The following is a 120,000-nucleotide window of genomic DNA, read 5'->3' as shown; positions in this document are numbered from 1 at the left end:
ACAGACAGAAAGACAGAAAGAGAGAAAGAAAGAGCGAGAAAGAAAGAGGGGGGAGAGAGCGAGTGAGAGAGAGAGAGAGAGAGAGGGGGAGAGAGATCTGTGATCCCTGATTCATATCATCTCCTATCATGTGAGATACATTTGCATAACTGCAACGGCAAGCTCTGACTGACTCCTGGCCAACGTCCCTCACAGCTAAACCTGACTCCTGGCCATCCACCTTCACAGGCAAACCTGACTCCTGGCCATCCTCCTTCACAGGCAAACCTGACTCCTGGCCATCCTCCTTCACAGGCAAACCTGACTCCTGGCCATCCTCCTTCACAGGCAAACCTGACTCCTGGCCATCCTCCTTCACAGGCAAACCTGACTCCTGGCCATCCTCCTTCACTGGCCATCCTCCCTCACATTAAATTAACTGACCAGTGTTTCCAGATTTCTAAGAGATATGACCAATATTTAATTACAATAAGAGTGAAATAGTTTTCCTTCCAAATAATTATAATTAAATATGTTAAAAATCCACTTTTCTGTTTTGGAATGGTGTGGGTGGACACCGTCCATTAGACCACTGATTGACCAGCTCATCCTCTCTTTAGAGGTTAGTTGGAGGTTGGCTTTTTTTAAAGGCTTTTTTTTTTCCAATAAATATTGCTTTGGCCACAAATACAATTATAGGATGAATCAACAACATTATTTAGGTATGAGTTACATGAGGGATACAGACAGGTGTGGTTCCTGAGTTAATTACCAAATTAAAATGTCCCGTCGTGCTTAGGGTCACGTATAGAAATGCAGAGTTTCCAATTACTTTGGCTACCATGGCTAGAAGAACGGTACTCAGAGACTTTGAAAACGGGGTCTCAAATGAGCATAGGGGGTGTAAAGTGTGTGTGTGTGTGTGTGTGTGTCAGTCACAACCCAATTGAACACTAATTAGAGATTCTGGACCGGTGCCTGAGAGCGTTTTCCACCACCATCAACAAAACACCAAATGATGGAATGGTGTCGCATCCCTGGATAGAGTTCCAGACACCTGTAGAATCTACTGTGCCAGTCAAAAGTATGGACACTCCTACTCATTCCAGGGTTTTTCTTTATTTGTACTATTTTCTCCATTGTAGAATAATAGTGAAGACATCAAAACTATAAAATAACACATATGGACTCATGTAGTAAACAAAAAAGTGTTAATCAAATCAAAATATATTTTATATGTGCAATTCTTCAAAGTAGCCACCTTGATGACAGTAGCCTTTGCCTTGATGACAGTTTTTCACACTCTTGGCATTCTCTCAACCAGCTTCACCTGGAATGCTTTTCCAACAGTCTTTAAGGAGTTCACACATATGCCGAGCACTTGTTGGCTGCTTTTCCATCACTCTGCTGTCCAACTCATCCCAAACCATCTCAATTGGGTTGAGGTCAGGTGATTGTGGAGGCCAGGTCATCTGATGCAGCACTCCATCACTCTCCTTCTTGGTCAATTTGCCCTTACACAGCCTGGAGGTTGTTGGGTCATTATTCTGTTGAAAAACAAATGCTAGTCCCACTAAGTGCTAAACAGATGTGATGGCGTATCGCTGCAGAATGCTGTGGTAGCCATGCTGGTTAAGTGTGCCTTGAATTCTAAATAAATCACTGACAGTGTCACCAGCAAAGCACCCCCACACCTCCTCCTCCATGCTTCATGGTGGGAGCCACGATGCGGAGATCATCCGTTCACCTACTCAGCGTCTCACAAAGACACGGCGGTTGGAACCAAACATCTCAAATGTGGACTCATCAGACCAAAGGACAGATTCCCACCAGTCTAATGTTCATTGCTTGTGTTTCTTAGATCAAGCAAGTCTCTTCTTCTGGTGTCCTTTAGTAGTGGTTTCTTTGCAGCAATTTGACCGTGAAGGCCTGATTCACACAGTCTCCTCTGAACAGTTAATGTTGTGATGTGTCTGTTACTTGAACTCTGTGAAGCATTTATTTGGGCTGCAATATCTGAGGCTGGTAACTCTAATGAACTTATCCTTTGCAGCAGAGGTAACTCTGGGTCTTCCTATCCTGTGGTGGTCCTCATGAGAGCCAGTTTCATCATAGCACTTTTTGCGACTGCACTTGAAGAAACTTTCAAAGTTCTTGAAATTGTCTGAATTGACTGACCTTCATGTAATGATGGACTGTCATTTCTCTTAGCTTATTTGAGCTTTTCTTGTAATAATATGGTCTTGGTCTTTTACCAAATAGGGTTATCTTCTGACCCCTACCGTGTCACAACACAACTGATTGGCTCAAACCCATTAAGAAGGAAATAAATTACACAAATTAACTTTAAACAAGGCACACCTGTTAATTGAAATGCATCCCTGCTGACCACCTCAAGCTGTTATCAAGGCAAATAATGTCCACCAGTACTTATCTCACATATCAAATACATTGTGATTTGTTTAACACTTTTTTGGTTACTAAATTATTCAATATGTGTTATTTGATGTCTTTATTATTATTCTACAATGTATAAAATAGTATAAAATAAAGAAAAACCCTGGAATGAGTAGGTGTGTCCAAACTGTTGACTGGTACTGTGTGGCAAGGCGCACTGTTTCTGGCGGCTCGTGGTGACCCAACACCAAACACCCAATCAAAACAGTTTTTGTTGCTGCTTCCTCTATGTTGGCAGTTACCTCTAAGGTACTCGGCCAAGTTACTGCATGATAATCTCATGTTTTTTCATGTCTTTTCAATTATGACTTTCAAACATTTTACTAAACCACGGAACAGCTATTTAGAACAACTATCTCTGTCTAAATAACTGTCTGTTAATCTCTTGATGTGGACAGTAAACAGAACATTCTGCTGCTTCATTGCAAAGTACAAGGCTGCCAATATATTTGACCGCAATTGTAGTTCCTGTATTTCGCAATGCTACATCTGACATGCAGCCTCCTGCTCAGAAAGTTGCAACATCAACCTGCAGGAGGGGGGGAAAACAAAGAAGAGAAAACCTCCTTAATCCCCCAGGCAAACCCACATGCTTCTGACTTACAGTTACAAGACAGCAGCCAAACACACACACACACACACACACACACACACACACACACACACACACACACACACACACACACACACACACACACACACACACACACACACACACACACACACACACACACACACACACACACACACAGTGACTAAGGGGCTGTGTGAGGGGCCTCTGGCCAAGCCAAACCTGCAGTCACATCTCTGGTGCCAACCAAATAGACCTCAACCACATTCATACTTCCACCAGGACACAGTGGACCTAAAGAACTAAACACTAACATACCAAGAAAAGACATAAAATATTAATCTTCTGATCAAAATACTGCCTATTTCCCAAATTTGACGCAGTTTTCTGTATGCAAAATAAGATTTTCATTTTCATCTGAACAGTGCCAAAACTGAGCATGTCTTTATAAGGAACGTCAGACCCTCATCATAATTTATCCCACATTTTCACCCAAATAACCACACCAGTAAGAGGTTATAACCTAATGTAAACCAAAATAACCACATCAGTAAGAGGCTATAACCTAATGTAAACCAAAATAACCACACCAGTAAGAGGCTATAACCTAATGTAAACCAAAATAACCACACCAATAACAGGCTATAACCTAGCGTACACCCAAATAACCACACCAGTAAGAGGTTATAACCTAATGTAAACCAAAATAACCACATCAGTAAGAGGCTATAACCTAATGTAAACAAAAATAACCACACCAGTAAGAGGCTATAACCTAATGTAAACCAAAATAACCACACCAATAACAGGCTATAACCTAGCGTACACCCAAATAACCACACCAGTAAGAGGTTATAACCTAGTGTACACCCATATAAACACACCAATAACATGCTATAACCTAGTGTACACCCATATAACCACACCAATAACATGCTATAACCTAGCGTACACCCAAATAACCACACCAGTAAGAGGTTATAACCTACTGTACACCCAAATAACCACACCAATAACAGGCTATAACCTAGCGTACACCCAAATAACCACACCAGTAAGAGGTTATAACCTAATGTAAACCAAAATAACCACACCAATAACAGGCTATAACCTAGCGTACACCCAAATAACCACACCAGTAAGAGGTTATAACCTAATGTACACCAAAATAAACACACCAATAACAGGCTATAACCTAGTGTACACCCATATAACCACACCAATAACAGGCTATAACCTAGTGTACACCCATATAACCACACCAATAACATGCTATAACCTAGTGTACACCCATATAACCACACCAATAACATGCTATAACCTAGTGTACACCCAAATAACCACACCAATCACAGGTTATAACCTAATGTACACCCATATAACCACACCAATAACAGGCTATAACCTAGTGTACACCCATATAACCACACCAGTAAGAGGTTATAACCTAATGTAAACCAAAATAACCACACCAATAACAGGCTATAACCTAGCGTACACCCAAATAACCACACCAGTAATAGGCTATAACCTACTGTACACCCATATAACCACACCAATAACAGGCTATAACCTAGTGTACACCCATATAACCACACCAATAACAGGCTATAACCTAGTGTACACCCATATAACCACACCAATAACAGGCTATAACCTAGTGTACACCCATATAACCACACCAATAACAGGCTATAACCTAGTGTACACCCATATAACCACACCAATAACCTAGTGTACACCCATATAACCACACCAATAACAGGCTATAACCTAGTGTACACCCATATAACCACACCAATAACAGGCTATAACCTAGTGTACACCCATATAACCACACCAATAACCTAGTGTACACCCATATAACCACACCAATAACCTAGTGTACACCCATATAACCACACCAATAACAGGCTATAACCTAGTGTACACCCATATAACCACACCAATAACAGGCTATAACCTAGTGTACACCCATATAACCACACCAATAACAGGCTATAACCTAGTGTACACCCATATAACCACACCAATAACAGGCTATAACCTAGTGTACACCCATATAACCACACCAGTAACATGCTATAACCTAGTGTACACACATATAACCACACCAGTAACATGCTATAACCTTATCTTTGTCATTCCCACAACCATAACCCATCACGATGCATCGGAATGGAAACGGGAAAGTCTGGTGAAAACAAGGTCAGCAAGGATGCATCCAGTTTTATGCGGCTTCTGGGTTTTACCGGGACCGGGAGAGGGGCAGGAGCATGTGGACGCGACCCAAACATAACTGTTTCCAGTCATTGCTGGAACATAAACATATCTGTCAATGTATATGTATCTCTCAACTCCACCAGAGCAGTAACAATGGTTAGATGGAAACAACAACGAAAACACCCACAAATGTAGTTGTTTCAACTAATTATTAACAAGTAACTGGTTCTACAGTCTTTTTATTTGTTTACTAAACTTTTCGGTCCAAGTATTACCTGAACCCCCCAAACATTGTTGTCCAAAATTAGATCCAATTTGAGAATACTTTGGCAAAAAAATTCAGTCAATTTAAAATTATGCTCTTGCTCAAGTTGTCTCACATGTTCGTTCAACTGTGAATTATTGTTTAGGCATTTGAACTAACGAAGGCTGTGAAAGTAGTTACACACGCAGTGCTTTTAACATACAATGTTTTACATTTACAGATGTGACACACCTTGACATACTGTACATGATCATTTATACAGTAATTATTATTCAAACATGTCCTCATCTGTGATTTGAACTCACAACCTTGATTCAACGCAATCTGAGCTTCCTGCTACGCCACCATGTCTGTGTCAATTATCAGTTCATCTGACTATTCGCTCATCATTGATTTGATTGACTTATTTCAACAATTTTAGGTTGTTCTGTATGGTTGTCTAATGTTTTTCTGTATGGTTGTCTAATGTTTTTCTGTATGGTTGTCTAATGTTTTTCTGTATGGTTGTCTAATGTTTTTCTGTATGGTTGTCTAATGTTTTTCTGTATGGTTGTCTAATGTTTTTCTGTATGGTTGTCTAATGTTGCTGGGGCATATTATTCTGTTTTAATGTTGCCCCTGAGTCACTATGGTAAATATAGTCGTTTTTCTTCAGTGTGTTTTTAACAGAGCTAAGATTTACTTTGAAGTGTAATTTGTAGCAATGCAGGTTCAATCAGTTATTGACACAGACATGGCTGTAATGCGGGAAGATTGGAATGCTGTGAAGCAAGAGGTTGTGAGTTCAAATCCCAGACGAGGACATGTTGAATAATAATTGTATAAATGAACATGCACAATGTAATCATGTAAGTCAACTGTGTAAAATGAAAACATTATGTTAAAGGACTGCGTGTAACTTCTATTTTAGTTAAGATGCCGAAATAATAATTTCTAGTTGAATTAACATATGAGTCAATTTAAGCAAAGATACATCATTTTAAATTGACTGAATTTTTGCTAAGAGCTAAGATTGGGCCAACTAAAAATGTGAAGTTCAGGCAACACTTTGACCAGAGAGTTGAGTAAACAAAAAAAAGCATGTGGAACCCGTTACTTAATTAATAATATTTAGTTAAAATAACTCAACAACAACAAAAAAATCACAGTGTAGGCAAGATCTAGAAGACAGAAAACGTTTGATACATACACTAAAACAGTTGTCTTGCAATGGCTAGTGTCAATATCCAGAATACACAATCAAACTATTCTAATCTACATGCAGTACTTATTTGATGTATGCATGTTTGACTTACCTGTGCACACAGAGTGAGAACCAGATGGATGATCCAGCCTTGAAATATCCAACTGGTGGAGAAGTGAACTCTCATCTCTCCCGATTATTCACACACCAGAAAATAGAAGAAATCCAGTTGTCGTGTACAGATTTAGGATGATGGATATTGTCGACATTCAAAGGAATCAGTGTGGTTTGTCTGTAAGGCTGGGGATCTTTGGGGGTACAGCAAGGAGCCTCCAGACCCATATGTCATTCTCGCTCAGCATTCCCGGTAAAGCACGCTCTGCTCTCCTCTCTCCTCACCAACGCACTCTGGAGTGAGCAGCCTCTTGTCTGAGCAAGCTTGTGAAAACAGAGTAAGCTTACTAGGGGAGAGAGATAGTCTAAACTCCTCCTATGCCCTTGTAACCCCCCCCCCTCCATGTGGGTGTTTTGATTGCCTCAGACGTGTCTGAGTTGTTTTGCATCTCACAGTTAAAGTAATGTTCTTTCACATTTAAATGAACCCATATAAACCATCTAAATCCACATAACTTCATACATCTAGACAGTCTCTTCCTCTCCACTGTCTTAAACTAACATGACATTCTATGGTGAGTGTTATAATGCATTCATTGCTATGAAAACAATGCACAAACCTAGTAATATAGAGATTTAGGGGCGATATTCTGAACCACTGACAGTGGTTTGAACCACTGACCCTACATTCATAGGGTAAACACAAAACCTATTGTGCCATAAAGGTTCAGACCCCTTGGCTGGTGGGTATGTGACATGTGTAACAAAATGAGTGAGTGGTATTTGGGGATCCTTTGTACCAGCCTCATTTATCCTCTCTCTCCCTCCCACCTCACCTCCCTCTGCTCTCCTGTCTGTACTCCACTCTCAGCCCTACCCCTCCTGCATCCATTCTAAGCCTCCAGCTACAATTTAATATTTGCATAACCGTCACTTTAGATTAGAAGAATGGCTTTCTTCACATTTACTCACCCCTCCTACCTCTCTCTCTCTCTCTCTCTCTCTCTCTCTCTCTCTCTCTCTCTCTCTCATACCAGGGACCAGCATAATCTCAAATGCAAATTCTTATATATATATTTTTTTATAGGTGTTTGAGGGGGGGATATTTCATGGAAGAATTCTCTGGAACTTGAGAAAAGGAAATCTTCTAATTCCATGTTCCAGGAACACCGAGCAGACTGAGACGGAGTTGGACTTCTAATTCCATGTTCCAGGAACACCGAGCAGACTGAGACGGAGTTGGACTTCTAATTCCATGTTCCAGGAACACCGAGCAGACTGAGACGGAGTTCTAATTCCATGTTCCAGGAACACCGAGCAGACTGAGACGGAGTTGGACTTCTAATTCCATGTTCCAGGAACACCGAGCAGACTGAGACGGAGTTGGACTTCTAATTCCATGTTCCAGGAACACCGAGCAGACTGAGACGGAGTTGGACTTCTAATTCCATGTTCCAGGAACACCAAGCAGATTGAGACGGAGTTGGACTTCTAATTCCATGCTCCTGGAACACCGAGCAGACTGAGATGGAGTTGGACTTCTAATTCCATGTTCCAGGAACACCGAGCAGACTGAGACGGAGTTGGACTTCTAATTCCATGTTCCAGGAACACCGAGCAGACTGAGACGGAGTTGGACTTCTAATTCCATGCTCCTGGAACACCGAGCAGACTGAGACGGAGTTGGACTTCTAATTCCATGTTCCAGGAACACCGAGCAGACTGAGACGGACTTCTAATTCCATGTTCCAGGAACACCGAGCAGACTGAGACGGACTTCTAATTCCATGTTCCAGGAACACCGAGCAGATTGAGACGGAGTTGGACTTCTAATTCCATGTTCCAGGAACACCGAGCAGACTGAGACGGAGTTGGACTTCTAATTCCATGTTCCAGGAACACCAAGCAGACTGAGACGGAGTTGGACTTCTAATTCCATGTTCCAGGAACACCGAGCAGACTGAGAAGGAGTTGGACTTCTAATTCCATGTTCCAGGAACACCGAGCAGACTGAGACGGACTTCTAATTCCATGTTCCAGGAACACCGAGCAGACTGAGACGGAGTTGGACTTCTAATTCCATGTTCCAGGAACACCGAGCAGAATGAGACGGAGTTGGACTTCTAATTCCATGTTCCAGGAACACCGAGCAGACTGAGACGGAGTTCTAATTCCATGTTCCAGGAACACCAAGCAGACTGAGACGGAGTTGGACTTCTAATTCCATGTTCCAGGAACACCGAGCAGACTGAGACGGAGTTGGACTTCTAATTCCATGTTCCAGGAACACCGAGCAGACTGAGACGGAGTTGGACTTCTAATTCCATGCTCCAGGAACACCGAGCAGACTGAGACGGAGTTGGACTTCTAATTCCATGTTCCAGGAACACCGAGCAGACTGAGACGGAGTTGGACTTCTAATTCCATGTTCCAGGAACACCGAGCAGACTGAGACGGAGTTGGAATTCTAATTCCATGTTCCTGGAACACCGAGCAGACTGAGACGGAGTTGGACTTCTAATTCCATGTTCCAGGAACACCGAGCAGACTGAGACGGAGTTGGACTTCTAATTCCATGTTCCAGGAACACCGAGCAGACTGAGACGGAGGTCATTCCAGGATTCCGTGACACTTTGCTTCGGACAATGATGATCCAAAGAAGCAGGGATGTGTTGTATGAGTGAAGTCATATCTGATATATAGAAAGATACACTCTCTGTTTGTATACACTGTATATGATTTGCTGCTATACAGTTATAAGCCTACACTTCAATGTAAGTTATTTTCTATGTCAATACAAATTACTATTGTAATTTATTTTTTCACCTTTATTTAACCAGGTAGGCTAGTTGAGAACAAGTTCTCATTTACTTACAACTGATACCTGGCCAAGATAAAGCAAAGCAGTGCGAGAAAAACAACAACACAGAGTTACACTTGGAATAAACAAACGTACAGTTAATAACACAACAGAAAAGTCTATGTACAGTGTTTGCAAATGTAGTAAGATTAGGGAGGTAAGACAATAAATAGGCCATAGTGGCGAAATAGTTCGAATTTAGCAATTAAACACTGGAGTGATAGATGTGCAAGCAGAGATACTGGGTTGCAAAGGAGCAAACAAATAAATAACAATATGGGGATGTGGTAGTTGGGTGGGCTATTTACAGATGGGCTATGTACAGGTGCAATGATCAGTAAGCTGCTCTGGCAGCTGGTGCTTAAAGTTAGTGAGGGAGATATGAGTCTCCAGCTTTAGTGATTTTTGCAATTGGCTTTGGGGATGATCAGTGAAATATACCTGCTGGAGCACGTGCTACGGGTGGGTGCTGCTGTGGTGACCAGTGAGCTGAGATACGGCAGAGCTTTACCTAGCCAAGACGTAAGGATGGCCTGGAGCCAGTGGGTTTGGCGATGATGGCACTGTGATAGACTGCATCCAATTTGCTGAGTAGTGTTGGAGGCTATTTTGTAAATGACATGGCCGAAGTCAAGCATCGGTAGGACAGTCAGTTTTTCGAGGGTGTTTGGCAGCAATTCGTTCCAGTCATTGGCAGCAGAGAACTGGAAGGAAACGCGGCAAAGGAGGAGTTGGCTTTGGAGCTGGTGTCTTTCATTGATGAGACCTTTACAACGACACAGTCACTGGAAGGGCTTCACTCTGTTCTGTCTTTTACCCCCCCTCTCTCTGGCCCTTCCCGTAAGCCTTCGCTTTGTAGGCGGGGCCTATCTACAGTTAGCAGAGTGGCAATTAGGAGCTCGAACTGACGAATGTAGAAATGAAATGTTTTAACTTAAACTCTGAACATATCGCTAACACACAACATGCACAGTTCAAGGCTTCAGTTTAGCCTCTAATACCAAACACAGCTAATGCCACAGAGCCATCTGCCTGTGTCTGTCTGCCTGTGTTTATGTCTTTCTGGCTAAACATTGCCCAAGAGGCCAAAGCAAAGTGATTTATTGGGCATGTTCGGCAAATCAGCCTCCACCCACCCTCATTTCTGCTACAGGCAACCCACTCATAAAGGGTGAGTAAAACCTGGACAACCAGGAAAGGGCAAGGAAGGTTTCCATTAATACATGCTCGTGGTCTGCCACACTCGGGATGTGACTGTGTGTTTTCGGCCATAGAAGTGACCACAGTGCTGGACTCTGCTCAAAGGGTTCCTTATCCTGTTTGCAGGTGTCACTGGCAAACACGTGCTCACGCGCACACACCCCCTGCCCCCCACCCGCGAAATGCTGAATACAACAGGTGTAGTAGACCTTACAGTGAAATGCTGAATACAACAGGTGTAGATCTCACAGTGAAATGCTGAATACAACATGTGTAGACCTTACAGTGAAATGCTGAATACAACAGGTGTAATAGACCTTACAGTGAAATGCTGAATACAACAGGTGTAATAGACCTTACAGTGAAATGCTGAATACAACAGGTGTAATAGACCTTACAGTGAAATGCTGAATACAACAGGTGTAGTAGACCTTACAGTGAAATGCTGAATACAACAGGTGTAATAGACCTTACAGTGAAATGCTGAATACAACAGGTGTAGTAGACCTTACAGTGAAATGCTGAATACAACAGGTGTAATAGACCTTACAGTGAAATGCTGAATACAACAGGTGTAATAGACCTTACAGTGAAATGCTGAATACAACAGGTGTAGTAGACCTCAGTGAAATGCTGAATACAACAGGTGTAGACCTCAGTGAAATGCTGAATACAACAGGTGTAGACCTTAGTGAAATGCTGAATATAACAGTTGCAGTAGACCTTAGTGAAATGCTGAATACAACAGGTGTAGACCTCAGTGAAATGCTGAATACAACAGGTGTAGACCTTAGTGAAATGCTGAATACAACAGTTGCAGTAGACCTTAGTGAAATGCTGAATACAACAGGTGTAGACCTCAGTGAAATGCTGAATACAACAGGTGTAGACCTCAGTGAAATGCTGAATACAACAGGTGTAGACCTTAGTGAAATGCTGAATACAACAGGTGTAGACCTCAGTGAAATGCTGAATACAACAGGTGTAGACCTCAGTGAAATGCTGAATACAACAGGTGCAGTAGACCTTAGTGAAATGCTGAATACAACAGGTGTAGATCTCAGTGAAATGCTGAATACAACAGGTGCAGTAGACCTTACAGTGAAATGCTGAATACAACAGGTGCAGTAGACCTTACAGTGAAATGCTGAATACAACAGGTGCAGTAGACCTTACAGTGAAATGCTGAATACAACAGGTGCAGTAGACCTTACAGTGAAATGCTGAATACAACAGGTGTAGTAGATCTTACAGTGAGGTGCTGAATACAACAGGTGTAGACCTCAGTGAAATGCTGAATACAACAGGTGTAGACCTCAGTGAAATGCTGAATACAACAGGTGTAGACCTTAGTGAAATGCTGAATACAACAGGTGTAGACCTCAGTGAAATGCTGAATACAACAGGTGTAGACCTCAGTGAAATGCTGAATACAACAGGTGTAGACCTTAGTGAAATGCTGAATACAACAGGTGTAGACCTCAGTGAAATGCTGAATACAACAGGTGTAGACCTTAGTGAAATGCTGAATACAACAGGTGCAGTAGACCTTAGTGAAATGCTGAATACAACAGGTGTAGATCTCAGTGAAATGCTGAATACAACAGGTGCAGTAGACCTTACAGTGAAATGCTGAATACAACAGGTGCAGTAGACCTTACAGTGAAATGCTGAATACAACAGGTGCAGTAGACCTTACAGTGAAATGCTGAATACAACAGGTGCAGTAGACCTTACAGTGAAATGCTGAATACAACAGGTGCAGTAGACCTTACAGTGAAATGCTGAATACAACAGGTGTAGTAGACCTTACAGTGAAATGTTTACTTACGAGCCCCTAACCAAAAATACAGATAAGAAATAAAAGTAAAAAATTGAAGCGCAGCAGTACAATAACAATAGCGAGACTATATACAGGGGGGCACCGTTTAGTTGAAGTAATATGTGCATTATTTATTAATTAGGTATTAAAGTGACTATGCATAGATAGTATCAGCGCTGTAAAAGGAAGGGGGGGGGGCAATGTAAATAGTCAGGGTAGCCATTTGATTAGCTGTTCAGGAGTCTTCTGGCTTGGACCCACTGCGTGCTTTGGAAACAGACAATCTTCTGACTCGCCACACAAACACACAAACACACTGTAGTAAGTTTAATAAAAACACAGGACCCTAAGCCATCATTCACCAAAGTTATGCTTAACGCCTCCTCTGACAGACTGCAAACACAGCTAAGCTCTCATGCAAATCAGCCACATTTTCTCTCGCGCTCACACACACACACACACACACATATATACAGTGCCTTGCGAAAGTATTCGGCCCCCTTGAACCCTGCGACCTTTTGCCACATTTCAGGCTTCAAACATAAAGATATAAAACTGTATTTTTTTGTGAAGAATCAACAACAAGTGGGACACAATCATGAAGTGGAACGACAGTTATTGGATATTTCAAAGTTTTTTAACAAATCAAAAACTGAAAAATTGGGCGTGCAAAATTATTCAGCCCCTTTACTTTCAGTGCAGCAAACTCTCTCCAGAAGTTCAGTGAGGATCTCTGAATGATCCAATGTTGACCTAAATGACTAATGATGATAAATACAATCCACCTGTGTGTAATCAAGTCTCCGTATAAATGCACCTGCACTGTGATAGTCTCAGAGGTCCGTTAAAAGCGCAGACAGCATCATGAAGAACAAGGAACACACCAGGCAGGTCCGAGATACTGTTGTGAAGAAGTTTAAAGCCGGATTTGGATACAAAAAGATTTCCCAAGCTTTAAACATCCCAAGGAGCACTGTGCAAGCGATAATATTGAAATGGAAGGAGTATCAGACCACTGCAAATCTACCAAGACCTGGCCATCCCTCTAAACTTTCAGCTCATACAAGAAGACTGATCAGAGATGCAGCCAAGAGGCCCATGATCACTCTGGATGAACTGCAGAGATCTACAGCTGAGGTGGGAGACTCTGTCCATAGGACAACAATCAGTCGTATATTGCACAAATCTGGCCTTTATGGAAGTGGCAAGAAGAAAGCCATTTCTTAAAGATATCCATAAAAAGTGTTGTTTAAAGTTTGCCACAAGCCACCTGGGAGACACCAAACATGTGGAAGAAGGTGCTCGAAACCAAAATTGAACTTTTTGGCAACAATGCAAAACGTTATGTTTGGCGTAAAAGCAACACAGCTCATCACCCTGAACACACAATACCCACTGTCAAACATGGTGGTGGCAGCATCATGGTTTGGGCCTGCTTTTCTTCAGCAGGGACAGGGAAGATGGTTAAAATTGATGGGAAGATGGATGGAGCCAAATACAGGACCATTCTGGAAGAAAATCTGATGGGAGTCTGCAAAAGACCTGAGACTGGGACGGAGATTTGTCTTCCAACAAGACAATGATCCAAAACATAAAGCAAAATCTACAATGGAATGGTTCAAAAATAAACATATCCAGGTGTTAGAATGGCCAAGTCAAAGTCCAGACCTGAATCCAATCGAGAATCTGTGGAAAGAACTGAAAACTGCTGTTCACAAATGCTCTCCATCCAACCTCACTGAGCTCGAGCTGTTTTGCAAGTAGGAATGGGAAAAAATTTCAGTCTCTCGATGTGCAAAACTGATAGAGACATACCCCAAGCGATTTACAGCTGTAATCTCAGCAAAAGGTGGCGCTACAAAGTATTAACTTAAGGGGGCTGAATAATTTTGCACGTCCAATTTTTCAGTTTTTGATTTGTTAAAAAAGTTTGAAATATCCAATAAATGTCGTTCCACTTCATTATTGTGTCCCACTTGTTGTTGATTCTTCACAAAATAATACAGTTTCATATCTTTATGTTTGAAGCCTGAAATGTGGCAAAAGGTTGCAAAGTTCAAGGGGGCCGAATACTTTCGCAAGGCACTGTATATACAAATACCAGCATGCTCCCACTATGTTCCATTCCTACCCAGATGGTACACTGTTCTCAACTACATCAATTATTTGTCCACCTGGTGAGTTATCAGCAACAAGTTAGATATTAAAGGAAATATGCTAATACTGTTCTGTATGAGGGGTGGGGACAGGGTGATACATTGATAGGAGAGCACAAAGCTTTACACATCACTCCCTACTGTATACTGTTGCAAGGACTCTGTAAATGGTTTCAGAGTCTGTCCCAGCTAGTGAACTTTGGAATCCTGGACAGACAAAGGGACATAAAAGCTCTTTGAAGTTTCTAGAAGTTGCGGCTGTGTGTGAAAGATGAGGGGGGATTTTGTGTATTTACCAAGGTTTATTACTCTGAACACCTGCTGAAACCTTGAGTTCTGTATTGAAAAGGATGTTTTTACATGCATACATATACGCACACAATAATCACCATAAGCAGGTGTTTTTAATTTTTTACCTTTATTTTACTAGGCCAGTCAGTTAAGAACAAATTCTTATTTTCAATGACGGCCTAGGAACAATGGGTTAACTGCCTGTTCAGGGACAGAACGACAGATTTGTACCTTGTCAGCTCGGGGATTTGAACTTGCAACCTTTCGGTTACTAGTCCAACGCTCTAACCACTAGGCTACCCTGCCGCCCCACATGAGTACACAATTGTTTATTTTGTATTTTATTATTTCATGACATCAAATTCAAATGCACATAACAATATGGGTCCCGCCTTCATTTCAGTGTATCATACAGTTTACTTGTAGAGCATAACATGTAATTAAAATGATCCAAAAGAGAAAATAACTCAACCCAAATCAAACAGCCACATTAGAAAATAGCCACCAGAGACACTGAAACAAGCAGAGGCAGAATGAGAGAGAGAGAGAGAGAGAGAGAGAGAGAGAGAGAGAGAGAGAGAGAGAGAGAGAGAGAGAGAGAGAGAGAGAGAGAGAGAGAAAGAGAGAGAGAACGAGAGAGAAAGCAAGAGAAAGAGAAAGAGAGCAGAGAGAGAGAACGAGAACGAGAGAACGAGAGAGAGAACGAGAGAGAGAACGAGAGAGAGAGAATGAGAGAGAGAGAACAAATGTAAATGAGAGAGAACGAGAGAGAGAGAACGAGAGAGAGAGAACGAGAGAGACAGAACGAGAGAGACAGAACGAGAGAGACAGAACGAGAGAACGAGAGAGAGAGAACGAGAGAGAGATGGATAGATTATGGAAGACAATAAGCGTTCTCTTTTCCAACAGAAATACAACAAATCCAATGAAAGGTAGTGATGTGGATGTACATCCTCTATAATAAGACTCTGAAATCAAAACAGAATAAAGAGAAAGTAATAAAGTGAAGGGCAGATTTCTTTGGAGGAATTAAGTCTTAAATTATTCATTAAAAATCAAAACAACGAGAGACGTGATGAAATAAAAGGCAGACGATTTTGACTTCAAGTAGGCAATTCGCCAGAGCCATGAACATACAGATGTCAGTCAGTTAGCTACTCCTCTCCATGTTGACACAAAGGTTCCGGAACAATCACATTCTGACAAAGAACGCCACTAAAATTCTAACTGGACTGGAACGTTCAGAAAGCTTTTGGTGCCAACATTGCATCTGTAAAAATTCTAAAACAAACCCAGTTGGCCAAATCTTAAAGGCTGCATCTCAATAGTATAATAATTAATTTCTTTCCTTGAGACGAGGAGAGTAAACCACTTCAGACTATTGACATACACCCTGGACCTGATCAAATATGTAAAAAAGGGCACCCTTCCTTCCTAGGGCTCAGTGCTGTCCCCTGTCCAGTCAGGGAGGAGTGAAGGATGCATTCAGAAGGCGTTCGAGCAGAGACCCTGACCTGGCCCATCGTTGGAGCCTGGGCTCGCGCTCCCAGACAATGGAGGCTCATGGGATATGTAGTGTGCTTGCTGCTAGGAGGTTGGGCGGTGGAAGAAGGATCACTTCTTCCTCTGGAAAACGTTGGCCAGCATGGCGCCGGACGTGGTCAGCTGACCCATCTTACTCAGGAACTTGGTCTTGGCATCTTCCCCAACCAGACTGGCAGCGATGGACACAGATCTACAGCAACACACAGTTTGAACACATGTAAATGTGTATTAGCGGTTAAACATGGCATCATCATTGGTCCACAGATACACAATATGGTTATATTGATGATAGCCTGTACAATGGGATATATAATATAGTGTACACGTGGATATAGATTATATTATATTGTGTACACGTGGATATAGATTATATTATATAGTGTACACGTGGATATAGATTATATTATATAGTGTACACGTGGATATAGATTATATTATATAGTGTACACGTGGATATAGATTATATTATATTGTGTACACGTGGATATAGATTATATTATATAGTGTACACGTGGATATAGATTATATTATATAGTGTACACGTGGATATAGATTATATTATATAGTGTACACGTGGATATAGATTATATTATATTGTGTACACGTGGATATAGATTATATTATATAGTGTACACGTGGATATAGATTATATTATATAGTGTACACGTGGATATAGATTATATTATATAGTGTACACGTGGATATAGATTATATTATATAGTGTACACGTGGATATAGATTATATTATATAGTGTACACGTGGATATAGATTATATTATATAGTGTACACGTGGATAAAGATTATATTATATAGTCTACACGTGGATATAGATTATATTATATAGTGTACACGTGGATATAGATTATATTATATAGTGTACACGTGGATATAGATTATATTATATAGTGTACACGTGGATATAGATTATATTATATAGTGTACACGTGGATATAGATTATATTATATAGTCTACACGTGGATATAGATTATATTATATAGTGTACACGTGGATATAGATTATATTATATAGTGTACACGTGGATATATATTATATTATATAATGTACACATGGATATAGATTATATACAGCTTCTATCTCAAGGCCATCAGACTGTTAAACAGCCACCACTAACATTGAGTGGCTGCTGCCAACACACTGACTCAACTCCAGCCACTTTAATAATGGGAATTGATGGGAAATGTAAAATATATCACTAGCCACTTTAAACAATGCTACCTAATATAATGTTTACATACCCTAAATTATTCATCTCATATGTATACATATATACTGTACTCTATATCATCTACTGCATCTTTATGTAATACATGTATCACTAGCCACTTTAACTATGCCACTTTGTTTACACACTCATCTCATATGTATATACTGTACTCAATACCATCTACTGTATCTTGCCTATGCCACTCTGTACCATCACTCATTCATATATCTTTATGTACATATTCTTTATCCCCTTACACTTGTGTGTATAAGGTAGTAGTTTTGGAATTGTTAGCTAGATTACTTGTTGGTTATTACTGCATTGTCGGAACTAGAAGCACAAGCATTTCGCTACACTCGCATTAACATCTGCTAACCATGTGTATGTGACAAATAAAATTGGATTTGATATTAATATAGTATATAGATTATATTATATACTGCACACTGGTATATACTCTAGATTACAAACTAAATAAAAAATAAACATCAATTTTTCAGGACCCTGTCTTTCAAAGATAATTTGTAAAAATTCGTAAAAATCCAAATAACGTCATAGATCTTCATTGTAAAGGGTTTAAACACTGTTTCCCATGTTCAATGAATCATAAACAATGAATGAACATGCACCTGTGGAACGGTCATTAAGACACTAACAGCTTACAGAGGGTAGGCAATTAAAGTCACAGTCATGAACACTAAAGAGGCCTTTCTACTGACTCTGAAAAACACCAAAAGAAAGATGCCCGGGGTCCCTGCTCATCTGTGTGAATGTGCCTTAGGCATAAGGCAAGGAGGCATGATGACTGCAGATGTGGCCAGGGCAATAAATTGCAATGTCCGTACTGTGAGACGCCTAAGACAGAGCTACAGGGAGACAGAACGGACAGCTGATCGTCCTCGCAGCGCCAAACCACGTGTAACAACACCTGCACAGGATCGGTACATCCGAACATCACACCTGCGGGACAGGTACAGGATGGCAACAACTGCCCGAGTTACCCCCCTGAACGCACAATCCCTCCATCAGCGCTCAGACTGTCCGCAATAGGCTGAGAGAGGCTGGACTGAGGGCTTGTAGGCCTGTTGTAAGGCAGGTCCTCACCAGACATCACCGGCAACAACGTTGCTTACGGGCACAAACCCACCATCGCTGGACCAGACAGGACTGTCAAAAAGTGCTCTTCACTGAAGAGTCAAGGTTTTCTCTCATCAGGGGAGATGGTCGGATTCGCATTTATCGTCAAAAGGAATGAGCGTTACACCAAGGTCTGTACTCTGGAGCAGGATCGAATTGGAGGTGGAGGTTCCATCATGGAACCTAATGTTTTGTATGAGAAAGTTAGACGCACAAATATCCTACCCCAAATACATGCTAACCTTTCACCATTACAATAACAGGGGAGGTTAGCATTTTATAATCACACTCCAAATACATGCTAACCTCTCACCACTACAATAACAGGGGAGGTTAGCATTTTATAATCACACCCCAAATACATGCTAACCTCTCACCACTACAATAACAGGGGAGGTTAGCATTTTGTAATCACACCCCAAATACATGCTAACCTCTCACCACTACAATAACAGGGGAGGTTAGCATTTTATAATCACACCCCAAATACATGCTAACCTCTCACCACTACAATAACAGGGGAGGTTAGCATTTTATAATCACACCCCAAATACATGCTAACCTCTCACCACTACAATAACAGGGGAGGTTAGCATTTTGTAATCACACCCCAAATACATGCTAACCTCTCACCACTACAATAACAGGGGAGGTCAGCATTTTATAATCACACCCCAAATACATGCTAACCTCTCACCACTACAATAACAGGGGAGGTTAGCATTTTATAGTCACACCCCAAATACATGCTAACCTCTCACCACTACAATAAAGGGGAGGTCAGCATGCCTTGGGGGGTATGATATTTGTGGGTCTAATTTTCTCACTTATTATTCACAATTCATTCAGGACTATCTGTAATCATGGTAGCATCCACATTAATGTAGAAGTGTTAAGAAATATATTTAATTCTTATTTACAATAAAAGTGACTCCAAAATAATGTAATCATTGCACTCTAGGAGGAATATGGGAACAAATTCTTAACCTTTGACTACTTTCATACACAAGTGAATTTGTCCCAATACTTTTGGACCCCTGAAATGGGGGGCCCATGTACAAAAAGTTCTGTAATTTCTAAATTAATCACCCGATATAGATGAAAATACCCTCGAATTAAAGCTGCTAGTCCGCACTTCTACCTCATAGTCAATGTATCACTTCAGAGTACAGAGCCAAAACAATATATTTGGAGCGGACTGTAGATAGCCTGTAAAAACCATTCAGTGTACATATCATTCATCTAGAATGTTTTGTATATAATCTCAATATTCTTGTTCTCCCTAAACATCCAATTCAGAGAGGTGTTGCTGTTAACGGTCCGATTATAAAATTCTAATTTCTTTGCCGTGACCGTGACCATGTGTCCATATAACTAGACTGGTAAAAGCAGTTGCTTAAGTGTTAATAATAAATAAATAAAAGTAAAAGTTCCTTCTGTTCTCTACTGACTGACAGTTAAGAGAGTTCCTCTTTTCCCCCCTCTCTGCCTTACTGGGGTTGAACAACAGCAGAGAGACGCAGTAACAACATCACAACGACAGATGGTCAATACTGGAATGAAGGTTATGAGCCACAGTAAAATGCTGGAGTTGAGCTGGTTAGTCGTAACATGCTTGTTGAGAGACGTGATAAAACAAGCCCATATCGGGGATTGATCCTGTCATTAGACATCACTGTTGTCTCTGACACTGTGAATGATGACAGAGATTCTAGTTATAACTGTTGTCTCTGACACTGTGAATGATGACAGAGATTCTAGTTATAACTGTTGTCTCTGACACTGTGAATGATGTCTAGTTATAACTGACACATTGTGAATGATGACAGAGATTCTAGTTATAACTGTTGTCTCTGACACTGTGAATGATGACAGAGATTCTAGTTATAACTGTTGTCTCTGACACTGTGAATGATGACAGAGATTCTAGTTATAACTGTTGTCTCTGACACTGTGAATGATGACAGAGATTCTAGTTATGACTGTGAATGATGACAGAGATTCTAGTTATACCTGTTGTCTCTGACACTGTGAATGATGATGACAGAGATTCTAGTTATAACTGTTGTCTCTGACACTGTGAATGATGATGACAGAGATTCTAGTTATAACTGTTGTCTCTGACACTGTGAATGATGACAGAGATTCTAGTTATACCTGTTGTCTCTGACACTGTGAATGATGATGACAGAGATTCTAGTTATACCTGTTGTCTCTGACACTGTGAATGATGATGACAGAGATTCTAGTTATAACTGTTGTCTCCGACACTGTGAATGATGATGACAGAGATTCTAGTTATAACTGTTGTCTCTGACACTGTGCATGATGATGACATTCTATGAAGAGAAAAACAGCCTAAAAACAATTAAGGCAGAAAACTATTGTGTGTGTGTTGCTAGGCTACAGCCTCAGAGTTCAAATGTAGAAATGTTGATGCACACACATCCCTCCTCCTATCACCCACACTACAGCTGTACACCTCCCTAAACTCCCCTCCTCCCCTCACCCACACTACAGCTGTACTCTTCCTTAAACTCCCCTCCTCCTATCACCCACACTACAGCTGTACTCTTCCTTAAACTCCCCTCCTCCTATCACCCACACTACAGCTGTACTCTTCCTTAAACTCCCCTCCTCCTATCACCCACACTACGGCTGTACACCTCCCTAAACTCCCCTCCTCCTCTCACCCACACTACAGCTGTACTCTTCCTTAAACTCCCCTCCTCCTATCACCCACACTATAGCTGTACTCTTCCTTAAACTCCCCTCCTCCTATCACCCACACTACAGCTGTACTCTTCCTTAAACTCCCCTCCTCCTATCACCCACACTACAGCTGTACTCTTCCTTAAACTCCCCTCCTCCTCTCACCCACACTACAGCTGTACTCTTCCTTAAACTCCCCTCCTCCTATCACCCACACTACGGCTGTACACCTCCCTAAACTCCCCTCCTCCTCTCACCCACACTACGGCTGTACACCTCCTTAAACTCCCCTCCTCCTATCACCCACACTACAGCTGTATTCTTCCTTAAACTCCCCTCCTCCTATCACCCACACTACGGCTGTACACCTCCCTAAACTCCCCTCCTCTCACCCACACTACAGCTGTACACCTCCTTAAACTCCCCTCCTCCTATCACCCACACTACAGCTGTACTCTTCCTTAAACTCCCCTCCTCCTATCACCCACACTACAGCTGTACTCTTCCTTAAACTCCCCTCCTCCTATCACCCACACTACGGCTGTACACCTCCCTAAACTCCCCTCCTCTCACCCACACTACAGCTGTACACCTCCTTAAACTCCCCTCCTCCTATCACCCACACTACGGCTGTACACCTCCCTAAACTCCCCTCCTCCTCTCACCCACACTACAGCTGTACTCTTCCTTAAACTCCCCTCCTCCTATCACCCACACTACAGCTGTACTCTTCCTTAAACTCCCCTCCTCCTCTCACCCACACTACAGCTGTACTCTTCCTTAAACTCCCCTCCTCCTCTCACCCACACTACAGCTGTACTCTTCCTTAAACTCCCCTCCTCCTATCACCCACACTACGGCTGTACACCTCCCTAAACTCCCCTCCTCCTCTCACCCACACTACGGCTGTACACCTCCCTAAACTCCCTCCTATCACCCACACTACAGCTGTACACCTCCCTAAACTCCCCTCCTATCACCCACACTACGGCTGGGTCCCAATGCTCTTTGAAAGCTTTCTGCCCTCCTCCCTCACCACGGTTTCTCTACCTGTTTTCTGAAGCCAGGAAACCAGAGGGTCATGTGACTGTGACCCGGCAAGTCCCGCGTAGCTCAGTTGGTAGAGCAAGGCGCTTGCAGCGCCAGGGTGGTGGGTTTGAGTCGCCAGGGGGCGACCAGTACGGAAAACAAACAAATGTATGCAGTCACTACAGTAAGTCGCTTTGGATAAGAGCCTCTGCTAAATGACAAAATAAATCAAATAAAAAGACTCATGTTTGGGATCAAAACCAGCAGGCTAGGAAAGTGTGTGTGTGTGTGTGTTTTGAATGCTCTGACATAGACACATGGGCGCTGCTTTAATGGTGTGTTAGTACTCACCCCTCAGCCTGTCCGATCCCTCTGTTCTCTACCTTGGTTTCCCCCTCCTTGATCATGGAGCTCAGGATCACCTGCAACAAGACACACAGCGGAAAATATGCCAGATTGCTGTGCTGTGGAAATTATGCCTGGTGAGTCTCCCTTCTGGAGACAACATCACGCTATGTGGTGAGTGGTCTGGGAATCAGCTGGTCTTTAGCTGGCATGGGAAACAGGTCAGTTGATGGAGTTTGGAAGAGCTACTGTATGGTCAATGTGAGAGTGCGTGTGTACCTCGTGTTCAGGAGATAGCTGTTCCATGTCCTCCCTCAGACACCTCAGTCCAGGCAGGAAGTGATTCACCATAAGCTCCTCTGAGATGACTGGAACAGGAAGTCAAGGAGAGGACAACCAAACACTAACAGAGTTTAAATAAATGTTTTACGAGACAACTGAAGACTAACACAGAGTTTAACTGCACTAATATTGGACAACCAGACACCAACACAGTTTTACAAAACCTACTGAGCAACTGAACACTTACAGCACAGAGTTTAACAACAGTGAACACTTGACAACCAAACACTAACACAAGTAGGTAAGATTCGTGAGGATGGTACATGACTACATTACCCAGAGGGCCACAGTACTTCCACTGGCTCGTCGCACACTGATGACGTCACAGCTTCAGACTCAGACCTCAGATAGTAAGCGATCTGTCAGGGGTTTAGCCACTGTGACCAAAGCTACATGAGACCCCCAGTATAACCTGCTATAATCACACAGTACCAAGCCTCAGCCAGCTGGGTGGGTAGTGGGTGGGTGGGAGTGGGTGTATGAAAGTCACCAGGTGGTGGGTATGTGATGGGTGGGTGGTAGGTAAGAGTGTATGAAAGTCACCAAAGAGGAGGTTAGGGAGGTCTCTGAGCTGTGAAATATGCCCTTGTGGAACCACACCATTTGGGGAACACATTCAGGGAAGGACGTGCATGCCCACGCACTGAGTCCTATGCTGGGAACTCTGACCAGAGGCTTGGAGCCAGCTCTCCCCCTCTCATTTCTCTCCTGGCTTCTCCCTCTCTAAGGCGGGCTGTGGTCTCTTTCTCTCTCTCTCGCGCTCCTTCTCTCTGTGGGCTGTGGTCTGTCTCTAACTCCCTCCCTCTCTCTCAGTCAACCCTGTAATCAGCCTACAGTGCCAAAACAGAGAGAGTTTATTTTCCTTTTCCCACTCACCAACGGGATAGGCAACCACCACACACACACACACACCTCTGTCACACATATACAAAGATCAAAGCTGATGCAAAAATGCAAAAGACCAAAGACCTTTAGCATAGATAACATGATTGACTTCAGCTAAAAAAGTTTGAAGGCACACAAACATACAAACATAGAAATAATGTTCTATTATAGCTGTATGTTTGTGTGCCTTCAAACTTTTTTAGCTGATGTCAACCATATATATATATATATAACAAAACAGGGCAGGGCAAGTTAAGCCCAGAACCACAAATAGTGAACTTTTAACCCCCTGTCGCATAGGACCCACTGACTACAGTAACCTAGTCAGACTACAGTAACCTAGTCTGACTACAGTAATCTAGTCAGACTACAGTAACCTAGTCTGACTACAGTAACCTAGTCTGACTACAGTAACCTAGTCTGACTACAGTAACCTAGTCAGACTACAGTAACCTCGTCAGACTACAGTAACCTCGTCAGACTACAGTAACCTCGTCAGACTACAGTAACCTAGTCTGACTACAGTAATCTAGTCAGACTACAGTAACCTAGTCAGACTACAGTAACCTAGTCTGACTACAGTAACCTAGTCAGACTACAGTAACCTAGTCAGACTACAGTAACCTAGTCAGACTACAGTAACCTAGTCTGACTACAGTAACCTAGTCAGACTACAGTAACCTAGTCAGACTACAGTAACCTAGTCAGACTACAGTAACCTAGTCTTGACCGAGGTCGTGTTATTCCAAAGACAGAATCTGAGAAACGGCTCTAAAAAGTTACATTAAAAAAGTTACTCAACTTGGTACATGTGAGGCAAACAGCTAATGAATTTTTATTTTATTTTACCTTTATTTAACCAGGCAAGTCAGTTAAGAACAAATTCTTATTTTCAATGACGGCCTAGGAACAGTGGGTTAACTGCCTGTTCAGGGGCAGAACGACAGATTTTGTACCTTGTCAGCTCGGGGATTTGAACTTGCAACCTTTTGGTTACTAGTCCAATGCTCTAACCACTAGGCTACACTGCCGCCCCACTAATAAAGGGTGAGCTAAGTTTTGAACACACCGTAGCAGGACACTCACACACGTTGGTGGTACAGAAGGTGAAGGACACAGCAGCATGAGAGAGCGCTGTAGGCCTCAAACAGCTGAGTAGCGATGTCCATCCTCTTCCTCTCTGTATTCTGGGCGTTGTTATCCAACGCCAGCTTGTGGAGGTGGGGGAGCACAACTGAAAGATGAAAAACACACTATTCCTCTCTCTCTGTGTGTGTGTGTGTGTGTGAGCCACTTTTTTGTGTGTGCCTTTGCATTAGTGTGTGACTGTACTGACACTCGTCTCTGAAGCGTGGCTCAGCGTTGGGTCCGACCCGGCCAAAGGTCCCGATGATCTCCATGTGTAGAGAGTGTTGGTCCTGGTACTGTGGGTCCTCCAGGAACGACGCCAGCTGCATCTTCACACGCTCCAACAGCTGGTACATACAAACACATTAATATACACACAGTGCACATAACAAAATAGATTGCATCATGAGGCAGGAAAATTATGTGTATACATTGAAGCAACATCTCAAGACATAAGTCAGGAATTTAAAGCTTGGTCCCAAATTGGGTCTTCCAAATGGACAATGACCCCAAGCATACTTCCAAAGTTGTGGCAAAAAGGCTTAAAGAAAAACAAAGTCAAGGTATTGGAGTGGCCATCTCAAAGCCCTAACCTCAATCATATTGAATATTTGTGGGCAGAACTGAAAAAGTGTGTACGAGCAAGGAGGCCTACAAAACTGACTCGCTCTGTCAGAAGGAATGTGCCAAAATCCACCCAACTTCTTGTTGGAAGCTTGTGGAAGGCTACCCGAAACACTTGACCCAAGTGAAACAATTTATAGGCAATGCTACCAAATACTAATTGCGTGTACAGTCGTGGCCAAACATTTTGAGAATGACACAAACATTAATTTCCACAAAGTTTGCTGCTTCAGTGTCTTGAGATATTTTTGTCAGATGTTACTATGGAATACTGAAGTATAATTACAAGCATTTCATAAGTGTCAATGGCCATTTTTGACAATTACATGAAGTTGATGCAAAGAGCCAATATTTGCAGTGTTGACCCTTCCTTTTCAAGACCTCTGCAATCCGCCCTGGCATGCTGTCAATTAACTTCTGGGCCACATCCTGACTGATGGCAGCCCATTCTTGCATAATCAATGCTTGGAGTTTGTCAGAATTTGTGGGTTTTTGTTTGTCCACCAGCCTCTTGAGGATTGACCACAAATTCTCAATGGGATTAAGGTCTGGGGAGTTTCCTCACCATGGACCCAAAATATCAATGTTTTGTTCCCCAAGTCACTTAGTTATCACTTTTGCCTTATGGCAAGGTTCTCCATCATGCTGGAAAAGGCATTGTTCATCACCAAACTGTTCCTGGATAGTTGGGAGAAGTTGCTCTTGGAGGATATGTTGGTACCATTCTTTAATTATGGCTGTGTTCCTAGGCAAAATTGTGAGTGAGCCCACTCCCTTGGCTGAGAAGCAACCCCACAAATGAATGGCCTCAGGATGCTTTATTGTCGGCATGACCCAAGACTGACTGACAAGCTTTTTCCGGATGCCCCAAACAATCGGAAAGGAGAAAATGACGACTTTACCCCAGTCCTCAGCAGTCCAATCACTGTACCTTTTCCAGAATATCAGTCTTTCCCTGATGATTTTCCTGGAGAGAAGTGGAGTCTTTGCAGCCATTCTTGACACCAGGCCATCCTCCAAAAGTCTTCGCCTCACTGTGCTTGCAGATGTACTCACACCTGTCTGCTGTCATTCCTGAGCAAGCTCTGTACTGGTGGTGCCCAGATTCCACAGCTGAATCAACTTTAGGAGACGGTCCTGGCTCATGCTGGACTTTCTTGGGTGCCCTGAAGCCTTCTTCACAACATTTGAACCACTCTCCTTGAAGTTCTTGATGATCCGATAAATGGTTGATTTAGGTGCAATTTTACTGACAGCAATATCCTTGCCTGTGAAGCCCTTTTGTGCAAAGCAATGATGACGGCACGTGTTTCCTTGCAGGTAACCATGGTTGACAGAGGAAGAACAATGATTCCAAGCACCACCCTCCTTTTGAAGCTTCCAGCCTGGGGCAGCAGGGTAGCCTAGAGCGTTGGGCTAGTAACCGAAAGGTTGCAAGTTCCAATCCCCGAGCTGAGAAGGTACAAATCCGTCGTTCTTCCCCTGAACAAGGCAGTTAACTCACTGTTCCTAGGCTGTCATTGAAAATAAGAATTTATTCTTAACCGACTTGCCTAGTTAAATTAAAAAAATTCAAACTCAATCAGCATGACAGAGTGATCTCCAGCCTTGTCCTCATCAACACTCACACCATTGTTAACAAGAGAATCACTGACATGTCAGCTGGTCCTTTTGTGGCAGGGCTGAAATGCAGGGGGATTCAATTAATTTGCAGGGCAAAGAGGGACTTTGCAATTAATTGCAATTCATCTGATCACTCTTCATAACATTCTGGAGTGTATGCAAATTGCCATCATACAAACTGAGGTAGCAGACTTTGTGAAAATTAATATTTGTGTCTTTCTAAAAACTTCTGGCCACGACTGTATATAACCTTGTGACCCACTGGGAATGTGATGAAAGAAATAAAAGCTGAAATAAATAATTCTCTCTACTATTATTCTGACATTTCACATCCTTAAAATAATTTGGCTAAGGTGTATGTAAACTTCCGACTTCAACTGTACACACACGTTCATGCGTGTGTAGTATGTACATGTACATCCGTTTGTAAATATTGACGTTGGTACCTCTTTGTGAGTGACCATCTCCATGATGGTACCAAAGGCAGGGATAGTAGAGATCCTAACTGACCTGTAAACCAGACAGGAGTTACAATAGAGACAGCTCTCAGCTTTATAAACACTACAAGGTGCAGCTCTGACAATAACGATATAAAACTGACCAACACCAGGAAGAGGTTACGAGAGAGAGAGATGAAGAGGTTACGAGAGAGAGAGAGAGAGAGAGAGAGAGAGAGGGAGGAAGAGGTTACGAGAGAGAGAGATGGAGGAAGAGGTTACGAGAGAGAGAGATGGAGGAAGAGGTTACGAGAGAGAGAGATGGAGGAAGAGGTTACGAGAGAGAGAGAGAGGAAGAGGTTACGAGAGAGAGAGAGAGAGAGAGAGAGAAAGAGGTTACGAGAGAGCGAGAGAGAGAGAGAGAGAGAGAGAGGGAGGCAGAGGTTACGAGAGAGAGAGAGAGAGAGAGGGAGGAAGAGGTTACGAGAGAGAGAGAAAGAGGAAGAGGTTACGAGAGAGAGAGAGAGAGAGAGGAAGAGGTTATGAGAGAGAGAGAGGAAGAGGTTACGAGAGAGAGAGAGAGAGAGAGAGAGAGGGAGGAAGAGGTTACGAGAGAGAGAGCGAGAGAGAGAGGGAGGAAGAGGTTACGAGAGAGAGAGAGGGCGAGAGGGAGGAAGAGGTTACGAGAGAGAGAGGGAGAGGGAGGAAGAGGTTACGAGAGAGAGAGAGAGAGAGAGAGAGAGAGAGAGAGAGCGAGATGAAGAGGTTACGAGAGAGAGAGAGAGAGAGAGAGAGGGAGGAGGAGGTTACGAGAGAGGGAGGAAGAGGTTACGAGAGAGAGAGAGAGAGAGAGAGAGAGAGAGAGAGAGAGGAAGAGGTTACAGAGAGAGAGAGAGAGATGGAGGAAGAGGTTACGAGAGAGAGAGAGAGAGGAAGAGGTTACGAGAGAGAGAGAGAGAGAGGGAGGAAGAGGTTACGAGAGAGAGAGAGGGAGGAAGAGGTTACGAGAGAGAGAGAGAGAGAGAGGGAGGAAGAGGTTACGAGAGAGAGAGAGAGAGAGGAAGAGGTTACGAGAGAGAGAGAGAGATAGAGAGAGAGGGAGGAAGAGGTTATGAGAGAGAGAGAGAGGGAGGAAGAGGTTACGAGAGAGAGAGAGAGAGAGAGAGGGAGGAAGAGGTTACGAGAGAGAGAGAAGGAGGAAGAGGTTACGAGAGAGAGAGAGAGGGAGAGAGAGGTTACGAGAGAGAGAGAGAGGTAGGAAGAGGTTACGAGAGAGAGAGAGAGAGAGAGAGGGAGGAAGAGGTTACGAGAGAGAGAGAGAGAGAGGGGGAAGAGGTTACGAGAGAGAGAGAGAGAGAGAGACGGAGGAAGAGGTTACGAGAGAGAGAGAGGAAGAGGTTGAGAGAGAGGAAGAGGTTGAGAGAGAGAGAGAGAGAGAGAGAGAAAGAGAGAGGAAGAGGTTACGAGAGAGAGAGAGGGAGGCAGAGGTTACAAGAGAGAGGGAAAGAGAGAGAGAGAGAGAGAGGGAGGAAGAGGTTACGAGAGAGAGAGAGGGAGGAAGAGATTACGAGAGAGAGAGTGAGGAAGAGGTTACGAGAGAGAGAGAGAGGAAGAGGTTACGAGAGAGAGAGAGAGAGGAAGAGGTTACGAGAGAGAGAGAGGGAGGAAGAGGTTACGAGAGAGAGAGAGAGAGAGAGCGAGATGAAGAGGTTACGAGAGAGAGAGAGAGGGAGGAGGAGGTTACGAGAGAGGAAGGAAAAGGTTACGAGAGAGAGAGGAAGAGGTTACGAGAGAGAGAGAGGGAGGAAGAGGTTACGAGAGAGAGAGAGAGGGAGGAAGAGGTTACGAGAGAGAGAGAAGGAGGAAGAGGTTACGAGAGAGAGAGAGAGAGAGAGAGAGAGAGAGAGAGAGAGGAAGAGGTTACGAGAGAGAGAGAGAGAGGGAGGAAGAGGTTACGAGAGAGAGAGAGAGAGAGAGGGAGGAAGAGGTTACGAGAGAGAGAGGAAGAGGTTGAGAGAGAGGAAGAGGTTGAGAGAGAGAGAGAGAGAGAGAGAGAGAAAGAGAGAGGAAGAGGTTACGCGAGAGAGAGAGGGAGGCAGAGGTTACAAGAGAGAGGGAAAGAGAGAGAGAGAGAGGGAGAGAGAGAGGGAGGAAGAGGTTACGAGAGAGAGAGAGAGGAAGGAAGAGGTTACGAGAGAGAGAGAGAGAGGAAGAGGTTACGAGAGAGAGAGAGGAAGAGGTTACGAGAGGGAGTAAGAGATTACGAGAGAGAGAGAGTGAGGAAGAGGTTACGAGAGAGAGAGAGAGAGAGGGAGGAAGAGGTTACGAGAGAGAGAGAGAGGGAGGAAGAGGTTACAAGAGAGAGAGGGAGAGAAGGAGGAAGAGGTTACGAGAGAGAGAGAGAGAGAGAGGAAGAGGTTACGAGAGAGAGAGGAAGAGGTTACGAGAGAGAGAGAGGGGGAAGAGGTTACGAGAGAGAGAGAGAGAGAGAGATAGAGAGAGAGGGAGGAAGAGGTTATGAGAGAGAGAGAGAGGGAGGAAGAGGTTACGAGAGAGAGAGAAGGAGGAAGAGGTTACGAGAGAGAGGGAGAGAGAGGTTACGAGAGAGAGAGAGAGAGGGAGGAAGAGGTTACGAGAGAGAGAGATAGAGAGAGAGAGAGAGAGGGAGGAAGAGGTTACGAGAGAGAGAGAGAGAGAGAGGGAGGAAGAGGTTACGAGAGAGAGAGAGAGAGAGAGAGAGAGAGGGAGGAAGAGGTTACGAGAGAGAGAGAGAGAGGAAGAGGTTGAGAGAGAGGAAGAGGTTGAGAGAGAGAGAGAGAGAGAGAAAGAGAGAGGAAGAGGTTACGAGAGAGAGAGAGGGAGGAAGATGTTACGAGAGAGAGAGAGAGAGAGAGGAAGAGGTTACGAGAGAGAGAGAGGGAGGAAGAGGTTACGAGAGAGAGAGAGAGAGAGAGGAAGAGGATACGAGAGAGAGAGAGGAAGATGTTACGAGAGGGAGGAAGAGGTTACGAGAGAGAGAGAGTGAGGAAGAGGTTACGAGAGAGAGAGAGAGGAAGAGGTTACGAGAGAGAGAGAGAGAGAGAGGAAGAGGTTACGAGAGAGAGAGAGAGAGGAAGAGGTTACGAGAGAGAGAGAGAGAGAGAGAGGAAGAAGTTACAAGAGAGAGAGAGAGAGAGAGAGAGAGAGAGAGAGGGAGAGAGGGAGAGAGGGAGGAAGAGGTTACGAGAGAGAGAGAGAGAGAGAGAGAGAGAGGAAGAGGTTACGAGAAAGAGAGGAAGAGGTTACGAGAGAGAGAGAGAGAGAGAGAGAGAGAGAGGGAGAGGAGGAAGAGGTTACGAGAGAGAGAGAGAGAGGGGGAGGAAGAGGTTACGAGAGAGAGAGAGATGGAGGAAGAGGTTACAAGAGAGAGAGAGGTTTCGAGAGAGAGAAAGGGAGGAAGAGGTTACAAGAGAGAGAGAGGGAGGAAGAGGTTACGAGAGAGGGAGGAAGAGGTTACGAGAGAGAGAGAGGGAGGAAGAGGTTACGAGAGAGAGAGAGAGAGGAAGAGGTTGAGAGAGAGGAAGAGGTTGAGAGAGAGAGAGAGAGAGAGAGAGAGAGAGAGAGAGAGAGAGAAGGAGGAAGAGGTTACGAGAGAGAGAGAGGGAGGCAGAGGTTACAAGAGAGAGGGAGAGAGAGAGGGAGGAAGAGGTTACGAGAGAGAGGGAGAGAGAGAGAGAGGAAGAGGTTACGAGAGAGAGAGAGAGAGAGAGAGAGAGAGAGAGAGAGAGAGAGAGAGAGAGGAAGAGGTTACGAGAGAGAGGGAGAGAGAGAGAGAGAGAGAGGAAGAGGTCGAGAGAGAGGAAGAGGTTACGAGAGAGAGAGAGGAAGAGGTTAGAAGGGAAGGTTAGGAGGGAGAGAGGAAGGAAGAGGTTTGGAGGGAGAGAGGAAGGAAGAGGTTAGGAGGGAGAGAGAGGTGAAGACAATCAGGACCTGAGGGTTGGAGGAGGGATCTGCTAAAAAGTGGGTGAGGAGGAGGAAAGGGGGTAAGATATTACAGCTGAGCATGCTGGGATACCTCGAAATGCAGCCAATCAGAGAACGGGTTGAGTTTGTGTTGCAGACTGATGATGCGACGAACATGATTGGGTAGTTACTAGACGGCTATGCCAGAAAGGACAAAATCACCTATATCTTCAGTACATTAGATATTTCATTAATTTCATTAAGGTTTGAGCTTATGAAATGGTTTAGGTTAGAGGTAAGAATTTGGGTTAGTGTTTAAAATCACATTTTATATTTAGAACGCATCCTACTTCTGTCCTTTCAAGCACGGTTATATAGTGATGCCCGGGTTGTGGGTCAGTGACGCAGGCTGGTGACCCAATAATAACTTGTGATGGGTAATGTCGCACACTGATGATGCGTGGTGTTAGTGACAGTCAACATTAACGTCACAGAACCGGTCGACCGCACCTCAACCTCTACAGGAAGAAACCCCAAAGAACATATTTTTTTTACCCAGAGTCAGACAGACTTGAAACCATCTGACAGAGCAAAGAAAATATACATTTTTAGAGAGAGCACCTACTTTGTCCTGGGTTCATGCTGTACTGCCTCGGTGTCTCTATCTCTGAGTTTGAGACACAATTTAGTTCAATTCAGTCAAGTTCACGTTATTTACCTTTGAGTCTTTGTTTCGCATTCTGAGCTCTTTGATTGTCTGCCCCAATCAAATCAACTATTCAACAAATCAAATCAAATCTCCTGATGATGTGGGGTTCTTCCCGCGAGGAGGAGGTAGGGCCGAGGTGGCCAAACCAGGCCGCAGGGGGAAACTTACATTTCAGGGTCGCTGGAGAGAGTGATGAGAGCGGGCACCACCCTCTGAGCCACCAGCGTCTCATTCACCCCCTTCACCAGCAGCTGAATGGACAACACAGCCGAAAGGTCACAGTGATGTCACAGCCAAGGGCAGGGACAGAGCCAGCAGTGTCATGGCAACACGCCGAAAGAGAGGGAGGAGGGGATTAAGAAAAACAGAAAGAAAGTGATAAACAACAACAAGAAGTAGCAGCATGGCACACACACACACACACACACACACACACACACACACACACACACACACACACACACACACACACACACACACACACACACACACACACACACACACACACACACACACACACACACACACACACACACACTATGAGATGCTGGGAGGGGGAGGGGGTGTCTATACCACTATGACAGTGAAGGGGGGTGTCTATACCACTATGACAGTGAAGAGGGGTGTCTATACCACTATGACAGTGAAGGGGAAGAGGGGTGTCTATACCACTATGACAGTGAAGGGGGGTGTCTATACCACTATGACAGTGAAGGGGGTGTCTATACCACTATGACAGTGAAGGGGGTGTCTATACCACTATGACAGTGAAGAGGGGTGTCTATACCACTATGACAGTGAAGGGGGAGAGGGGTGTCTATACCACTATGACAGTGAAGAGGGGTGTCTATACCACTATGACAGTGAAGGGGGGTGTCTATACCACTATGACAGTGAAGGGGGGTGTCTATACCACTATGACAGTGAAGGGGGTGTCTATACCACTATGACAGTGAAGGGGGTGTCTATACCACTATGACAGTGAAGGGGGTGTCTATACCACTATGACAGTGAAGGGGGTGTCTATACCACTATGACAGTGAAGAGGGGTGTCTATACCACTATGACAGTGAAGAGGGGTGTCTATACCACTATGACAGTGAAGGGGGGTGTCTATACCACTATGACAGTGAAGAGGGGTGTCTATACCACTATGACAGTGAAGGGGGGTGTCTATACCACTATGACAGTGAAGAGGGGTGTCTATACCACTATGACAGTGAAGGGGAGTGTCTATACCACAATGACAGTGAAGAGGGGTGTCTATACCACTATGACAGTGAAGAGGGGTGTCTATACCACTATGACAGTGAAGAGGGGTGTCTATACCACTATGACAGTGAAGAGGGGTGTCTATACCACTATGACAGTGAAGAGGGGTGTCTATACCACTATGACAGTGAAGGGGAAGAGGGGTGTCTATACCACTATGACAGTGAAGGGGGAGAGGGGTGTCTATACCACTATGACAGTGAAGAGGAAGAGGGGTGTCTATACCACTATGACAGTGAAGGGGGAGAGGGGTGTCTATACCACTATGACAGTGAAGAGGAAGAGTGAAGGGGAAGGTGTCTATACCACTGACAGTGACAGTACCACTATGGGAAGAGGGGTGTCTATACCACTATGACAGTGAAGGGGGTGTCTATACCACAATGACAGTGAATACCACTATGACAGTGAAGGGGAAGAGGGGTGTCTATACCACTATGACAGTGAAGGGGAAGAGGGGTGTCTATACCACTATGACAGTGAAGGGGTCTATACCACTATGACAGTGAAGGGAAGGGGTGTCTGAGAGGGGTGTCCATACCACAATGACAGTGAAGAGGAAGTGGGGTGTCTATACCACTATGACAGTAAAGAGGAAGAGGGGTGTCTATACCACTATGACAGTGAAGGGGGGTGTCTATACCACTATGACAGTGAAGGGGAAGAGGGGTGTCTATACCACTATGACAGTGAAGAGGAAGAGGGGTGTCTATTCCACTATGACAGTGAAGGGGAAGAGGGGTGTCTATACCACAATGACAGTGAAGGGGAAGAGGGGTGTCTATACCACTATGACAGTGAAGGGGAAGAGGGGTGTCTATACCACAATGACAGTGAAGGGGAAGAGGGGTGTCTATACCACTATGACAGTGAAGGGGAAGAGGGGTGTCTATACCACTATGACAGTGAAGGGGAAGAGGGGTGTCTATACCACTATGACAGTGAAGAGGGGTGTCTATACCACTATGACAGTGAAGGGGAAGAGGGGTGTCTATACCACTATGACAGTGAAGGGGAAGAGGGGTGTCTATACCACTATGACAGTGAAGGGGAAGAGGGGTGTCTATACCACAATGACAGTGAAGGGGAAGAGGGGTGTCTATACCACTATGACAGTGAAGGGGAAGAGGGGTGTCTATACCACAATGACAGTGAAGGGGAAGAGGGGTGTCTATACCACTATGACAGTGAAGAGGAAGAGGGGTGTCTATTCCACTATGACAGTGAAGGGGAAGAGGGGTGTCTATACCACAATGACAGTGAAGGGGAAGAGGGGTGTCTATACCACTATGACAGTGAAGGGGAAGAGGGGTGTCTATACCACAATGACAGTGAAGGGGAAGAGGGGTGTCTATACCACTATGACAGTGAAGGGGAAGAGGGGTGTCTATACCACTATGACAGTGAAGGGGAAGAGGGGTGTCTATACCACTATGACAGTGAAGAGGGGTGTCTATACCACTATGACAGTGAAGGGGAAGAGGGGTGTCTATACCACTATGACAGTGAAGGGGAAGAGGGGTGTCTATACCACTATGACAGTGAAGGGGAAGAGGGGTGTCTATACCACAATGACAGTGAAGGGGAAGAGGGGTGTCTATACCACTATGACAGTGAAGGGGAAGAGGGGTGTCTATACCACAATGACAGTGAAGGGGAAGAGGGGTGTCTATACCACTATGACAGTGAAGAGGAAGAGGGGTGTCTATACCACTATGACAGTGACGGGGAAGAGGGGTGTCTATACCACTATGACAGTGAAGGGGAAGAGGGGTGTCTATACCACTATGACAGTGAAGGGGAAGAGGGGTGTCTATACCACTATGACAGTGAAGAGGGGTGTCTATACCACTATGACAGTGAAGGGGAAGAGGGGTGTCTATACCACTATGACAGTGAAGGGGAAGAGGGGTGTCTATACCACTATGACAGTGAAGGGGAAGAGGGGTGTCTATACCACAATGACAGTGAAGGGGAAGAGGGGTGTCTATACCACTATGACAGTGAAGGGGAAGAGGGGTGTCTATACCACAATGACAGTGAAGGGGAAGAGGGGTGTCTATACCACTATGACAGTGAAGAGGGGTGTCTATACCACTATGACAGTGAAGAGGGGTGTCTATACCACTATGACAGTGAAGGGGGGTGTCTATACCACTATGACAGTGAAGAGGGGTGTCTATACCACTATGACAGTGAAGGGGAAGAGGGGTGTCTATACCACAATGACAGTGAAGGGGAAGAGGGGTGTCTATACCACTATGACAGTGAAGAGGGGTGTCTATACCACTATGACAGTGAAGGGGAAGAGGGGTGTCTATACCACTATGACAGTGAAGGGGAAGAGGGGTGTCTATACCACAATAACAGTGAAGGGGAAGAGGGGTGTCTATACCACTATGACAGTGAAGGGGAAGAGGGGTGTCTATACCACAATGACAGTGAAGGGGAAGAGGGGTGTCTATACCACTATGACAGTGAAGAGGGGTGTCTATACCACTATGACAGTGAAGAGGGGTGTCTATACCACTATGACAGTGAAGAGGGGTGTCTATACCACTATGACAGTGAAGGGGGGTGTCTATACCACTATGACAGTGAAGAGGGGTGTCTATACCACAATGACAGTGAAGGGAAAGGGGGTGTCTATACCACTATGACAGTGAAGGGGGTGTCTATACCACTATGACAGTGAAGGGGGTGTCTATACCATTATGACAGTGAAGGGGGTGTCTATACCACTATGACAGTGAAGGGGGTGTCTATACCACTATGACAGTGAAGGGGGTGTCTATACCACTATGACAGTGAAGGGGGTGTCTATACCACAATGACAGTGAAGGGGGTGTCTATACCACTATGACAGTGAAGGGGGTGTCTATACCACTATGACAGTGAAGGGGGTGTCTATACCACAATGACAGTGAAGAGGGGTGTCTATACCACAATGACAGTGAAGGGGGTGTCTATACCACTATGACAGTGAAGGGGGGTGTCTATACCACTATGACAGTGAAGGGGAAGAGGGGTGTCTATACCACTATGACAGTGAAGAGGGGTGTCTATACCACTATGACAGTGAAGGGGGGTGTCTATACCACTATGACAGTGAAGAGGGGTGTCTATACCACTATGACAGTGAAGGGGGTGTCTATACCACTATGACAGTGAAGGGGGGTGTCTATACCACTATGACAGTGAAGGGGGGTGTCTATACCACTATGACAGTGAAGGGGGGTGTCTATACCACTATGACAGTGAAGGGGGGTGTCTATACCACTATGACAGTGAAGAGGGGTGTCTATACCACTATGACAGTGAAGGGGGTGTCTATAGTTCTGTTTGCATAATGCAACTGAAAACCCTTTAGAATCCATGGTCTGACATACGCCACTAGAATATAAAGCTTTTTGTTCAGTGAGTTAATGTGTGTGTGTGGTGTGTCGCGGCAGGGTGTCGTACCTCAAACATGCATGCAGCGGTACAGCGGACCAGAGCCGAGGTGTGGACCACCCCATACCACAGTACTGTCAGTAACAATTCATGGTACACTGGGTTAGCTCTGAGAAAGAGAGATGGAGAGAGGAGGAGTGGAAAAGAGAGGGAGAGGAAAGAGGAGAAGGGAGAGAGAGATGCGGGAGAGGAAGAGTAGAAAAGAGAGGGACAGAGGGAAGAGGGTGTAGACATATTTGGGAGAGAGGAGGAATAGTGGAGGGAGAGAGGACAGAGGAGTGGAGGGGGAGAGGAGAGGAGGGAGAGTGGAGAGAGAGGAGAGGAGGGAGAGTGGAGAGAGGAGGAGAAGGGAGAGAGATGCGGGAGAGGATGAGTGGAAAAGAGAGGGAGAGGAAAGAGGGTGGAGACAGATATATAGGAGGGGAGAGAGGAGGGAGAGTTGAGGGAGAGTGAGAGGAGGGAGAGTAGAGGGAGAGAGGAAGGAGAGTGAGGGAGAGGAAGGAGAGTGAGGGAGAGAGGAGGGAGAGAAGGAGAGAGGGAGAGAGGAAGGTGAGTGAGGGAGAGAGGAAGGAGAGTGAGGGAGAGAGGAAGGAGAGTGAGGGAGAGAGGAAGGAGAGTGAGAGGAGGGAGAGTGAGTGAGTTAGAAAGAGAGGGGAAGAAGATAGAGAGGGAGATAAAAGTAAATAACACACATTGCATATTTCAAAGGTATTACCCATCATCTCTGACTATTGTCTGTGTGTGCGTCTATCTGTCTGTCTGTGTGCGCGCGTCTGTCTGTCTGTCTGTCTGCCTGCCTGCGTGCTCGTCTCTGCCTGCGTGCTCGTCTCTGCCTGCCTGCCTGCGTGCCTGCTCGTCTCTGCCTGCCTGCCTGGGCGCTCGTCTCGGCCTGCCTGCCTGCCTGGGCGCTCGTCTCGGCCTGCCTGCCTGGGCGCTCGTCTCGGCCTGCCTGCCTGGGCGATCGTCTCGGCCTGCCTGCATGCCTGGGCGCTCGTCTCGGCCTGCCTGCCTGCCTGGGCGCTCGTCTCGGCCTGCCTGCCTGCCTGGGCGCTCGTCTCGGCCTGCCTGCCTGCCTGGGCGCTCGTCTCGGCCTGCCTGCCTACCTACCTGCCTGGGCGCTCGTCTCGGCCTGCCTGCCTGGGCGCTCGTCTCGGCCTGCCTGCCTGCCTGCCTGCCTGGGCGCTCGTCTCGGCCTGCCTGCCTACCTACCTGCCTGGGCGCTCGTCTCGGCCTGCCTGCCTGGGCGCTCGTCTCGGCCTGCCTGCCTGCCTGGGCGCTCGTCTCGGCCTGCCTGCCTGGGCGCTCGTCTCTGCCTGCCTGCCTGCCTGGCGCTCGTCTCGGCCTGCCTGCCTGCCTGGGCGCTCATCTCTGCCTGCCTGCCTGCCTGGGCGCTCGTCTCTGCCTGCCTGCCTGCCTGCCTGGGCGCTCGTCTCTGCCTGCCTGCCTGACTGGGCGCTCGTCTCGGCCGGCCTGCCTGACTGGGCGCTCGTCTCGGCCTGCCTGCCTGGGCGCTCGTTTCGGCCGGCCTGCCTGACTGGGCGCTCGTCTCGGCCGGCCTGCCTGACTGGGCGCTCGTCTCGGCCTGCCTGCCTGACTGGGCGCTCGTCTCGGCCGGCCTGCCTGCCTGGGCGCTCGTCTCGGCCGGCCTGCCTGACTGGGCGCTCGTCTCGGCCGGCCTGCCTGACTGGGCGCTCGTCTCGGCCGGCCTGCCTGACTGGGCGCTCGTCTCGGTCTGCCTGCCTGCCTGGGCGCTCGTCTCGGCCTGCCTGCCTGCCTGCGCGCTCGTCTCCGTCCGCCTGCCTGCGCGCTCGTCTCCGTCCGCCTGCCTGCGCGCTCGTCTCCGTCCGCCTGCGCGCTCGTCTCTGTCCGCCTGCCTGCGCGCTCGTCTCCGTCCGCCTGCCTGCGCGCTCGTTTCCGTCCGTCTGCCTGCGCGCTCGTCTCCGTCTGCCTGCGCGCTCGTCTCCGTCTGCCTGCGCGCTCGTCTCCGTCTGCCTGCGCGCTCGTCTCCGTCTGCCTGCGCGCTCGTCTCCGTCTGCCTGCGCGCTCGTCTCCGTCTGCCTGCGCGCTCGTCTCCGTCTGCCTGCGCGCTCGTCTCCGTCTGCCTGCGCGCTCGTCTCCAGTCTGCCTGCGCGCTCGTCTCAGTCTGCCTGCGCGCTCGTCTCCGTCTGTCCGCCTGTCAGTGTCCGTCCGTCCACCTGTGAGGCTGTCCGTGTGCGTCCGTATGTCCGGGTGTGCATTACCCCAGCTCTATGAAGGAGGCTTTGAGGCTGTCCAGAGGGGCGTGGGAGAGAGAAAGGGTTGTCATGACGTCCTCTAGAAAACCAATCAGCAGCTTACGATCCTCATCCTGGTGGAACACACGTTACACACACACACACACACACACACACACAGACTATGCTGAGTGTCAGTTGTTTTTTTTAGTTGTTTATTTCAACAAAATGTAACATTCATGAAGAGCACATGTTCAACTGAATAAACAAAAACATTTTCCAACATCACAAGGTTAAATCAGTAGTGAAGATTTCATATTAAAATCACCCAGGGGAATGGAGCTTGTTTTGTGCAACATGGACTGGCAATTGAACACAAGCTTCACATTAATTTTATTGTTCAAACATTTCTGTCCTGTCTATCTAACAGTGTTGATGTGTTATACTAGACTCACTCAGTTTTCCACCATAAAGCAGAAATAGGCCAAAAAGAGTAGAACCAGATCACCTTCTTTTACACTATGATTTGACTATTAGATGTTCAATGTCTCTTTAAAATAAAATAAAAAAGAAATAGTTTCACCTTATTAAAAGGAGAATTCAGTTTAAGCAACAAGGTTGACCTTAGAATGAGGGACAGCTACAGGGATTAATAACATAAATAAATAAACAATCCTCTTCAGAAACGACTTTGTCAAAGCAACAAAATAACTAGGGCCTGACAACGATGGTGAAACTTGGAGAGATGTTGTGTTTAAGTGGGTTAAATTCTTCCTAGACGTAACAGAGGATTCACACAGGTGTCATAATGCACTGTTAGCATTTTAGCAAGTCTCCCTTCATACAGAAGCACCTGATTCATTGAATTTTCCAAGTGGTCTATACTAAAGAGCACTTAATTTAATATAAACAGGCTTTTTTTTTTATTCTATATTTGTGCACAATTTCTACCTAAAATATGAAAGTGGAACGACCAAGTTATTAGAAAGATGGATCACTGTCCCGATGCACAAAACCCCACTTGTTTACCTGATTGTAGCATGTCAGTACACCTGTAGCATAGACTGGAACTGTAGCCTTGGTCAGAATAGCATTCCCGTTTAAAGCATCTAGGAGAGAGAGAACAAACAGAAAGAGAAAGTGACATACGACCGTGGAACTTATTTCCACTTCAGTAGGTTTATAAAACAGAGAATATTTGGCATGCACACAAGACGAGACACAAACAAAAAACACACGGCAGAGGTATTGGCACCACGCACTCGTTTAAACTTCGGAAATAGTCAGAGGATGAGGAGAGACAGGGAAACACCCAATCCTACTAATCCCCAAAAAACAGATTGTTTACGAAAAAGGTGTGTGTGTGTGTGTGTGTGTCTTCCACTTACCAACATTCTCTTCAGAGAGCCGTAGGATCTCCTGGAACTGTGGTTTTACCTGAAAGAGAGAGGACACCCCGCTATAGTCAGCACCAATGAATCGGAAAGTGCAGATTGTGTCCAGCACGAGGCCAACAGCAGACCAGTACACATTCTTACCTTAGTGTTAGTGAAGATCTTGCCAAACGTGCGACAGAGTCTCCAGAAGAAGCGTGAGAACTCATGGATACACGTAGTGGAGGTTACAGTAATACCACCTACTATCTCTATCAGCTGGGGAAGACTGGAGAGGGGGGGTCAGGATTGTGTGCGTGCCAGCATACATGTGTTTATCTGTATGTGTGTGTTTATATATACACTACATGACCAAAAGTATGTGGACACCTGCTCGTTAAACATCTTATTCCGAAATCATGGGCATTAATATGGAGTTGGTCCTCCCATTGCTGCTATAACAGCCTCCACTCTTCTGGGAAGGCTTTCCACTAGATGTTGGAACATTGCTGCTATAACAGCCTCCACTCTCCTGGGAAGGCTTTCCACTAGATGTTGGAACATTGCTGCTATAACAGCCTCCACTCTCCTGGGAAGGCCTTCCTCTAGATGTTGGAACATTGCTGCTATAACAGCCTCCACTCTCCTGGGAAGGCTTTCCACTAGATGTTGGAACATTGCTGCTATAACAGCAGCCTCCACTCTCCTGGGAAGGCCTTCCTCTAGATGTTGGAACATTGCTGCTATAACAGCCTCCACTCTCCTGGGAAGGCCTTCCTCTAGATGTTGGAACATTGCTGCTATAACAGCCTCCACTCTCCTGGGAAGGCTTTCCACTAGATGTTGGAACATTGCTGCTATAACAGCAGCCTCCACTCTCCTGGGAAGGCCTTCCTCTAGATGTTGGAACATTGCTGCTATAACAGCCTCCACTCTCCTGGGAAGGCTTTCCTCTAGAGGTTGGAACATTGCTTCCATTCAGCCACAAGAGCATTGTTGAGGTTGGGCACTGATGTTGGGTGATAAGGCCTGGCTAGCAGTTGGCATTCCAATTCATCCCAAAGGTGTTCAATGGGGTTGAGGTTAGGGCTCTGTGCAGGCCAGTCAAGTTCTTCCACACCAATCTAGACAAACCATTTTTGTATGAACCTTGCTTTGTGCATGGGGGCATTGTCATGCTGAAACAGGAAAGGGCCATCCGCAAACTGTTGCCACAAAGTTGGAAGCACATAATCGTCTAGAATGTCATTGTATGCTGCAGCATTAAGATTTATTTTACTGGAACTAAGTTGCCTGGCCCGAACAATGAAAAATAACCCTGGACCATTATTCCTCCTCCACCAAACTTTACAGTTGGCACTATGCATTGGGGCAGGTAGCGTTCTCCTGGCATCCACCAAACTCAGGTCTGTTCGCCGGACTGCCAGATGGTGAAGAGTGATTCATCACTCCAGACAATGTGTTTTCACTGCTCCAGAGTCCAATGGCAGCGAGCTTTACATCACTCCAGTCGACATTCACATGGCGCATGGTGATCTTAGGCTTGTGTTTCGGCTGCTCAGTCATAGAAAACCATTTCATGAAGCTCCCGATGAACAGTTATTGTGCTGACGTTGCTTCAAGGGGACATTTGGAACTCGGTAGTGAGTGTTGCAACTGAGGACAGATGATATTTACGTGCTTCAGCCTTTGGCGGTCCCGTTCTGTGGGCTTGTGTGGCCTACCACTTTGTGGCTGAGCCATTGTTTCTCCTAGATGTTTCCACTTCACAATAACAGCACTTACAGTTGACCAGGGCAGCTCTAGCAGGGCAGAATAACAGCACCAGGGCAGCTCTAGCAGGACAGAATAACAGCACCAGGGCAGCTCTAGCAGGGCAGAATAACATCACCAGGGCAGCTCTAGCAGGGCAGAATAACATCACCAGGGCAGCTCTAGCAGGGCAGAATAACAGCACCAGGGCAGCTCTAGCTGGGCAGGATAACAGCACCAGGGCAGCTCTAGCTGGGCAGAATAACAGCACCAGGGCAGCTCTAGCTGGGCAGGATAACAGCACCAGGGCAGCTCTAGCAGGGCAGAATAACAGCACCAGGGCAGCTCTAGCTGGGCAGGATAACAGCACCAGGGCAGCTCGAGCAGGGCAGAATAACAGCACCAGAGCAGCTCGAGCAGGGCAGAATAACAGCACCAGGGCAGCTCTCGCAGGGCAGAATAACAGCACCAGGGCAGCTCTCGCAGGGCAGAAATTTGACGAACTGACTTGTGGGAAAGGTGGCATCCTATGACGGAGTGACGTTGAAAGTCACGGAGGTCATCGGTAAGGCCATTCTACTGCTAATGTTTGTTGGCTGGAGTGCCTTTGGGTGGTGGACTATTCTTGATACACACGGGAAATGAGCGTGAAAAACCCCAGCAGTGTTGCAGTTCTTGACACAAACCGGTGAGCCTGGCAACAACCACCATAGCCCGTTCAACGGCACTTCCATCTTTTGTGTTGCCCATTCACCCACTAAATGGCACACATACACAATATATGCCTTAATTATCTTACTGCTTCAAAATCCTTTAACCTGTCTCCTCCCATTCATCTACATTGGTTGAAGTGGATTTAACATCAATAAGGGATTATTGCTTTCACCTGGATTCACCTGGTCAGTCTGTCATGGAAAGATCCGGTGTGTTCCTAATGTTTTGTCCACTCAGTGTACATGTGTGTGTGTGTAGTGTATAGACCACTCACAGTTGATTGACCACCCACAACAGACTGTCCCAGCCCGTAGTGCCCTCATGTTCTAGCTGGTAATCATAGAGGATGAGGAGGCCGCTCAGCATCTCCCGGCTGCCCACGACAGTCGCTACATCCTGAAGAGGAGACGCTGGCCGAGGGAACCGCGTCACTGAGGGGTCAAACAGGAGTCATAGGTTAGGGGTCAAACAGGAGTCATAGGTTAGGGGTCAGGGGTTAAAGGTCAGGGAAGCAAAATACTAGAGATTTTGGGAGAATATGGTAGTCAGAACATAGCAAGGTTACTGGCTTCCAACTTCCTGTGTTTCCTACCCTCTATGGGGGGGGATGTCTCCCTGCAGGGTGAGCCTGTGTGTTTCCTACCATCTATGGGGGGGATGTCTCCCTGCAGGGTGAGCCTGTGTGTTTCCTACCCTCTATGAGGGGGATGTCTCACTGCAGGGTGAGCCTGTGTGTTTCCTACCATCTATGGGGGGGATGTCTCACTGCAGGGTGAGCCTGTGTGTTTCCTACCCTCTATGGGGGGGATGTCTCCCTGCAAGGTGAGCCTGTGTGTTTCCTAGCCTCTATGGGGGGGATGTCTCCCTGCAGGGTGAGCCTGTGTGTTTCCTACCCTCTATAGGGGGGGATGTCTCCCTGCAGGGTGAGCCTGTGTGTTTCCTACCCTCTATGGGGGGGGGATGTCTCCCTGCAGGGTGAGCCTGTGTGTTTCCTACCCTCTATGGGGGGGATGTCTCCCTGCAGGGTGAGCCTGTGTGTTTCCTACCCTCTATGGGGGGATGTCTCCCTGCAGGGTGAGCCTGTGTTTCCTACCCTCTATGGGGGGGATGTCTCGCTGCAGGGTGAGCCTGTGTATTTTCTAACCCCCATTATGGGGGTGTGGGGGGATGTGTCCCTGTAGGGTGAGCCTGTGTGTTTCCTACCCTCTATGGGGGGGGATGTCTCCCTGCAGGGTGAGCCTGTGTGTTTCCTACCCTCTATGGGAGGGGGGGGATGTCTCCCTGCAGGGTGAGCCTGTGTGTTTCCTACCCAATATGGGGGGGGATGTCTCCCTGCAGGGTGAGACTGTGTGTTTCCTACCCAATATGGGGGGGGGGGGGGATGTCTCCCTGCAGGGTGAGACTGTGTGTTTCCTACCCTCTATGGGGGGGATGTCTCCCTGCAGGGTGAGCCTGTGATTCCTACCCTCTATGGGGGGGATGTCTCCCTGCAGGGTGAGCCTGTGTGTGAAGGGAGCGTTCTGGAGCACCACAGAAAAAAGAGGAGGGATGAGAGACTGGAGGGCCGACAGGAACATGTGGAGCTTGTGTTCATCAAGTCCATGTTCACCCTGCTTGGGGGTTGGGGGGATGGGGGGTGGGTAGAGAGAGTAAAATTGGAGAGAGAGAAGGAGGGAGCAAGAGAGAGAGAGACACAGAAATGAAGAGCGACAGAGGAGAGTTAGAGCTTCTCCATCTAGACTGATCAACCTTATTGATCCATTGAGATCAAAAGCACATTTGTTCTTACACATGTCAAATAACCAAAGCCCTGTGGGTCTACCTACCTTGAGAAGTTTCTCTATGCGGGCCAGCAGAGAGGGGATGAGAGTGGTCTGGAGGATTCCCAGCTCTGTGGTCCAGGCAGCGAATGCTGGGATGAACACCTGGTGGATAGCACTGACCACCCTCTCCGATGGGTCACCGAGGGACAACAACATCAACTCAAAACCCTGACCGCAACATGAACACAACACGACCAAAGTCACTATAACATGACCACAGCTCATTTAACCAAACACAAGATCGGTTATAAAAAGCCTTTTTCTAACGCACGTGCACACACACCTGGGAGTACTTGTCGGGGTCGTCGATGTATCCCATGATGATAGCGAGGCTTTTGACCACGGCCTCTCTGACCATGTCTGCCTTGTCTTCAGCCAGCATCTGCTGCAGCATGGACAACACCAGCGAACTACGCATCTCCTTCTGTTAACACAAACACATAGGCAGAGTGAGAACACACACTCAGCTACACGTGTGTATGTGTGTGTGTGTGTGTGTGTCTAACAGGCAGATAAGTACCGGTGTGTGTGTGTATGTATGTGACAGAGAGAGACAGATCGTGTGTGTGCGCGCGAGTCTTACAGGCAGGTAAGGTGCTAAGGCTCCACAGGCCTCTGCTACCAACAACCTCCTCTCTGAATACTTATGGTTGATCTGGAGAGAGAAAGAGAGAGAGGGTCTGTCTTATCACAGTTAAACTACGTTGTTCCTCAAAAGAACAGACATGGAAACAACCACACATTCACAGCCCAGTAAGATGTACAACATCAAAAATGAATACAGCATGGGGACCTGATGGCATCCTAAATGAGATTCTCAAACACACTAGATCAAAATTTCAATTGACTATATTAAAACTGTTTCATTTGATCCTGAGTGTAGGTTATCTCCCTGACATCTGGAATCAAGGCCTCATAACCCCAATCTATAAGAACGGAGACAAATTTGACCCCAACAATTACAGAGGCATTTGTGTGAACAGTAACCTGGGGAAGGTTTTCTGTAGTATTATCAATGTAAGAGTTCTAAACTTCCTTAATAAGCACAATGTCTTGAGTAAAAGCCCAACTGGAGTTATACCAAAACATCACACGACTGATCATATTTACACCCTACACACCCTGATAGATAAACATGTCCACCACAATAATACCAAAACATCACACGACTGATCATATTTACACCCTACACACCCTGATAGATAAACATGTCCACCAAAATAATACCAAAACATCACACGACTGATCATTTTTACACCCTACACACCCTGATAGATAAACATGTCCACCACAATAATACCAAAACATCACACGACTGATCATTTTTACACCCTACACACCCTGATAGATAAACATGTCCACCAAAATAATACCAAAACATCACACGACTGATCATTTTTACACCCTACACACCCTGATAGATAAACATGTCCACCAAAATAATACCAAAATATACGCTTGCTTTATCGACTTACAAAAAGCATTTGATTATTTTTGGCATACATGACTGTTCTACAAAGTTATTGAAAGTGGTGGAGGGGGTAAAACATATGACATAATTAAATCAATGTATACTGGCAACACGTGCAGCATTAAAATTGGCAAGAAAATAACAGAATTCTTTAACCAGGGGCAGGGCCTTCGCCAGGGTTGCAAGCTGAGCCCTGCACTCTTCAATATTTACATCAATGAATTGGCCACTATTCTATAAAATCCTCTGCCCCTGGTGTTAGTCTCCACAATTCAGAGGTTAAATGCCTACTCTTCGCAGATGACCTATGCCTGCTGTCACCCACAGCACATGGCCTACAGCAGAGCCTGGACCTGCTAGAGCAGTACTGTCAGACCTGGGCCCTGGCAATAAACCCCAAAAATACTCAAATCATTTCCAGAGAAGATCCAGATCTGAGGAATTAGACCAAAGTTCTCAAATGGAACAAAATATATAGAGTACTGTCCACACTACAATTACTTAGGTTTAAAAAAAGCTCAACTGGACACCTTAATGAGGCAGTGAATGAACAGACAGAAAGCAAGCAGGGCATTCAAATACCAAACAAATTCAATTACCTGTGGGGTCCAGTTGCAAAACAAGATTTAATCAAATGTGGTCCCCAGCTAAATGTAGTGAAGGAGAAGGGAGAGGACCACACGGCCCAGCTAAATGTAGTGAAGGAGAAGGAAGAGGACCACACGGCCCAGCTAAATGTAGTGAAGGAGAAGGGAGAGGAACACACGGCACAGCTAAATGTAGTGAAGGAGAAGGGAGAGGACCACACGGCACAGCTAAATGTAGTGAAGGAGAAGGGAGAGGAACACATGGCACAGCTAAATGTAGTGAAGGAGAAGGGAGAGGAACACACGGCCCAGCTAAATGTAGTGAAGGAGAAGGGAGAGGAACACACGGCCCAGCTAAATGTAGTGAAGGAGAAGGGAGGGGAACACACGGCACAGCTAAATGTAGTGAAGGAGAAGGGAGGGGAACACATGGCACAGCTAAATGTAGTGAAGGAAAAGGGAGAGGACCACACGGCACAGCTAAATGTAGTGAAGGAGAATGGAGAGGACCACATGGCACAGCTAAATGTAGTGAAGGAGAAGGGAGAGGAACACACGGCCCAGCTAAATGTAGTGAAGGAGAAGGGAGAGGACCACACGGCACAGCTAAATGTAGTGAAGGAGAAGGGAGAGGACCACACGGCCCAGCTAAATGTAGTGAAGGAGAAGGGAGAGGAACACACGGCCCAGCTAAATGTAGTGAAGGAGAAGGGAGAGGACCACACGGCCCAGCTAAATGTAGTGAAGGAGAAGGAAGAGGACCACACGGCCCAGCTAAATGTAGTGAAGGAGAAGGGAGAGGAACACACGGCACAGCTAAATGTAGTGAAGGAGAAGGGAGAGGAACACACGGCCCAGCTAAATGTAGTGAAGGAGAAGGGAGAGGAACACACGGCACAGCTAAATGTAGTGAAGGAGAAGGGAGAGGACCACACGGCACAGCTAAATGTAGTGAAGGAGAAGGGAGAGGAACACACGGCCCAGCTAAATGTAGTGAAGGAGAAGGGAGAGGAACACACGGCCCAGCTAAATGTAGTGAAGGAGAAGGGAGAGGAACACACGGCCCAGCTAAATGTAGTGAAGGAGAAGGGAGGGGAACACACGGCACAGCTAAATGTAGTGAAGGAGAAGGGAGGGGAACACACGGCACAACCCTACAACCTTACAAGAAACATGGCATAGAGGAGACGAACACACTGGTTGCCCTCTAGGTTATAGAGAGCTGGTAGTCCCATCCAGCAAACTACCAGGTGTGAAAAAGGGAAGAGACTCAGGGGGTTTGCAACTGTGGTATATAGCAGACCTAACCCACTCTATTAAATTAATCAAAACAGGAACATTTTACATCTGGCTAGAATTATCCCAACAGAGAAAAAATGTCCTCCTGTGTGCTACCTATATCCCCTCATTAGAATCCCCATACTTTATTGAAGACAGATTCTCCATCCTAGAGGGGGAGATCAATCATTTCCAGACCCAGGGACATGGACTAGTCTGTGGCGACATAAATGCCAGAACTGAACAAGAACCCGACACCCTCAGCACACAGGAGGACAAACACCTACCTGGGGGTGACAGCATTCCCAGCATTCCCTAACCAACAAAAATGGGTCACAACTCCTGCAGCTCTGTTGCATGCTGGGTATGTACATAGTTCATGGTAGGCTTCGAGGGGACTCCTACGGAAGGTACGCCTATAGCTCATCCCTTGGTAGTAGTACTGATTACTTTATCACTGACCTCAACCCAGAGTCTATTAGAGCGTTCAAAGTCAGCCCACTGACACCCCTATCAGAGCACAGCAAAATCACAGTCTACCTGAACAGAGCAATACTCAATTTTGAGGCATCAAAGCCAAAGTAACTGCACAAAATGAAGGACAGTAGTGTAGAAACCTACCAAAAAAAATATTAGGCAATAACAAATTCAAAGAGAAAACAAGACACTCACAGCCAAGGTAAAAATACACGATTCCAACATGGATTGTCTACTCAGGGAAAACAGGGTGATGAACGATACGCTACTAGACATACGTTGTAACATGCGTGAAAATCTAATTTTTTCTGGTATTACTGAGGACGCATCCAATAATCCATAGGGCGCGATCAGAGAATTCATGAAATTCGCATTGAAACTTCCTATATACTCTCTAAACAAGGTGGCTTTCCCAACGAGTACACAGACTTGGAGCTCGGAGCAACAAGACCAAGGGTCCCCGACCGATTGTCGCAAAATTTGAACACTACCAATAAAAGGAGCTGATCAAATCAAATGTATTTATATAGCCCTTTGTACATCAGCTGATATCTCAAAGTGCTGTACAGAAACCCAGCCTAAAACCCCAAACAGCAAGAAATGCAGGTGTAGAAGCACGGGGAAGGGAGCAGAGGAAGGGAGCGAAAAGCAGAGGAAGGGAGCTAAAAGTAGAGGAAGGGAGCAGAGGAAGGGAGCTAAAAGCAGAGGAAGGGAGCTTAAAGCAGAGGAAGGGAGCTTAAAGCAGAGGAAGGGAGCTTAAAGCAGAGGAAGGGAGCAGAGGAAGGGAGCAGAGGAAGGGAGCTAAAAGCAGAGGAAGGGAGCAGAGGAAGGGAGCTAAAAGCAGAGGAAGGGAGCTTAAAGCAGAGGAAGGGAGCTTAAAGCAGAGGAAGGGAGCAGAGGAAGGGAGCAGAGGAAGGGAGCAGAGGAAGGGAGCTTAAAGCAAAGGAAGGGAGCTTAAAGCAGAGGAAGGGAGCTTAAAGCAGAGGAAGGGAGCAGATGAAGGGAGCTAAAAGCAGAGGAAGGGAGCAGAGGAAGGGAGCAGAGGAAGGGAGCTTAAAGCAGAGGAAGGGAGCTTAAAGCAGAGGAAGGGAGCAGATGAAGGGAGCTAAAAGCAGAGGAAGGGAGCTTAAAGCAGATGAATGTAAATGAAGGGAGCTAAAAGCAGAGGAAGGGAGCAGAGGAAGGGAGCAGAGGAAGGGAGCGAAAAGTAGAGGAAGGGAGCAGAGGAAGGGAGCTAAAAGCAGAGGAAGGGAGCTTAAAGCAGAGGAAGGGAGCTTAAAGCCGAGGAAGGGAGCAGAGGAAGGGAGCAGAGGAAGGGAGCTAAAAGCAGAGGAAGGGAACAGAGGAAGGGAGCTAAAAGCAGAGGAAGGGAGCTTAAAGCAGAGGAAGGGAGCAGAGGAAGGGAGCTAAAAGCAGAGGAAGGGAGCAGAGGAAGGGAGCAGAGGAAGGGAGCTTAAAGCAGAGGAAGGGAGCTTAAAGCAGAGGAAGGGAGCAGATGAAGGGAGCTAAAAGCAGAGGAAGGGAGCTAAAAGCAGAGGAAGGGAGCTAAAAGCAGAGGAAGGGAGCTTAAAGCAGAGGAAGGGAGCAGAGGAAGGGAGCTAAAAGCAGAGGAAGGGAGCAGAGGAAGGGAGCAGAGGAAGGGAGCTTAAAGCAGAGGAAGGGAGCTTAAAGCAGAGGAAGGGAGCAGATGAAGGGAGCTAAAAGCAGAGGAAGGGAGCTAAAAGCAGAGGAAGGGAGCAGAGGAAGGGAGCAGAGGAAGGGAGCTTAAAGCAGAGGAAGGGAGCTTAAAGCAGAGGAAGGGAGCAGATGAAGGGAGCTAAAAGCAGAGGAAGGGAGCTTAAAGCAGAGGAAGGGAGCTAAAAGCAGAGGAAGGGAGCTAAAAGCAGAGGAACGGAGCCAAGGAAGGGAGCTAAAAGCAGAGAAAGGGAGCTTAAAGCAGAGGAAGGGAGCTTAAAGCAGAGGAAGGGAGCTTAAAGCAGAGGAAGGGAGCTTAAAGCAGAGGAAGGGAGCAGAGGAAGGGAGCTAAAAGCAGAGGAAGGGAGCTTAAAGCAGAGGAAGGGAGCTTAAAGCAGAGGAAGGGAGCTTAAAGCAGAGGAAGGGAGCTTAAAGCAGAGGAAGGGAGCAGAGGAAGGGAGCTAAAAGCAGAGGAAGGGAGCTTAAAGCAGAGGAAGGGAGCTTAAAGCAGAGGAAGGGAGCTAAAAGCAGAGGAAGGGAGCTAAAAGCAGAGGAAGGGAGCTTAAAGCAGAGGAAGGGAGCTAAAAGCAGAGGAAGGGAGCAGAGGAAGGGAGCTAAAAGCAGAGGAAGGGAGCAGAGGAAGGGAGCTATAAGCAGAGGAAGGGAACAGAGGAAGGGAGCTTAAAGCAGAGGAAGGGAGCTAAAAGCAGAGGAAGGGAGCTAAAAGCAGAGGAAGGGAGCTTAAAGCAGAGGAAGGGAGCTAAAAGCAGAGGAAGGGAGCTAAAAGCAGAGGAAGGGAGCTTAAAGCAGAGGAAGGGAGCTTAAAGCAGAGGAAGGGAGCTAAAAGCAGAGGAAGGGAGCTAAAAGGGACCAAATTCAGTCTCAATGACCAAGGGAGATAAACAAACGTTGGAGTAGACTGTATCCGGTACAAAGACCGCAATGGATGGATGGTAGGTGTGCTTTTCTCATTGTGGACTAACTCTTTATAGATGGACAGCTATTCCCAGACAGATCCATAACACTGTGGCTGTACTAGATTATACAGGGATTTCAGGTTACGGAAAACAAAGGTATGGGAACTGTTTAAAATATCTGAACATTATGAAGGGAATATGAACACACACGTACTCAACTACATGCTTGCTTACACATGTGGACTTATACATACACACACCTGATCTCGCTCTCTTCTCTTCTCTCTCTCTCTAATGTCGAGAACTGTTTTATAATTTAATGTGTTTATTGTTTGTCTCTTTTTTTATGTATTTGTCTACATGTTTATATATGTTTACAACAAGCAAGGGGAAGATATCAGAATAGGGGCATTGGAATACATGGATGGAATATAATTGTACTGTAGTAAAGCCGTCTCTAGAGCAAAGCAAGGTCTCTTTCATGATCATGTGAAACGTCAATTGTTATGGAAATGCTGAGGTGTGTTTTTCAATGATGTTAAAGGTAATTATGATGCAGATATGATGGTGTTACGATATGGATTACAATAATGAATATTAATGCTACACGCACTACATGGCACACACATAGACACTCAAACATGCAAATTGGCAGAGTTAATATTCATTTGGACATCACACATTATAGTCTAAGTCTTATACAGACATCATAAACACTCATTATATCATATTCAATATCATACACAGCAACCTACTCAGATTTGTTACACGCATAATTTGTCTCAATTTTCTAACATCTGTTTGCCTGACTCACAGGCAAACAGGCAAGGGAATAAAACAAATATTGCTAGAACCTGTTTCTTGAATTCTAAATATCAGACATTTGAAAGCTCTAGTTTTGACCTTCATAACACCTCTGATGGCAGTAACTTTACAAGCACTAATTATGGTAAATTTAGCCAGAGAATAGTATCTAGTTGGTAAGGGATGAGTATAGCCAGTTATAATTGTAATGATTTGGCAGATTATAAAAAAAGATGATCAGTCTTTATGTGGCTAAAAGAAAAGGAATATAACATATACTGTTTACAGGAAACTCAATAAATCCTTAGATGAAGCTGCGTTTAAAAAGGAATGGGGTGGTGAAATCATTTTCTGTCATGGACAAAGGAACTCAAAGGGTGTGATGATATTAAGTAACAAAAAATTAGATCTGGATGTGCAAATAATCAGGAATGATTCACAAGGAAGGTGGATCTTTTTGAATATGAAAGTGGACGAAGAAGAGCATTGGCTCATTAATCTATATTGTCCAAATCAGCATGATCCACACTTCTTCGAAAACATTTATACCAATTTATTGAACTTACAGGCAACAAATGATCTAATCATTATGGTAGGAGACTATAACACAGTGTTAAGTACCTCAATGGACCTTAAAGGTAATCACTCTACAAACTATCATCACGTGCCCTTAAGGAAATCACAAATATTATGGACACATTAGAAATAGTGGATATTTGGAGACTAAAAAACCCCGACCCGGTGAGATATACATGGAGGACACTTAATCAAGCTAGTCGTCTTGACTACTTTCTTGTCTCTTTCAAAGGTTAAAAAAGTTAATAGGAGAGAGACAGAATGCGATCGGATCATCATCTAATTGGTATTCACATAACTCTTATAGATTTTCCACCTGGACGGAGATATTGGACATTTAATCAAAGTTTACTGGAGAACAACTTATTTTGAACTAAGACAAAATAACAAATAACTGAATTTTTCCAGTATAATATAGGTTCAGAAAACCCCCCTATTGCTTGGGATACCTTTAAAATGTACCTTCAGGGGTCATTCAATTCAATATTCATCAATAATAAAAAAGCAGTTTCTGGCTAAAGAGACAAGACTAACAAGGGAAATCCATGAACTAATAGTACAGGTAGATAGCAATAAAAACGATACTATAGAGATACAAAATAAGTTAGAGGAAAAACAAAAAGAACTGGTGGAACTTATTCAAGAACGATCGAATGAAATATAATACAAAAATAAAGCAAACTGGATGGAATATGGAGAAAAATGCACAAAATTCTAAGCTAATTATTTTAGACAGATGTTCTTTTCCATCTCATCCTCTCCCACTGAATGAAGAGTACGGTAAGGAATTCTTTCCAAATAATAAAAAAAATTAAAATTAACAAAATATACAGAAAGATCAGTGTGAAGGCCAAATTACAGAGGAAGAACTTTGAGGCTATTAAATCCTTTCAGTCTAGAAAAACCCCAGGGCTTGATGGCATACCGGTAGAGGTTTATCAAGTATTCTTTGATATACTAAAAGCTCCATTATTAGATTGTTTTAACTACTCCTATAGAAATGGTAGTCTGTTAGGTACTCAGCAGGAAGGTCTAATTTCTCTATTATTAAAACAAGACCAAGATGGCAAATATAAAGACCCAGTCCAAAAAACTGGAGGCCCCTTATACTTCAATGTGGTGATGCAAAAATACTAGCAAAATGCATAGCACTCAGAATTAAAAGGGTTTTTACCAGGTATTGTTCATCCTGATCAGACGTTTTTTTTTTACATGGACATAATATACGACAACTACTAGAAATAATAGAACATCATGAAACATAAGAAGCCAGGAATGGTATTTATAGCAGACTTTGAAAAGGCTTTTCATAATGTAATACTGGATTTTATTTATAAATGCCTGGATTTTTTCAATTTCGGTAATTCTCTAATAAAATGGGTCAAATGTATAGCACAGGTGTAAAATAGTAAATAACAGCTACTTCTCAGAGAGTTTTGAATTGTCAAGAGGAGTTAAACAAGGGTGTCCACTGTCACCATATCTATTCGTTATGGCCATGAAAATGCTAGCTATTAACCTCTTGATGCTAACCTCTTCATTTTTGGATAAAAAGACGTGCCGTTTTAAGCGCAATATTTTGTCACAAAAAGATGCTCGACTATGCATATAATTGATAGCTTTGGAAAGAAAACACTCTGACGTTTCCAGAACTGCAAAGATATTGTCTGTGATTGCCCCAGAACAGATGCTACAGGCAAAACCAAGATAAAAATTCAACCAGGAAATGAGCAGGATTTTTGAGGCTCTGTTTTTCATTGCCTACTTATATGGCTGTGAATGCGCAAGGAATGAGCCTGCCCGATCTATCGTTTCCTCAAGGTGTCTACAGCATTGTGACGTATTTGTAGGCATATCATTGGAAGATTGACCATAAGAGACTACATTTGCCAGGTGTCTGCCCGGTGTCCTCCGTCGAAATTGGTGCATCATCTTTCAACTGCACTTCTTTTTCCAAGCGATTCACCGGAGAAAGGAGACGAACGATATATCAATGAAGAGATATGTGAAAAACACATTGAGGATTGATTCTGAACAGCGTTTGCCGTGTTTCAGTCGATATTATGGAGTTAATTGGGAAAACAGTTCACCGTTTTGATGACTGAATTTTCGTTTTCTTTTTGGTACCCAAACGTGATGTACAAAACGGAGCGATTTCTCCTACACAAAGAATCTTTCAGGAAAAACTGAACATTTGCTATGTAACTGAGAGTCTCCTCATTGAAAACATCCGAAGTTCTTCACAGGTAAATGATTTTTATTTGAATCCTTTTCTGGTTTTTGTGCCAATGTTGCCCGCTAAATGCTACGCTAAATGCTACGCTAGCTATCAATACTCTTACACAAATGCTTGTTTTGCTATGGTTCAAAAGCATATTTTGAAAATCTGAGATGACAGTGTTGTTAAGAAAAGGCTAAGCTTGAGAGCTAGAACATTCATTTCATTTCATTTGCGATTTTCATAAATAGTCAACGTTACGTTATGCTAATGAGCTTGAGGCTATAACTGGATACAGGTTTTTTTCATAGCCAAACGTGAACAAAACGGAGCGATTTGTCCTACACAAATAATAATTTTTTGAAAAACTGAACATTTGCTATCTAACTGAGAGTCTCCTCATTGAAAACATCTGAAGTTCTTCAAAGGTAAATGATTTTATTTGAATGATTTTCTTGTTTTTGTGAAATTGTTGCTGGCTGAATTCTAGGCTTATAGCTATGCTAGCTATCAATACTCTTACACAAATGCTTGTTTAGCTATGGTTGAAAAGCATATTTTGAAAATCTGAGATGACAGTGTTGTTAACAAAAGTCTAAGCTTGAGAGCAAATATATTTATTTAATTTCATTTGCGATTTTCATGAATAGTTAACGTTGCGTTATGCTAATGAGCTTGAGGCTATAAATAGAATCCCGGATCCGGGATTGCTCGACGCAAGAAGTTAAAATCAGATCAAATAACAACATTAGAGGATTAGAAATACAAGGCTTAAAAACAAAGGTGTCCATGTATGCCGATGACTCAAGTTTTATGTTAAGTCCGCAAGCTAGATAACTTTCATGTACTCTCTGGACTAAAATCTAATTATGATAACTGTACAATATTATATATTGGATCCTGAAAAAAAATACAACTTTTACATTACCTTGCAGCTAACCTATAAAATGGGCTGATGGTGAAGTAGGAGAGAAAGAGAGAGAAAAGGAGGAAGGAGTAGATACCTGTTCCCAGCATTGTGGTAGGAGTTCAGCCTCAACTCTGGTAGGACCAACATGTCTGGCAAAGGCCACACAACCTGTTAGGATCATCCGCCTATAGACATACAAACACAACCTGTTAAGATTACCTACCTATAGACACAACCTGTTAGGATCACCTACCTATAGACACAACCTGTTAGGATCATCTACCTATAGACACAACCTGTTAGGATCATCTACCTATAGACACACAGACACAACCTGTAGTTAATAAACACACACACACCATCAAGACCATATATGATCATCAGTCTAGAAACACAGAGATAACAGCTAGGTATAAAAACCGACACCTCTGTTCGTCGTCAGGTCTCTTGATGAGGTTGAAGAGGATGTGAAGGAGCTGGTCTCTCTCTTTAGGCTCTGGGTGGAGACATGCCGTACACAGGATAAGAGGAATCAACTCCTAGAGAGAGAGGGGGATGGAGAGAGAGAGAGAGAGGGGGATGGAGAGCGAGAAAGAGAGGGGGATGGAGAGAGAGCGAGGGATGGAGAGAGAGAGCGAGGGATGGAGAGAGAGAGATTGAGAGAGAGGGATGGAGGGAGAAAGAGGGATGGAGGGAGAGAGAGAGAGGGATGGAGGGAGAGAGAGAGGGATGGAGAGAGAGAGAGGGATGGAGAGAGAGAGAGGGATGGAGAGAGAGAGAGGGATGGAGAGAGAAAGAGGGATGGAGAGAGAAAGAGGGATGGAGAGAGAGAGAGAGGGATGGAGAGAGAGAGAAAGAGAGGGGCATGGATAGAGATCAGCTTGGAGTTGTGGCTCTTTGGTTTAAGCAGAGGGTGGGGCAGTCAAACAGCACAGAAAGGGTTTGCAGGCCAGGGGTGGGTGTGGGGGCAAAGGTTAAGAGAGAGGGAGTTAACAACAACACTGTAATCCTCAACAGAAACAGAACGATGGTCAAATGAACTGGAAAAGATGTGCAGTTTTTATGTACATCCATGTATCAATGTCTCATGGTTTTATAATATGAATGACTGGTACCCCTTGGTTTAGACCAAGTTACTACTGAACAGTAAAGGTCGTGTGAAGTTCATAGGAGAACCAGCCTGGAGAGAGAGAGAACAAAAACTAAAGCATAGTTCCAGGATGGGACGGGCAGATGGTCAAACTGTGGTTAGCTCTACTTTCCTACAGGATACACTGTTAAAAACAAAGTTCAAAATATATTTTCTTTTTTGAAACCAGCAGGGTTTTCCAGCAAGGTTTCATATTTTCCTGCTGAGGGTTGGCAGAACAACAAAATAAAACTAAAGACGGCCTATAGTGAGAGGGGCTGGGGGATGGAGGGGGAGACCTGAAATGATTCCTCAGCATACGCTGGATGTCTGTAGATGCTGAGTACAACTGTCATTCATTCAAATACATATATGATGTGCTTCACACTCAACACAAGCCCCAGAGACAGATTAACAACTGTTGTGATGTGTGTTCACCAACTGTTAGAAAAAAATTCAAATTCGAATTTGAGCGAGACAGTTAACCCCACAACAACTTCTCCCTGGACGACGATTAAGGCAGCCGGGGGGCCCCCCCCCCACCCACAGACACATTTTGGTTAAATGCATTCAGTTGTGCAACTGACTAGATATCCCTTTCCCTACTTCAACCTTGTTCTATTCCAGAACCAGTGAACCCTATATGACATTGTTCTATTCCAGAACCAGTGAACCCTATATGACATTGTTCTATTCCAGAACCAGTGAACCCTATATGACATTGTTCTATTCCAGAACCAGTGAACCCTATATGACATTGTTCTATTCCAGAACCAGTGAACCCTATATGACATTGTTCTATTCCAGAACCAGTGAACCCTATATGACATTGTTCTATTCCAGAACCAGTGAACCCTATATGACATTGTTCTATTCCAGAACCAGTGAAGTCAACCCTATATTTAAACCAGGGGTGGCCAACTAGGACCTATTGCAGAGTGACACCATGGTAACATATTTAAACCAGGGGTGGCCAACTACAACCTATTGCAGAGTGACAACATGGTAACATATTTAAACCAGGGGTGGCCAACTACAACCTATTGCAGAGTGACACCATGGTAACTGTTACGTTCCCCAGTTTATGTGTTGTAGTTTGTGTATTTGCATGTGCTTATTTTAGGAAATGGCTTCCTGAAATCCCTCAAGCAGCTGATTGGTCGACTCCATGGCTAATTGGAGAGTTGACCCCACCCCCTCGTCAAGACGCAGCTGTCTCCAATTACCCATTCATTCTGAAGCTATATAAATGCCAGTGTTCTGTTTAGGAGAGAGATTTTGCTGGGCTGAGAGTTGGTATGTTTTGTGAGTTTGTTGCTCAGATAGAGCTTATTTGATGTCCTTTGTTTCTTAGTTTGTTTGTGAAATTGTTTAATATTCTGTTTCATTTGTTCCCAGGGGGGAAGGGGAAGGCACCTAGGGAGTGCTTAGGCAAGAGGCCATTGGGCATACATATACCCGTAGCATATTCGCTGTCTAGGCACACTAGGTAAGACCTGGGCGGACAACCCCCTTGTATTTTGGTTAGGGCACCAGGTGGCGCTAAATTAGGTAAGTAGTGGGTAGGCAGGTAAGATAGGAGAGGGGGGGCTTTGAGATTTACTTTCTTTGCTTTGGTTCCGTCCAGACCCTTTTCCCCATATTACCGTGTGAAGGAATAAAGTCCTGGTAAACAGTACCACATTCTGCCTGTTGTCATTCATTCTTGCACCTACAGTCCATACCTTTTTCACTTCACGGAGAGTTTAGTTGTAGCAGGGTGTTGCGTTCCCTCTTCATAGAGGCGTGCGTAACAGTAACATATTTAAACCAGGGGTGGCCAACTACAACCTATTGCAGAGTGACACCATGGTAACATATTTAAACCAGGGGTGGCCAACTACGACCTATTGCAGAGTGACACCATGGTAACATATTTAAACCAGGGGTGGCCAACTACGACCTATTGCAGAGTGACACCATGGTAACATATTTAAACCAGGGGTGGCCAACTACGACCTGTTGCAGAGTGACACCATGTTCAGTGCAAATTAAGTCATTTTAGACTTGAGATGCATCCCAGTCACTTTAATGTTTACATTACTGATATCACATCTACAGCGAGGAGAACAAGTATTTGATAACCTGCAAAATCGGCAGTGTTTCCTACTTACAAAGCATGTAGAGGTCTGCAATTTTTATCATAGGTACACTTCAACTGTGAGAGACGGAATCTAAAACAAAAATCCAGAAAATCACATTGTATGATTTAAGTAATTCATTTGCATTTTATTGCATGACATCAGAAAAATAAATCAGAAAAGCAGAACTTAATATTTGGTACAGAAACCTCTATTTTTGTCTCATCAGACATGACCTTCACCCATTCCTCCTCTGGATCATCCAGATGGTCAGATGGACATGCGCTGCCTTGAGCAGGGGACCTTGCGTGCGCTGCAGGATGTTTTTCTTTGAGACTGTGGTCCCAGCTTCAGGTCATTGACCAGGTCCTGCCGTGTAGTTCTGGGCTGATCCCTCACCTTCCTCATGATCATTGATGCACCACCAGGTGAGATCTTGCATGGAGCCCCAGACCGAGGGTGATTGACCGTCATCTTGAACTTCTTCCATTTTCTAATAATTGTTGTTGCCTTCTCACCAAGCTGATTGCCTATTGTCCTGTAGCCCATCCAAACCTTGTGCAGGTCTACAATTTTATCCCTGACGTTCTTACACACTCTCTGGTCTTGGCCATTGTGGAGAGGTTGGAGTCTGTTTGAGTGTGTGGACAGGTGTCTTTTATACAGGTATAGAGTTCAAACAGGTGCAGTTAATACAGGTAATGAGTGGAGTACAGGAGGGCTTCTTAAAGAAAAACTAACAGGTCTGTGTGAGCCGGAATTATTACTGGTTGGTAGGTGATCAAATACTTATGTCATGCAAAGGGTATATAACAAAGTATTGAGATAAACTTTTGTTATTGACCAAATACTTATTTTCCACCATAATTTGCAAATAAATTCATTTAAAAAATCCTACAATGTGATTTTCTGGATTTTTTTCCCTCATTTTGTCTGTCATAGTTGAAGTGTACCTATGATGAAAATTACAGGTCTCTCTCATATTTTTAAGTGGGAGAACTTGCACAATTGGTGGCTGACAGTCAAAGTCAAATGTCTTTTGTTCCTAGTCACATGTCCATGGTGTGGAGAGTGTAGAACTTAAAAGGTGTGTCTTTGAGCTGGCAGTGGGAGGCCTACAAACAGTAGGAGCACAAAGGTGTGTGTGTTGATTCTGGCTGTCTAACGGACACAGAACAAAGTCCCCTGCCACCGAGGCAGAACAATCTCTTTTCTTCATCTGGTTTTTCATACATTTTTGGTGGGAAGCCAGATTCTTCATAACTGTCAGTAGATCATTTAAACAATAACTGTGATATGCAAATCACATGGACTGTGTGGTGAGCCCACCTGACTCCACCAACCACTCCTCTGCACACACCACACTGTCACACACAAACACACCACACTGTCACACACAAACACACCACAGTGTCACACACAAACCCACCATAGTGTCACACACAAACCCACCAGTGTCACACACAAACCCACAATAGTGTCACACACAAACCCACACACCACAATCCCATAGATGAGGTCGAACCATAGCGGACTTCAACAAGCAATAGACTAAAGGTGTCTACGTGCTCCCAGTCGAAACGGTTTGGTAGAGTTTGTGCGTACAGTTGAAGTCGGAAGTTTACATACACCTTAGCCAAATACATTTAAACTGAGTTTTTCCACAATCCCTGACATTTAATCCTCGTAAAAATTCCCTGTCTTAGGTCAGTTAGGACCACCGCTTTATTTTAAGAATGTGAAATGTCAGAATAATAGTAGAGAGAATGATTTCAGCTTTCATTTCTTTCATCACATTCCCAGTGGGTCAGAAGTCTACATACTCCATTAGTATTTGGTAGCATTGCCTTTATACATTTGTTTAACTTGGGTCAAACGTTTCAGGTAGCTTTCAACAAGTTTCCCAAAATAAGTTGGGTGAATATTGGCCCATTCCTCTTGACAGAGCTGGTGTAACTGAGTCTGGTTTGTAGGCCTCCTTGCTCGCACATGCTTTTTCAGTTCTGCCCACAAGTTTTCTATAGGGTTGAGGTCAGGACTTTGTGATGGCCACCCCAATACCTTGACTTAGTTGTCCTTAAACCATTTTGTCACAACTTTGGAAGTATGCTTGGGGTCAATGTACATTTGGAAGACCCAATTTGCGACCAACATTTAACTTCCTGACTGATGTCTTAAGATGTTGCTTCAATATATCTACATAATTTTCCTCCCTCATTATGCCATCTATTTGTGAAGTGCACCAGTCCCTCCTGCAGCAAAGCAACCCCACAACATGATGCTGCCACCCCCGTGGTTCACGGTTGGGATGGTGTTCTTCGGCTTGCAAGCCTTCCCCTTTTTCCTCCAAAGATAATGATGGTCACTATGGTCAATCAGTTTCATCAGACCAGAGGACATTTCTCCAAAAAGTATAATCTTGGTCCCCATGTGCAGTTGCAAACCGTAGTCTGGCATTTTTATGGCGGTTTTGGAGCAGTGGCTTCTTCCTTGCTGAGTGGCCTTTCAGGTTATGTCGATATAGGACTCGTTTTACTGTGGATATAGATACTTTTGTACCTGTTTACACCAGTATCTTCACAAGGTCCTTTGCTGTTGTTCTGGGATTGATTTACACTTTTCGCACCAAAATACATTCATCTCTAGGAGCCAGAACGTGTCTCCTTCCTGAGTGGTATGACAGCTGCGTGGTCCCATGGTGTTTATACTTGCATACTATTGTTTGTACAGATGAACGTGGTACCTTCAGGTGTTTGGAAATTGCTCCCAAGGATGAACCAGACTTGTGGAGGTCTACAATTTTTTTCTGACGTCTTGACTGATTTCTTTTGATTTTCCGATGTCAAGCAAAGAGGCACTGAGTTTGAAGGTTGGCCTTGAAATACATCCACAGGTACACCTCCAATTGACTCAAATTACGTCAATTAGCCTATCAGTAGCTTCTAAAGCCATGACATAATTTTCTGGAATTTTCCAAGCTTTTTAAAGGCACAGTCAACTTAGTGTATGTAAACTTATGACCCACTGGAATTGTGATACAGTGAATTATAAGTGAAATAATCTGTCTGTAAACAATAGTTGGAAAAATGACTTGTGTCATGTACAAAGTTGATGTCCTGACCAACTTGCCAAAACTACAGTTTGTTAACAAGAAATGTGTGGAGTTGTTGAAAAACTAGTTTTAATGACTCCAACTTAAGTGTATGTAAACTTCAGACTTCAACTGTATATTATGATGACATTTTGTGAGGGTTTTGTTGGTTTTGGACATCGGTGGGTTTTTTGGGCTGTTCTGACACATACATTTTTTTCTGGATGCAAGCTCAAGTTCAGAGCCGAAGTCCACGTTCATTCGTCAGTGATTGGTCAACAGTAGGGATTCTTCAATAAAGTATTTGTTGTCTTTCCACAAGGAGCGACTCATTTTCATGCACATTTTTTTTCTTTGAGAAATACTGCACCAAACACCTTAGTGAGATGGAAAATTACACAACTAAGATCTCCTCTGCAAAAAACATCCAAATGAATGACAACTCCAGAAATCTATCTTAGATTAATTCTGACTATTTTAAGGAAGTGTATACTGGCTACTGCACATCAAGATGGACAAACAGCTTTTTCAGTGGTGGAAGTTGGAGTCTTGTTTTAAAGTGTAATGCCGTTGATTGTTGATGTCATGGAACATGGGGCTGACATCCAGTATACTACCTTTTCTTACCTCAACATAGTGTGAAATACACATACAAACAGTAGCCTAAATGTAGGATCATGCGGGAGATTCTGGATCTATCCCCTACAGGCATTACAATGGCGTTCTCATTGTTTTGGTCGAGTTCGATTGATCCCTTTACCGCATATATACACAAGCAATCTTAATTATTGAAACTAGCCATTACCCCTAACGGCAGGTAGCCTAGTGGTCAGAGCGTTGGACTAGTAACCGAAAGGTCGAATCCCCGACCTGACAAGGTAAAAATCTGTCATTCTGCCCTGAACAAGGCAGTTAACCCACTGTTCCTAGGCCGTCATTGTAAATAAGAATTGGTTCTTAACTTAACTAGTTAAACATAAGCTTTTTCATACATTATCAAAATACTAGCATGGCTTTGTCCTGCTTGACTTTCAGATGAGACTGATGTGTGTTTGTAGCCAGTGGTGTGGGCCTGTGTTACACCTGGATGTGAGGTCAGGTGAGGTCATGCAAATGTGGGCGTGTCCAACTCACCTGGCACAGGTGTGCAACCATTCTCTAGGAGCAGAGAGGCATGCACAGAGCGAGACAATGAGCGAGAGTGAAAGAAAGACAAAAGAGAAAGCAAGAGGACAAAAAAGTGGAAGAGAGGGGTAAGGAGAGATGAGAATTTGTGAAAAACAGTGGAGACAGATGTTGAATTCAAAACTAAAGACAGAAAGAAGCCCGTGTTGATGGGAGGATGGGGGAGGAGGGGGGAGATGAGAGGGAGGTACCTCTCGTTTGGCCAGGAGGACATTGGGGACGATGTGAGGGAGACAGCGACCCAACATTAGCATCACACTCTCCTGATTGTCTGCTATCCTCGACACCTAAGAGGGGGAAGAGAAGGCTAATATTAAAGAGCGAAATACACATTTTGATATTTCACTGCTCTGAGGACTACATAGTTCAATGGTTTCAATAGTAATATAATATACTCTTAAACATAGAAAGCTGACATGATGGTCATGTGACTGATTAGGGGTGACCTCTGACCTCTGCCCCCAGACGACTGTCAGCTGACATCTTACAAAAGGACAACAGGGCCTGCTGGAATGCTGGTGACAACTTCCTGTCAATAAACACAAGGCGAAAAGACGAGTGCAATCAAGCTCATTCCAGTCAAGAGAAATAGAGTGAGTGTTTATTAAAGGCCACGAGCTCCATCTACAGGTCACACTGAGAAACTACACTATGTCTTCAGACTAACCTGTTGGGCTGGTCAAACACCACCGTCCCTCTGCACTTCAGCTTGGCATGGGGTTGTGTAGAGGTGTGTGTAGGGGAACTGACGGTCTGAGTGGGGGGGTTGCTCTCAGTGTGGGGCTTGTCAGGTTCTGAGGCTCTCCTGTGGTACTGACCGTTGTCCAGGGGGGACCGGGGAGGGGGAGGTGTGGATGAGGAGGAGAGGGAGTTGAGATGTGAGCCCTGGTCAGGAGGAGTGGGGGACACAGTCCTTCTCAGGCTTTGGATCTCACTGGAGGAGAGAGAAAATAAATCAGAATAGCTGTAAAGTTGTAAGGATTGGACAGAGCACTGACTGAATAGGCCCTGGGTAGACAGAGTGCTGATTGCTGAAATGACAGTTCAAAGTTCAAGGGATAAAGGTCACATGCTGTGGCAGTGACATTTTCAAATCTAGCATCTGTGACCACATAGGGTGGAGTGTAGAGCCCATCCTCTCTCAACACACACCTCTGTAGTTTCTTGATCTGGTCAGCCAGACACTGTTTTTCCTCGTTCAGTAGACTGATCTGATACTCAAACTCCTCAACCATCTCAGTGTGCTGCTGAAAGAGAGACAGAGAAGAGGATTTGAGTAAACATTGTGAATGGAGAGAAGGTGTGTAGACTAAATCAGTCTGAGTGGATTGTTTAGAGCTCTCTCTCTCTCTCTCGCTCGCTCTCCTACCTGCTGCAAGAGATCAGGTTTATGGACAATGTAGTTCCCAGTGAGCTCGCTTGCCTCCACCCCCACGGATACATCTACTGTATCCCGCGGCGACGGAAGGGCGGAGCCACAGTTCCTGTAGATCTGTAATAGATCAGGAGGCTTCGGAATGTTCAGGCCCACGTCGTCCCACAACTCAAAGTCCTGAACGACCGTACAAGATGGGATGATATAAGGCTCTATACAGTATATAAACATAAAGCACATTAAATGCTTGAGCGACAAATCAAACATTACCTGGTCATCGTTTTCATCAGAGAATGTGATGGCCGACAGTTTATACTCATTCTTTAATAAATATTCATTCACAAGAAAATTTAAGGCTCGCTTCTCCAGTGGGCGGATGGGTTCCTAAGAGTATAGAGACAGATGAAACATCAATCAACTCGAAAAGTCGTGTTTTTCAACAAACTGTAATTTTGAAGAAACATCGCTGCAGTGGTACTCCACAACTGCACTTCATACAGTGACTAACAACGTGTAGGAGAGAGTCCGGCCTACCTGAATCTCAGGATTTGATTTGTAGTTCTTGTTTCTCTCCTGAGTGTCGCTCTCTAGAAAGACAAAGCAACAGAACAGATGAACCCTTCCATCCCAGTGAAAGAGGGGAGGAGCTAGAGAGAAGCTCCATAAAAAAGGGAGAGAAGCTCCATAAAAAGGGAGAGAAGCTCCATAAAAGGGAGAGAAGCTCCATAAAAAGGGAGAGGTGGAGAGAAGCCCCGTTAAAAGGGAGAGGTGGAGAGAAGCCCCGTTAAAAGGGAGAGGTGATGAGAAGCCCCGTTAAAAGGGAGAGGTGGAGAGAAGCCCCGTTAAAAGGGAGAGGTGGAGAGAAGCCCCGTTAAAAGGGAGAGGTGGAGAGAAGCTCCATAAAAAAGGGAGAGGTGGAGAGAAGCCCCGTTAAAAGGGAGAGGTGGAGAGAAGCCCCGTTAAAAGGGAGAGGTGGAGAGAAGCCCCGTTAAAAGGGAGAGGTGGAGAGAAGCTCCATAAAAAAGGGAGAGGTGGAGAGAAGCCCCGTTAAAAGGGAGAGGTGGAGAGAAGCTCCATAAAAAGGGAGAGGTGGAGAGAAGCCCCGTTAAAAGGGAGAGGTGGAGAGAAGCCCCGTTAAAAGGGAGAGGTGGAGAGAAGCCCGTTAAAAGGGAGAGGTGGAGAGAAGCCCCGTTAAAAGGGAGAGGTGGAGAGAAGCCCCGTTAAAAGGGAGAGGTGGAGAGAAGCCCCGTTAAAAGGGAGAGGTGGAGAGAAGCTCCATAAAAAGGGAGAGGTGGAGAGAAGCCCCGTTAAAAGGGAGAGGTGGAGAGAAGCCCCGTTAAAAGGGAGAGGTGGAGAGAAGCCCCGTTAAAAGGGAGAGGTGGAGAGAAGCTCCATAAAAAAGGGAGAGGTGGAGAGAAGCTCCATAAAAAAGGGAGAGGTGGAGAGAAGCTCCATAAAAAGGGAGAGGTGGAGAGAAGCTCCATAAAAAGGGAGAGGTGGAGAGAAGCCCCGTTAAAAGGGAGAGGTGGAGAGAAGCTCCATAAAAAAGGGAGAGGTGGAGAGAAGCTCCATAAAAAAGGGAGAGGTGGAGAGAAGCTCCATAAAAAAGGGAGAGGTGGAGAGAAGCTCCATAAAAAGGGAGAGGTGGAGAGAAGCTCCATAAAAAGGGAGAGGTGGAGAGAAGCTCCATAAAAAGGGAGAGGTGGAGAGAAGCCCCGTTAAAAGGGAGAGGTGGAGAGAAGCCCTGTTAAAAGGGAGAGGTGGAGAGAAGCCCCGTTAAAAGGGAGAGGTGGAGAGAAGCCCCGTTAAAAGGGAGAGATGGAGAGAGGGATGACATGAAGGAGTAGAAGTGTTAAGTACGCCACCTGCTGCCTGAGTCAAGTTGGCGCGCAGAGCCTGAATGGTCTCCTTGGCTTTCCGTAGCTCAAACTCCAGCACTGGACAGGAAGTGACATCACAACACACAGGAAGGAAATGCATCCAACCAAGGAGAAGGAACAAACAAACAAAAAAAAAATGACCAAAAGAACAGCATGTATTGTAAGAAGCTGAGGCAAAAAATAAAAACAGAAGACAAACTATGGGGTCTAATGAACGCATGCAGCAGAGGATCCTGGGATAGCTGACTAACGGAGAGTCCTTCAATCTATATGAGTGTCTAAGGCTGCATTCCAATCGTCTATTGTAAAGTGGCTGTTCCACTGGATGTCAGAAGGTGAATTCACCAATTTGTAAGTCGCTCTGGATAAGAGCGTCTGCTAAATGACTTAAATGTAAATGTAAATGTCTAGTGGCCTCGTCTCCTTTACTTCATCTGCACTGATCTGAATACACAGGACAGGTGAAAGCAACATGGAGGACACCTTCTGGGAATCTGCTTTCACCTATCGTGAGACAGGGAGAGGAAACCACTCTATTGGGATGCAGACTATAGAATATGCTAATAGCTGTCTGACTAGGGATTTTACAATCAATAGATTAAAAAAAGTGAGTTTGGAGTGGCGCTTCTAGCATTGTGGTTGGTCAAACAATTAGTGTTTTAATAGGATATAATATTAGGCCTATGCATGGGAGTGGATACGATAGCCGCTAATTACCCTATGCATTAACAATACTTACAGGAGAAAAATACATGTCTATGAATTGTAATTACATACGCTACATTGAGAGGCGTCTAAAACCTCAAGTCATTTCCCAGTTCAAGTTTGTCTTTCAACAGGAAGAAATCCAGACGAGAGGAAGAGAAGCAATGGAGACCAGAGTGGACATGTTGCATGGCTGTGCACCAAAGATCTACCGCTTCAGTAGGTCAAGTCTGTCCCAGTTCAACAGGAAGCGGTCCAGACACATTTTCCCACTGCTGATCAAGAGCGCACAGGATGCAACAAAACGGAAACAAAATGAAGAACAAAAGTGAAGAAGTAAAAAATAAAAACTAAGCTAAGAAATAAGAAAGCAGAGAGCTGCTAGCCTAGAGGAGTGTTGTCCAGTATTGGAGCCACTGGGATGGGATCACAACAGCCAAAACACCCAGAGTCAGACAGCTGGGGGAGACATGTTGGGACGAGGGATGAAGAAGGTGGCTTAGGGAGGAGATGCCGAGCCACAGGGAGGAAGGGATGGAGTAAGGGCAGGGGTGGAGGAGTAGAGGGTATGTGGTTGTGAAGAAGGGACCACAGGGAGGGAGGGCAGGGGTGGAGGAGTAGAGGGTATGTGGTTGTGAAGAAGGGACCACAGGGAGGGAGGGCAGGGGTGGAGGAGTAGAGGGTATGTGGTTGTGAAGAAGGGACCACAGGGAGGGAGGGCAGGGGTGGAGGAGTAGAGGGTATGTGGTTGTGAAGAAGGGACCACAGGGAGGGAGGGCAGGGGTGGAGGAGTAGAGGGTATGTGGTTGTGAAGAAGGGACCACTGGGAGGGAGGGCAGGGGTGGAGGAGTAGAGGGTATGTGGTTGTGAAGAAGGGACCACAGGGAGGGAGGGCAGGGGTGGAGGAGTAGAGGGTATGTGGTTATGAAGAAGGGACCACAGGGAGGGAGGGCAGGGGTGGAGGAGTAGAGGGTATGTGGTTGTGAAGAAGGGACCACAGGGAGGGAGGGCAGGGGTGGAGGAGTAGAGGGTATGTGGTTGTGAAGAAGGGACCACAGGGAGGGAGGGCAGGGGTGGAGGAGTAGAGGGTATGTGGTTGTGAAGAAGGGACCACAGGGAGGGAGGGCAGGGGTGGAGGAGTAGAGGGTATGTGGTTGTGAAGAAGGGACCACTGGGAGGGAGGGCAGGGGTGGAGGAGTAGAGGGTATGTGGTTGTGAAGAAGGGACCACTGGGAGGGAGGGCAGGGGTGGAGGAGTAGAGGGTATGTGGTTGTGAAGAAGGGACCACAGGGAGGGAGGGCAGGGGTGGAGGAGTAGAGGGTATGTGGTTGTGAAGAAGGGACCACAGGGAGGGAGGGCAGGGGTGGAGGAGTAGAGGGTATGTGGTTGTGAAGAAGGGACCACAGGGAGGGAGGGCAGGGGTGGAGGAGTAGAGGGTATGTGGTTGTGAAGAAGGGACCACAGGGAGGGAGGGCAGGGGTGGAGGAGTAGAGGGTATGTGGTTGTGAAGAAGGGACCACAGGGAGGGAGGGCAGGGGTGGAGGAGTAGAGGGTATGTGGTTGTGAAGAAGGGACCACAGGGAGGGAGGGCAGGGGTGGAGGAGTAGAGGGTATGTGGTTGTGAAGAAGGGACCACAGGCTTGCTCTGCTGCATGGTTCCTGGAGAATCCTCCAGACCTCTCATCTTACAAAGCTAAAGGGTTGGAATTGACATTTGGCATTTTGCCATTCAGAAAAGGAAAGATAACAGGCCAATTATAAGTCACATAAAGAGATGAGTTTAGATGTGGAGCTCATGGTCCTGTTATCAGCCACATATAAACAATAAGACCGAACAAATTCTGAAGAAAGAAAATCCCAATAGTACTTTGCATTTTATTCACAGTACTGGTCTCTAGTCGTCATATATGTTCTGAGGTGAGGAGAACAAACACTAGAATAGGCTAGGCTATATCAGCCTACACCATAACACAGGTCTGTGTAGTGGACAGACACATTGCTCCTCTACTAGTCAGTTCATCCTCTCTGCTCGTATTCAGTTCATCCTCTCTGCTCTTTAACGTATTCAGTTCATCCTCTCTGACCTTTAACCTATTCAGAGAAGATTAGCTGGTGGGGGTCGTGAGAAAAGCTCAGGAAAAAAAGTGTGAATTTTACAACATCCAGTGACATCGACAGCTCCTGTGAGAGAAAATAACACGGTGTCAATTACATTTGAAGAACATGGAGGTAAATCTCTCTAACGCTGTAGCCTCACTAGACAGGCCCATGGATGGCTATGTAGGTTACTAACACGGATATGTGAATGGGTAGGTAAATCTGGAATGGAGCCATAGTGACGTCATCCTCAGTGAGCTCTACTGGGCTGGTGTGGCCTTATGACGCCACATCATACAGGGCTGGAGTACTACCGTGACGCCACATCATACAGGGCGGTAGTACTACCGTGACGCCATACAGGGCTGGAGTACTACCGTGACGCCACATCATACAGGGCTGGAGAACTACCGTGACGCCACATCATACAGGGCTGGAGAACTACCGTGACGCCACATCAAACAGGGCTGGAGTACTACCGTGACGCCACATCATACAGGGCTGGAGTACTACCGTGACGCCACATCATACAGGGCTGGAGTACTACCGTGACGCCACATCATACAGGGCTGTAGTGATACCGTGACGCCACATCATACAGGGCTGGAGTACTACCGTGACGCCATACAGGGCTGGAGTACTACCGTGACGCCACATCATACAGGGCTGGAGAACTACCGTGACGCCACATCATACAGGGCTGGAGAACTACCGTGACGCCACATCATACAGGGCTGGAGAACTACCGTGACGCCACATCATACAGGGCTGGAGAACTACCGTGACGCCACATCATACAGGGCTGTAGTACTACCGTGACGCCACATCATACAGGGCTGGAGAACTACCGTGACGCCACATCATACAGGGCTGGAGTACTACCGTGACGCCACATCATACAGGGCTGGAGAACTACCGTGACGCCACATCATACAGGGCTGGAGTACTACCGTGACGCCACATCATACAGGGCTGTAGTACTACCGTGACGCCACATCATACAGGGCTGGAGTACTACCGTGACGCCACATCATACAGGGCTGGAGTACTACCGTGACGCCACATCATACAGGGCTGGAGTACTACCGTGACGCCACATCATACAGGGCTGGAGTACTACCGTGACCCCACATCATACAGGGCTGTAGTGATACCGTGACGCCACATCATACAGGGCTGGAGAACTACCGTGACGCCACATCATACAGGGCTGTAGTACTACCGTGACGCCACATCATACAGGGCTGGAGTACTACCGTGACGCCACATCATACAGGGCTGTAGTGATACCGTGACGCCACATCATACAGGGCTGGAGAACTACCGTGACGCCACATCATACAGGGCTGGAGTACTACCGTGACGCCACATCATACAGGGCTGTAGTACTACCGTGACGCCACATCATACAGGGCTGGAGTGATACCGTGACGCCACATCATACAGGGCTGTAGTGATACCGTGACGCCACATCATACAGGGCTGTAGTGATACCGTGACGCCATACAGGGCTGTAGTGATACCGTGACGCCATACAGGGCTGTAGTGATACCGTGACGCCATACAGGGCTGTAGTGATACCGTGACGCCATACAGGGCTGTAGTGATACCGTGACGCCATACAGGGCTGTAGTGATACCGTGACACCATACTGGGCTGTAGTGATACCGTGACACCATACAGGGCTGTAGTGATACCGTGACACCATACAGGGCTGTAGTGATACCGTGACATCATACAGGGCTGTAGTGATACCGTGACACCATACAGGGCTGTAGTTATACCGTGACATCATACAGGGCTCTAGTGATACCGTGACACCATACAGGGCTGTAGTGATACCGTGACATCATACAGGGCTGTAGTTATACCGTGACATCATAAAGGGCAAGGAAAGGTCCAGTATACTCTGTCTGTATTTCTATCCCTTCCCCTGCTCTTTTCTGTCTGTTGTCTGTTTTGTCTCTCCTTCTTCATGTCCGTCTCTCGATCTCTGCCCAGTCAGGACAGGCACAGCTCATCTTACCTGCCACCCTCTCGTCCGACTCCCGGTTCCCGTCGTCAGAGTAACGGGCGAAGTCCAGAGAGTCCAACGTGCTGATGCTGCCCGCTCGGTCTGGCAGGAGAAAGGCACAGAAAGCAATCAAATCATTCAGCCCATTCATATAGTGATCATTACAGTATTCACCACATCACCCTGGCTTTAAACAACAGCTTGGGAGAAATCACAACAGACAACATAACACTATATGTGGAGAGTGGACAGGAGAGGACATGGTGGTAGACAACACCCAAACCGGTTTGTTTTCTGGGTTATACATCATTCTGAGGGGTTTCCTACCAAGCAGGTTTGAGGAGTTAGCGAGGTACAGTGGGGCAAAACAATATTTAAAATCAGCCACCAATTGTGCAAGTTCTCCCACTTAAAAAGATGAGAGAGGCCTGTAATTTTCATCATAGGTACAATTCAACTATGACAGACAAGATGAGAGAAAACAAAAAATCCAGAAAATCACATTGTAGGATTTTTAATGAATTTATTTGCAAATTATGGTGGAAAATAAGCATTTGGTCAATAACAAAAGTTTCTCAATACTTTGTTATATACCCTTTGTTGGCAATGACCGAGGTCAAACGTTTTCTGTAACTCTTCACAAGGTTTTCACACACTGTTGCTGGTATTTTGGCCCATTCCTCCATGCAGATCTCCTTTAGAGCAGTGATGTTTGGGGCTGTTGCTGGGCAACACAGACTTTCAACTCCTTCCAGATTTTCAACCCCATAGAAAATCTTTGGAGACGAGCTAGGCCACTCCAGGACCTTGAAATGCTTATTTGTGTCAAGAAGCAGTGCGGCTTGGCAGGGTCGTGTTTCGGAGGACGTATGGCTCTAGACCTTCGCCACTCCAGAGTCCGTTAGGAGTTGCAGTGATGGGACAAGACTACCAATTGGATATCACAAAAATTGGTAGAAAAGCGGGGTTCAAAAAAATATAATAAAAAATACACATTAGTGAATGCACATTAGTGAATACACAGACATAGTAAAATGTATAGATTTGCAAGAATATTTCCTTTAAAACCGCTTAATTTTCTTTGCACCTCAAGACAAAAAATTACAGGAAATAAGCGTTAAACCTGAAAAAGCGGCAATAGTACCATTTGTCCATTTTGAGACGCCGTAGCCAGTATACACTTCCTCAAAATAGTCTGAATTAATCTAAGATAATTCAAGAACTCTGTCATTAATTTTGACATTTTTGTAGAGATCTTAGTGGCACAATTTTACATCTCACTATGATGTTTGGTGCAGTATTTCTCAAGTGAAAACATGTACATGAGGACCAGTCATTTCTCGTTGAATGACAACAGGCATTTCACGGAAGAATTCCTACTGTTGACCAATCGCCGACAAGGGGGGAGTAGACTTTGGCTACCGGCTTGCCTCGAGAGAAAAAAAGCCTTGCCGATGTCCAAAACGAACAACATCATCAAACCGGATGTGATGCCACAGTAATGAATGTGAGTCACACGGTCAGATCTGTGGCCACACAAAGCACACATACTCAGTCCTGTGACTGCCAAGGGAGGGTGTGTGAGAGTGTGTCACTGCCAACTTGTTTGGAACTCTTTTTGTGTGTGTGTGTGTGTGTGGGTGTGTGTGTGTGCGCGCTCAGGTCTGTGCCCATGGCTTATATTGTCCTCTCTTGTGTTTGAGAACAGACAGCCTGAGATTTCATATGGCCCCATCTTTCCAGTATGCTCCCTCCCAATCAATGAGCGCAGTACGTTGTGGGACGCTAATTGCAACAACATTCTCAGTGTCTATTTGGCTGGGGGGTGTTGAGGACACTCTGGTGCTTCAGACAGATCTCAGAATGTCTGGAATCTGTAGGGGATGACAGGATCTTTCACAAAGGAAAGGAGAGAGAGATCGTGAGAGAGGGGAGTGAGAGCGAGAGGCACAACAAGTGTCTGATTGTCATCCCCACAGTGACCATACGTACATATCCCAACCAGAAGCCATGGATTACAGGCAACATCCGCTCCGAGCCAAAGGCTAGATGCTCCTTATAGGACACATCACTGCACTCGATACTCTTCTGTAAACTGATCATTTCTGTATACACGTCACAAGACCCACTGGTTGTTGCTCATACAGTGCCTTGCGAAAGTATTCGCCCCCCTTGAACTTTGCGACCTTTTGCCACATTTCAGGCTTCAAACATAAAGATATAAAACTGTATTTTTTTGTGAAGAATCAACAACAAGTGGGACACAATCATGAAGTGGAACGCCCAATTTTTCAGTTTTTGATTTGTTAAAAAAGTTTGAAATATCCAATAAATGTCGTTCCACTTCATGATTGTGTCCCACTTGTTGTTGATTCTTCACAAAAAAATACAGTTTTATATCTTTATGTTTGAAGCCTGAAATGTGGCAAAAGGTCGCAAAGTTCAAGGGGGCCAAATACTTTCGCAAGGCACTGTATATAAAACCCTCTCAGGCCTCACTGTTAAAGATCCCCAAAGCACACACATCCATGGGTCGCTCGTCTTTTCAGTGCACTGCAGCTAGCGACTGGAACGAGCTGCAACAAACACTCAAACTGGACAGTTTTATCTCCATATCTTCATTCAAAGACCTTATCAGGGACACTCTTACTGACAGTTGTGGCTGCTTTGCGTAATGTATTGTTGTCTCTACCTTCTTGCCCTTTGTGCTGTTTTCTGTGCCCAACAATGTTTGTACACTTTTGTGCTGCTACCATGTTGTGCTGCTGCCATGTTGTTGTCATGTGTTGCTACCATGCTGTATTGTCATGTGTTACTGCCATGCTGTGTTATCGCCTTAGGTCTCTCGTTATGTAGTGTTGTCTCTGGTTGAGATTTGTCCTATATTTTTATTTGATTTATTATTAATCCTGCAGGAGGCCTTTTGCCTTTTGGTAGGTTGTCATTGTAAATAAGAATGTGTTAACTGACTAGTTAAATAAAGGTTAAATAAAAATATTAAATAAATAGAGCTGCCGCCTTAAAGGAGCGGGACACTTATAATACTGCTATGCTCTCAGACGATCCTTCAAACAGGAAAAGCACCAATACAGGACAAAGATGGAATCGTACCACACCGGCTGTGACGCTCGTCGGATGTGGCATGGCTTGAAAAATATTATTGACAAAAGGGAAGCACAGCCACAAGCTCCCAGTGACACGAGCCTACCAGACAGGCGTAATGCCTCTTATGCTCACGTCGAGCCAAGAAACACTGAAGCACGCATGAGAGCACCAGCTGTCCCAGACAACTGTGTGATCACGCTCTATGTAGCCGATGTGAGCAAAACCTTTAAAACAGGTCAACATTCACAAAGCCGCGGAGCCAGACGGATTACCAGGACGTGTACTCAAAGCATGACCGGACCAACTGGCTAGTGTCTTCACTGACATTTTCAACCTCTCCCTGACTGAGTCTGTAGTAGCAACATGTTTCAAACAGACCACCATAGTCCCTGTGCCCAAGAAAGCGAAAGTAACCTACCTAAATGATTACCATTCCGTAGCACTCCTGTCGGTAGCCATGAAGTGCTTTGAAAGGCTGGTAATGGCTCACATCAACACCATTATCCCAGTAACCCTTGACCCACTCAAATTTGCATACTGCCCAAACAGATCCACAGGTAATGCAATCTCTATTGCACTCCACACTGCCCTTTCCCACCTGGACAAAAGGAACACCTATGTGAGAATGCTATTCAGTGACTACAGCTCAGCATTCAACACCATAGTGCCCACAAAGATTATCACTAAGCTGAGCTTAAACACCTCCCTCTGCAACTGGATCCTTGACTTCCTGACAGGCTGCCCCCAGGTGGTAAGGTAAGGCAGCAACACATCTGCCACGCTGATCCTCAACACTGGGGCTCCTCAGGAGTGCATGCCCCTCCTGTACTCCCTGTTCACCCACAACTGCGTGGCCAAGCACAACTCCAACACCATCATTAAGTTTGCTGATGACAACAGTGGTAGGCCTGGTTACCGACAACGATGAGACAGCCTATTGGGAGGTCAGAGACCTGGCAGTGTGGTGCCAAGACAACAACCTCTCCCTCAATGTGAGAAAGACAAAGGAGATGATTGTGGACTACAGGAAAAGGAGAGCTGGATAGGCCCTCATTAACATCGACGGGACTGAAGTGGAGCAGGTTGAGAGTTAAGTTCCTTGGTGTCCACATCACCAACAAACTATCATGGTCCAAACACACCAAGACAGCTGTGAAGAGGGCAGGACAACACCTTTCCCTCCTCAGGAGACTGAAAAGATTTGGCATGGGTCCCCAGATCCTCAAAAAGTTCTACAGCTGTACCCTCGTGAGCATCCTGACTGGTTGCATCACTGCCTGGTAAGGCAACTGCCCGGCATCTGACAATAAGGCACTACAGAGGGTAGTGCGTAGGGCCCAGTACATCACTGGGGCCAAGTCTCCTGACATCCAGAACCTCTGTACCAGGCAGTGTCAGAGGAAGGCCCCAAAAAAATTGTCAAAAGACTTCAGTCATAGACTGTTCTCTCTGCTACCGCATGGGAAGCGTTACCAGAATGCCAAGTCTAGGACCAAAAGGTTCCTTAATTAAAACCTGTTAAGCCTACCCCCTACTTTTTCGAACATTCTGTTAAAAATCGCGCAACATTTCAGCGTCCTGCTACTCATGCCAGGAATATAGTGTATGCATATTATTAGTATGTGTGGATAGAAAACACTGACGTTTCTAAAACTGGTTAAATCACGGCTGTGACTTTTCATCGAAAAGTGCAAGAAAAACTGATCACTGAAAACTGGAAAAAGTATCAATGCGCCACTTGCATGTATTGTTTATGGGAAACCAAATTACATGGGGCTAAGATTGCAAGTCCTACAGCTTCCACATGATGTCGCCAGTCTTGTCAATTGCCTGGGCTTTGAAAAGTTGGTCAAACGAGTAAGAGAGAGCCCATTCCTTCCGGTCTCCGACAGGATGTTTTGGAGGAGAAATTTTCGACCACGAGTTCAAGACGTGGAGCTATTGAATACACATCGCCCCGTGATCAATTTGATAGATTATTAACGTTTACTAATACCTAAAGTTGGATTACAAAAGTATTTCGAAGTGTTTTGTGAAAGTTTATCGTCGACTTTTTTAATTGTAAAAAATTACGTTGCGTTTTAACCTCTTACATCTATGGTGGCGCTATTTCATTTTTGGATGAAAAACGTTCCCGTTTTAAACAAGATATTTTGTCACAAAAAGATGCTCGACTATGCATATAATTGCTACTGTTCGAAAGAAAACACTCTGACGTGTCCAGAAATACAAATATCTTCTCTGTGCGTGCCCTTTAACGTGAGCTTCAGGCAAAACCAAGATGAGATGGCATCCAGGAAATGACAAGGATTTTTGAGGCTCTGTTTGTCATGATCTCCTTATATGGCTGTGAACGCAAGAGGAATGAGTCTGCCCTTTCTGTCGTTTCCCCAAGGTGTCTGCAGCATTGTGACGTATTTGTAGGCAGATCATTGGAAGATTGACCATAAGAGACCACATTTACCACGTGTCCGCCCGGTGTCCTGCGCCGAAATTGGTGCGCAAAAGTCACCTGCCAGTATTTTTCCATGGGACACAGAGAGGGAAGCAAGCTTCCACGAACTGCATGTCAATGAAGAGATATGTGAAAAAACACCTTGAGGATTGATTCCAAACAACGTTTGCCATGTTTCGGTCGATATTATGTAGTTAATCCGGAAAAAGTTTCACGTTGTAGGTGACTGCATTTTCGGTTCGTTTCGGTAGCCAGGCGCAATGTAGAAAACGGAACGATTTCTCCTACACACAGATGCTTTCAGGAAACACTGCGCATCTGGTATGTGGCTGGGAGTCTCCTCATTGAAAACATCAGAAGCTCTTCAAAGGTAAATGATTTTATTTATTTGGTTATCTGGCTTTTGTGAAAATGTTGCGTGCTACATGCTACACAAAATGCTATGCTAGCTTTGCATACTCTTACACAAATTAGTCAATTTCTATGGTTCAAAAGCATATTTTGAAAATCTGAGATGACAGTGTTGTTAAGAAAAGGCTAAGCTTGAGAGCAAACGCATTATTTTAATTTTATTTGCGATTTTCAGAAATCGTTAACGTTGCGTTATGCTAATGAGCCTGAGGCTTAGTCACGATCCCGGATCCGGGATGGGGAGTTTCAAGAAGTTAAAACGCTGTTTTTTCCTGGATCACACACTTTTCATAGATCGATATTTAGGGTATATATGGACTGATTTAATCGAAAAAAAAGACCCAATAGTGATGTTTATGGGACATATAGGAGTGCCAACAAAGAATCTCGTCAAAGGTAATGAATGTTTTATATTTTATTTCTGCGTTTTGTGTAGCGCCGGCTACGCTAATTCCTTTGTTTACGTCCCCTTCTGGTATTTCGGCGTGTTGCCTGCTATCAGATAATAGCTACTCATGCTTTCGCTGAAAAGCATTTTACAAATCTGACTCGTTGACGAGATTCACAACGAGTGTAGCTTGAATTGAGTACCCTGTATGTGAATTTTAATGAACGTTTGAGTTTTAACGAGTGATATTAGCATTTGGTGTAGCGCATTTGCATTTATTGTTGGCAAGGTGGGACGCAAGCGCGTCGGGTTGCTTAGAGAGGTTAACAGCTTCTACCCCCCAGCCATGAGACTGCTGTACAATTAATCAAATGGTCACCCATATTGACCCACACCGCCCCTTAGCAGAAGTGTAAAAACAATGTTTATCATCTATGCATAGTCACTTTACAAAGGACCTGGACTCACCTGTATCCCTGCACATGGACTTGGTACCAGTGCCCCCTGTATGTAGTAATACGTTACTGTTATGCACATGGACTTGGTACCAGTGCCCCCTGTATGTAGTAATACGTTACTGTTATGCACATGGACTTGGTAACGGGGCCCCCTGTATGTAGTAATACGTTATTGTTATGTACCTGGACTTGGTACCGGTGCCCCCTGTATGTCACCTCGTTATTGTTATGTACATGGACTTGGTACCGGGGCCCCCTGTATGTAGCCTCGTTATTGTTATGTACCTGGACTTGGTAACGGTGCCCGCTGTATGTCACCTCGTTATTGTTATGTACATGGACTTGGTACCGGTGCCCCCTGTATGTAGCCTCGTTATTGTTATGTACCTGGACTTGGTAACGGTACCCCCTGTATGTCACCTCGTTATTGTTATGTACATGGACTTGGTACCAGTGCCCCCTGTATGTAGTACTACGTTATTGTTATGTACCTGGACTTGGTACCGGTGCCCCTTGTATGTAGCCTCATTATTGTTATGTACTGTTAGTGTGAATTTAGTTTTGGCTACAAAACATAGAGGATTTTAGAATTCCTCTATATATTTCATAATAAGTTGGAAGTTTATCGTTTTGCATGAAATAGCGAGAGACCAGTCTTAAAAACAAGTTCAGCATTTATTCTTGATGAGTACTGGCCCAAAATACAAAGAACATTACATTTTAAAGAGAAGAGAAAAATGACGTCATCAGTTTATCACACTCTCTCCGATCCACACAATGGCGCAGTGTCGTCAGGTCTGGCGATTGTCTCCTACTCCCCTCATAAAGCAAACATTCCAATCTGTCTAAAAGACATACTCTTCTCCACTAATGGAACATCAAAGAACATTCTTATCTGTCTAAAGAGATATACCCTCCTCCCTTAAACCCGCAAGGTACAGATAATTCATTCGTTTTACCTACATTTTCAGTCCTAGTTTAACCAAAAACCCATACATTTCATACCACAACATAATATCATTAAAATTAATGGTTCTAATTTAAATGTATACATAATTAATCATTTCAACTATAATTTCCTCCAACATGTCCATGGACTTGGTACCGGTGCCCCCTGTATGTAGCCTCGTTATTGTTATGCACATGGACTTGGTACCGGTACCCCCTGAATGTAGCCTCGTTGTTATGTACTTTTGTGTTACTTTTTTATTATTTTTTACTTTACTTAGTAAATATTTTCTTAACTCTACTTCTTGAACTGCATTGTTGGTGAAGTTCTTGTAAGTCAGCATTTCACAGTAAGTTCTACACCTGTTGTAAGCGACGCATGCGACAAATGAAATTGGTTTTGATTTGACTGACAGGTAGGGCATTAGGGTGACGATTATGGAATTTTGGGTACAAATTAATTGTCCTGCAAATAGCCAGTTATTGTCATAAAATGTCATTTTAATTTTTCAAAAAAATAATGTTTTGAGCTTGTAATGCATCTTAGAAAAGGCACTACGAAACACCTAATGAATACAACACAGCTCTGGTGACGCCCAGCTCCAAAACTAATGGCTCTGACTGCAGGGAACTGTTGGAAATGAAGGCTCTCCTCCCAACCATGCCCATCTGCTCCTAATATGATTACCAACTCTAAAAAATAAAGTAAACTTTATCTACTTGAATATTAAGTTGAATCCCTCCTTCCTCCGAAAATGTATGTTTTAAGACAGTTATTACAATCAGTTCACGATTATTGTCTGTAATTGTCAGTTACATAATTATACAATAATTGTGCCAGTCCTACTGACAGTAAATCAGAGTCAATATTATGATAGATCTATTCTACAGCATGATAGCTGTAGTACAAGTACAGACAGTGCAGGCCTATAGACTGAGATGCACACACACACAGCTATGAGCAGGAGCCCAGAACAGAAACAGGTGGAGCAGACCCAAATATCCCAGTGTGATTAAATCAGCCTCTCCCAGCCCTGCAGCAAATCTATGTCTGTGTGTGCTTTTTTTCTTACTGTGTGCATGTTTATGTGTGTTATTTCTTCTAACCTATTAAGTGTGTGTGTGTGTTCTTCCTGCGCTGAGTGAGCAAGTGTGTGCTTGACTGCATGTTCCTAGCGCCCAAGAAAGCAGGGTAGTAGGCTAGGCCTTGGCTAAGTCTTTTCAACGAACAGAAAGGCTAGCTAAAACAGAGCGCTAATGCTAACAGCTTAGGCTCTGATTGAACTGGGCATTGAGCAAGCAGATTGTAGCGAGATGCTAATCAGCTAGCCACTGAGGAGAAAACAATGAGCTGGGTAGTGGGGGAGAGTGGGCAAGAGGAACATTGTGTAAATGGGTGGAGGGGCTCATCCAGCTACTCTTCCTCAATGAGCAGCCTAACCTGAGAACTTGTATTAACTCCTGGAATTAGGCCTAAATGTTTAGGCTTCAGCTCAGTGGGCTATGGTGTGGAGATGTGCAGTGGCCTGCTGCAGCAGGTGAACAAAGCACCATGCTAGCTGCTAAGTCTGTTAAATTAGCGGGGTGGTGGTGACCGAGAGCTAGCCAGATCATAGTGCTAACGGCAACAAGTGACCCTTTTGATGCCCAGCCTATGAGATGGTTTCTTTACTCTGACCGTTTCCTACATGGTTTTCCCACATGCTGGAAAGAGTGAGCAGAGGCGGCAACGGCAAGGAAACCCTCCCCTGGGCTGGGTGTAGGTCCCGTTGACCCTAGGGGCAGACCCTCCCCCTCTCGGTCTTCTCTCGCCTCCTGTTTATCAGTGAAGTAAAACACAATAGAGGACAGGTGGAGTTCCTCTCAGCATACTGTTCTTAAGATCAGATCTAGAATCACCAAATCCTAACCATAACACTGTGGGGTGAAATGCTAAGCTGACCATAGATCAGTGTCTGAGGGCAACTTCATCCAAGCCATCACCCATCCTTAGAGATCAAATTTTTTTTAATCCAATCAAATTGTATTTGTCACATGCTTTGTAAACAGACTAACAGTGAATAATAACTTACGGGCCCTTCTCAACAATGCAGAGAGAAAAAAATATATAATAATAACACAAGCAATGCCCCCTGGGATACGTCAGTCCTCCAGCTCCACGACAATCGGCGAGGCGCCACAGACAGAGGCCATTAGGCTTAGCCATGAGCTGAACAATGTCTGCTATACATAGAGGCTAGTAGGCTACATGATGAGGTGGAATACTTATATCATGACAAGCATCCTTATGTCCTCCCTCCCAAGACAGCCTAATAAGCACTGATTTCACATGCCTGTACAGGTGCAAGCTGTATAGTGGAACCCCCTGCATTCACCTATCCAGTTGTGTTAGATAGGGAAGGACTAAGTACGGAAAGTGGGAGGCACATAACACAATCATGGAAATGCAGTTCTCACAGCTCAGGCTTCTATTCTTATCGTAGCTCTTATCAGTAGAAAGGGATGGAAATAAAGGTCACCAGCCTTGATTGTTGCTAAAACAGTACAACAGAATACAGATCAGCACTACGAATGCATTCCTGTGTTCATTGGTGCAACATGTCGAAGAACCCATGACCCTAAGATTTGGGGCAGTTGAATGTTCGGTTTGCTGTTGTAGAAGTAGTCAATTTGTGTCAGCATACCATTGTGTTGTGTTGTGTGTGTGTGTGTGTGTGTGTGTGTGTCAAATCTATTCTAGAAAAGGGGGAAGGGGACTAATACCACAGAAGGAGACAACCATCTTCTTACCCATCTACCCCACTTTCCTCTTCTGCTTTTAGGCATGTAGGCCATGTGAATTATCCTGGTCCCATACACTATGTATTGCTCTTCTATCGTTGTCATGCCGAGGGGACACAGAGAGGAGTTATAATAGAGATAGTCAGAAACAGCAAGAGACCACTACAGGCAGCAAGAGACCGCGACAGCTAGAGACAGCTACAGGCAGCAAGAGACCGCGACAGCTAGAGACAGCTACAGACAGCAAGAGACCGCGACAGCTAGAGACAGCTACAGACAGTAAGAGACCGCGACAGCTAGCGACAGCTACAGACAGCAAGAGACAGCAAGAGACCGCGACAGCTAGAGACAGCTACAGACAGCTTTAGACAGTTGAAGGCAGTAAGAGACAGCCTGAATTTAAAATGGATTAAATGTAGATGTCACTGGCCTACACACAAGAGCCCATAATGTCAAAGTGGATTATTAAAAACGTTCTCTTTTTCCCCACCTTCATTTAACCAGGTAGGCCAGTTGAGAACACCTTCATTTAACCAGGTAGGCCAGTTGAGAACAAGTTCTCATTTACAACTGCGACCTGGCCAAGATAAAGCAAAGCAGTGCGACACAAACAACAACACAGAGTTACACATGGAATAAACAAACGTACAGTCAATAACACAATATATATATATAAGTCTATATACAGTGTTTGCAAATGGCGTGAGGTGGTAGGGCAATAAATAGGCCATAGTAGCGAAGTAATTACAATTTAGCAAATTAACACTGGAGTGATAGATGTGCAGATCATGTGCAAGTAGAAACTGTTGTGCAAAAGAGCAGAAAAGTAAATAAAAAGTAATATGGGGATGAGGTAGGTAGATTGGATGGGCTATTCACTGATGGACTATGTACAGCTGCAGCGATCGGTTAGCTGCTCAGATAGCTGATGTTTAAAGTTAGTGAGAGAAATATAAGTCTCCAACTTCAGCAAATATTGCAATTTTTTCCAGTCATTGGCAGCAGAGAACTGGAAGGAAAGGCAGACAAAAGGAGGTGTTGGCTTTGGGGATGACCAGTGAGATATACCTACTGGAGTGCGTGCTACGGGTGGGTGTTGTTATGGTGACCAGTGAGAGATACCTGCTGGAGTGCGTGCTACGGGTGGGTGTTGTTATGGTGACCAGTGAGCTGAGAAAAGGCGGAGCTTTACCTAGCAAAGAATTACAGATGACCTGGAGCCAGTGGGTCTGGCAACGGATATGTAGCGAGGGCCAGCCGACTAGAGCATACAGGTCGCAGTGGTGGGTAGTATATGGGGCTTTGGTGGCAAAACGGATGGCACTGTGATAGACTGCATTCAGTTTGCTGAGTAGAGTTTGAGGCTATTTTGTAAATGACATCGCCGAAGTCTAGGATCGGTAGGATAGTCAGTTTGAGGTTATGTTTGGCGGCGTAAGTGAAGGAGGCCTTGTTGCAAAAAAGGAATCAGATTCTAGATGTCATTTTGGATTGGAGATGTTTAATATGAGTCTGGAAGGAGAGTTTACAGTCTAGCCAGACACCTAGTTATTTGTTGTTGTCCACATATTCTAAGTCAGAGCCGTCCAGAGTAGTGATGCTAGTCGGGCAGTGAACGGTTGAAAAGCATGCATTTAGTTTTACTAGCATTTAAGAGCAGTTGGAGGCCACGGAAGGAGTGTTGTATGGCATTGAAGCTCGTTTGGAGGTTTGTTAACACAGTGTCTAAAGGGGCAAATGTATACAGAATGGTGTCGTCTACATAGAGGTGGATCAGAGAATCACCTGCAGCGAGAGCGACATCATTGATATATACAGAGAAAAGAGTCGGCCCGAGAATTGAACCCTGTGGTACCCCATAGAGACTGCCAGAGGTCCGGACAACAGGCCCTCCGATTTGACACACATAACTCTGTCTGAGAAGTAGTTGGTGAACCAGGCGAGGCAGTCATATGAGAAACCAAGGCTGTTGAGTATGCCGATAAGAATACTGTGATTTACAAAGTCGAAAGCCTTGGCCAGGTTGATGAAGACGGCTGCACAGTACTGTCTTTTATCGATGGCAGTTATATCGTTTAGTACCTTGAGCGTGGCACGTGACCAGCTCGGATTGCACAGCAGAGAAGGTATGGTGGGATTCGAAATAGTCAGTGATCTGTTTATTAACTTGGCTTTGAAAGACTTTAGAAAAGGCAGGGAAGGATGGATATAGGTCTGTAACAGTCTGGGTCTAGGTGTGTAATCCCCTTTGAAGAGGGGGATGACCACAGCAGCTTTCCAATCTTTAGGGATCTCAGACAATACGAAAGAGAGGTTGAACAGACTGGTAATAGGGGTTGCAACAATGGTGGCGGATAATTTTAGAAAGAGGGAATTTTGTTTGAAATTATTACAAATTAGTTAATGAAAAGCTGAAATGTCTTGAGTCAATAAGTATTCAACCCCTTTGTTATGGCAAACCTAAATAAGTTAGGGAGTAAAGATGTACTTAAGAACTCACATAATAAGATGCATGGATTGTGTGCAATAATGGTGTTTAACATGATTTATGAATGACGGCCTCATCTCTGTACCCCATGCATACAATTATCTGGAAGGTCCCTCAGTTGAGCAGTGCATTTCAAACAGACTTAACCACAAAGACTAAGGATCTTTTCCAATGCCCCCAGAAAGGGAACCAATTGGTAGATTTTTTTTTTTACCAAAGGAAGCATTGAATATCCCTTTGAGCATGGTAAAGTTATTAATTACACTTGACTACAAAGATACAGGCATCCTTCCTAACACAGTTGCTGGAGAAAAAGGAAACCACTCAGGTATTTCACAATGAGGCCACTGATGACTAGAAAACTGTTGCAGAGTTTAATGGCTGTGATATGAGAAAACATAGGATGGATCAACAACATTGTAGTTACTCCACAATACTAACCTAATTGACCGAGTGAAAAGAAGAAAGTGTGCATCCTGTTTGCAACAAGGTATTGAAGTAATACTGCAAAAAACTATTTGTCCTGAAAACAATGTGTTATGTTTGGGGCAAATCCAAGACAACACAGAGTACCACTCCCATATTTTCAAGAATAGTGGTGGCTGCATCATGTTATGGGTATGCTTGTAATCATTCAGGACTGGGGAAGTTCTCAGGATAAAAAAATACATGTAATGGAGCTAAGCACAGGCAATTTCAGTCTGCTTATCACCAGACACTGGGAGATTAAATGACCTTTCCGCAGGTGAATAACCAAAAACACAAGGCCAAAATCGACACAGAAGTTGCTTACAAGAAGACAGTGAATGTTGCTGGGTGGCCGAGTTACAGTGTGGACTTAAATCTGCTTGAAAATCTATGGCACGACCTGTCTAGCAATGATCAAAAACCAATTCGACAGATGGGGCAACATTTGCCCCTTTTTTTTTCAAAATGTTCAATCTAGGTGTGGAAAACTCAGAGACTTACACAGACAAACTGAATACTGTAATTGCTACCAAAGGTGCTTCTACAAATGATTGACTCAGGGGTTTGAATACTTACAGTACCAGTCAAAAGTTTGACACACCTACTCACTCAAGGGTTTTTCTTTATTTGGACTATTTTCTACACAGTAGAATAATAGTGAAGACATCAAAACTATGAAATAACACATATGGAACCATATAGTAACCAAAAAAGTTTTTTTAAAAAGTGTTCAACAAGTCAAAATATATTTTAGATGCTACAGCTTTGCACACTTGGCATTGTTTCAGCCAGCTTCATCTGGAAAACTTTTCCAACAGTCTTTAAGGAGTTCCCACATATGCCGAGCACTTGTTGGCTGCTTTCCCTTCACTCTGCGGTCCAACTCATCCCAAGCCATCTCAATTGGGTTGAGGTCAGGTGATTGTGGAGGCCAGGTCATCTGAAGCAGCACTCCATCACTCACCATCTTGGTCAAATAGCCCTTACACAGGCTGGAGGTGCGTTGGGTCATTGCCCTGTTGAAAAACAAATGATAGTGGGACTAAGTACAAACCAGATGGGATGGTCGTTCTCGCTGCAGAATGCTGTGGTAGCCATGCTGGTTAAGCGTGCCTTAAATTCTAAATAAAGCAATCACTGACAGTGTCACCAGCAATGCAGCCCCACACCATTACACCTCCTCCTCCATGCTTCACGGTGGGGTTCAAACCAAAAATCTCAAATTTGGACTCATCAGATTAAAAGACAGATTTCAACCGGTCTAATGTCCATTGCTCGTGTTTCTTAGATCAAGCAAGTCTCTTCTTATTATTGGTGTCCTTTAGTAGTGGTTTCTTTGCAGCAATTTGACCATGAAGGCCTGATTCACGTGATCTCCTCTGAACAGTTGATATTGAGATGTGTCTGTTACTTGAACTGTGAAGCATTTACTTGGGCTGCAATTTCTGAGGCTGGTAACTCAAATTAACTTACCCTCCGCAGCAGAGGTAACTCTGGGTCTTCCTTTCCTGTGGTGGTCCTCATGAGCCAGTTTCATCAGAGCTTGATGGTTTTTGCGACTGCGCTTGAAACTTTCAAAGTCCTTGAAATGTTTTGTTGCGTTTTGACTGACCTTCATGTCTTAAAGTAATGACGGACTGTTGTTTCTCTTTGCTTATTTGAGCTGTTCTTGCCATAATATGGACTTGGTCTTTTACCAAATAGGGCTACTGTATTTTCTGTATACCCTCCTTACCTTGTCACAACACAACTGATTGGCTCAAATGCATTAAGGAAAGAAATTCCACAAATTAACTTAACAAGGCACACCTGTTAATTGAAATGCAATCCAGGTCACTACCTCATGAAGCTGGTTGAGAGAATGCCAAGAGTGTGCAAAGCGGTCATCACAAATATAAAATATTTATTTTACCATTTTTTGGTTACTTCATGATTCCATGTGTTATTTCATAGTTTTGATGTCTTCACTAATATTCTACAATGTAGAAAATAGCAAAAATAAAGTAAAACTCTTGAATGAGTAGGTGTCCAAACCTTTGACTGGTACTGTATGTAAATTTGATATTTCTGTATTTAATTTTTCACTAAATATGCAAAAATGTCTAAAAACATGTTTTTACTTTGCCATTATGTGGTAGAGTGATGGGTGAAAATTTGTTTTATTTATTTATTTTGAATTTAGTCTATAAAACAAATAAATGTGGAATAAATCAAGGGGTATGAATACTTACTGAAGGCACTGTATAGGCAGATAATGACAGCTACAGGCAGTTAGACAGAAGAAAGATAGGCCTAGTTAGTGTTTGAGTAGCCTGTATAGCCATCTTCAGCAGCAGCCTACATGACACCAAGATGAAAATATCTCAATTACTAGACTGGTATAAAGAAGGTTGTCTGATAGGGCTTTTCAGGTCACCAGCTAGCTGTTCATAGTCACTACTATTCTGGTTCGTGGACGACAGGAAATGGAGGGCCAAGCACGTCTCCATTCACATCGACAGGCTGTAGTGGAGAGGCTCACGGGCTTCATGGTCCTCTGTGTCTACGTCACTAAGGATCTATCATGGTCCAAACACACCAACACAGTAGTGAAGAGGGCACGACAACGCCTCTACCCCCTCAGGAGGCTGAATTTATTTTGCATGAGCCCTCAGATCCTCAAAGAGTTCAACAGCTGCACAAAAAAGAACATGCTGATTGGCTGCATCACCGCTTGGTATGGCAACTGCTTGGCACTACAGGGTAGTGGGTACAGACCCATACCTCACTGGAGCCAAGCTCCCTACCATCCAGGACCTCTATACCAGGCGGTGTCAGATGAAGCCCCCCAAAAAACTGTCAAAGACTCCAGCCGCAGACTGTTCTCTTTGCTACCGCAGGGCAAGTGGAACCAACACGAACCTGAACAGCTTCTACCCCCACGCCATAAGCGTTCTAAACGAGACTGCTAGTTAGCTAATCAAATAGCTACCTGGACAGCCTGCATGTACCTTTTTAAGCACAAACTCTCTTGCATTGACTATGCACACACTGGACACCAACACACACATGCATACTGAAGTCACACACACACTGCTGCTAGTCACTTTAGCCCTATCTATATGTACAGTACATAACTACCTCAGTTGCCTTGCTCCCCTGCACATCGATGTATTTATTTTTCTTCTACTCCCTATTTACAGCCATGTTATTTTTACTCGTTATTCACCGTGTCACTATTTCTATTCTTAATTCAAATGTTTTGTATTATCTTCAACTCTGCATTGTTGGAAAAGGACCCATAAGTAAGTATTTCACTGTTAGCTTTCACCTGTTGCTAACGAAGCATGTTTTATTTGATTTGGTTCTATCTGTTCCAAGCCAGCTGGCACCTAGGGGAGAAACTCTTCTCACAGGCTAACACGGGTAGGTGAGATAACTGTATGATTAGTAAATTATCCGTTGTTTCCATTGCTATCGTCTAATCTAGTTAGCTAACCAGAGAGAAAAACAGGTGTATCGAATTTTGTTTATTCTACATAGCCAGAGCAATGTTGGTTGACAAGCACAGTGCCAACATTGTTTCCCCATTGAATAACAGGCTGTCTGCTAACTAGCTAGCACATGAAGCCATCTAAATTATAATTAATTTAGGTTATAAATGAGCAAATAGCTATTTACTTACTAAGCGGTCCACCTGGCCCCAGTCCTTGGTCTTTACAAGCTGGTGGAGTGCCGCTTTGCCTCTCGAAATTGCCCGGGTTGAGAAATAATCCCGCAACCGGGGAAGCTCCCTCCCTGACTCCAACAATTCGGTATGAAATTCAAGAGCGGTGAGGATGTATTGATCCCGTATTAGCTGAGCAGCAATCACATCTACAGATACCCGAGTCTCTGCCAAGCCGCTTGGCATTGCTGCGGCTGCTACCGAGATGCCTTCCACACTTGGGCTGGTCCGGGTGCTGGACAGCAGAAGGGCCGGGGGCTCGGCGTCCGCCTGTGGGGAGAAGGGGTTGTTGGACGGGAGCCCTGGCGCTCCATCGCTAAGGCTCCTTTCGGCATCAGCCCCGTCCTCTGCTCTCTGCTCTGCCTCATCTTCAGAATCGCTCAGATTAAACGGGTTGACGCTATCCGCCGCCATTTTTCTAATATGAAGATTTAACCTAGCTCGCTAGAAAGTCATCCGTCCAGGAAGAGGGGTCCAATTTTAAACTATCTGCCCGTCTTTCCCCGATCAGCTGAAAGGGGTTGAATTCAGGGAAGGGTTTGGTTGAATGTCATTCCAGCACCCGCCTCCGCCATTGAATAGTGGGATTAGATTGGCTCCGGGAGAGGTTAAGAAGAAACTACGAGAAGGGTGGGCGGAAATTCGGGGCGTTCCTGCATGTGGCCATTTCCCCTCTTTATACTTGCATTGGACAGTTATTATGAAAACATTTTATTTAACCTTTATTTAACTTGGCAAGTCAGTTGAGAACAAATTCTTATTTTATATTGATGGTATAACCCGGCTAAACCCTCCCCTAATAATTTAAAGCTGCAATATGTCACTTGTTGGGTGACTCGATCAAATTCACATAGGAATTTGAGTTATCGATCAGTCATTCTCATTGAAAGTAAGTCTAAGAAGTGGTAGATCTGTTCTATGTTCTCTATTTAAGTGATAATGTCAAAGAAGCTGGTGTTTGGAGGATATATTGGCACTGGTGTTGTTCATCTCCAGCAAGTAAATTGTGCCAATACAGTGAGGGAAAAAAGTATTTGATCCCCTGCTGATTTTGTATGTTTGCCCACTGACAAAGAAATGATCAGTCTATAATTTGAATAGTAGGTTCATTTGAACAGTGAGAGACAGAATAACAACAACAAAAAACAGAAAAATGCATGTAAAAAATGTTATAAATTGATTTGCATTTTAATGAGGGAAATTGTCCTCGTCAACACTCACACCTGTGTTAACGAGAGAATCACTGACATGATGTCAGCTGGTCCTTTTGTGGCAGGGCTGAAATGCAGTGGAAATGTTTTTTAGGGATTCAGTTCATTTGCATGGCAAAGGGGGACTTTGCAATTAATTGCAATTCATCTGATCACTCTTCATAACATTCTGGAGTGTATGCAAATTTCCATCATACAAACTGAGGCAGCAGACTTTGTGAAAATTTATATTTGTGTCATTCCCAAAACCTCTGGCCACGACCCCTTCCTCTTCGATGTGCACAACTCTGGAAAGACTGGATACGTGCAAGCAATATGGCAGGAGTACGGAGCACTGTAAAATGTAAATGTGTCATCTCTCTCTCTGTCTCTTTCTCTCTCTCTCTCTCTCTCTCTCTCTCTGTCTCTCTCTCTCTCAATTCAAGGGCTTTATTCGCATGGGAAACATGTGTTAACATTGCCAACGCAAGTGAGGTAGATAATATATACAGTGAATATATAAAGTGAAATAAACAATAAAAATGAACAGTAAACATTACACATACAGAAGTTTCAAAACAATAAAGACATTACAAATGTCATATATATATATATATATATATATATATATATATATATATATATATATATATATATATACACAGTGTTTTAACAATGTACAAATGGTAAAGGACACAAGATAAAATAAATAAGCATAAATATGGGTTGTATTTACAATGGTGTGTGTTCTTCACTGGTTGCCCTTTTCTCGTGGCAACAGGTCACAAATCTTGCTGCTGTGAAGGTACACTATGGAATTTCACCCAGTAGATATGAGAGTTTTTCAAAATTGGATTTGTTTTTGAATTGTTTGTGGATCTGTGTAATCTGAGGGAAATATGTCTCTCTAATATGGTCATACATTGGGCAGGAGGTTAGGAAGTGCAGCTCAGTTTCCACCTCATTTCTCTCTCTGTCTCTCTCTCTCTGTCTCTCTCTCTGTCGCTCTCTCTCTGTCTCTCTCTCTCTCTCTCTCTCTCTCTCTCTCTGTCTCTCTCTCTCTGTCTCTCTCTGTCTCTCTCTCTGTCTCTCTCTCGGTCTCTCTCTCTCACTCTCTGTCTCTCTCTGTCTCTGTCTCTCTCTCTCTCTCTCTCTCTCTGTGTCTCACTCTCTGTCTCTCTCTCTGTCTCTCTCTCTCTCTCTCTATCTCTCTGTGTAGTTTAGGTCGGTGAGCTGGGTCCTGGGTTGTTTGTTTCTGGCCACATTTCCCATGATGCCAGTTGTGGAGGGAGAACCCAACGTTTATATGGTGTAAGTATTCTAACCTCCCTACAACATTACACTAATGCTTCATGGCACTCTTTCTAAATCAGCGCTCTATCCATCCATCCATCTCTCTCTCGTTCCTGTGCAGGTGTTCTCTCCCTGTTCATATCTGTCTTTTACCTCTGGTCGGCAATGAAACAGACTACACTACACCTGACTGACCTTTACCTCTTCATCTCCCAGGTAAAGTGTGTATGTGTTATATCTCTAGATGCTTCCTGTAAGAGTGTGTGTGCCTATGTACTGACCAGCATACTCTCCAGTCTGCAGCTGAAACAGGGTCTACCTCTCATCAGCCAGATCATCAGCTGGACTAAACTGGGTGGGTACCAACTCTCTCTCTCTCCCAGTACTGAGTACTGGGTAATAGAGAGTCACCCCTCACAGTCACCTTCCTACTACTGAGTACTGGGTAAGAGAGAGTCACCCCTCACAGTTACCATCCTACTACTAAGTGGGATAGTGAGCACATAGTCACCTGTCTTCCTTCAGAACAGTTGTCACACCGTGTATTTTTACTGTCTGTTTGTGTGCCTTTCTCCCCCCACCAGGTGTCTACCATTTTCCCCATTATCCCCTGTGTATTTATACCTGCGTTTTGTGTTTGTCTGTTGCCTGTTTGTCTTGTCGTATCAGAGTGTTTCCAGTTTGTCTTGTCGTATCAGTGTTTCCAGTCTGTCTTGTCGTACCAGAGTGTTTCCAGTTTGTCTTATTGTATCACTGTTTCCAGTTTGTCTTGTCGTACCAGTGTTTCCAGTTTGTCTTGTCGTACCAGAGTGTTTCCAGTTTGTCTTGTCGTAACAGAGTGTTTCCAGTTTGTCTTGATATCAGAGTGCCCCAGTTTGTCCGTATCAGTGTTTCCAGTTTGTCTTGTCTACCAGTGTTTCCAGTTTGTCTTGTCGTACCAGTGTTTCCAGTTTGTCTTGTCGTATCAGAGTGTTTCCAGTTTGTCTTGTTGTATCAGTGTTTCCAGTTTGTCTTGTCGTCAGAGTGTTTCAGTTTGATCTTAGTCGTATCGAGTGTTTCCAGTTTGTCTTGCATTATTTGAGTGTTTCCAGTTGTCTTGTCGTATCAGTGTTTCCAGTTTGTCTTGTCGTGCAGAGTGTTTCAGTTTGTCTTGTGTTTGTCCCATTTTGTGAGTGTTTCCAGTTTGTCTTGTCGTATCAGTGTTTCCAGTTTGTCTTGTCCTACCAGAGTGTTTCCAGTTTGTCTTGTCGTATCAGTGTTTCCAAGTCTTGTCGTAGCCAGTGTTTCCAGTTTGTCTTGTTGAAAGTGTTTCCAGTTTGTCTTGTCGTATAGAGTGTTTCCAGTCTGTCTTGTCGTATCAGAGTGTTTCCAGTTTGTCTTGTCTTTGTGGAGTGTTTCCAGTTTGTCTTGGCGCTCAGAGTGTTTCCAGTTTGTCTTGTCGTATCAGTGTTTCCAGTTTTTGTGTGCTCAGAGTGTTTCCAGTTTGTCTTGTAGTATCAGTGTTTCCAGTTTGTCTTGGTCCTGAGTGTTTCCAGTTTGTCTTGTCGTAACAGTGTTTCCATTTGTTTGTCTTACTGAGTGTTTACAGTTTGTCTTGGCCCAGTGTTTCCAGTTTGTCTTGTGTATCAAGTTTCCAGTTTGTCTTGTCTGTCAGTGTTTCCAGTTTGTCTTGTCGTGACAGTGTTTCCAGTTTGTCTTGTCAAACAGCAGTGTTTCCAGTTTGTCTTGTCAGATTCTAGTAGGTTTCCAGTTTGTCTTGGGTGTTTCCAGTTTGTCTTGTCCAGCGTTTCCAGTTTGTCTTGATATATAGTGTTTCCAGTTTGTCTTGTCGTATCAGAGTGTTTCCAGTTTGTCTTAATCAGTGTTTCCAGTTTGTCTTGAAGAAGTGTTTCCAGTTTGTCTTTGTACCAAGTGTTTCCAGTTTGTCTTGTGTACAGTGTTTCCAGTTTGTCTTGTTTACCCCCAACACCAGTGTTTCCAGTTTGTCTTGTATATCAGAGTGTTTCCAGTTTGTCTTGTCGAAGTGTTTCCAGTTTGTTTTGAAATCAGTGTTTCCAGTTTGTCTTGAGAAGAGTTTTTGCCAGTGTTTGTTTTTGTCGTTCAGTGTTTCCAGTTTGTCTTGTCGTATCAGAGTGTTTCCAGTTTGTCTTGAATATCATGGTGTTTCCAGTTTGTTTGGTAAAGTGTTTCCAGTTTGTCTTGTCAGTACATTGTTTTCAGTTTGTCTTGTCGAAGTGTTTCCAGTTTGTCTTGTCGATAATGCAGAGTGTTTCCAGTTTGTCTTGTCGTATCAGTGTTTCCAGTTTGTCTGTAGTTGTTTCCAGTTTGTGTTTCAGTTTGTCTTGTCGTTCAGTGTTTCCAGTTTGTCTTGTGATCAGTCCTTGGTTCCAAATATTGGGGTGTTTCCAGTTTGTCTAAGGATGATGTTTCCAGTTTGTCTTGTCGTATAGAGTGAATTTCCAGTTTGTCTTATCGTATCAGTGTTTCCAGTTTGTCTTGTCGTATCAGTGTTTCCAGTTTGTCTTTTCACAGGCCAGTTTGTCTTGTCGTTCAGAGTGTTTCCAGTTTGTCTTGTTGTATCAGTGTTTCCAGTTTGTCTTGGAGAGTGTTTCCAGTTTGTCTTGTTGTCTTTCCAGTTTGTCTTAGTTGTTTCCAGTTTGTCTTGTCGATCAGTGTTTCCAGTTTGTCTTGTTGTATCAGAGTGTTTCCAGTTTGTCTTGTTGTAGAGAGTGTTTCCAGTTTGTCTTTTGTATCAGTGTTTCCAGTTTGTCTTGTTGTTTGTTTCCAGTGTCTTTCCAAGTGTTTCCAGTTTGTCTTGTTAGAGTGTTTCCAGTTTGTCTTGTCGTACCAGAGTGTTTCCAGTTTGTCTTGTCGTTTCCAGTGTTTCCAGTTTGTCTTGTCGTATCAGAGTGTTTCCAGTTTGTCTTGTCGTATCAGTGTTTCAGTTTGTCTTGTCGTCAGTGTTTCCAGTGTCTTTCCAGTTTCTATCTTGTCTCAGTTTGTCTTGTAGTTCAGAGTCAGTTTGAGCTGGGTCCTGGAGTTGTTTCCAGTTTGTCTTGTCGTACCAGAGTGTTTCCAGTTTGTCTTGTCGTATCAGAGTGTTTCCAGTTTGTCTTGTTGTATCAGAGTGTTTCCAGTTTGTCTTGTCGTACCAGAGTGTTTCAGTTTGCACTCAGAGTGTTTCCAGTTTGTCTTGTCGTATCCATGTTTCCAGTTTGTCTTATTGTATCAGTGTTTCCAGTTTGTCTTGTCGTACCAGAGTGTTTCCAGTTTGTCTTGTCGTACCAGAGTGTTTCCAGTTTGTCTTGTCGTACCAGAGTGTTTCCAGTTTGTCTTGTCGTATCAGTGTTTCCAGTTTGTCTTGTCGTATCAGTGTTTCCAGTTTGTCTTATTGTATCAGTGTTTCCAGTTTGTCTTGTCGTACCAGAGTGTTTCCAGTTTGTCTTGTCGTACCAGAGTGTTTCCAGTTTGTCTTGTTGTATCAGAGTGTTTCCATTTTGTCTCATCAGCCAGTGATCAGTTTGTCTTGTCGTAAACAGAGTGTTTCCAGTTTGTCTTGTCCCAGTACTGTTTCCAGTTTGTCTTGGGTATCAGAGTGCGTATCAGAGTGTTTCCAGTTTGTCTTGTCGTATCAGTGTTTCCAGTTTGTCTTGTATCAGAGTGTTTCCAGAGTGTTTCCAGTTTGTCTTGTCGTACCAGAGTGTTTCCAGTTTGTCTTGTCGTATCAGTGTTTCCAGTTTGTCTTGTCGTATCAGTGTGTTTCCAGTTTGTCTTGTCGTATCAGAGTGTTTCCAGTTTGTCTTGTCGTATCAGTGTTTCCAGTTTGTCTTGTCGTATCAGAGTGTTTCCAGTTTGTCTTGTCGTACCAGTGTTTCCAGTTTGTCTTGTCGTATCAGAGTGTTTCCAGTTTGTCTTGTCGTATCAGAGTGTTTCCAGTTTGTCTTGTCGTACCAGAGTGTTTCCAGTTTGTCTTGTCGTATCAGAGTGTTTCCAGTTTGTCTTGTCGTATCAGTGTTTCCAGTTTGTCTTGTCGTATCAGAGTGTTTCCAGTTTGTCTTGTCGTATCAGAGTGTTTCCAGTTTGTCTTGTCGTATCAGAGTGTTTCCAGTTTGTCTTGTCGTATCAGAGTGTTTCCAGTTTGTCTTGTCGTATCAGAGTGTTTCCAGTTTGTCTTGTCGTACCAGAGTGTTTCCAGTCTTGTCTTACCAGAGTGTTTCAGTTTGTCAGAGTGTTTCCAGTTTGTCTTGTCAGAGTGTAGTTTGTCTTGTCCAGAGTGTTTCCAGTTTGTCTTGTCGTACCAGAGTGTTTCCAGTTTGTCTTGTCGTACCAGAGTGTTTCCAGTTTGTCTTGTCGTACCAGAGTGTTTCCAGTTTGTCTTGTCGTACCAGAGTGTTTCCAGTTTGTCTTGTCGTATCAGTGTTTCCAGTTTGTCTTGTCGTACCAGAGTGTTTCCAGTTTGTCTTGTCGTATCAGAGTGTTTCCAGTTTGTCTTGTCGTACCAGAGTGTTTCCAGTTTGTCTTGTCGTATCAGAGTGTTTCCAGTTTGTCTTGTCGTACCAGTGTTTCCAGTTTGTCTTTTCCAGTTTGTCTTGTTGTATCAGAGTGTTTCCAGTTTGTCTTGTCGTACCAGAGTGTTTCCAGTTTGTCTTGTCGTACCAGAGTGTTTCCAGTTTGTCTTGTCGTACCAGAGTGTTTCCAGTTTGTCTTGTCGTACCAGAGTGTTTCCACCTGTCTGTCCTGATCCTGAGCCTGCCTGTCCTGACCCTGAGCCTGCCTGTCCTGACCCTGAGCCTGCCTGTCCTGAACCTGCCTGTCCTGAGCCTGCCTGTCCTGACCCTGAGCCTGCCTGTCCTGACCCTGAGTCCGCCTGAGCCAGCTTGCCATCCTGAGTGCCGTCTGGTACCTGCCTGACTTTGCCCTGGATTACCAACCTCTGCGTGACCTCAACCTGCTGTTTGCCTGCCCCTTGTGTTGTAATACATGTCTGAGATTCATACTATCCGCCTCCTGTGTCTGCATCTGGGTCTCATCCTGATCCATGATAGCAGTGGTGGAAAAAGTACCCAACTGTCATTCTTGAGTAAAAGTAAAGATACCTTAATAGTAAGTAAGTAAAAGTTAAAGTCACCCAGTACAATACTACTTGAGTAAAAGTCTACAAGTATTTGGTTTTAAATATACTTCAGTATCAAAATTAAATGTAAAAGCTAAAAAATACTTAAGTATGAAAAGGAAAAGTATAAATCATTTCTTATTTTAAGGAAACCAGACGTCATCGTTTATTGTTTTTAAAATGTATGGATTTTCAACACTCAGACATGATTTACAAATTAAGCATTTGGGTTTAGTGAGTCCTCCAGATCAGAGGAAGAAGGGATGACCAGGGATGTTCTCTGTTTAGTGAGTCCACCAGATCGGAGAAGAAGGGATGACCAGGGATGTTCTCTGTTTAGTGAGTCCACCAGATCGGAGGAAGAAGGGATGACCAGGGATGTTCTCTGTTTAGTGAGTCCACCAGATCGGAGGAAGAAGGGATGACCAGGGATGTTCTCTGTTTAGTGAGTCCACCAGATCGGAGGAAGAAGGGATGACCAGGGTGTTCTCTGTTTAGTGAGTCCACCAGATCGTGGGAAGAAGGGATGACCAGGGATGTTCTCTGTTTAGTGAGTCCACCAGATCGGAGGAAGAAGGGATGACCAGGGTGTTCTCTGTTTAGTGAGTCCACCAGATCGGAGGAAGAAGGGATGACCAGGGATGTTCTCTGTTTAGTGAGTCCACCAGATCGGAGGAAGAAGGGATGACCAGGGATGTTCTCTGTTTAGTGAGTCCACCAGATCAGAGGAAGAAGGGATGACCAGGGATGTTCTCTGTTTAGTGAGTCCACCAGATCGGAGGAAGAAGGGATGTCCAGGGATGTTCTCTGTTTAGTGAGTCCACCAGATCGGAGGAAGAAGGGATGACCAGGGTGTTCTCTTGATAAGTATGTTTATTTAACAATTTTCCTGTCCTGCTAAGCGTTCAAAATTTAACGAGTACTTTTGGGTGTCAGGGAAAATGTATGGGGTAAAAAGTACATCATTATATTTAGGAATACATTGAAGTAAAAGTACAAATTGTCAAAAATATAAATAGCAGAGTACATATACCCAAAATGTACTTAAGTAAAAATACTTTAAAGCAATACTTAAGTACTTTACACCACTGTCTCACAGCCACCTACCTACTACTGAGTACTGGGTAAGAGATTTACTCTACACACTAACCCTTACGTTCTACATACTCCAGACGTCAATATGTTCTCTAGCTAGGTCCATAGCTAGCCACAAACACTTTTCAAAGATCCAGTATCAAGTATTCTGTGTATGGTTTGCGTGTACATGTGCCTGTGTGTGTGTGTGTGTGAGTCCGGTCTGAGGCTGTGGATCAACATAAAGCAGGAAGCCATGGACTCAGGGCATCTCTGGGAGACAGGAGATACTTACCTTTACACTGTTGACTGTTTAGTACTGTTTTGTTCTTCACTTTAATTGAATGTTCCTATTGCAAGTTGATCTGGATAAGACTGACTGCTAAATGACTGAAATATGCCTGAAACATAAACGTGAATCTACATGTATATCAAATCAAATCAAATCAAATGGTATTGGTCACATACACATGGTTTGCAGATGTTATTGCGATTGTAGCGAAATGCTTGTAAAAGTATCCAATAGTTCTTCCCGGCTGTATGTAATAACACTGAAGATTTTCTGGGCTAACAATGTAAGAAACAATACATGAACAATCTAAATACTGCAAAGTTTCCAAAGGACTGGAAGTGAGGCCGCCCTCTCCGTCGGCGCCATCTTGTCCTTTCAGAATCGTTGCAAACAGAAATGTGACTATACTGTACACAACAACCTCTATGCACTGCCACATTATCAAGTGTCAGTATCATGTTAATCACCCCATCTAATACAGCTACTTCCTGGTAAACAAGGTAACCACTAGTTCCTCTGCTCGGCATAATGCCATGGTTTATCCTCTGAGTGTAGGGAAAAACCCCATTGGTGTAGAACGTCTGGTCCAGCCTTTTACGGTGCAGTGTTACAATGTATTACGTCAATGTGGCTTTATTATTATTATGAAATGAATGTATGTCATTGTCTTTCAGCTGTCCACCCTTGACCACAGACAACTGAAGCTGAATGACATCAGAAGATCCAACTTCTCTGAGACTTTTTCCCAGGTGACACTGCTATGTCTGTTAATAACCTGCTAATGACATGTCAATAACCTGTTAATGTCCTATTAATAACATGTCAATAACCTGTTAATGTCCTATTAATAACCTGTTAATGACATGTCAATAACTTGTTAATGTCCTATTAATAACCTGTTAATGTCCTATTAATAACCTGTTAATGACATGTCAATAACCTGTTAATGTCCTATTAATAACCTGTTAATGTCCTATTAATAACCTGTTAATGACCTGCTAATGACATGTCAATAACCTGTTAATGTCCTATTAATAACATGTTAATGACATGTCAATAACCTGTTAATGTCCTATTAATAACATGTTAATGACCTGTTAATGTCCTATTAATAACCTGTTAATGACATGTCAATAACCTGTTCATGTCCTATTAATAACCTGTTAATGACCTATTAATAACCTGTCAATAACCTGTTAATGACCTGTTAATGACCTGTTAATGACCCGTTAATGATATGTCAAAAACTTGTTAATGTCATATTGATAACCAGTCAATACCCTGGTAATGACCTGTTAATGTCATGTTAATGACCTGTTAATGTCATGTTAATGACATGTTAATGACATGTTAATGATCTGTTAATGTCATATTAATGACCTGTTAATGCCATGTAAATGTCCTATTATAACCTGTTAATGACCCGTTAATGACCTGCTAGGTGATGCTAGTTTAACCCTGGTGATAGTCAACTCATCAATTCTCAATAGTATTTGTCACGTAGACAACAGGTGTAGACTAACAGTTAAAAGTTAACTTACGTGTCCTTTTCCAACTATGTTAAAGGTAACAAAAGAAATATAACATAGGGACGGGAGAAATCAATACACAGTGAATAACAATAACGAGTAAAAAATAGCATGCTATATGCAGGGGTACGAGGTCATTGAGGTAGATCTGTACATGTAGTTAGGGGTAAAGTGAATGGGCAACAGGATAGATAATGTTATGCTAATGAGCCTGAGGCTTTATTCACGATCCCGGATCCGGGATGGGGAGTATCAAGAGGTAAGGTGCCACCAACCTCCTGTGGTGTGGAGTCAGTGTGCATGTGCGGGCGTGCTATGTGTGTGTGGCCAAATGAAGTGTGTGTGTGTGTGTGTGAGTAGAATCCAGTATGTGTGCATAGTCAGTGCAGGAGAGTTAGTGCAAGCAGTTTAGCAGTCTTATGGCTTGAGGATAGAAGCTGTTCAGGGTCTTGTTTGTTCCAGGCTTGGTACACTGGTACCGCTTGCTGTGCAGCAGCATAGGGAACAGTCTATGGATTGCGTGGCTGGACTCTTTGACAGACTTTTGGGCTTTCCTCTGAGACTGCCTGGTATAGAGGTCCTGGGCTGTATTCAACACCCTCTGTAGTGCCTTGTGTTCGGGTGCCTTGCAGTTGCCGTACCAAGCGGGGATGCAGCCGGTCAGATGCTCTCAATGTTGAAGCTGTGGAACTTTTTGAGGATCTGAGTGCCCATTACAAATCTTTTCAGCCTCCTGAGGGGGAAGAGGTCCTGTCGTGCCCTCTTCACAACTGTGTGTGGACCGTGTTAATTATTTAGTGATGTGGACACGGAGGAACTTAAAGCTTTCGACCCGCTCCACTACAGCCCCATTGATGTGAATGGGAGCATTCGTCCCTCCGTTTCCTGTCCTTTGTCTTGCTACCGTTGAGGAAGAGGTAGTTGTCCTGGCACCACACTGCCAGGCCTCTGATCTCTTCCCTATAGATGGCCTCATCGTTGTCGGCGTACTGAGGACAAGCCAACCGGGGAGACGAGTGGAGACCACCCGGCCTACTGGATCTCGCCAAGTAGGTGTGGGACGCCCAGCCGATGTGATGATGAGGGAGCAGATGACAGCCATATGGTAAGGGAACATATGGAGAAGGCCCAGCGTGCCCAAACCAAGAGTTCTATGTGGGTTTTCCATCAGCCGGGGGAGACTGGAACAGATTTACAACGTGAACCTATTGAAGAGGTGACAGGTGAGGACAGCCAGTGGTGGTTCTGAGCAATGAGGACCCTTGGACCAGCTCAGAAGAAAGCTCTCCGGGAGCTCATCATATCAGATCCCTGAGGCCTGAAGGAAGGCTGTGAAGCAGGAGGTGGAGGCTATGCTATAAATTCTCAGACAACCCAAAGATTCCTTGATGCCCTTCCAGACTCCCTCTGCCTACCCAAGGACGTCAGAGGACAAAAATCTGTTAACCACCTAACTGAGGAACTCAATTTATCCTTGTGCAATACCCTAGATGCAGTTGCACCCCTAAAAACTAAAAACATTTATCATAAGAAACAAGCTCCCTCGTATACAGAAAATAACCGAGCTCTGAAGCAAGCTTCCAGAAAATTGGAACGGAAATGGTGCCACACCAAACTGGAAGTCTTCCGACTAGATTGGAAAGACAGTACCGTGCAGTATCGAAGAGCCCTCACTACTGCTCAATCATCCTATTTTTCCAACTTAATTGAGGAAAATAAGAACAATCCAAAATCTATTTTTGATACTGTCGCAAAGCGAACTAAAAAGCAGCATTCCCCAAGAGAGGATGGCTTTCACTTCAGCAGTAATAAATTCATGACCTTCTTTGAGGAAAAGATCATGATCATTACAAAAGCAAATTACGGACTCCTCTTTAAATCTGCAGATTCCTCCAAAGCTCAGTTGTCCTGAGTCTGCACAACTCTGCCAGGACCTAGGATCAAGGGAGACACTCAAGTGTTTTAGTACTATATCTCTTGACACAATGATGAAAATAATCATGGCTTCTAAACCTTCAAGCTGCATACTGGACCCTATTCCAACTAAACTACTGGAAGAGCTGCTTCCTGTCCTTGGCCCTCCTATGTTGAACATAATAAACGGCTCTCTTTCCATCTCTATGTGTACCAAACTCACTAAAAGTGGCAGTAATAAAGCCTCTCTTGAAAAAGCCAAACCTTGACTAAGAAAATATTAAAAACTATCGGCCTATATCGAATCTTCCTTTCGTCTCCAAAATTTTTGAAAAAGCTGTTGTGCAGCAACTCACTGCCTTCCTGAAGAAAAACAATGTCTACGAAATGTTTCAGTCTGGTTTTAGACACCATCATAGCACTGAGACTGCACTTGTGAAGGTGGTAAATGACCTTTTAATGGCGTCAGAACGAGGCTCTGCATCTGTCCTTGTGCTCCTAGACCTTAGTGCTGCTTTTGATACCATCGATCACCACATTCTTTTGGAGAGATTGAAAACCCAAATTGGTCTACACGGACAAGTACTGGCCTGGTTTGGATCTTATCTGTCGGAAAGATGTCAATTGGTCTCTGTGAATGGTTTGTCCTCTGAAATGTTGGTGTTCCTCAAGGTTCCGTTTTAGGACCACTATTGTTTTTACTATACATTTTACCTCTTGGGGATGTAATTCGAAAACATAATGTTAACTTTCACTGCTATGCGGATGACAGCTGTACATTTCAATGAAACATGGTGAAGCCCCAAAATTGCCATTGCTAGAAGCCTGTGTTTCAGACGTAAGGAAATGGATGGCTGCAAACGTTCTACTTTTAAACTCGGACAAAACAGTGATGCTTGTTCTAGGTCCCAAGGAACAAAGTGATCTTCTTTTGAATCTGACAATTAATTTTGATGGTTGTACAGTCTTCTTAAATAAAATTGTGAAGGACCTCGGCGTTACTCTGGACCCTGATCTCTCTTTTGACGAACATATCAAGACTGTTTCAAGGACAGCTTTTTTCCATTTACGTAACATTGCAAAAATCAGACAATTTAATTCCAAAGGATGCAGAAAAAATAATCCATGCTTTTGTACTTGTAGGTTAGACTACTGCAATGCTCTACTTTCTGGCTACCCGCATAAAGCACTAAATAAACTTCAGTTAGTGCTAAATACGGCTGCTAGAATCCTGTATCATATTACTCCAGTGTGAGCCAGTGCAAGCCTTCCTACACTGGCTTCCTGTTAAGGCAAGGGCTGATTTCAAGGTTTTACTGCTAACCTACAATGCATTACATGGGCTTGCTCCTACCTATCTCTCTGATTTGGTCCTGCTGTACATATCTACACGTACGCTACGGTCACAAGACGCAGGCCTCTTAATTGTCCCTAGAATTTCTAAGCTCAATTTTTATGGAATGGTCTGTCTACCCGTGTGAGAGACGCAGACTCGGTCTCAACCTTTAAGTCTTTACTGAAGACTCATCTTTTCAGTAGGTCATATGATTGAGTGTAGTCTGGCCCAGGAGTGTGAAGGTGAACGGTAAGGCACTGGAGCAACGAACCGCCCTTGCTGTCTCTGCCTAGCCAGTTCCCCTCTCTCCACTGGGATTTTCTGCCTCTAACCTTATTACAGGGGCTGAGAAACTGGCTTACTGGTGCTCTTCCATGCCGTCCCTAGGAGGGGTGCGTCACTTGAGTGGGCTGAGTCACTGACGTGGTCTTCCTGTCTGGGTTGACGCCCCCCCTTGGGTTGTGCCATGGCGGAGATCTTTGTGGGCTATACTCAGCCTTGTCTCAGGATGGTAAGTTGGTGGTTGAAGATATCCCTCTAGTGGTGTGGTGGCTGTGCTTTGGCAAAGTGGGTGGGGTTATATCCTGCCTGTTTGGCCCTGTCCGGGGGTGTCATCGGATGGGGCCACAGTGTCTCCTAACCCCTCCTGTCTCAGCCTCCAGTATTTATGCTGCAGTAGTTCATGTGTTGGGTGCTAGGGTCAGTCTGTTATATCTGGAGTATTTCTCCTGTCTATTCGGTGTCCTGTGTGAATGTAACTATACTCGCTCTAATTCTCTCTTTCTCTCTTTCTTTCTCTCTCTCTCTCTCAGAGGACCTAAGTCTTATGACCATGCCTCAGGACTACCTGGCATGATGACTCCTTGCTGTCCCCAGTCCACCTGGCCGTGCGGCTGCTCCAGTTTCAACAGTTCTGCCTGCGGATATGGAACTCTGACCTGTTCACTGGACATGCTACCTGTCCCCGACCTGCTGTTTTCAACTCTCTAGAGACAGCAGGAGCGGTAGAGATACTCTCAATGATCGGTTATGAAAAGCCAACTGACATTTACTCCTGAGGTGCTGACTTGTTGCACCCTCGACAACTACTGTGATTATTATTATTTGACCATGCTGGTCATTTATGAACATTTGAACATCTTGGCCATGTTCTGTTATAATCTCCACCCGGCCACCCCTCATAGCCTGTTTCCTCTCTATGTTTCTTCCAAGGTTTTGGTCTTTCAATGGAGTTTTTCCTATCCACTGTACTTCTCCACCTGCATTGCTTGCTGTTTGGGGTTTTAGGCAGGGTTTCTGTACAGCACTTTGATATATCAGCTGATGTAAGAAGGGCTATATAAATACATTTGATTTGATTTGCTGAGGATGCTGAGGATGGGAGTCATTGAGGATTCCACACAGAAAATGGTGCAGGGGGTGAACGACATCAGTTTGTTCGACTCCTACCACATGCCGAGAGTGGACGAGCTCATCAACCGGTCCTGGTACGTCCGCACCCTGGACCTGACCAAGGGATATTGGCAGGTACCCTTCTCCTCCCGTTTGGGTCTACTTGGAACCCCACCCACGTTCCAGCGCCTGATGGACCGAGTCCTCCGACCCCACCAACAGTACCAGTGGCCTATTTGGATGACATCATCCTCCACAGCCAAGGTTGGGAAAGCCCCTGACGCCAGGCAATACTGGACATGCTCAGGCAAGCCAGGTTGACAGCAAACTCCAAGAAATGCAAGCTGGACGGGGGAACATCAAGCCCCAGGAGAGGAAGGTCTAGGCGGTTCGTGACGTCCTCATGTCTGCTCGAACAGATGGGCTCTGTGTTCTACCCCAGTGGAGACACCATTACCCGGCGGTAACCCGGAAGAGGTCTCCTGGAGGAGACCTGTTTCTTTTCCTTTATTGGTTTAAACAAACACTCTTGAAGCTGAGTTATCACACTTGTGTCCATGTCTGATCTGTGTAAACGTCTAGATCAAACCCCCTGCTCTGCCACAACAGGCATAAGCCATAGACAGCAAACACAATTGCATTTTATCAATGGAAATTTGAAAACACACAGATACCGTGACTAGATCCTGATGCCCATTGTGATGCCATTCACCAGTACATCAACTCATGTTTCAGCATGATAATGCACGGCCCCATGTCGCAAGGATCTGTACAAAATTCCTGGAAGCTGAAAATGTCCCAGTTCTTCAATGGCCTGTATACTCAGCAGCCATGTCACCCGTTGAGTATGTTTGGGATGCTCTGTATCGACGTGTACGACAACATGTTCCAATTCCCACCAATATCCACCAACTTCGCCTAGCCATTGAAGAGGAGTGGGACAACATTCCACAGGCCACAATCAACAGCCTGATCAACTCTATGCAAAGGAGATGTGTCGCGCTGCATGAGGCAAATGGTCACCAGATACTGACTGGTTTTCTGATCCACACCCCTACCTTTTTTAAGGTATCTGTGACCTTATCTGCAGTACATTAGCATAACATTTACATTTACATTTAAGTCATTTAGCAGACGCTCTTATCCAGAGCGACTTACAAATTGGTGAATTCACCTTCTGACATCCAGTGGAACAGCCACTTTACAATAGTGCATCTAAATCATTAAGGGGGGGGTGGTGAGAAGGATTACTTATTACATAACATTACATAACATCAGTACATAACATCAGGATTACATAACATCAGTACATCAGTACATTAGCCTATGGTAACATCAGTACAGTAGCCTATGGTAACATCAGTACAGTAGCCTATGGTAACGTCAGTACATTAGCCTATGGTAACGTCAGTACATTAGCCTATGGTAACGTCAGTACATTAGCCTATGGTAACGTCAGTACAGTAGCCTATGGTAACATCAGTACGTTAGCCTATGGTAACATCAGAACATTAGCCTATGGTAACATCAGTACGTTAGCCTATGGTAACATCAGTAGAGTAGCCTATGGTAACATCAGTACAGTAGCCTATGGTAACATCAGTACGTTAGCCTATGGTAACATCAAATCAAATCAAATCAAATTGTATTTGTCACATACACATGGTTAGCAGATGTTAATGCGAGTGTAGCGAAATGCTTGTGCTTCTAGTTCCGACAATGCAGTAATAACCAACAAGTAATCTAACTAACAATTCCTAAACTACTGTCTTATACACAGTGTAAGGGGATAAAGAATATGTACATAAGGATATATGAATGAGTGATGGTACAGAGCAGCATAGGCAAGATACAGTAGATGGTATCGAGTACAGTATATACATATGAGATGAGTATGTAAACAAAGTGGCATAGTTAAAGTGACTAGTGATACATGTATTACATAAGGATGCAGTCGATGATATAGAGTACAGTATATACGTATGCATATGAGATGAATAATGTAGGGTAAGTAACATTATATAAGGTAGCATTGTTTAAAGTGGCTAGTGATATATTTACATCATTTCCCATCAATTCCCATTATTAAAGTGGCTGGAGTTGAGTCAGTGTCAGTGTGTTGGCAGCAGCCACTCAATGTTAGTGGTGGCTGTTTAACAGTCTGATGGCCTTGAGATAGAAGCTGTTTTTCAGTCTCTCGGTCCCAGCTTTGATGCACCTGTACTGACCTCGCCTTCTGGATGATAGCGGGGTGAACAGGCAGTGACTCGGGTGGTTGATGTCCTTGATGATCTTTATGGCCTTCCTGTAACATCGGGTGGTGTAGGTGTCCTGGAGGGCAGGTAGTTTGCCCCCGATGATGCGTTGTGCAGACCTCACTACCCTCTGGAGAGCCTTACGGTTGAGGGCGGAGCAGTTGCCGTACCAGGCGGTGATACAGCCCGCCAGGATGCTCTCGATTGTGCATCTGTAGAAGTTTGTGAGTGCTTTTGGTGACAAGCCTAATTTCTTCAGCCTCCTGAGGTTGAAGAGGCGCTGCTGCGCCTTCTTCACAATGCTGTCTGTGTGAGTGGACCAATTCAGTTTGTCTGTGATGTGTATGCCGAGGAACTTAAAACTTGCTACTCTCTCCACTACTGTTCCATCGATGTGGATAGGGGGGTGTTCCCTCTGCTGTTTCCTGAAGTCCACAATCATCTCCTTAGTTTTGTTGACGTTGAGTGTGAGGTTATTTTCCTGACACCACACTCCGAGGGCCCTCACCTCCTCCCTGTAGGCCGTCTCGTCGTTGTTGGTAATCAAGCCTGCCACTGTTGTGTCGTCCGCAAACTTGATGATTGAGTTGGAGGCGTGCGTGGCCACGCAGTCGTGGGTGAACAGGGAGTACAGGAGAGGGCTCAGAATGCACCCTTGTGGGGCCCCAGTGTTGAGGATCAGCGGGGAGGAGATGTTGTTACCTACCCTCACCACCTGGGGGCGGCCCGTCAGGAAGTCCAGTACCCAGTTGCACAGGGCGGGGTCGAGACCCAGGGTCTCGAGCTTGATGACGAGCTTGGAGGGTACTATGGTGTTGAATGCCGAGCTGTAGTCGATGAACAGTAGCCTATGGTAACATCATTACATTAGCCTATGGTAACGTCAGTACATTAGCCTATGGTAACATCAGTATAGTAGCCTATGGTAACATCAGTATAGTAGCCTATGGTAACATCAGTACAGTAACCTATGGTAACATCAGTACAGTAGCCTATAGTAACATCAGTACAGTAGCCTATGGTAACATCAGTACAGTAGCCATCAGTACATTAGCCTATGGTAACATCAGTACATTAGCCTATGGTAACATCAGTACAGTAGCCTATGGTAACATCAGTACAGTAGCCATCAGTACATTAGCCTATGGTAACATCAGGACGTTAGCCTATGGTAACATCAGTACATTAGCCTATGGGAACGTCAGTACATTAGCCTATGGTAACATCAGTACAGCAGCCTATGGTAACATCAGTACATTAGCCTATGGTAACGTCAGTATAGTAGCCTATGGTAACATCAGTACATTAGCCTATGGTAACATCAGTACAGTAGCCATCAGTACATTAGCCATCAGTACATTAGCCTATGGTAACATCAGTACAGTAGCCTATGGTAACATCAGTACATTAGCCTATGGGAACATCAGTACATTAGCCTATGGTAACATCAGTATAGTAGCCTATGGTAACGTCAGTACGTTAGCCTATGGTAACATCAGTACATTAGCCTATGGTAACATCAGTACATTAGCCTATGGTAACATCAGTACAGTAGCCCAAGTTAACATCAGTACAGTAGCCTATGGTAACATCAGTACAGTAGCCTATGGTAACATCAGTACATTAGCCTATGGTAACGTCAGTATAGTAGCCTATGGTAACATCAGTACATTAGCCTATGGTAACATCAGTACAGTAGCCATCAGTACATTAGCCATCAGTACATTAGCCTATGGTAACATCAGTACATTAGCCTATGGGAACATCAGTACATTAGCCTATGGTAACATCAGTAGATTAGCCTATGGGAACGTCAGTACAGTAGCCTATGGTAACATCAGTATAGTAGCCTATGGTAACGTCAGTACGTTAGCCTATGGTAACGTCAGTACGTTAGCCTATGCTTCGAAGGTGGGAGGGGCTGGTGTAGCTTGTGCTTCAGTGGGGAGAGGGACATTTAGCCTAAACACACACACGGGGAAAGCTGTTCAGCTGGCAGGCAGACACTGGAATACGCTTCTGAGTGACAAAGTGAATGCTCTGCATAGGTGCTTCGTTGCGTTTTTTGGGGGGACTGGTAGAATTGCCTCGAACATAAAATAACGTTTTTAAACGCTTATCATGAGGATGGCGATGGATGTATAGGAGTATGGGACACACTGTAGCTAATGGAAATCTGTTTGATACCTCTCCATACATTCCACTGCATGCTGTAGTTCTGGCCACACACACCCACACACACACAGCCAAACACACACATACGCACCCTTACCCTGTGTATCTCTCTGTGTCCAGTATCAGACGCTATGTGATTGTGATGTCCATGACCATCTTCCTGATGCTGCTGAGTCTGATGACCCACTTCCTCACCTCCAGGAGAGTAATGCTGTGGAGGACATGCAAGATGAATTTCCCGGAACGCTATCTCTCTCTCTCTGTTAACTGTGTTCTACAGGTAGTTAACCACCTTCTAGAGGTAGTTAACTGTGTTCTAAAGGTAGTTAACCACCTTCTAGAGGTAGTTAACTGTGTTCTACAGGTAGTTAACCACCTTCTAGAGGTAGTTAACTGTGTTCTAAAGGTAGTTAACCACCTTCTAGAGGTAGTTAACTGTGTTCTACAGGTAGTTAACCACCTTCTAGAGGTAGTTAACTGTGTTCTAAAGGTAGTTAACCATGTTCTAGAAGTAGTTAACTGTGTTTTACAGGTAGTTAACCACCTTCTAGAGGTAGTTAACTGTGTTCTACAGGTAGTTAACCATGTTCTAGAGGTAGTTAACTGTGTTCAGAAGTAGTTTACTGTGTTCCACAGGTAGGTAACCATGTTCTATAGGTAGTTAACTGTGTTCTACAGGTAGTTAACCACCTTCTAGAGGTAGTTAACTGTGTTCTACAGGTAGTTAACCATGTTCTAGAAGTAGTTAACTGTGTTTTACAGGTGGTTAACCATGTTCTAGAGGTAGTTAACTGTGTTCTAGAGGTAGTTAACTGTGTTCTACAGGTAGTTAACCGTGTTCTACAGGCAGTTATACAATGGGTCGGTATAATCCTGGATACTGATTGGTGAAAACCCAATTCCAGCCGGTGTCTATTCCACAAGTTACCACCGGCTAAAGCTATGATGTTGAAATGCCTATTTACTCTGTTCCCTCTCATTGCACAATCTACTGTCTCATCAGCCCAGACAGACTATTTATCAACTTGATCTCCACTGTAAACAGCATCTAGACATCATCTCCCATTTCTTTTAGACTAGCAATTGGTTTTCAATAGCAGAGATTTGTATAAACCTTGCTGTCTGGCGCTCTGACATTTGCAACATTGTTTCAATATTGAAATTCTATCTCCAGCTGTCCCATAATAATGAAGGTGAGGGGTGGGAGTCGGGAGGAGACAGACAAGCAGGCAGCTTTTCTCAGCCAGTCAAAATCATGAATCAGCATAATCTGTATGGATATATACAGACTAGCTCCTCTGAACAACAGTGTCCTGACGAGAGAGCACATTTTCTATGCCAGGCGAAATCACTCATCATTAGCCCATTGTTATCCAAATAAATGTCACGAGAAAACAGCTTAAACAAATGCAAATCCAGCTACTTTGCCATTATTCTGGCTGCACTGTTTGACGTGACTGTTGACAAAAGTTGGCTAGCTACCAAGCAAGGGATAGATTTAGAACAAAAAGACTTAACGACCGGGTCGTGTCTCTGGAAACCGAACCGATAGAACGAACGACCAGCTGGCTTGGGTAGCAACCCTTGATTTGTGTCGGGACTATATCTTGTGGAAGGATGAAATAGTAAGAATAAATTCATCAAAATAATGTTTTTTAATGAAAATGTCAATCATTATTTGAATATGTTGATAACCTGTTGTCTCAGGCCTAGTCTCAGGCCTAGCCCTCAGGCCTAGTCTCAGGCCTAGTCTCAGGCCTAGTCTCAGGCCTAGTCTCCTCAGGCCTAGTCTCAGGCCTAGTCTCAGGCCTAGCCCCCAGGCCTAGTCTCAGGACTAGCCCCCAGGCCTAGTCTCAGGCCTAGTCTCAGGCCTAGTCTCAGGCCTAGTCTCAGGCCCTTGCCAATACACTGCATTTGGAAAATATTCAGACCCATTCAAAATAACCACATTTTGTTACGTTACAGCCTTATTCTAAAATGGATTAAATCAATGAAAAAAAGTGGGCATTTTGATTTTGGAATGTAGTTACCCTTTAGTTCAACTTTGCAGGCACCTAGCACTGTTGGTTGGCTTGCAGTGTTTGTGTAGCACATGAGATGGAGTTTGCAAAACAAATGGCTGCTGGATTGATGCAAATAATCATGATATCATTCTGACAGGAAGAAATAGGCTACTTTGTAGCTAGTTTATTGATAGAGAAGGTTTTGGGGCTCGATGCCCAGTCTTTCCATCTACCAGAAGACGGTTAGGTCTGTTCCTGAATTGTTTGAAAACTGGATGTTTTACTTCATATTATGAGGTATGTCTTACCTTGATTCAAAGTAGCCCATTGCCACAATCCCACCATAGAAACAGTGGATGTTTATATACATATAAAGACGTGCTCAGATGCATTCCCCTATTCTATTGGTTTTCTTTCCACTTTGGTTAATTGTCTAGCAGCCAAAGGCATTATCCTAATCATATTAGCAAGCATTGATATTTGTTACATCTTTAAATCCCCCCTATTTCTAGCAGACGTTTCCATCTCTGTCCAGAAACCCACTTACCTGTGCGGTGCTCATTTTAGAACTGTGTTTTTGCACAAATTGTATTGAGAAACATTGAAGTGTAGGCCTACTCTCGTGTATACATTTCTGCACCTAAAAAGTTAAGAAATAATATTTTAGCAACATTCCTATCTGTTCCATCAACCCTGTTAATTTATGCGGCGTAAACTTCCAATACCACTACGTTGATACTTATCAGCGGGTAATAAGAAGAAGTATATACAATGTCCACTGCATAATAAGTGGTTATGCGGTATATACTTGCATATACCCTCCATTACACAACTGGTGGTGACCATCATAGCATTCAATCATCAATTAATTGCATTCATTCATGCACTATGCCATCAATGATGTAACGGTTCTCTTCCGCTGAAGGAGAGGAGGACCAAAATGCAGCGTGGTTCGTGTTCAACATCTTTAATATAGACGAACAACGAGAACACTACAAAATACAAAACAATAAATGTGAAAACCGAAACAGTCCTATCTGGTGCAATGACACAAAGACAGAAGACAGTTCCCAATCAGAGACAACGACAGACAGCTGCCTCTAATTGAGAACCAATCTAGGCAACCATAGACATACAAAACTACCTAGAAAGGAAACAGCCCCATAAACATACAAAACCCCTGGACCAGGTGAAACACATAAATCCCACATGTCACACCCTGACCTAACCAAAATAATAAAGAAAACAAAGATAACTAAGGCCAGGGTGTGACAAATGATCAGTTGTAAACATGCCTGCAGCATGATCTAGTTTGCCTGTGTGCATTCAGCACCTTCAGAAAGTATTCAGACCTCTTGACTTTCCCTCATTTGGTTACATTACAGCCTTATTTTAAAATGGATTATATACATGTTTTTCATCATCAATCCACACACAGTACCACATAATGAATAAGCAAAAACAAGATTTTAGAAATGTTTTCAAAAGTATTAAAAACAAAATAACAGAAATACCTTCTTTACAGTGACTTGCGAAAGTATTCACCCCCTTGGCATTTTTCATATTTTGTTGCCTTACAACCTGGAATTAAAATAGATTTTTGGGGGTTTGTATCATTGGATTTCCAGAACATGCCTACCCCCTTGAAGATACAAAATATGTTTTTATTGTGAAGCAAACAAGAAATAAGGCAGAAAAAAAGAAAACTTGAGTGTGTATAACTATTCATCTCCCCAAAGTCAATACTTTGTAGAGCCACCTTTTGCAGCAATTACAGCTGCAAGTCTCTTGGGGTATGTCTCTATAAGCTTGGCAAATCTAGCCACTGGGATCTTTTCCCATTCTTCAAGGCAAAACTGCTCCAGTTCCTCTGGTGTACAGACATCTTTAAATCTTACCACAGATTTTCAATTGGATTGAGGTCTGGGCTTTGACTAGACATTTCCAAGACATTTAACTGTTTCCCCTGCTGGAAGGTGAACCACCGTCCCAGTCTCAAATCTCTGGAAGACTGAAACAGGTTTCTCTCAAGATTTTCCCTGTATTTAGCGCCATCCATTAATCCTTCAATTCTGACCAGTTTCCCAGTCCATGCCGATGAAAAACTTCACCAGGTTGATGAGAGTTATTGGGTTTGTGCCAGACATAGCGTTCTCCTTGATGGCGAAAAAGCTTAATTTTTGTCTAATCTGACCAGAGTACCTTCTTCCATATGTTTGGGGAGTCTCCCACGTGCCTTTTGGTGAACACCAAATGTATTTGCTTATTTTTTTGTTTAAGCAATTGCTTTTTTTTGGCCACTCTTCTGTAAAGCCCAGCTCTGTGGAGTGCACGGCTTAAAGTGGTCCCATGGACAGATACCCCAATCTCCGCTGTAGAGCTTTGCAGCTCCATCAGGGTTATCTTTGGTCTCTTTGTTGCCTCTCTGATTAACACCCTCCTTACCCGGTCCGTGAGTTATGGTGGGCAGCCTTCTCTTGGCAGGTTTGTTGTGGTGCCATATTCTTTCTATTTTTTTATAATGGATTTAATGGTGCTCCGTGGGATGTTCAAGGTTTCTGATATTTTTTTATAACCCAACCCTGATCTGTACTTGTCCACAACTTTGTCCCTGACCTGTTTGGCGAGCTCCTTGGTCTTCACGGTGCCACTTGCTTGGTGGTGCCTCTTGCTTAGTGGTGTTGCAGACTCTGGGGCCTTTCAGAGCAGATGTATATATACGGAGATCATGTGACAGATCATGTGACACGTAGATTGCACACAGGTGTACTTTATTTAACTAATTATGTGACTTCTGAAGGTAAATGGTTGCACCAGATCTTATTTAGGGGCTTCACAGCAAAAGGGGTAAATACATATGCACACACCACTTTTCAGTTTTACATGAATTTTTTCATTTAATAACTTCATCAATTTAGACTGTGTTTTGTGTATGTCCATTACATGAAATCCAAATAAAAATATATTTAAATTACAGGTTGTAATGCCACAAAACTGGAAAAATGCCAAGGGGGATGAATACTTTTGCAAGGCATTGTACATAAGTATTCAGACTCTTTGCTATGAGACTCGAAATATAGCTCAGGTGCATCCTGTTTCAATTGATCATCCTTTAGATGTTTCTACAACATGATTGGAGTCCACCTGTGGTAAATTCAATTTATTGGACATTATTTGGAAAGGCACACACCTGTCTATATAAGGTCCCACAGTTGACAGTGCATGTCAGAGCAAAAACCAAGGTCATGTGATCTAAGAAATTCTCCGTAGAGCTACGAGACAGGAGTGTGTCGAGGCGCAGATCTGGGGAATTGTACCAACATATTTCTGCAGCATTGAAGGTCCCCCCAAGAACATTGTTAACTGGAAGAAGTTTGGAACTACCAAGGCTCTGTCTATATCTGGTTAACCGGACAAACAAAATAGCCTAATCTTCATTACTAATGTTCAAACTTAGACACCAAACAGTATCAAGGTTCTGATCTAATGCTGAGTCATAACCATGTTCATGGAAAATAATAATCAGCAGGAATACGGTTTTGAAGTGGCTGTCCTATATTTAGGAGATATAAGAAGTCTCAGGAAATATTGAAGTTTTTTTTGTAAACATATTTATTTATTTATTTATTTTGTAAACATATTTATTTATTTTTGTTGGCACAAAACTACCTCCATTCGTTAGTATGGGTTACCTTCAGATGAGTCCAAAACTACCTCCATTCGTTAGTATGGGTTACCTTCAGATGAGTCCAAAACTACCTCCATTCGTTAGTATGGGTTACCTTCAGACGAGTCCAAAACTATCTCCGTTCGTTAGTATGGGTTACCTTCAGACGAGTCCAAAACTACCTCCATTCGTTAGTATGGGTTACCTTCAGACGAGTCCAAAACTACCTCCATTCGTTAGTATGGGTTACCTTCAGACGAGGCCAAAACTAGCTCCATTCGTTAGTATGGGTTACCTTCAGATGAGTCCAAAACTACCTCCATTCGTTAGTATGGGTTACCTTCAGACGAGTCCAAAACTATCTCCGTTCGTTAGTATGGGTTACCTTCAGACGAGTCCAAAACTAGCTCCATTCGTTAGTATGGGTTACCTTCAGACGAGGCCAAAACTACCTCCATTCGACAAGGGCGGATGCGGGGGATTGGCACTCAGCCCATGCAAAATAAATGTATATCTTTAAATTAAACTGCTGGATTTTTTTATGGGAATTGTTTTATTATATTACTTAGATATAGACCGTTCTACAGGTAGTTAACCGTCCATGTTATACTTGACAGTGTTGACAGTGTTCTAGAAGTAGAGGTTAGAGGGTTGAACCATACACCTCTCAATGTGTGTCATGGCATATAGAATGGGAAAGGCAAATATCAGTTTCTCACAAAATCACTGAAGTTCTCTTCTCTTCTTTGCTCTTTTCCAGTAAGTTGCTTTAATCGCCAGCGTGGCGGTGTGGGTGGTGACCTTTGTGGTCATTTTCCCAATCCTCTATTTCAACTACGGCAAGGAAGTCCATGAAGACACAAGCAAAATGGCCTCCAATGACTCTCACTGTTTCCAATTCGGCAGCCACCTGAAAAATCACTCTGGCGTGAAAAAGCTGAACTACATCATGAGCTCTGTGATCGTTATCGTGGTCTGTGTGCAGACAGCACTGCAGTGTCACGTCATGAGCCTTCTGACCAGGAAGTACGAGCTAGACTGCATGCTTCACCAGGAATTCACCAGCAATTCACCAGGAATTCACCAGGAATTCTGGGCTCAGCTGAAGAGCCTGTGTTTTGCTGTGGTGCTGCTGGTGTGTTTCATGCCCTATCAAATGTTCAGGATTTACTACCTGGAACACCTGCAGCAGCTGGAGCACACTAACGAGGTGTTCCTCAGTCTCACGGCCCTCAGATGTCTCGACATGTTTACTTTCCTAGAGAGGGGACACTGCTATATGTGTGACCTCTTCTCACATTACCAAAACCTCGCTGTAATATTGCTTCCCTTTTAAACGGTGCTTTAGCACCATCTGCTTGTTTATATAGCTACACAGCATAGTCTACTGTATTGTAGGTCTATTGCAGGTTGACTATACTGGACAAAAATGTATTGGCTCTCATATTGGAATTTAAAATACAGTAAGCCGTGCCAATGACATTTCTCTCAATATGTCGATTTAAATCTTTGAAAAAACGTTGTGTAAGGCTACAGAGTATGTAAATATTCTAATAAGTAAATAAATGTCTAAAATGTTACTGTTCTACTATTATTCTGTGAAACATTACCTCCTCCTCACCCTTTACCCCCGTCTCGACATCATAGGCTGACCACACACACACCTACATTATTTCCCCTCTCAGTTTTATGGAGGCTAGTTACTGTTTAACATCCCCACCCTACTTTCAGTTTGTTTAGTAAATCGATCTAATGACAACCGAAGCCGGCACCATCCAATGTGTCGTTCAATGAATTATAGGCCCACAGCTTCCCTTTCCAACCCTCCGTGTGCTGTTGCAACTCCTCGCCCACGACTCTCTCATTTCGTGTGGTGACAAGGGGGACAAGTGGCCAAACTGGTGGCTAGTTTACTGGCGTCCTGTTGGATTAATGCACATCGCTGACGGACCAAGAGAAAGGTAAGCGGTCTCCTTTGAAATAATAAATAATTAACATATGATGTTTGTTGCCTAAATCTTATGGTTCTGTGACTCGTTCATTTTGGTCTTTCGTTTGACCTATCGGCCACAATGAATTAGTCGTGTTATCAGGGATCCTTGGGACGCCCCTACCCCAAACCCTAACTTTAACCCCTACCCTTACCCTAACCCTAACCCCTACCCTTACCCTAACTTTAATCCCTACCCCTACTCTTACCCTAACTATAACCCTTACCTAACCCTAAACCCTAACTTTAACCCCTACCCTTACCCTAACCATAACCCTAACCCCTACCCTAAACCCTAACTTTAACCCCTACCCTTACCCTAACCATAACCCTTACCTAACCCTAACCTTAACTTTTACCCTAAGCATAACCCTTACCTAACCCAACCTTAACTTTTACCCTAACTATAACCCTTACCTAACCCTAACCTTAACTCTTACCCTAACTATAACCCTTACCTAACCCAACCTTAACTTTTACCCTAACTATAACCCTTACCTAACCCTAACCTTAACTCTTACCCTAACTATAACCCCTACCTAACCCAACCTTAACTCTTACCCTAACCATAACCCTTACTGTAACCATTTTAAAGATGCGCTATGCAGACATTGCGCAACCATTTCCTGGTTGCTACAATTCTGATAGTTTGTCTAATTTCAGTTTGTGACAAAACATGCAAATATAATGTAGATAATCTTTGTACCATTTAAACAGATGTGAAATGTATTTTCTATAAGCAAAAATATTGTATTTTCAGCTGTTTGAAACAGGGGTACAAAACCTAAAGTAAAATAATAAATCTTAAGAATGGGAAGCATATAAATAGTGCACACAGAACAGATCTGTCACTTCTTTTTTTTCTTTTTGTTTTACCTTTATTTAACCAGGCAAGTCAGTTAAGAACAAATTCTTATTTTCAATGACGGCCTAGGAACAGTGTGTTAACTGCCTGTTCAGTGGCAGAACGACAGATTTGTACCTTGTCACCTCGGGATTGAACTTGCAACCTTTCGGTTACTAGTCCAACGCTCTAACCACTAGGCAGAGCCAAGTGACTTGGCCTCCCAAAAAGCTTAATATTGCAGCTTTAAAATGTCAACTCAATGTGAAGGGGATCAATATGCCCTCTTCCGGTGACTGCAGAGGCTCAGACCAACAAATGTCTGTCATATACAGGGCATTCAGAAAGTATTCGTACCCCTTGACTTCCACATTTTGTTACGTTACAGCCTCATTCTAAAATGTATTAAATTGTTTTTTCCCTTCATCAATCAACACACAATTTCCCATAATTACAAAGCAAAAACAAGTTTTTTGAATTTTTGCAAATGTATAAAAAAAAACCTGAAATACCTTGTTTACATACTGCAAGTATTCAGACCCTTTTCTATGAGGCCCGAAATTGAGCTCAGGTGCGTCCTGTTTCCATTGATCATCCTTGAGATGTGTCTACAACTTGATTGGAGTACACCTGTGGTAAATTAAATTTATTGGACATGATTTGGAAAGGCACGCACCTGTCTTTATTAAGTCTCACAGTTGACAGTGCATGTCAGAGCATAAACCAAGCCATGAGGTCAAAGGCATAGTCCGTACATGTCTGACACAGGATTGTGTCGAGGCACAGATCTGGGGAAGGGTACCAAAAATGTTTTTCAGCATTGAAGGTCCCCAAGAACACAGTGGCCTCCATCATTCTTCAATGGAAGAAGTTTGGATCCACCAAGACTCTTCCTAGAGCTGGCCGCCTGGCCAAACTGAGCAATCGGGGGAGAAGGGCCTTGGTCAGGAAGGTGACCAAGAGCCCAATGGTTACTCTGACAGATCTCCAGTGTTCCTCTGTGGAGATGGGAGAACCTTCCAGAAGGACAACCATCTCTGCAGCACCTCACCAATCAGGCCTTGACAGCTCACTTGGAGTTTACCAAAAGGCACCTAAAGGACTCTCAGTCCATGAGAAACAAGATTCTCTGGTTTGATGAAATCAAGATTGAAGTCTTTGGCCTGAATGCGAAGCGTCACGTCCGGAGGAAACCTGGCACCATCCCTACGGTGAAACATGGTGGTGGCAGCATCATGTCCGGAGGAAACCTGGCACCATCTCTACGGTGAAACATGGTGGTGGCAGCATCATGCTGTGGGGATGTTTTTCATCAGCAAGGATTGGGAGACGAGTCAGGATTGAGGGAAAGATGGCAGCATGGTAGCAACACAACAGGGTAGCAAGCACAAAACATGGTACACCAATGTTGTGCACAGACAACAGCACAAAGATGAAAGGAGCAAAGTACAGAGAGCTCTTTAATGAAAACCTGCTCCAGAGCGCTCAGGACCTCAGACTGGGACGAAGGTTCAGCTTCTAACAGAACGACGACCCTAAGCACACAGCCAAGACAACTCAGGAGTGGCTTCGGGACAAGTCTCTGAATGCCCTTGAGTGACCCATTCTGAACCCGATCAAACATCTCTGGAGAGGCCTGAAAATAGCTGTGCAGCGACGCTCCCCATCCAACTTGACCGAGCTTGAGAAGATCTGCAGAAAAGAATGGGAGAAACTTCCGAAATACAGCTCTGTCAAGCTTATAGCATCATACCCAAGAATCCTCAAGGCTGTAATCACTGCGAAAGGTGCTTAAACAAAGTACTGAGTAAAGGGTCTGAATACTTAAATATGCCAAAAATTCTAAAAATCGTTTTTTTGCATTGTCATTATGGGGTATCATGTGTAGATTGATGAGGGAACAAATCAACAATTGAATCAAATTTAGAATAAGGCTGTAACATACCAAAATGTGGAAAAAGTCAAGGGGTCTGAATACTTTCCAAATGCACTGTATATACAGTACCAGTCCAACGTTTGGACACACCTACTCATTCCAGGGTTTTCTTTATTTTTACTATTTTCTACATTGTGGAATAATAATGAAGACATTAAAACTATGAAATAACACATATGGAATCATGTATTTAGCAAAAAAGTGTTAAACATATCAACATTTTTATATATTTGAGATTCTTTGATAAGGTCCTTATGCTTCCAAAACAGTTCCACAATGCGTGTTAATGTTCAGGCCGAGCGCTGTGGCTCTTACTGTCCCTCCCCCATACAGAATATGCCTTGTTCCAGCTACTTTTATGGGCGGCAGGGTAGCCTAGTGGTTAGAGCGTTGGACTAGTAACCGAAAGGTTGCAAGTTCAAATCCCCGAGCTAACAAGGTACAAATCTGTCGTTCTGCCCCTGAACAGACAGTTAACCCACTGTTCCTAGGCCGTCATTGAAAATAAGAATTTGTTCTCAACTGACTTGCCTAGTAAAATAAAGGTAAAAAAAAAATAAAAAATGTGTAATGTCATGGAAATGACAGTCATGATCAGAGGCTAGAATAGGCCCAGCTGCTGTTGCAGTGGTGCCTATGGGAGAGCCACCACTTCACTGAGTAGGCCTAACGAACAGCAAAAGCACAAGCCTATATCAATCTACTATCCCCCTTAGTACAAAAGTTTACCTTTTCTATTCTGTGCAATAAATAAATATTCATATTCTGGGCTACTTGTGGGACGGGATAGATCCCAAATTAATACAAACACTATCATCAATTTATTTATTTTTTTACAAAATGAGGCTGATGCAACAGATCCGAATGTTTAAACT

At 44.3% G+C, this 120,000-nt stretch overlaps 4 protein-coding genes across 4 annotated transcripts in view; 2 read left to right on the top strand and 2 right to left on the bottom strand.

The window, feature by feature from the left end:
• The window catches only part of LOC135517163 (uncharacterized), a 23,763-nt gene extending 16,649 nt beyond the window's left edge, over positions 1 to 7,114 (bottom strand). Inside the window, exon 1 of the mRNA XM_064941220.1 lies at positions 6,791 to 7,114. Within this exon, the coding sequence (XP_064797292.1) occupies positions 6,791 to 6,865 (75 nt within the window). The 5' untranslated portion in view covers positions 6,866 to 7,114. The remainder of the gene's footprint in view (positions 1 to 6,790) is intronic.
• Positions 7,115 to 15,446: 8,332 nt separating this feature from the next.
• Positions 15,447 to 89,686, bottom strand: LOC135517162 (RAB11-binding protein RELCH homolog). The gene is given in 31 exon segments (XM_064941219.1): positions 15,447 to 16,856; positions 23,123 to 23,193; positions 23,396 to 23,484; positions 25,461 to 25,577; positions 25,680 to 25,818; positions 28,165 to 28,228; positions 32,975 to 33,057; positions 37,541 to 37,640; positions 39,772 to 39,878; positions 40,774 to 40,853; positions 41,133 to 41,181; positions 41,283 to 41,406; positions 43,858 to 44,014; positions 45,049 to 45,196; positions 45,410 to 45,574; positions 45,690 to 45,830; positions 45,990 to 46,061; positions 56,413 to 56,503; positions 56,745 to 56,857; positions 63,793 to 63,816; positions 64,035 to 64,130; positions 64,297 to 64,372; positions 64,511 to 64,777; positions 64,996 to 65,090; positions 65,213 to 65,395; positions 65,489 to 65,602; positions 65,753 to 65,805; positions 67,084 to 67,155; positions 71,927 to 72,016; positions 89,081 to 89,161; positions 89,164 to 89,686. Coding segments are annotated over 31 exon segments (3,555 nt in total). The 5' UTR covers positions 89,537 to 89,686; the 3' UTR covers positions 15,447 to 16,735.
• Positions 89,687 to 105,009: 15,323 nt separating this feature from the next.
• Positions 105,010 to 115,691, top strand: LOC135516942 (probable G-protein coupled receptor 141). Its single transcript, XM_064941006.1, has 3 exons — positions 105,010 to 105,128; positions 108,806 to 108,909; positions 115,120 to 115,691. Exons 1-3 carry the CDS (start codon positions 105,010 to 105,012, stop codon positions 115,689 to 115,691), a joined length of 795 nt encoding a protein of 264 aa, XP_064797078.1.
• A 408-nt stretch (positions 115,692 to 116,099) lies between these two features.
• LOC135517161 (hepatocyte nuclear factor 4-gamma-like) overlaps positions 116,100 to 120,000 on the top strand; it is a 38,865-nt gene continuing 34,964 nt past the window's right edge. Inside the window, exon 1 of the mRNA XM_064941217.1 lies at positions 116,100 to 116,316. The gene's annotated coding sequence lies outside the window, so the exon portion shown is untranslated. The remainder of the gene's footprint in view (positions 116,317 to 120,000) is intronic.

The sequence above is a fragment of the Oncorhynchus masou genome, chromosome 28 (genome assembly GCF_036934945.1).
Source record: "Oncorhynchus masou masou isolate Uvic2021 chromosome 28, UVic_Omas_1.1, whole genome shotgun sequence".
In the NCBI taxonomy this organism is placed as follows: Eukaryota; Metazoa; Chordata; class Actinopteri; order Salmoniformes; family Salmonidae; genus Oncorhynchus; species Oncorhynchus masou.
Note: the sequence above shows the minus strand (reverse complement) of the source record. Positions and strands in the feature narration are given on the sequence as shown.

Bases quoted from the DNA above. Each gene is read 5' to 3' on its own strand.
- LOC135516942 (XM_064941006.1), top strand. From the start codon at position 105,010: ATGTCGCAAGGATCTGTACAAAATTCCTGGAAGCTGAAAATGTCCCAG. The intron at 105,129-108,805 runs GTACGACAACAT...CTCTGTGTCCAG, and splicing joins GGGATGCTCTGTATCGACGT to TATCAGACGCTATGTGATTG. The intron at 108,910-115,119 runs GCAAGATGAATT...TTTTCCAGTAAG, and splicing joins AGTAATGCTGTGGAGGACAT to TTGCTTTAATCGCCAGCGTG.